Genomic DNA, 144,179 nt, shown 5'->3' with positions numbered 1-144,179 from the left:
AGCGAAAGGTAAGGGAGAAAAACATACATATGCCCAATTCAATGCAGAATTCCAGAGAATAGCTAGAAGAGATAAGAATGCCTTCTTAAATGAACAGTGCAAAGAAATAGAAGAAAACAATAGAATAGGGAGGACCAGAGATCTTTTCAAGAAAATTGGACAGATGAAGGGAACGTTTAATGCAAAAATGGGCATGATAAAGGACCAAAATGGCAGGGACCTAACAGAGGCAGAAGAGATTAAGAAGAGGTGGCAAAATTACACAGAAGAACTATACAAGAATGAGCTTAATGTCCCTGATAATCACAATGAGGTGGTCACTGACCTCGAGCCAGACATCCTAGAATGTGAAGTGAAGTGGGCCTTAGAAAAGCTGAGCAACAACAAAGCTAGTGGAGGTGACAGTATTCCAGCTGAGCTATTCAAAATCTTAAAAGACAGTGCAGTAAAAGTGCTACACTCAATTTGCCAGCAAATTTGGAAAACTCAACAGTGGCCACAGGATTGGAAAAGATCAGTTTACATTCCAATTCCAAAGAAAGGCAGTGCCAAAGAATGTTCAAACTATCGCACCATTGCACTCATTTCTCATGCTAGTAAAGTCATGCTTAAAATCCTACAAGCTAGACTTCAGCAGTATGTGGATCGAGAACTACCAGAAGTACAGGCAGGATTTCGAAGAGGCAGAGGAACTAGAGATCAAATTGCCAACATACGCTGGATCATGGAGAAAGCTAGGGAGTTCCAGAAAAACATCTACTTCTGCTTCATTGACTATGCTAAAGCCTTTGATTGTGTGGATCATAACAAACTGTGGCAAGTTCTTAAAGAGATGGGAGTACCAGACCATCTTATTTGTCTCTTGAGAAACCTATATGCGGGTCAAGAAGCAACAGTGAGAACTGGACATGGAACCACTGATTGGTTCAAAATTGGGAAAGGAGTCCGGCAAGGCTGTATACTGTCGCCCTGCCTATTTAACTTATATGCAGAGCACATCATGAGAAAGGCAGGGCTAGATGAATCAAAAGTTGGAATTAAGATTGCCGGAAGAAATATCAACAACCTAAGATACGCAGATGATACCACTCTAATGGCAGAAAGTGAAGAAGAACTAAAGAGCCTCTTGTTGCGGGTGAAGAAGGAGAGTGCAAAAGTTGGGTTGAAACTTAACATTAAGAAAACCAAGATCATGGCATCTGGCCCTCTCAATTCCTGGCAAATAGATGGGGAAGAAATGGAGGTAGTGACAGATTTTATTTTCCTGGGCTCCAAGATCACTGCAGATGGGGACTGTAGCCAAGAAATTAAAAGACGCTTGCTCCTGGGGAGGAAAGCCATGGCAAATCTAGACAGCACACTAAAAAGCAGAGACATCACCCTGTCAACAAAAGTGCGTATAGTCAAGGCTATGGTCTTCCCAGTTGCAATGTATGGCAGTGAAAGTTGGACCATAAGAAAGGCTGAGCGCCAAAGAATTGAGGCCTTTGAACTATGGTGCTGGAGAAGACTCCTGCGAGTCCCTTGGACCGCAAGGCGATCAAACCGGTCAGTCCTAGAGGAGATCAATCCTGACTGCTCTTTAGAAGGCCAGATCCTGAAGCTAAAACTCAAATACTTTGGCCACCTAATGAGAAGGAAGGACTCACTGGAGAAGAGCCTAATGCTGGGAAAGATCGAGGGCAATAGAAGAAGGGGACGACAGAGAATGAGGTGGCTGGATGGAGTCACTGAAGCAGTAGGCGTGAGCTTAAATGGACTCCAGAAGATGGTAGAGGACAGGAAGGCCTGGAGGAATGTTGTCCATAGGGTCGCGATGGGTCGGACACGACTTCGCAGCTAACAACAACAACAATCCTACCTTGGACACATTATACAAAGACCTACCTCTCTGGAGAAGGGTTTGGTGATGGGAAAGGTAGAAGAAAAGGGATTGGCTGACCAGAAACAAGGTGCAGGGATTCAGTTACAGTGGCGATGGGTATACCATTGGAAGGACCAGGTTATGGAAAGATCTTCATAAAGAAAATCTATCTATGTGGTTGATAACACCTACAGATAAACCTTGACTTACAACCATTCATTTAGTGACCATTCAAAATTGCAACGACACTGAAAAAAAGTGACTTATGGCTGTTTTTCACCTTATGATCATTGAAACATCCCTAGGGTCATGTGATCAAAATTCAGACACTTGGCAATTGGCATGTGTTTATGACAGTTTATTTTTATTTATTTTTTTATTTTTTATTTTTATTTATTTTAATTCCATTTATATCCCGCCCTTCTCCGAAGACTCAGGGCGGCTTACAAGCTTAGCAGTAGCCTTCATTCTATGTATATGCCTGCTTATTAGGGCTTTCACACCCCAAGCGGCATTATTACAAAGTCAGCTTAATTGCCCCCAACAATCTGGGTCCTCGTTTTACCTACCTCGGAAGGATGGAAGGCTGAGTCAACCTTGAGCCTGGTGGGATGCGAACCTGCACTAATTGCAGGCAGCTGGTGTTACTTAAGGAGGCATTAGCCCACTGCTCCACCAAGGAGTTGTGGTGTCCTGCGGTCAGGTGATTACTTTTTGCAGTCTTCTGACAAGCAAAGTCAGTGGGGAAGTCAGATTCACTTAACAACCATGTTACTAACTTAACAGTTGCAGGGATTCCCTTAAAAATTGAAGCAAGAAAGGTTGTAAAATGGGGCAAAATTCACTTAACTGTCTTTCTTGGCAACAGAAATTTTGGATTCAACTGTGGCCATAAATCAAAGAGTATCTGTAATCAATCAAAAAAAAAATAATATTTGACCAACAAGTGACATATAATTATCTCATTTGGCTGCTTCTGCCTGTTGTTCTAACACAGGGCTTTTCAACCAGTGGTACACGTACCACTGGTGGTACGCGAGTACCTGGCTGGTGGTACACGGCATTGCCTTTCTCCGGATCCAATGCCGCTGGCCAGCTGGAAGTCCCGGCCGGCGGCCCCGATGCCACCGAACAGCTGGGAGAGTCGGCAACTTTCTCTCCAGGCTGCCAGTCAACTGGGAGCCCGGGGCTTGACAGCTGCTCCTGCTCAAAAGCACCGGTTCTCCCAGCTGACTGGCGGCCATGAGAGAAGGTTGCCGATGCACCTGGCTGTTCGGCAGCGTCGGGGTCGCCAATCAGGTCTGGAGTCCCAGCCTCTCAGCCGATCAGCGGTGTTCTCCTCTGGTCTGCGGCTCAAATCCGGAGTCTCAGCCTCCCAGCTGATCGGCAGAGCAATGAGCGGCTGGCAGGCCAGGTAGCCGGGCTGCTGTGCAGATTTCCCTCACCCACCCAGTTGATTGTCGAGCCTGGGGCTTGATAGCGGCCTTGCCCTGCTTGCCCTTGGCTGGTGCCATGAGCAACTGCCACCGCCCACCCCACTTTTTGCAAGCAGGCTTCCAGCAGTGGGAAGCTCCGGGACGAGCTTTGGTGCATCTTCCCTGCGCTGTGCTCTGTCGGTGGCTCAAATCCAGAGTCTCAGCCTCCCAGCTGATTGGCAGAGCAATGAGCAGCTGGCAGGTCAGGTAGCCAGGTTGCTGCGCAGATCCCCGTCCCCCCACCCAGTTGATTGTCGAGCCCAGGGCTTGATAGCAGCCTTGCCCTGCTTGCCCTTGGCCGGCACCGTGAGCAGCAGCCGCCTCCCACCCCACTTTTTGCAAGCCCTGTTATGCTGCCACCGCAGGGTTCCAGCAGCGGGAAGCTTCGGGACAAGCTTTGGCGCGTCTTCCCTGTGCTGCGTTCTGTCTGCGGGGGCCGCCTTGGAAAAGGTGGAAGCACAACTGTGGTCTGGGACGGTCAACCGCTCCAAGCCCTGTCTGGCCGGCTTTGTGCCTCCGTCCCCCAAGAGCAGCTGGTTGTGAGTTGCTGCCGTGCATTTCCCCGAGAGTGCCTCAGCCCCGGATCTCCCCCCACCCAGGACTCCAGCTGCATCTGCAGAAGGCAGCAGGGTGAAGGGCGCTTTGGCGTGTTTTCCATCCCTCCCGTGTGAAGGGCGCCTTCCTGCCCTGCAGTCCACAGCAGCATTGTTGGCGCACATGGATCGACTGTGAGCAAATGTGAGGTGTTGCTGTTGCTGGAATAAAGCTTATTAAATGAGCTGGCAACCTCTGAGTATCGTTGATAGATCTTCCCCAACTTTCCTCGGGTGCTTCATAAACAGTTAAGTGGGCATCAGGTTTCTTGGTAAAAATGGATTAGGAAGGAAGGAAGGAAGGAAGGAAGGAAGGAAGGAAGGAAGGAAGGAAGGAAGGAAGGAAGGAAGGAAGGAAGGGAGGGAGGGACAATGGGAGGGAGGGAGGGAAGGAGGAAAGGACAAAGAGGAAGGGAAGAAAGAAAGGAAGGAAAGAAGGAAGGGACAATGGGAAAGAGGGAAAGAAAGAGAGAGAGGGAGAGAGAGAGAAAGGGAGAGGGAGAGAAAGAGAGAGGGAGAGGGAGAAAGAGAGGGAGAGAAAGAGAGATAAATAAAGGGAGAGAAAGAGGGAGAGGGAGGGAGAGAGAAAGAGAGGGAAAGAGAGAAAGAGGAATAGAGAGAGGGAGAGAGAGAAAGAAGGAGAGGCAGAGATGGAGAGAGAAATAGAGGGAGAGAGGGAGGGAGAGAGATAAAGAGGGAGAGAGAAGGAGAGAGAAAGAAAGGGAGGGAGGGAGAGAAATAGAGAGAGGGAGAGAGAAAGAGAGAGGGAGAGAGAGAGAGGGAGAGAAAGAGAGGGAGAGAGAGATTAAATTAGTAACATGGTGGTTAAGTGAATCTGGTTTCCCCACTAACTTTGCTTGTCACAGGGTTGCAAAAGGCGATCACATGACCCTGGAACAATGTGACCATCATAAATATGAATCAGTTGCCAAGCATCTGAATGTAAATAACATGACCCTGGGGATGCTGCAGTGGTCATAAGTGTGAAAAATGGTCATAAGTCACTTTTTTCAGTGCCGTCGTAACTTTGAACATTCACTAAGCGAATTGTTGTAAGTCGAGGACTACCTGTACTTTATAATTTTTTTCTTTTTTTTGGTCAAGTTTTTGACACCTTGCTGGGCGACTGATGGTACTCGGACATTGCCTTATCCTAAAAGTGGTACAATGGGTGAAAAGTTTGAAAAGCCCTGTTCTAAGGCACCACCTTAACTACTATACCAAATTTTATATACTATAAGAAAGAAGAAGAAAGGATTTGATTGTTCTTGATCTCATGATACAAATGTGAAAAACATTTGTTTAGAAATCAGGTTCTACCAGCTATTTTGAAGGCCTTGTACTCTCCTTCTTCAACCAGCTGGTTAATTTTATTTTTCAATTAATTCAGATGGTTTAATTTGATAATCAATTACTACTGGGAACTTCCAAATCTAGTATCATTTGGCACAAATTAAATGTTCCAGCTATTAAAATTTGTCATTTTAAATGTGATAATTCTTTTCAAAACACTCTCAGCCCAAACTGGCTCGTAGGATTTTTGCTCTGTGAAAAATTCTAGGAGAGAATGGGATAAATGTCACCCTGGGCTCCTGTAGAAAGGATGTGGGTAAAACTGTAATAAATCAAGAAATAAGAAAAATAATAAATAAGTAGATAGTCTTTGTTCAATGGACCAATTTATCCTGATGTTAATTTCACTGTTTCTGTTGTTTAAACTCAAGCTTAAAATTGATCAAGAATTGGATTTGGTTAAGATAAATTATGGTGCTGAAACAGAACCAGCTCAGGCTGGTTACCACATAACTATTATTTTGCATTTTATTTATTCATTAAACAGATATGTTAATCAGCACTTTCTCATTCAATGTTGCCGCACAACAACATTCTGTGTGGCACTTGGGTAGAGAGATTGGTGCAGTTAATCAATGATAGCCTCTTTAGAAGCTAGTGGGCTGGAATATGGTCTTCTCAATCTTAGTCCCCCTGTTAGTTACCCCACTATGCTGGCTCTTCTATGTGATTTCCTGTGTTATCTCATTTCTACTTTGGATATTGTCAAGTTTTTGTTTGTCTCTCATTTTGCAGTACAGTTGCTGGATAAAATAGTTGGGGCTAGTTGGCATGAAATTCCATGAAAAGATAACATGGGCTTTCAGAAAACAGAAATGTTTAGCTGTATAGTTTGAATCCTCAAACCAAACTATGAACAGGAGCAGGAGGGGACTGGAGAGCAGATATCAACTATAATGGGAAGACTTCACTTTGATATATAGCACCAGAGCAGTTATTAATGGTATTTGAAGGCTTACCTTTAAAAATTTAGAGTGGATTATTTATTATGTCACTGCTTTGGGTCTATGATCTATTGCTGAGTTAAGAATATTTGCTCAGAATTTCTGCAGCAGATGGGTTATGGCTAGATCTTGAGCCTTTAATTAACTCTTTAATCCATATTTGCACGTGCATTTACTCACAGTCTTTTGCTGATTTCCTATAAATCCTTTTGAACCAAAGGATTCAGGATTGTATTACCAGCCTTATCCAAAATGCATGGAAATGTAGCTCTAATAAAAAAGTAAGAGTGTTTTAAAAGCTTTATTAGATTGGAGTGATCTTGGGGTTTCCCCTGGAATTTATCTTAGACCCCAAAGAACCTTACAGACTGGTCTGAGGGCTAGAACATGTTTGATGAAACCAAGTCTAAACAGATGCATAACAATTCCCCAATACAAAGTTAAGAAATCCCACCCCCAAAGCTATGCAAACAACTATGTTTCCCCACTCAGCTTGTTGGTGGGCTTTTCATGAAATGCCCAGCCTGCAGTCTAGGAAGCAGCCAATGACCTTGGTTCCCATGAGAGAAAGTCCAAGAGAGAAAGTCTGTTTTGTCTAGCGCAACACCTGGCAAACCCCACTCCCTCCGTGCTATGTGGCAACTAGGAATGAGAAGAGAACTTTTTCATCTTAATTCTAGCTTTCTTTCCTTGCCAAATGAAAATGTTACAAGATGCCAAGGAAAATGGAGATCTTGGTTTACCAGAGTGGGTTTTATATTATCAAGCATCTGCATTAACATGGGTAAAAGAATGGATAACTCTTAGAAATAAAAGGCTGTTATATCTGGAGGGGCTTGATTTACAATTGGGGTGGCATGCTTTTTTATGGTATGGGAAAAACAAAGTTCATAAATATTTCCAAAATCACTATATAAGAAATGCATCATTAACAACATGGGGAAAAATAAAATGTAAAATATATTTGAAAATTCCAGGGTGGTTGTCAACAATAGAAGCATTTGTACACCCAAATTTAATGAACTTTGAAAAAATCTGGACATATAGAGATATTCTAAACTCTGAAGGGAATTTAAAATCTAAACAAGAAATGGAAAATCAGGGTATCAATTTATCATGGTGGGCACATTTACAAATGCAAGCTAGATATGATAAAGATGTTAAACTATATGGATTTTATAAGGAGCAAACTGTGTTTGATAAAACATTGTTAACTTCTGATGAGAAACTAAGAAAATGTATAATTTTCTATTAACTTTGAAAATGGAAAGCAAACAATTTAAAGAAACAATGATAAGATGGGCGAAATTTTTTGGATAGAATATAGAATTAGAAAAATGGCAAAATTTATGGGAAAGAAATTACAAACTGACAATGTGTCAGGACCTACCCCAAACCATGTCTTAGGAAGACAAAATTCTTGGAGTCAAATCTATTCCAAAAAGAATCTTTACTATGACATGCTTGGTTGTAGGAAACGAGACAGGACTTAATATTATCCCACGAAGTAAACCCTTATAAAGAGTTCCCGGTTTAACCCCCCTTAACCCCATTTGGTCAGTCCCCCATCCTTTCTCTCGTATCATCCCTCTCGTGGGAAAAAGGAACTTAGGACCCTTCATGTTTATTGCTGTCTTCCGTGACAAAACCAGATGCTAGCCCCCCCTTTTGTTTCCCCAGTTCAAAAGGCTTCTCCTTTCCTTTGAAATGCCTAATACCGGTTCAATACACATCTATTCTCTTCTCTTCGGGAGATGGCAGAATCCATGGAATAATGTTTGAAACATTCCATTTATGAATATGATATAAATGGATTCTGACACAATGTCAACTTCCTACAAAGAAAATTTATATAAAATGTTTTATAGATGGCACTTGACACCAGCAAGACTAGCAAAAATGTTTAAAAACATGTCAGATAGATGTTGGAAATGTAGACATAAGTCAGGCACTTATTATCATGTTTAGTGGACTTGTGACAAAGTAAAGAGTTATTGGAAAAAGAAACATGCCTGGCTAGAAAAGATATTGGGAAAACATGTAGATTTTAAACCTGAACTTTTTTTTATTAGGTATAATGCCAGAAAAGACTAACAAACAAAGCATCCATTTGATTTTGCATGTCACAACAGCAGCAAGAATTATATTTGCGCAATACTGGAAAAATGAAGGAATACCATCAGATGAAGAAATAATTAAAAAAATACTAGAATGTGCAGAGATGGATACACTGACTATGAGACTGAAAGAAAAAGAAGAAACGGAATATTATCAAACTCGGGACTTATTTTATCGATGGCTAGAGCAAAGAATAAAGGATTAGGAATTAAATATGTATTAGCGAATGTGAACTCAGACAGCACATTTGTTGAAAAATTATTACCGAATGTATGGGAAAAAAATCAATAAAAGCTTTCATTAAAAAAAGGAATGAGAAGGAAAAAGATGGCTTCAACCAAGCTCATTCTAAAGTTGACAAGTACCCTCTGTGCATGATGATGATGATAACTTTATTGTCACTTTGAATGTACACCAATCGGCATACATCAAAATGAAATTTCGTTGCATACAGCTCTCAAAGGGTCACCACCTCCGATATATACTCCTTGTTCAGGGCCCGCTCAAATTTCAAATTGTCCATTTTAGTCTCTAGGGAGTGAATGATGGCAAACAGGACAGATGGAAATGGGGCTCCAATTGTGGATTAGCCCTCAAGTTAGCTTGTATTCTGACAACCTCGCCTTCTTTCCTTTTTCTGATCCTGACTCTTCCACCCTTTCTTTAAAGAGGCCTTGCTTCTTTTCGCCCCTGGAGCACGCTGCTGCCGCCGCCACCAACTCCTCCAAAAGCCTCTCTCTCTTCCTCTGGGTCTGCCGACAGCCTCATCCAGTTCCTTCGCTCCATAAGCTCCAGGTCCTCTCCTCCTCTGTCTCCTCTGGAAACAGCCCTGATTTGCAATAGAATCCATCACTGGGTCAGCAGTCAGATCTTGCTGCTGGCAGAACAAATTCAAACATCTGGGAGGTTATTCTCATTCAGACTATAGAGGAGTGATGTTAAACATAATAAAAGTCATGGTGGGGGTGAGTGGGGGGGAGAGACACATATGGATATTGGCAATTATCCATATGGAACTTCTGTGTCCAAAGGTAATGTATCTCTAAGTACCAAGAGAACTAAGGAGAAATTTTCTAATAGTGAGAGCAATCAACCAATGGAGCAACTTGCCTTCAGAAGTTGTGGGTGCTCAGTCACTGAAGGCTTTCAAAAAGAGACTAGGCAATCATTTATCTGAAATGGTACAGGGTTTCCTGCTCAAGCAGGGGGTTGGACTAGAAGACCTCCAGGGTCCCTTCCAACTATATTATGCTATGTTCTATGTATACCGAAGGGGAACCTAGGAAGGAAGATGAGCTACAGGTCCACCTACTTTAACGCTGTCCATACTGAGGACCTCCAGTTCTCTTGGGTTTCAGATATGAGTATTTTTAGCCCTAGCAGGAGAGGCAAAGCAAGGAGCCTTGGTGGAGCAGTGGGCTAATGCCTCCTTAAGTAACACCAGCTGCCTGCAATTAGTGCAGGTTAGTGCAGGTTCAAGTCCCACCAGGCTCAAGGTTGACTCAGCCTTCCATCCTTCCGAGGTAGGTAAAATGAGGACCCAGATTGTTGGGGGCAATAAGCTGACTTTGTAATAATGCCGCTGGGGGGGGGGGCGAAAGCCCTAATAAGCAGGCATATACATAGAATGAAGGCTATTGCTAAGCACATTGGTTTGTGCTTAAATTGTAAGCCGCCCTGAGTCTTTGGAGAAGGGCGGGATATACCGGTAAATGGGATTAAAATAAAAAAACCAAAAAAAAACACCATGGCATTTGCTAAGCTACAGGTTCTCTCTCAGATGAAAATCATCTCTGTGAATTTCCCAAACCCTTTGGATTAGCTGATTCAGGAGGGAAAATGCTGGAAATATGAGTTTCTGGTTAATTCAGAAGGGCTATTTCTGTCTTTGAAAGCTATCTTCCTTAATGCTCATTAATCATTGCTAACCTGATTCTGCAGCCCCAGTGATGTCCCTACGAGTTTATATACAATATGCTGCATCTCAGTGCAGACTCTTCCTGGTCAATATCCCAAATCAACAACTCCTCAGTCTCATTTTTCACTCCCTTCAGCTTCAGGATCGACTTGGGATGATATAATGTTCTCCATAACCGGACGGTCCAGAGAGACTGCAGGTTCACTCAATACTGAGCCATTGTGACAAGGCTTGGACCCTTTTTGGGGCTTGATGGATCATTTCCTCAGCTCGATTTCATACATCTTCAGGCTTCCAAAGAAGGCCTGACAAACCTAATTGGTATCGTTTCACAGGACTCTGTGGCAAATGCTGACAAAACAGTTTGTTCAAAGGAGCATGGGTGAACTCACCATAATGTATGTATATAGAAGGAAAAAAAATCCAGATTTGGTTTCATGATGTTTCCTCATTTTTCTAGGCAACCAATGTGCTCAAGTGTCATAAAATATCATAAAATCACACGACTGAAAGAGAGATCAAAGGACATTTAGCCCATTCTCTGCTAAGAAAGGATAGAAGCTGCACAAGGTTCCATGATATGGAGACATCTAGCCTCTCCTTTAAAACTTCTAACTAAAGTGAGATTTTTAGGGGAAAAAATTAATACTCAGAGAGGATTTTTAAAAATATTTTTGTAATATGGGTCTCCAGCTTAAGTTTGGAAATGGTGCAATCTTTGTGGTTTTGAACAACATGTGGAAAAAAATAAGAGCAGATGGTCCGTAATAGACCGGCTGGTAAATTCTTGAAATGCTTTCTGAAATATTTTGTGTTGGAAGATAGTTTTGCATATTCACGTCCCATCCTTTGATTTCCCTACACAGCCTTTCTGTTGTGATTGTTTAGTAGAGAGGGCTGATATTATAGAGTGAAAAAGAACCACCCCACCTACACATAAATGCTGACTTCCAGAACTTCTCAAGCTTTGGAGAAGAATTTGGGCAGGGGAGAAAAAAAAACTTAAAATGAAACATAAAAAGCAAACAGCCCAATGAAGACTGAGCATAACAAATGATGATTGAGTACTGGGGAAAAACCTGAAAAATGAGAAAATGTGTCATGGCATTTTGTAGAGGCAGCCTCGAGTGACTAACTAAAACAGTAAATGGAAATACTTTGCATTGCCACATGTTGCCAAGTCCATTTGTTAGTGAATTTGATGTCTTAATTTCATTCATTCAATCATCAGTCATTTGAGCATGAATAAACCATTAAAATAATCTGAGATTTGATTTGAGCTTGGCTAAATATGGATTACATAATATAGTGTTGCAATTTGATGTGTAAACGCTTGAGATGATATTCAACATCATAAACTGATATTATACAACCTCTTCTCTTTCATTTAAAATGCTATGGCCAGTAAGTTAAATAACTAACTTACTCATTATGGAGGATAAGATTTATTAGACAGTGGAGCACTTCCAGGGACCAGTCTGGTTTTACTTCACCTAAAATTGAATTATTTGTTCTTCTGGTCCAAGGGATTTTCATCAAATTTCTCCAGGATCACAATTCAAAGGCATTTATTTTATTTCATCAGTCTTTTGGATGGAAAACTTTCATAATCGCATGCTACAAAGTATTGTCAGGACTTCAGTGTTTTGTCTAAAACTGTCAATACAGTTATCAAACTACAGAAATATATTTATTTCATCGCTACAGCCTCCATCCTTGTATATTTTTGAGCTTAGGGAGATAAGATATGTTACTAAGTTACTTCTCTTCTATTTGCACTGGATTGTTGAAACAACCTTAGTTTTTTTAAAAATATTCAGCAGCAGAGCAACAGAGGAACAGTAATTTAAAATTAGAAGAAATAAAATCTTACTGGAAGCCCTAATAATGGAGCAAAAATATTTTAGACACATAAAGAAAAGGCAAGAGTCTTTGGAGAAGACCTGATGCTTGGAAGAATTGAAGAATCAAATCAAATCAATCAAAAAAGAGGGCAACAAATGACAAGTGCCCAGAAAAGTATCGCTGATTGCACAAGAATTATCTTAAGAGAATTTTAACAAGCAGTTTCTGGCAGCAATCTTGGTAAAATTATGTCTGTTAGAACAGGGCTTTTCAACCTTTTCACCCATTGTACCACTTTTAGGATATGGCAACATCCGAGTACCACCACTCGCCTAGCAAGGTGTCAAAACTTGATGACCAAAAAAAAAAAAAAGGAAAAAAGTGATGAAGTACAGATAGTCCTCGACTTACAACAGCTCGCTTAGTGACTGTTCGAAGTTACAATGGCACTGAAAAAAGTGCCCCCCAAGCCACAGCTGATCCTGGTGCTTCCACTGAGCCTGACAGCCCCGAAGAAGCGCTGATCCTGGCTCTTCTGCTGAGCCCTGACAGTCCTGCAGCTGTCACTAAGCAAACTGTTGTAAGTCGAGGACTATCTGTAGTTCATCACTTTTTTCCTTTTTTTTGGGTCATCAAGTTTTGACACCTTGCTAGGCGACTGGTAGTACTCAGATGTTGCCATATCCTAAAAGTGGTACAATGGGTGAAAAGGTTGAAAAGCCCTGTGCTAGATGGGCTTTGCTAATACTGTCACTACGTGGTTCATTGCAGCTTTTCCACTGTTCCTGCCAGTGTAGGATTTTGCATGGCTACATTTTTTCTTCTTTTTATTGCTTTTATTTGTCTGTGGTTTCACGCAAGAACATTAATCTGTCCACCTATTTTCTGGACCAATATCATGCACCTGCAGTTCCAAAGCTCTTTTGCAATGCATTACAGTTAGTTCCAATGTTAGTATGCATGCTGCCAAAATGAGCATCGTTACAGTTAGTTGTGTCCACCTTGTCCATTCCATATCTACTCCATGTCCAGGGTGATATGGTGTTAATTCTTGTTATTATGAGAAGCACAATTACAGTGCCATGATTAAGGAAGCCTAATGTTGTGCACATTGGTCTCCCCAGTCATTATCAGACTACTTCTGGTATTGCTAATTTTGTCATCAGACCTACAGGACTCTGTCATCTCTGCCAGCACTAACATTCCCTTGCAGCTTGAATTGAGATTTGAACTCAACACAGACTGTCCTTGATTTATGACCACAATTGAGCCCAAAGTTGATCTTGCTAAGTGAAACATTTGTTAAGTGAGTTTTGCTCCATTTTACAAGTTTTCTTGCCATAGTTGCTAAGTGAATAACTGCAGGTGTTAAGTTAGTAACACGGCTGTTAAGTGAATCTAGCTTCCCCATTGTCTTTGCTTGTCAGAGAGTTGCAAAAGGGGATTACGTGACTCCAGGACACTGCAGCGGTCATAAATATGAGTCAGTTGCCAAGTGTCTGAATTTTGATTGCGTGACCATGGGGATACTGCAATGTTTGTAAGTGTGAAAAGCAGTCATAAGCCACTCTTTTCAGTGCTGTTGTAATTTTGAGCGGTCACTAACTGAACTATTGTAAATTGAGGACTACCTGTATTAATCCTGTTGGATACCTTCCTTTTCTCTCTTTCTTTATCCTGTACTCCCTGCAAGTCTCTTACTCAAACTATTTTTGAATACAGACTTAATGTTCTTTCAGAAAAGGACTTATATCTGTGTTCAGAAACAATCCTATTAACAGGAATATAGAAAAAGGTTTGGAAGGAGAAATAGGAGACTTGTGAATAATCTGTGAACTAGCCTAGATTTCTTGTTCTGGAAAACCCCTTTTATTATCATCACTCAGATTGTTCCATTTCTAATGTAGATATCTTGACAGGAATTGACCAGCATACCATTAGAAGTAAAGTTATGTTGCAGGCTTATAACTTTTTTAGATGCATAATCTTACGTGATTGGAGTTTCATAGGTTTAACCCTTTAGTAATAAGTAGACCACATAGGAAATCACTGAGTCCAGTTCTCTCCCATTCATTGTCATCAGATTTCCTCTTTTTCACCTGAGCTAAGCAAGATCAACTTTTTCTTTGTTTCCTTGCAAGGCATTATCCCAGGATCCCTACCATTTTTGTCACTGGATAATTCATTTTTCTCAACAGATTTCTTAAACTGTATTGTCAAGAATCTTACAAAATATGTCTATGAATCACATTATTTAGCACACACCCCAGAAAAAAACTCTCAAAAACCCCTTTGTCTTTGCATTTTTATTTTAAAAAGTAACTGTGAAGAAAGCTACCAAATTAATATATAAAATACTGAGCACTGTTATTCTGAAGACTCATTAACCCTATTGAACCTAATGAGATTGCTCCCTAAAGAGTGTTTAGAATTGTAGTCTTACTTAATCTTATTTTTCACAGATGGCTGCTATTACCTTCAGATTTTATAAGGCTGGCAACCTATCACAGTACCAAACTGAAGTATCTGTCCACCTCAATTAGCACCATCCGTTTTGAGTAACAGTGGAATTAGGAGTTCAAGAGAGATCTTTTTCATCATCCCCTACCTGATCATTTATTTCAGATTAATTAAGTTTAGGTTTATCAAAGCTGCCATTCACCATTCAGCATACCCAACAGATTTGCCTGAAATGGTATAGGGTTTCCTGCCTGAGCAGGGGGTTGGACTAGATGACCTCCAAGGTCCCTTCCAACTTTATATTATTATTATTATTATTATTATTATTATTATTATTATTATTATTATTATTATTATTATTATTATTATTATTATAAAGGTAAAGGTAAAGGTTCCCCCGCACATGCGTACTAGTCGTTTCCGACTCTAGGGGCCGGTGCTCATCTCCGTTTCAAAGCCGAAGAGCCAGCGCTTGTCCAAGGACGTCTCCGTGGTCATGTGGCCGGCATGACTAGACGCCAAAGGCGCACGGAACGCTGTTACCTTCCCACCATAGTGGTCCCTATTTTTCTACTTGCATTTTTACGTGCTTTCGAACTGCTAGGTTGGCAGAAGCTGGGACGAGTAACAGGCGCTCATTCTGTTACGCGGCACTCGGGATTCGACCCGCCAAACTGCCAACCTTCTGATCGACAAGCTCAGTGTCCTAACCCACTGAGCCACCGCGTCCCTTACCCAACAGATACATACTGGTAAATTCATTAAGGGAAAATACATTTATACTTATTAGGGGAAAAAATGGCACTTTCTATTACAGGCTCCCATTATCCTTACCTAGAAAGTCTATTCATATACTTTTCCCCTGTTCAGCTATCTTTTTTCTTAACATTTAAACAATAACTTGGGATACATCATCCATTGTACATTGATATTAATCTTGAAATATGAATTAGAAGGCATTAGATTTCAGGGAATAGACTTAAGAGAAAACCTGCACTGTTTATTATCACGCCCGTGACTAGAAGTGTGAACGTTTGCTCAAGAAATAGCAGTGATATATAACACAAAAATTTTGCTATAGGGAATGTCTATTCTACATGCCTCAGACATATGAGAAGGAACACATTTTGTTTTCACAGAAGTCATACTGGAATATATCAAGTGATGTTTTCCCTTAAAGTCTGATTTAATAGTTGAAAGAAAATCCAAGTATGTCAGACAGGCTCAAGTCAATTCATTTTAAAAGTCCAGATCATCTTGATCGATAACGTTTGATTTCTGCTTCTTTTTTTTAGAGATTTGATGACTGTCTTCATTGTCTTCATTTGGGGGATCTTTTCCCATCACAATGCTTCCCTGAGATGATTGGTCTTCTTCCTCCTCTTCATTACTGTCAGGATACATCTTTGCAGGCTTACTTTCTGTAGCCAATTTAGTTTCCCCATCACTTCCACAATCACCATCCTTATTGCTTATATTCTCCTTTTTCTTAGACTCATCTTCTTCATCACTTCCAAATTCAGATCCTTCCTGAGACGGCTGCGAAAAAGTCCCTTCAGATCCTCTCTCTGGTGCTTCAGTGGCCCCGTTCTCTTCTGCTCCTCTGTCATCGTCTGGGTTCTGTACAGAGTCATTGCTATCTTCTTCTTCTGCTTCCTTGTTTTCAACCTCTTCTTCAACTTCTGCTGTTTCTGAACATGCCTCACTCATTGCCTCCAAACTGGCATTGTCCTCAAATTTCTGTTCACCACTATCAGAAATCTCTTCCTCGGTGACAGCCTGAGATTCACCAACAATTTCTGCAGGCTCATCTCCTTGGCTTTCATTTTCATCCATTTCTACTGCACTATTATCTGTCACACCAGGTTCACCTTCAGCTTCTTGATCATCTTTTGGGGTTTCTTTTTGTTCTTCATTCATCTGCTCTTCATTCAGTTCTTTGTCTCCTTCACTTCTGGCTTCCATTTCCTGATTATTTTCTTCATATATTACATCCTTTTCTCCCTGTCCTCCACCTGGTTCTTCTTTCACTTCCTTTTCCTGTTCTCCATCCTCTTTTCCTTCCTTAGATTCCCCTGATATTATGTTCTCTTCTGTTTCTTTCTCTTCCTCCTCTTCTTCTTTTTCTTTCACAGATTCCTTCTCACTTTTTTCTTCATCTTCTTGTTTTTCTGCTTCCTCTTCTTCATCCTCTTTCACAGACCCCTCTTCCTCTTCTTCCTCTTCTATGTTGGGTTTTTCTTTCTCTTTGTTCTCTTCCCCTTCTTCTTTCACAGACTCCTGCTCCTCCTGCTCCTGCTCCTCCTCTTGCTCCTGTTCTTCCTGCCGCTCTTCCTCCTCCTGCCCCTCCTCCTGCTCCTCTTTCTGTTTCACCTCCTGACCCTCCTCTTGCTTCTCTTCCTGCTCCACCTGTCCTTCCTCCTGTCCCTCTTCCTGCCCCTCTTCCTGTTCCTGCTCCTGCTCTTGCTCCTGCACCTCCTGTCCCTCCTCTTGCCCCTCTTCCTGTCCCTCCTCCTCCTGCTCTTGCTCCTGCTCCTCTTTCTGTTCCTCCTCCTGCCCCTCATCTTGCCCCTCTTCCTCCTGATCTTGCTTCTGACCCTCCTGCTCCTCTTCCTGGTCCTCCTCCTGGTCCTCCTGCCCCTCTTCCTGCCCCTCTTCCTGTTGCTCCTCCTGTTCTTCCTGCCCCTCTTCCTGCTCATCTTCCTGCTCTTGCTCCTCCTGCTCCTCTTCCTGCCCCTTTTCCTGTTCCTCCTCCTGCTCCTCCTCACATTTTGCTTCTTCCTCCCCATTTCTTTCCACAGTTTCCTTTGCTTCTTGCTGGGCTTCTTCTTCCCGCTCTGCTTCACTAATGTCATATTCTGTCTTCCTACGAGCAACACCAGTGTTCTTCATCGTCAGGATTTCTTGTAGATCAAAAGCCTTCAAAACTGGGTTTGGAAGCTTAGCCATCACCACTGTATGTTGTGCAGTCTTGGCCACCATTTTTTTCCTCATACACACATCGCAGGGGCAATACTCTTCATCTTTTAGCTGCTCATCATATCTTTCATCTTCTTGAATTGTACTATGAAAGAAGTCATCTTTGTCAATCTCATAAGATAAGTCACCTGACTCCAATTGCTTATTTGAATTTGTGCTCTGGCCACTGATATTATTGAGTGATAACATACTTGTCAAACGGCGCCTCCGGTTTTCTAGTTCTGGAGTAGATTCATGTTTTAATTCATTTTCTGGAGGTTTTGGAATCTTCTTGCCTGTTCTGCTTTTGATTTTATTTAGTTCTTCCTCTACACTCTTTTGTATCCTTCTGCTCACGTCTTCTTTCAGTTCTGCAATCATCAAATCCAGCTCTTCACTGTTTGTCAGGTTCCATTTCACTTTGAACTCATTCATGGCACTGACATAATGTGTCATGAATTCCTTCTCAATCTTCTTCAGAAGTTTTAGCACCCATACTGGGTCCTGGCTGCTGGATCTTTGTTGGATCATTGGAGAATTTTTCACTGAAGTTTGATGAGATATTTTACTAGATTCTGTATCATCTTTAGTCACAGACTGGTTTTCTGAATTGATATTGGGCTCTTTTTCATCAACAGCCTCATTTACACTTGAGTCACATTCTGTCTCATTGTTGTCTGCCTCTTCACTGTTTTTTTTCTCTACTTCTTTGGCCATAATGTCTGTGTGAGCCTCCATCAGCATATTATCTGCATTAGAGTCATTCTCTGCATCATTCACATTTTGATCAACATGTATACTATTTTTGTCCAATTCATTATTGTTCTCATGATCTTGGTCCTCCTTTGTTTCTATTACCTCCTGAACTCCAGCAAGTTCTGCTTCACTTTCATCTTCCAATTTTGAACAAAGTGGCTGAGAATGTTCCTCTGGCTCTTCCTTATTACCATCTTCCCACTCTGGCTTTCCTTCATCAGGGAATTTGGCTTTATCTCTTTTCTCTTTTAACAAGGCACAATCATGGGCACCAACACCACTTTCTTCTCCTGAACCTCCATCGCCACTACTTAGATCAATCCCTGAAGAGGTCATTGTTGCAAAGTCACCATCTTTCGAATTAGGGGCCTTGAAACTCGAGGATGTTTTTGTTTGGCCTTTTCCTGGCAGCCCCAAATTCGCATCCCCATTTTCAAATATGTTTCCAAACCATACAGCCTGGAAAATGTTTAAGAGTTCTTTGTATCTGAACCAATTCAGGCATTTATTTTGTTTATTGGATGGATCCAATTCTTCATCAAGGAGCTGTAGGGTAGCAAGGCATTGTATCAAAATATTGGCTGAGTTGCTGAGGTTTTTTCCTAACGTAGGAGACACTTCAGGCAAACTATAGGAACGATCCAATTTTGTTTCATGTTTGGAAGCCAGCAGTGCTTTCATAATCTGCGCAGAGATTTGAACAGTGTTGGGCAAGTCTTTTTTGTGGTTCTTTTGGCTGTGGATGTCAGAATACTGGCACTCTCCCTGGTTAGTTTCAGCTTCTTCTGATATAATTTCAGAAGCCTTCTCCTCCTGGGGATGCTCCTTTTCTGCTAGCTGTTCACTACCTTCGGTGTCTTCCTTCTCACTACACTCCTCTTGCAATGTGTCTTCTTTCTCACTACACTCCTCTTGCAATGAATCCTGTTTGTTTGAACAGCTTGGAACTTCAGCATGTAATTCAATTGTCTCCTCATCTTTCTCCATATCACATTTCATCAGCAGAGATTCTGAAGGAATCTTTCTCAGCCACTCATGCACAACTTCTTCTGGAGAGGCATTGGGAAGTGAAGATGGGATGATTTGGTCATAAGTTTCTGAAGCAGCTTCTGTTTGGACTATTGTCTCTTCCTCTATTTGCTTTTTCTCATGCCCAGAGTCTTCCTTTTCCTGTGCCTCATTGGCTGTGTCCATTTCAGTCAACTGGGAACCACCCATTTCTTTCTGCACTTCATTTGCCGTTGGCTCCAATTCATTGCTCGCAGGGGCACTGTTGATGTTCATCAGCAGAGACCGACTGCTCTTGCTGCTGGGTCTCCCTCTTGGGGGGACAGGGGAGTGGAAATTGAACTGGGTTGTAGATGCTTTTTCTGAAACCTGGTTACAATATTTCAGGCTAGCACTGCTTCTCTTCTTTTGTCTTGGCTTGGAAGATTGTGCTATGCTTGATTGCGAGCTGATGTCATTATTCTCTGAGGCTTGCATCTCTGAACACGTGCTCTTGGCATCAGAATGTAACAGGTTCTTTGAACTAGTACACAGAAGATAACTGTTTCTGGTTTCTGCTATGTGGCCACATTTGGAGCACATAGATTTTGAGCTACTTCCTTGCCTGGAAATGTTTTCCTGAGTACTAACTTTGGCAGTATCAGCCCCATTTTTCCCATCAGATTCTAAAATATTGGAAACAGGGGATGATACCTCAGTATCTTCTCTCTGGGTCCTTTTATGACTACTTCTGGAAGACATACTATAGCATTTAGATATCCTGCTGGAATTTTCCTCACTGTTGGTAGCTGCTTCACTTAAAGATGACACATTTGAATGAGAAGAATTATGAGACATTTGATCCTCTTTGTCTCTTTTTCCTACTTCATTTGATTTTTCTGAAGAATAGGTTGTCCTGCTGCTTGATCTTCCATCCTCTACATGTAAAGGTCCTTTGGTCTGCTTTCTCTTGTTAGTGGACCCTCTACTTGATCCAATAGATACTTTGGAATCTCCTTTAAAGTCATTTTGGTTGCATTTGCTTCTGTTGAAGATTCTGGAGGCAGATAAAGCAACATTATATATATCTATTTCACTGCTATCACTCCTCTTATCCTCTTCATTACAAATTTTGGACTGAGGAACTCTGTTCTTGGACTTTTTGCTACATTTATTGATTTTATTCTTGATAAGACTATTGGACATTGTCTTTTCCGAAACTGAATTTATTTCATTATCCTCATCTTCTTTTTCAATCTCTACTTCTGTGGCAATTTTATGGGGGCAATCATCACTTGAAAAAGATGATATTTTATTATGTGATGGTATGTGATCATTATACGAAAACTTTTCTACCTTGTCTTTTGTTCCAAATGTACTACATTTACTGGATTTGCTACAGGCACTAGTTGAAGAACAATCAATAGTGTCTTCTCTTTCCTTAACGCTACAGGATGAAATTGTCCTTATCACACTACTTGTTTCCTCTAACACTTTTATCTGGCTTTCTATAGAATATTGACAGTTTGTTTTGTTACTCCTAGCTTTACTTCTTTTATTTTCATCTCTTTCTCTCCTCACTATGGAACCATGTTCACTTTCTGAACTGGTCAAGCTAGCTACACCATCCATTTTGTCTGGCACCTCTTTTTGGCTTGTGCTTGTTTGGATATAGTTATCTTGACAGCAGCATTTTTTAATTCTACCATCCTCTATTTTATCCCCTGAAATCTCTGAGAAATCTGAAGTCTCCTGTATGATGTGTTCAGAATGTTTTCTTTCATTTGATGAAGTGTGGATACTGTCAATGGAGGCTCTGTTTTTATGGACAATTCTCTGGTGGGATGAAGTGCTTGAGCAAGAAGAGTGTGTGTACCAAGTATTTGTTGCTCCTGGCTCTTCTTTTTGAGAAGCATGCACAGGGTTCTTCCAAATATCATAGCTGCTGTGTGACTTACTGCAACAATGGCAATAAGTCACCTCATTTTCAGATTCATCGAGATTTGAATTGTAAGAGTCAGCATCACAAGGATATAAAGAGTCTTCCATTTCAAAACTAGTATCTTGGTTAATTTTCTCTCTTGGCTCACTTTGATTATCTACCATGACATCTGATTCTTCACAGAGTGTCTCATTCATCAAACTGGACTTCTTGATATGTGTAGACCATTGAAGAGTCTCATTAGAGAGCAGATGAAAGCAGACTTTCATTTCAACTGATAGGCTGCCATCTTTATTGATATACACTTTCTTTTCTATGTCATCATTGACTAACAAAGGGACCAAACCATCTTCTTTAGGACAATTGTTTGAAGAGGAGATTCCATTTTCTGGTGATGTTGCTGGACAATTCATGTAAGATTTTTCAGATGATAGCGAAAACCTCATGGACCGATTGCTCAAACACGATCTTGGGTGAATTACACTTTTTTTGGCTTTCAGTCCAAAATTCACTGCAGTTTGCAGCAGTGGGGGGGGGGGGAGAGGGAAGGTAATGAGAAAACAAAGGACAAAAATGAGAAAAAAATGCATACCTAATATCTTGAACAGATAATAATAAATTGTAGCAGTTGCTTTAATCACACAAAGAATCTGATTCAGTTTTTAGAATCTCCACAATTGTAAGCATATCTGTCACAAATCTGTTTTCAAGGGGACTAAATACTGCACCTTGGGGTTTTGTGTGTGTGTCTGTGTCTGTGTGATGTCTCTGAAGGTTTCAAGTTATGCCAAGAGGCAAGGAAAATATATTGCAGGATGCATCCATCCCCTTTCCCAAAATAGGTAATTGCAAATGAAGTGTGCTAAGTTCTATTCCAAATCGTCCAGAGCTTTTTAAAATACCAGTATTCTAATCACAAAATGAAGTTGTTATTACTAGGGAGAAGCTAAAACCAGGGAACTACTCAAGCCTGGCTCCATCATCACTCAGATTTGGATTTCAGGTGACCAGATGAGAAGATAATAGTCTAAAGCAATTTATTAGTACTTTCTCCTGTTGTTGTATACTCTTGCCCCAAACTCAGGAAATTAAGCTCTTCACAATAAACATTATGAATGCCTATTTCTAGTCTTTTTTTTTTAAAAAAATGCTGGTTTTAATGGATGGAGGGGTAACAGCTTTTGATTCAAACAGCTGAATTAATTAAATAAAAAGAAAGGGGGAAAAATTAGAAGGCTGAAGTTAGATTGCAGGAGAGCAGGAACTCTTGCTCTAACCTACTATAGAAGGTCATTTTCCCGTGTTCATCTTATTAGCTAACTGATACTTTCAAGAAGGCTTCATTCCTTTCCACTCCCTCCCCAAAATCTAGAAATAAAGTGCACCAGTCACATGTTCTTACTTTCATTCTTTTTGCCTAAGGTGTTACTGTTGGAGTGAGAAGCTAGACCAGGTAATTTCTCCGAAGAGGGCTTCTTTGGATTTTGCATTATGATTGGTTTGAAGGGTTCTTGGCCAACACAGACGAGCACATTTGGGCAAAGCAGCAGACCTTGCATACTGTCAATCTGGAGAGGAGGCAAACACAATTTTTATTTATTTATTTATTTTAATTCCATTTATATCCCGCCCTTCTCCGAAGACTCAGGGCGGCTTACAAGCTTAGCAGTAGCCTTCATTCTATGTATATGCCTGCTTATTAGGGCTTTCACACACACCACAGCGGCATTATTACAAAGTCAGCTTAATTGCCCCCAACAATCTGGGTCCTCATTTTACCTACCTCGGAAGGATGGAAGGCTGAGTCAACCTTGAGCCTGGTGGGATGCGAACCTGCACTAATTGCAGGCAGCTGGTGTTACTTAAGGAGGCATTAGCCCACTGCTCCACAATAGTAGTCAATGGGGAGAAAGCAGCAACTAATACATTGCAGGTGCCACTGTTGACTGAGGTTGAATGATCTCTGGCGGGCCCGAGATAGAGGTTATTCCTCTGTCCTAGTCCTATTAGATCTCTCAGCGGCTTTTGATACCATCGACCATGGTATCTTACTGCGTCGTCTTGAGGGGCTGGGAGTGGGAGGCACCGTTCTGCGGTGGTTCTCCTCCTACCTCTCGGACCGTTCGCAGACGGTGTTGGCAGGGGGGCAGGGGGGCAGAGGTCAAGCCCTAGTTGTGGAGTGCCTCAGGGATCGGTGCTCTCGCCCCTCTTGTTCAACATCTATATGAAGCCGCTGGGAGAGATCATCCGTGGCTTCGGGGTGAAATATCATCAATATGCTGATGATACCCAGCTATTCATCTCCACCCCGAACCAACCCAGTGATGCCCTCGATGTGATGTCCCGTTGCCTGGAAGCGGTACAGATTTGGATGGGAGAAAACAGGCTTCGACTCAACCCGGCCAAGACTGAGTGGCTGTACATACCGTCATCTCGTTTAGTCCAAGAGGTTCCATATTTGACTATAGGAGGAGAGATGTTACCTCCCATTGATAGAGCACGCAATCTGGGCATCCTCCTAGATTCACGACTCAGTTTTGAAGATCATATTGGAGTCGTGGCTAGGGGGGCATTTGCACAGATTCGCCTTATATACCAATTGCGCCCCTTTTTGGACCGAGATGCCCTACGTACAGTCACCCACGCACTCGTTACCTCCCGTATAGATTACTGTAATGCTCTCTACATGGGGCTGCCCTTGAAGACCACCCGGAGGCTTCAGCTGGTGCAGAATGCAGCTGCACGGGTTGTGATGGGAGCACCCCGATACTCCCATATTACACCCCTCCTGCGTGAGCTGCATTGGCTACCAGTTGCCCTCCGAGTGAGATTTAAGGTGCTGGTACTTACCTTTAAAGCCCTACATGGCTTAGGCCCGGGATACTTGCAGGACCATCTGCTGCCGGGAACAAATTCCCATCGTCCAGTACGCTCACACAGAGAAGGCCTCCTCAGGGTACCGTCAGCTAGGCAATGTCGGCTGGCGACCCCCAGGGGGAGGGCCTTCTCTGTGGGAGCGCCAGCCCTATGGAATCAGCTCCCCCCTGAGCTTCGGATGGCCCAAAATCTCCAATCCTTTCGCCGCGGCCTCAAAACACTCCTGTTCCACCAGGCTGACCTAGACTGACAGGCATTTTAATTAATTATATTTAGAATTTTTAATTTATTTTTTAATTTTTTATTTTTAATTTATTGCACAGATGATTTTAATTTTATTTTTATCTTGATTTCTGTACTTATTATATGTTTTGTTGTTAGCCACCCTGAGTCCTTCGGGAGATAGAGCGGGATATAAATCCCATCAATCAATAAATAAATAAATAAATAAATAAATAAACAAGGCTATCTCATTCGATGACCGTCACAACATGCAACTATAATGGGAAGGTTCATAACAGTCATAAGTTGAGGACTATCTGTAGATGTTTAATGATTCATCCAGCTGTGTTGCCTGGTTTGTGCTTCCTTCCTGGATTGCTAACCAAAACTTTGTCGTCAGGGGTGCTATGCTAATAAATGCTGGCATGCTGTTTTCTCTTTTCCTTATGAAGATTTCAGCAAGCCATACATTTAATTTTCTCTTCTCTCCAGTTTCCCTTTTTTGACTTATAGTTGACAGCTTGGTCCTCAGTTATTTTGATGGGCTGTTTTACCTCCTTGTTTTATTTATGTTTTTAAAACATTTGCAGTTATGTATACCTATTAACCAGAACTTTCTAAAATAAGCATACTGATACTTGTCTTTAGATCGAGGACTACCTTTAGAAAAGCTGGTTCTTGTGTAAATATAATTGTCATGCATTGTGATCACACACAAATTTATAAATTCAGATTAAACTTATTAAATAAACAGTCCAATTTTGCTTTTGCATTTTCATTTAGTGCTGTGCCAGCATCAGGACTCAAGACTCACCCTTTTCCCATCTATTGTGTAGAGCTTCCTCACAGTGAACTGCATAATTTCTGAAATTTCACCCAAGAGAACTTTGAAGCTTTGTGCATTTCGACGGTTCAAAATAATTGGCAACTGTGTTGTAATATCTCCATTTTTGATCAGAGTGATTTTCTTGGGTATCCTTGGACTCTGTTGGGTGAAAGCCATTGAGTAATCTTCTTGTTTGACATCTTGAGCTACTCTCTTGAGAACACTGGCTGGCTGTCTAACCTTTTGGGGACCCAACTTCTGGTTGGCAACACCAGCGTTAAGAGGTGTGACATATTTCTTATCTGAACAAAGATAACATCCTCCATCCTCCAGCTGATCCAGTGTGCTGATGAAGTGTATCCCTCGTGGGGTTGTGATGGCCCGCACCCCAAAAGGCAGGGGGATCCTGTGGGAGAGATCATCCATGAGAGCATTGAAACTTTTGAAACTGCGTTGATTGATGGCCATCTTGATTCCTGCAAACTGTGGGTCCCCACTTTTGTAGAATGTTATTTTCTTGGCTGGAGGCACTTGGGTGACAGCATTTGTACGAACTGTTGGAGGAAGTGGCTGCTCATTGCTATAAGAACTGGTGAACTGACAATCAACAGGTGGTAGGCTCATCCTACGGAAGGTTTAGAGGTAACTGCAATGCAAGAAAAAAGGAGTATAATTATAACTACCAACACATGAAACACCACATGTATAGTCCAATAACCAGAAGTCTAGCAAACAAATAACCTAGCTGGAAATTCATCTGGTTAGTCCATATATTTTATATCGCATCCTACCACTGCTTTATTAGTAGAATTAGGTAGCAGATTTAATGAAACACTTTGTGCAATGCCTACCTGATCATTGTTCCACAATCTTAAGAGTGCATTTTTCCACAATTACTTGGACACACTCAGGTACCAGCTTTGCCTCCATTTATGCCAGATTTACCTTCCTTAGAGTTTCCTGTTTGCAGAATCCAAATCTAATGTCTGAGGCTTTAAAAATTGTCTCTAGCTACATGCATGTATGCAAGAGGCGCGCGCGCACACACACACACACACACACACACACACACACACACATTTAACTCATATACATAATCTTGTGCCCCACTAAAGCAAATGGGTTGCTTCAATTTGCATAACAGATGTCCCACTTTCCATGGCACACTTCAGGAGAACATAGCTGTATACCATATCTCCTGGGGAGAGATTATTTTGGTTTCACACATTATAGATCTGCTCTTGGCTTAGATCAAAACTTGTTAAAGCTGACTCAGAACCTTTCTGCAGTACAACCTTCAGCTGCTTGACTCTTGTGCATAAACTGCCTGGAAATGAAATCAAGAAATTCCTTTCTAAATTTTGCTACCTTCCTTAACTTTGGTCACAGTAATGGCAGACTATGGTTAACACTGCCTCTGTTTGGGAGATTCTCCTTCTCACTTAGACTAAAAGAAAAAAACTGGCACAATTCTTGTCAAAGAAAGAAAAGAAAGAAAAGAAAATGAACAAAGAAAGAAGAAAAGAGCAGCTCTTCACCCTTCCTGTGCTAAAGCTGTTCAAGACAAATAAAAACAAAAGATTTGCCAGCAATTCCTTGCTCTACTGTTGTTCTTATAAAAACAGAACAACAAACTAACACTCGGACAACTCCACAACTAAAGGTCCAGACTTTCATGGCAAGCAACTCAGCGTGAAATGACTGTTGAGAGAACAGAGAGCAAGGATTGAGGAAGCTTGTCCCAAATCCCACAACAGTGAACCAGAACAGAGGCATTTGTGCAAGGTGGAATGAAGTACAGCAGGGGAGCTGAAGGGGGAAAAAAAACTTTCTATTGTGGAGTAAGAAAACTCAGGAGGAGTCACCTTCCCAGCAGGCTAGAGGCAGGCGAAGGACAATATCATCTGATGCTGCCCTTCCATGAGTGTAGATGGCCCATGTTATATATATATACAGTAATCTTTATTTGGTCAATGACCAGCACAAAATAAACAAATACAAAGCACATCTCAAGCAGAAGGGAATAATACATTCTAGGAACAGAGTAATGTGCACGAATATAGTATTTTAGCATCAAAATTATAACCTATAAGACCAGAGTACTATAAAACTAAAACTAACATGATACTTTCTATAATTAAAAAGATCATATTTTAACACTTTAGCTATAACCTATATAGCTCAATGGCACTGAAGAAAGTCAAACAAAATTATCCCTATACCAGCTTTTGTCTTATTTCCATTCTAGCAACATACAGTATACTGGTAGTTACAGAGAAAGTGATGGAAGGTTTCAGATTTTCTAAAGAAATTTTAGAAAGTGCTTGTACTGTATGATTTCCAGCATATATGATTTCCAATAAAATAAGATTGGTCCAAAAGGTGGATTGTTTCCATCTCATTAAAGCCACATGGGGAGGTGCATTAGGAAGCATGGATCTATTTTTACAGAGATGGGACTGTATGAGATGCATAGCTTCAAATTATATTTTTAATGGTTAATAAATTGAATCAAGAGGATTTTCAGGGCAGCTCCCATCTTTTCCCCCCCCGTAATCTTTCCAGGTTTATATATCAGGCTGATAGGTCTGTAGTTTTCTGGATCCATTCCCCCCGCCCCCACACACATACTTTTTTTTGAAGATGGGATCTACATCAGCCCTTTCTGCAGTCCTCTGTTACTTCCTTGGTGCTCCAGGATCTTTGAAAGATATGATTCAGTGGTTCTGAGATCACGTCTGCCAGTTCCTTCAGAACCTTGGGGTATAATCCATCTGGTCCTGGTGATTTGAACTCATTGGGTGGACAGGTACTCTCTTATCATTTTCTTGTTTATTTTGACTTGCATTCCTAATCCGCATTTTACTGTTTTTTTGTTTTTTTTGATAGGATGGATTGTCCCAAAGGTGTTTTCTTTCAAAAGGCAATTGGACTTTCTTGAGATTGAAGAAAGTGCAGTTGCCTTTTGAAAGTAAGCATCTCTGGGACAACCTTGACCTGGACGACTGAGAATCTCCACAGATGATAGGGTAGACTGTTTTTCCTTTTGTGTAAGGTAAAGGTAAAGGTTCCCCCGCACATGCGTGCTAGTCGTTTCCAACTCTAGGGGTCGGTGCTCATCTCCGTTTCAAAGCCGAAGAGCCAGCGCTTGTCCAAGGATGACTCTGTGGTCATGTGGCCGGCATGACTAGATGCCAAAGGTGCACAGAACGCTGTTACCTTCCCACCATAGTGGTTCCTATTTTTCTACTTGCATTTTACGTGCTTTCGAACTGCTAGGTTGGCAGAAGCTGGGACAAGTAACAGGCGCTCACTCTGCTATGTGGCACTCCGGATTCGACCCGCCAAACTGCCGACCTTCTGATCGACAAGCTCAGCGTCCTAACCCACTGCGCCACCGTGTCCCTATTTTGTGTAAAGACAGATGCAAAAAATGAATTAAGCAGTTCTGTTTTCTCCCTGCTGTTCCTTACCTTCTTGCCATTTTTTCTCTCATTAATGGACTAATTGTTTCCTTGATTGCTGTAGCTTCTCTCCATTCTTCTGGTGGAATAGAGTTGTATTTATTTGCAAATGTTGTCATTCCCTTCACATCTCTTTGTGGATTTATTCAGAATATTACATTCTGCTCATCAATTCCTCAATTACTCTAAGAATCCTCTTTAGAACTGAAGACACCAGTGCTGACCAAACTTGCCAGAGAGATTAAGCACAGTACTAAAATAGAATGAAAAGATCTGTTCTTGTAAAACGTTTAACCGTTGCCCCTTGACATAAATAAAATGAAATGCTCACAGCTGGCCTTTGGTAGCACTTTTCAAAATCTGGCCCCCAATAAACTCTTTCTTTTCAGGCAGGGGCACAGGACAGGACTCATCTCAGTGGCCAAAACTGCTTGAGCACAAATAGATAGCAGTGTGGAAATCAGTAATTATCTTCTGTGCAACTAGTTAAACTGCCCTGGAAGTGCCTGAACATGTGGCTTGCAGGATTAGCACAAAAGAGAGTAAACAGCGAGAAAGAAGTATGTTTGAGCAGTGTGGTTAAAGAGAGTGAAAGAGGATCAAATCACAAAGGCAAATAAATGAAAGAAAAATAAATGGGTGAAGAGGAAAAAGAGGAGAAAGATGTGTTTGGATGAAATCCTAAAAAAAAAAAAAGAGGGGTGAGAAGTTTAAAGCGTGCTGTAAGAAATGGTGGATAGATGTGGTGGAAACCAGGATGATTTTATAAAGTTAGAAACCTAATCAAGTATGGTTAAAAACTAATTTTAGTTGTGTTTCTTTTTCTTTTTATTCTCATGCCTTCAATTTCTCAGGCATTATTTCTTTCTGTTCTTCTGCATTCTGTGCAAGATGTCTTGTCTCAAAAATGCATAATATAATGCGTATAAATGCATTTGAAATAGCCAACACAACAGATTTATATTGTATGTATGCTAAACATTCAAAAAATAAATATGATAATCACAAAACATATTTTCATTTTTATTTTATTTTTTAAAAATATAAAATTATTTTAACCATTCTTATAGGAATTCCTAGACCTCTTAGGAATTGGGTCACTTTGATGAATGTACTTTCCTTTGCCTGTATCTTTTTTGTATGTGATACTTAGAATTCAGAACGTTATTCCAGATATAGCCTGACCAACACAAACTATAAAATGACTTGCCTCATACTGGTGGATTAAATTAGGGTATTGGTGGAACTCTTTGCAGTTCTGATTCCATATGCACCAAGATGAGCAATATTCCAGCCAATGGAAAGTACAGAATATTAACATTACCAAATTAATTGTAACTTTATTAATTTGGATACATTTTGAAATATCAGGAATCTCAAAATATCCTCTCTACGGTTGAGCTGTAATGTGCTAAGTATGTTGTAATATTCAGCATGTGAGAAAACTAATAAATGATTATGTTAGCACAGGAAGCAGCTAAAAATGAACTCACACCCAAACATGTCCAAGAATCTGCTCTCACATTTAATATTTCAATATACTTAATCTTCTTGTGAGATTCCCAGGATTTATTCCTTTTGCACATTGTTGTTTCCTCACTCACAAACAGTTTTTGACATTAGTCCATGTGTCTTAAAAACCCAAATGATGACACTAAAGTCAATCAAATTACAATATAATTTGTTTGATTACTACCTTTTCATGACTCAAGATCTTTTCTCAAATGCATTTCTTAAATTTAACAAAATTGGGAATGACATAGCAGGAGGATTTATATGGAAGGTGTTTTCAAAGAGTTTGATACAACCATGAGCTCTGGCAAAATGAATCGTGAGTTTCTCTGCTGCATATCCAAATAGATAATATTTCTTTTCTTTCCATTGGAAGATTAACCAGTAACTCAATTAAGTGCCAGGTAAGATCTAAACCAGTAGAAGCTTTAAGCCCCTACATGCTTATCTTACATTTTAAATTTAATAGGGCTTTTCTAGTCAATGACCTAATAGTTAGAACTCTAATCCCATCAATATCAATAGATCAGGATCTAAAACCAAGTTTTTTTGGGAAAGCAACCCACAAATTGGCTTGCAACATAATGACAAATTGCATTTATTTAATTGACTTCAATTGACTTCCAATGTAAAATAAGACTTACCAGAGTGAAGACAGACTAAAGACATCACGTTCTACTCCCCAGCTCAAAGCAGGGTCTCTTTCCTCTTCTGGGCAACTATATAGGAAATTTAGAAACCTCTTAGAGAAGACAGTATTCAAATTCAAAAGATAGCTGTAATTTCTGTATGATCACTCAGTTGCAGTCTACCCATGCAGTTGCAGCCTGATAGAAGGTAATCTCTTGAAGACTTCAAAATTAGTCAACTTCTCCCCTTTGGAAACTTAACTTCCACCGTATCAACCTGTGTAAAAGAAGACCCCTTTTTCTTGCAATATAAAAAGAAAGTGGTATGCTGTTGTTCTTATTTAATGGCTAATCCAAATAGGATTATGATGGGTAGAAAAGCTACTTAGGTGGCAAGTGCATCTGCACAGACCAATGAGGCACAACCGATGATGGGAGGGTCCTTATTGCTAAAGATAGAGCCCCAGCAGCTTCAGAAGAATTCTCTGTTATGGTCCTACAAGAGCAGGCCATGATCTAAACTGTTTTAAGCTCCCTTCCTTGATAAGGAAGACATAAGCCTCATAGGTAAATCACACTGCAATTACTCCTAGAAACAAGATTATAGGACTGCATCCTTTGGGGCATGTTATAGTTTTATCCGCTCATTCTTGAGTCAGCAGAAAACTACACAGTGTGAACTCTGCTGTTTCCATTGCTGATCTTTCTCCTGCCTATATTCTCAGCAGTTTGTCTTGTCAGCCCTGCTAGATAGACCGGAGCAGGAAATCAACTTTACCGGAAGGCTAAAGGATTTTAAAAATTGATATTGCCTATAATAATAGAACCTTGAAGACCTCAGTGTTGTATCTCCTCCCAGTGAATTAGAGAGGTGTCTGATGAGTAATTTCTGAATGTTATGCCATAGTTCTGGGCTTTAAAAATGCTACAGCTGCTTCTAATGATCCCTACATATTTCCATCAATTTCATCTTCTATGCTACTCTCTATGCTACCCTTCAAGATATGGAGTGAAAAGCCCAACAGATTTTAGACACATTAAGGCTGCCATTGGTTGGTGTAAGGACAGGGGTAAAAACATTATTTTAACCCTAGTATAGCTAAGGAGGATTAAGGCTTCCTATCTCATGGATTAAGAATAAGATGAAGGCAACTTTGTGAAACAGTGGAGAAAAGGATGTCAGGACATGTTCTGTCCTATGGCTAGGAACAAGAGGGGTGCAACCATAATTGTACTCTTCTGCAATGGCTATTATTTGCAGCTGTTCCTATTTTGCATTTGTAATTTCTGTAAATGGTTATGAAATAGAATGTTCCACCTTGAAATGTTATTCACAAGTTAAAATAACATGTCAAGGAACTTGCAGAAAGGTATAAAAAACTAGTCATGTTTCACTTTGACCATGCCTTCCTGAATTTTCTTTCTGTTACATGGTTCAGCCATACAGTTGGAAGGAGCTTGGAAGTCATCTAATCCAACCCCTCACTTCCTGAGTTACTTAATTCAGATTCTTCATTTCAGAATGCTATTGCCAAGTTCCAGATCCATGATCATCATGCCATTATTGACTAGCTTCCAATCTTCCATTCGTTAGGAAGATAGTTGAGATGCTTGTGGCAGATCTACCCGACAGGAAACCTGTAGATCCTTTTCAGTCAGAGCCCAGGCTCTGGTTTGGGGTGGTGACAGGATTGGATGAAGCATCAGTTGTAATTCTGTCTGGGGCAGGAGGACCTGGCCACATTAATTCATGCTCTTATTGGCATCCTGTTGGTCTATTCTAACACTCTGTACTCTTAAAAACTACCTAAAAACTATGGCGAATCTAAAATGCAGTAGCTTGTGTGCTATCTGTTTCTAATTGTTGAGACCAGTTTTCTGGACCCTGCATTGGCTTTGGGGTAAAACTTAAGGTGCTAGTTTAAATCTAAAAGTCCTTGATGGGTTGGCATTTGGAGATGTACAGAAATTGATAGTCCTACCAGTACTAACCCAATTAATTCAACTCAGCAAATAGGCACAGCTATTGATTCCACACATTTGGAAGGTCTAGGAGAGCTGGAGCGAGGAAGACTTGCATTTCTACGGCAGCACTGATGCTGTGGGATAGCTTTCTGATTGACATCAGGCTAGCCCCTTCTTTGCTAACATTTTTAAAGAGTCTAAAGACTGAGTTGTTCTGCACAGCCTTCTCCTGATTTTTTTAAGCCATTTATATTCTCTACATTTGTAATTTTATGTGGATGAGGTTGTGAGGGTTCTTTTATTTACAATGGTATTTCTATTTGGTGTTATACTTATAAAAGCCTGCAGCAGCCTCTGAATTGTGATAAGATCGTGGCAAATAAATAGATAAATAAATATTGATGTAACATTAACAAACCTGAAATGCTAGTTTTTTGCTGCTGAATACTTTAACTATTGATTACAATCTTTTTGTTTGTTTGTTTAGCTAAAATTTTCGTTCACTGTTTCTATTCCTGGCCCTTCATCGATAGCAAATAAGTTTGTGTCATCTCCATTATCTTTCAGATATCTGAATACAGCATTCCAAGACTGTAACTGAAAGAATGAATTCAGTAATGAATCTCTTAATCCCTCTTCCTGCTTAGCAGTTACATGATTTGATGGCTTTGGGTATGTAATTTTATGGCTTAGCTCCACTTTGGAGCAAAAATATGACCCATTTTACAAGGTGTTGCAAGGCTTACCGATTATATATGTGAAATGCTCAGATACCAGGGATTACTGTTAATTTCCCTCCTCTCCAGAAGATACTCCTACCTTTTTTTATTATACCCACCTATTTTTATGAGTGTAATGCCTTTTCCAAATATTAAACTGCAGGGTGCAAAAACAGCAGCCTACCGTATGTTCTTTATTGTCTAGCAAATTAGCTGGCTAGAAAAAAACCTTTCCAGGCCTGATATTCACTCTTAGAATGTCTTCTTAGGGAAATTTACTTGACACCAAATATGTTTCCAGCACTAACTCATACATGTGAGTCTTTGTGCATTTCTTCAGTGTTGTAGCTTTATCTCTCTCCCTCTCTTTCTTGCAGTTGATCTGATTTGAAGACTATTTAATTAATATTGTATTTTAAAATTATAAGTATTACTACCAGTGCTTTTTTTTGTGTAAAAGAAAAAGGTGCCGGAACTCACACATGTCATACAACCCACCTTGCCTACCCTACAAGGTTCCATCCAAAAAAGGTGCCGGAACTCCATTCTGGGTGTTCTATGAGAAAAAAAGCCCTGCTTACTACCATCAATATTTAATGCTAAAAAGGAGTAGAAACTTTTTTATTTAATTGGTATGGGCTTCCTTAACTGATACTTTCCCTTGTGTCTAAGATTTCCTTGGTTCCTGCTTGTATTTCACTTGCACAGATACACTAGGAGGAACGAAGGAGATATACCTGGCAGGAGGGAAAGGATAAGTCTTTCATAATCAGAGATATTTAGATTCCAGGAATAGCAAGAGGCAGCCAGTACTGCTGATTGGATTTTCAGCTTCAGCATTTTGCTCCCTTGAATGACATTAAGTGCAATTGCAGAATATATTAACCCATGGTTCACTTAACCTCAGTTACTCAAGTTTTTGACTTTGACAAGGAAAGGTAATCCATGGAAGAAATACACAAATACAAACACACACACACACACACACACACACACACACACACACACCATCCTGGATATAACTCACTAATCAGGAGAATCACTTTTGAATTAAAATATAGAGTGGCAGCGTGATGTCCTTATCTAGAACTGAGTAGTCAAACAGAAAAGGGGAATTCAGACAATGTCCTTCTTTTAAAAGTATTGCAGGGGATTGTATCCTTCTCAACCTAAGCCACATCCAAATTGAAATACAGTCCAGAAATTCTTTCCCATACCTGTGCTATCAAAGGTTCTGTATCACCATGTCAACATAATGAAGTACATAATTATAAATAAATCTTGACTGGGAAATATCGTTTGGTGGAACTTGTATGAAGATAGTCCTTTAGGGCATGGGAAGATGGATAGACATACAGTATAGCTTATGTAGCACAAGTACCATAAGTTATTGAAAAGAAAATCTTATAAAGCAGAATAATTATGTCCAGCTGCCTATGATTGGTCACTGCTGTATATTTTAAAAAATAATAAATGTCTGACAATTGGATAGATTAAATAATTCAGAAAGCAAATAAAAATAAGAAAGAATGCAATATGGTGGGAATCAGTATTTTGTGGTCGCATCAAGCATTAATGCCAAGTTTGTTTTCCTGCAACTCTTATTATATACGTCTATGGAGATTCTCAGTCATCCAGGTCATAGTTATGCCAAAGATGATTTTTCATGAGGCAACTGGACTTTCTTGTTTTTTCTTTGAAAGCATTTCACTTCTCATCCAAGAAGATTCTTCAGCTCTGACTGGGTGCTGGGGAATGGAAAGATTTATACTCCTGTTCATTTACATTCTTTTAGCAAGTTGTTAAAGCTACCTGGAGGCTTATCTGTGACTTCAGGGTCACCTGAGTAGTGCAAATGGGTGTGGAGCCTTCTTGGAACTGTTGAAAGAACTGCGTTGTAGACTGGAGATAGATGATGTCTTATCCCTCCTCCTCTGTTCAAAACTGAACAGCCCTCTCTCAACAGAGGGGGAAAGATCCGACATCATCTATTTCCAGTCTACAACACAGTCCTTTCAACAGTTCCAAGAATCACTAAAAAAATGCAAATGAACAGCTGTCCGCAGGAGTATAAATCTTTCCATTCCCACCATCCAGTCAGAGTTGAAGAAGCTTCTTGAATGAGAAGCAAAATGTCTTCAAAGAAAAAAAACACAAGAAAGTCCAGCTGCTTCGTGAAAAGCATATTTGGGACCTTATCATATACAATAGAGTAGAATCTGGGTGATTATCATGGGACAATTTTGGCTTCAGGGCTTTGGATTTGCCCATGAAGTCTAAGCTAGGAAATGCTGCTGGTCATATCTTTTATAGGTGCTTCAGCATTGCTCAAGATCCCAATTTCTCTTGACTGAGGAAAATCAGTTTGCTTAATCTGAAAACGTGCTTAGCCAAGAGATTTTAGACCTGTCTGCTTAATGGGAAAAGCTGCAGTTTACAGGGCCAGAAGAAGATGTCTGTTGATGTTAGCATAGGAAAGTAGCAGTAGTAGGCAAAATAATGCTGATGATGTGTTGATGCCAAATGATATCAGCTCTGGTTCTAGAAAAAAATAGTTATATAAGAAAAAGAAAGATATCTTTACCTGTATAATTAACTTAATAATATAAGGTGCTACTTCTTGAAATAATTTGTGTACACCTGGCTATTTGGTCAGCATTGTATCTCATTATTGCAGACAAAAGTTTGGGCCAAGAGATGTTATAAGGCTGCCTTGAATTTCACAGTCAGGATGAAGTTACTTTTTAAAGTGTTAATTCATAATTTGTGATTCTTGAAAGAGCATAAGGATTGGCAAAGAAAGCATGGATAAGAACATAAGTGTCAGATATAAGGCACAATGATGCCATATGTCATGACACCTTTACATCATGTTGTTTGTGTGGCAATGTCATATCACACGTGACCTAATGTAACCTTTCCTGAGCCTGCTTTTCCTCCTTCCGCAGGTCATCACATTTTGCCTCCTCTGCTCAGTCTTCCCTAATATGGGAGTGGGGAATGAGTTAAATAATAGGAAAGGAAATGTTTACGTTAGGGAAAAGTTAAGCAGCCTCTTGCTGATTCTCCCTCACAGATGCCCCTTTCCTGCCATCTTTTAGAATTACAAAGTAATCACAAAAGATTTTCCAGTGATGGGATTGGAATTACATGCCCAGAGCCCTAGGCTTCGAGTAAAAAAACAACCAAAAACCAGGTCTTCAAAGCTTTGCAGAAAGACAGCAGGATTGGGGCAAGTGTAAACTCTAGGGGAGTGATATTTCAGAGTGTGAATATTGTTATATATTGGGCTTGCTTGTTAACACCACGTGGTAATGGCTGGTAGGTTGCAAGAGCAGGGAGCTAGCTAACGGTTCCCAGCATCTCAGACAACCCGTCTCCAGTGCTACTATTGGTTGCCCCTAGGTGGCAATAGGTTGCTTCAAACCTATTGGTCGCTGCCTAAGGGCCAAGGTATAAATTGCTGCAGCTGCAGCCCTGTTCTCTAGTTCAGATCCTGCAAGAAATAAACCATGCTTTTTGCTGAACTCACTCGCCTCATCTTCATTCCTGCACAACGAACCCAGTACACAACACTAGTGATGAGGATGGGATCCTGCTTCTCCATCGGAGCTGAAAGTCACTAGGGGAGAGGCAGCACACGCCTGGTGGGAAAAGTAATTCCCCTTCCCTATGATCGGCTAGCAAGCCACGCTAGCAACCACGCGCTCAGGACCAGTCCCTGAGCAACGGAGAGGCAGGATTAGAAGAAGCAGTAGCCATCCGCGAAGACCAGCAGAATGCCCAAGGTTGGAAGGCTGCGAGAGTTCGACATCAAGAATCCAGAAGGATGGCCCTCGTACCTGTCCCAGGTCGAGAACTACCTTCGGGCGAACCATGTCGCATAGGACGAACTAAAGGCTGCCACGCTGCTCTCTGTGTGTGGCCCAGCGACGTTCGATCTGGTCGAAAACCTGTTCGCACCCATGCTGATGGAATCCGTCTCCTACGCCAAACTGAAGAAGAAGCTCGGAGAACACTTCTAACCGAAGATGTCGGTGATTGCATGGCACTACGCCTTTGAACAATGAATACAGCAGCCGGGAGAAACCGCATCTGAATACATTGTGGCCTTGAGGCAGGCCGCATGCCTATGCTGATTTTCAGACGTTGAAGAGCGACTTTAAGACCGGCTCATATGTGGCCTCAGCAATCGAGAGCTGTAGCAAAAACTTTTTGCCAGAGAGGTCCTTTCGTTCGCAGATGCCCTGAACAAGGTCATGGTGGATGAAGCTGCTGGTGGAGCCGTCCAAACAATCCAGCCCGCCAAAATGACGCAATGCGAAGAAGCTGTCCACCATGAGGACACCAAACTCACTGAGGAGTCAGAAGAAGATGCAGAAGTCGACATGCTGCACAGACAGCCTGACCCACAGCACTGCAACAGCAAGCAGCAAGAGACTAAAGGCAGATCCCTTGCATAGATGTTCAGGTTGTGGTGGCCGCCACCAACATTCAGACTTCAGGTTCTGGACAGCCACGTGCTGGGCCTGCGGGAAAACCGGCCACATCACAGCAGTTTGCAGAGGTCGCCAGAGGGACTGGCCATCGCATCACCAGTTGGACGATCCGACCAGGAGAGGTACCGGGGCCCTGGGGACGTTCAGCATGGGTTTTTGCTCAAGCCGCTGAAGTGTATGTTGCACTGGGGCCCGACGCCCCCTTAAACCCAAGTATAGACTCCAGGTGGAGCTGCAAGGGGTCCCTTGTAAGATGGAGCTGGACATAGGCTCCACCATTTCCATTATTTCTCTGGACACATTTAATTCTTTGTGCCGTTGCAGTAGCAGATGGGCCAAGCTGAGCCCCTCTGACATACTTTTAACAGATTTCCAGAACGCAAAAGTTATAGTCAAGGGTGAAGCCACCTTGGCTGTTAAATTTAAAGGGTTTTCAGGGCACCTGGATGTTGTGGTAGTAGGGGGCCAGAGAATGAGCCTAATTGGACTTGATTGGTTTGATGCACTAGGCATCCTAGTAACCGGTATCAACTGGACACAAGTTGTGAGTCTAGCATCAGTTTGCGAGGACTTTGCAGACGTATTTGATTTAGCCCTAGGAACTTACACCGGCCTGCCAATAGCATTTAAATTAGACCCAAACGTGGTTCCCATTGGAATTAAGCCTCACAAGGTCCCCTTTGCCCTCAAGCACAAAATTGACACGGAACTAGACAAGCTTGTGGAACAGGGTGTGTTGTAACCAGTAGATGATGGGGAGTGGGAAACTCCTATTGTAACACCACTTAAAGCCAACAGGGAAGTCAGAATATGCACAGACTACAAATGTACAATTAACAGGGCCCTTAAACAGCACGCATACCCAGTCCCAGTGGTGAGCCACATCCTGGCATCTTTGCAGGGTGGCACCACTTTTGCAAAATTAGATTTGGCGCAGGCCTATCATCAACTACCGGTTGATGAGGCCATGGCCGCAGCACAGACAATTGTGACCCACAGGGGGACTTTCAGAATAAAGCGCTTGCAAATTGGGGTCAGTGTAGCCCCGGGTATTTTTCCGGGAATCATGGAACGTACACTCAAAGGCATCCCAGGGGTTTGCCCCTATTTTGACAATGTGCTTATTGCCGGGGAATCCACAGAAGTGCTAGCAAGGAGGCTCAGAGCCATCCTGCAGAGGCTGCGTGAAGCAGGCCTCAAACTAAAAAAGAGCAAATGCAGAATTGGGGTTCCCTTGACTGAATTTTTGGGTTTTTGCATTGATGCCAATGGCATCCACCCAGCTGAGTCCAAAGTAAAGGCCATTCAGATGGCGCCTAGCCCTAAAACAAAAGGAGAGCTACAAGCATTCTTGGGCCTCCTCAACTTCTATCACGCGTTCCTTCCTAACAAGGCTGCAGTGGCAGAGCCACTTCACAGGCTCTTAGATAAAAAAGCTTCTTGGAAATGGACCAGCATTCACAAAAAAAGTTTTCAGGACCTGAAGGCACTTCTGTTGGTCAGTTCCACTATCACTCATTTCAGAGAGTCTAAACCAGTTTGTTTAGCATGTGACGCATCCCCATACGGGGTGGGGGCAGTTTTGAGTCACTTAGAGAAAGATGGAACCCAGGTTCCCATTTCATTTTATTCAAGGACGCTGTCCTCTGCTGAACACAACTACGCTCAAATTGACAAAGAGGCATTGGCCATTGTAGCTGGAATTAAAAAATTCCATGACTACTTATATGGCAGGGATTTCACGGTCTTCACAGACCACAAACCATTATTGGGGTTATTCACCACAGACAAACAGACACCCAACATATTATCCCCCAGAATGCTGAGATGGTCTATTTTTTATTAGCTTACACGTTTAAGCTGATTCATAAACCTGACAAAGAAATGGGCCATGCAGACGGCCTGAGCAGGCTTCCACTGCCACAAATTGAACCAGACCCAGCCCCAGCGGCCTGTGTATTGTCCATCCAGGACTTGCCAGAATTTCCTCTCCACGCAGGGGACATAGCTGCAGAAACAGCAGCTGATAAAACACTAAGTAGAGTACTTTCTTGGGTACATATAGGATGGCTGGATAAAAGCCCAGGGCCTGAATTCCAGAATTATTTTACTAGAAGACATGAGCTATCAGCTCACAAGGGTTGTATCCTATGGGGGAACAGGGTCATAGTCCCCACATCACTAAGAGACAGAGTCTTACAATCACTACATGAAGGTCATCCAGGTATTGTCCGTATGAAAGCTTTAGCTAGAAGCTATTTATGGTGGCTAGGTTTAGACAAGGCCATTGAAGCCCAGGTGCATGGATGTTACACATGCCAGCAATCAAGGCCTGAAATGCTGCATACTCCAATTCACAGGTAGGAGGAGACTCACACTCCCTGGTCTAGAATTCACATAGACTTCGTTGGGCCCTTTCAGGGACAGCCACTCTAAATGGCTTGAAGTAATTCCAGTTGCTAACATGACTACTGCTAGGACCATCCAGGTGCTTAGGAAACTCTTTGCCACACATGGGCTGCCAGACGTCATAGTATCTGACAATGGAGCTCAATTTACAGCGGCAGAATTTCAGGCATTCCTGAGAGCAAACCTCATCAGGCATGCAACGTCAGCCCCATTTCACACTTCTTCTAATGGTCAAGCTAAACAGATGGTCTGGACCAAAAAGGAGTCACTGAAGCATATAGTGGCTGGGGACTGGCATCACAGATTGGCAGATTTTTTACTTTGCCAGCATTCCACGCCCTGCATGGCTACAGGGAAAAGCCAAGCAGAGCTGCACTGGGGGAGGCGACTGATCACGAAACTGGACAGGTTGCATCCAGATAGGGTGGCAGCAGAAGCTTCGCGCCCAAAATCCCCGAGGGGGCTGCAAGTGAGCGACGGGGTGTGGGCCAGGAACTATGGACATGGGAATTTGTGGGTGCCTGGAAAAATTACTAAAGCATCAGGCCCCCTCTCTTACGAAGTGGGGCTGGAAGGCAGGCGAGTTGTACGGCACCACATAGATCAGCTTAGGAAGCGTTTTCCTGAACGGCCACAAAATGAGGACTTCGTCATAAGTCCTTACTCAGGTCCACAAACTGTCAGCCAAGCCGGCCCATGCATAGACCCTGAAGGCTCACACAGCCCAAACAACGAGGAGTTGGCCGTAGAGGAGGGGAGCCCAAAAGTGCAACATGGGTCCCCTGACGGAGAAAGCCAACCTGATGGCTACAGCCACTGTGCTAACTCTGCTGAACAAACTGACTCTGGGGTGGTCCAACCTGGAAAGTCCAGCCAGAGAGCACCAAGCCACTCAGAATCACTTGAACTAAGAGACACTGGTCTACCTAGCCCGGCGGGCAAGCTGGTAGGCCAGGACATGCCTGGGTCCCCCAGGCATTCCACAAGGCCATGCAAACCTCCTGCTTATCTGAAAGATTTTGTTCTGTAATAATAAAGCTATAATGTTGTATGTACCTTGTATTTAATACTGACCTACAAGATTGTAAGGGACAATGGAGCTATAATGTTGTAAATATTTTATTGTGCTGCTAAGTGGAACCTATTCACACCAGTGTTAAGTCTTTGTAAAGTGTATTGCTGTAATTACTATTGTTGCTATACTGTTGTTGTTCGTTCTAAGGGGGAAGGGGTGTTATATATTGGGCTTGCTTGTTAACACCATGTGGTAACGGCTGGTAGGTTGCGAGAGCAGGGAGCTAGCTAACGGCTCCCAGCATCTCAGACAACCCGTCTCCAGCGCTGCTATTAGTTGCCCCTAGGCGGCAATAGGTTGCTTCAAACCTATTGGCCACCGCCTAGGGGCCAAGGTATAAATTGCTGCAGCTGCAGCCCTGTTCTCTAGTTCAGATCCTGCAAGAAATAAACCATGCTCTTTGCTGAACTCACTCGCCTCATCTTCATTCCTGCGCGACGAACCCAGTACACATCAAATATCTCAGTAGAAATGGCTCTCCTTCTGGGTCCCACCAGATGATACTCCCTCATGGGCAGGACCCAGAGCATTCCTTTCCTCTTGGCTCAGGGCAGGTAAATACAACCGAGGAGTGAGTGCTGCAAGTAACCTAGCTCCAGTGGCAGGATTCAGCCAGTCTGCACCACTTTGGCAGAACCGTAGCTAATTTTTTGTTGCCCAGGCCCAGAATGGGCTTCCGGAAGCGACATCCACACAGAGAACCAGTTGTTCACATATTTGAATCCCACCACTGCCTAGCTCCAAATCATGAAGGGCTATAAAGGTGACAACCAGCATATTGAATTAAACCCAGAAGCATAATAGCAACCACCAATCTGACCTGCAGAGCAGGGACATCACACACTCCGAATAGTAGGCACCATAGCTGCCCACATTGTTGCATTTTGGAATATTGTGGAATATTCCATTACATATAACAAACATAAAATCTCTGGCCTCAAACCCTAGATTACGTCATTGTTTTCTGATCTGTTGTTGTGTTTTGCTTGTTATTTAGTGAGAGGATTTTTTTTAATGTATGAGAGCATTCAGCTGTCTACATTTCTGTGCAATCTCAGGTCCTATCAAACTAGATCAGCCATTCCAATAACAGGCACAAGACCTCCCCAGTCTTCCATTGGATCTCAGAATTTTCTGTTTAATTCAGTAGGAATGATGTCTAAATCCTGCAAAAACAGTTAATCAGAGCCATTGAATAGTGTTCTTACAATGCTCAATAGCTGCAGTTAATCTTCAAAATGGAAATATTAAAGTTGAAGACAGAAGTGGCATTTATGTACAAAATCAACTTCTGTGCATGTTTCTCAAATCCTGTGCAATCTGCCCAGGCATTCAAACCCTATCTGAAGCTATCAGTTGTGACTAGTGGCATATGTATCACAGAGGGGCTCATAAATCATGCCCATGGGACACTAAAACTGTAAATCTCTCTCATATATTTGTATCTAAGTATTTCATAAATGTGTAACTGAAAAAAGTGGCCTTTTTATCTCTGCTGGACCCTTTGATGGGCAGATTAACATAAGATACAAAAGTTGAGACTGGGCTGCCATAAGAGCTGTGCTCTGGAAGGGAGTATGTAAGTATGTCCTTGTAACAGAACCTTTTCTTCCAGGGTTTTGCATCGTAAGCCAGTGTCTCCTAGCAACCAATCCAGGAAGGATGGCCAATTTGACTGCGGAGGGTGTTAAAGCTGTTCTTCAGTTGCAGGTAAAAATGAGACGTAAAAGTTTAAGGTGATCGTGGTAGAGGGGAGGGGAGAGCCCCAGAAAATCTTGGTGAAATATATCGTAGTTTGCCAAGTTCCATTCCCATGGAAACCAGGAGGACCTTTAAATAAGGCTTCAGATGCCTTCCTGCCTTCTTCCTGGAGAAATCTTGAAGGTTTGCATTTGTAAACTTTTCATTTTTCTTCACTGTATTTTTTTTTACTTTATTCTGACCGAGTAAACGTTGTTTTAAAAAAATGCTGTTTCACAGTGTCTTTTGATCTTAAAAGTACTAGGAGATGCGTCGATTAAAGTAGCCTAAGACGCCTCAGCCAGATTCTGACTGTGCAGTTGACTGTTACAATGTGCTCTGATACTGACATTTTAAATCCAGAGAGGGGCTTTTCACACTGGATTTTATGTGCTTATTATATATGAGAAAGGGAGTGGATGAACTTGATGGCAGATGTTTTTCTTTAAGAACAATGAAATTAATTACTGTATTCTTGGATTGTTTTGACATTTGATTTTCTAACCCAGTGATGACAAACCTTTTGGGCTTGGCATGTCAGAAATTCAGAAAAAATTCTGACTTGGCTTCTCTACCCCCACACACACACATGTGAACAAAAGCGAAACAATTCTCTAGCCCCCACCCCCACCCCCCACCCTTTAGGCCACCCTGCGCAGTGATACTCAGTGACAGTACTGAGGTAGAGAGAGCAAGGGCCTCAAGGCCCACTACTTCCTAGGCCAGGGGTAGGCAACCTCGGCTCTTTTATGACTCATGGACTTCAACTCCCAGAATTCCTGAGCCAGCTGGCTCAGGAATTCTAGGATTTGAAGTCCATGAGTCATAAAAGAGCCGAGGTTGCCTACCCCTGTCTAGGCTCTGCCATGTAGCACTTACCTTCAGGCAGTTTCTTTCTGTTGAAAGGCCATGAGGCTGCTCCAGGTTGTACAAGGCCTTCGTTCTTGAAGCGGCCTCCCAAAACCACACAAAAGCACATCTCCATTCTTATGTGTCTTTTGGAGACTCTAAAAGTCACATAAGAGCACGGTCCACTTGTACACTTTCCAGGTCCAAAGGCTGTGTGAGAGCACACCCCATTCTTGTGCAGCCTCAAACATTGCCCAAAGGCATGTTTGGGCAATGTTTGAGAATGTTTGGGCAAAAGCATGAGACAAAGAATGTGACTGGCCTAAAGGAAGTTCACATATTCAGTGGCAAAGTGGAGATTTAAACCTGTGTTTTGTTTACTAACGTTTCCATTTGTATTTTGCTTTGGTTTAGGGTTTTTTTCATATATATATATATATATATATATATATATATATATATATATATATATATATATATATATATATATATATATATATATATATATATATATATATATATATATATATATATATATATATATATATATATATATATATAAACTGATTATTATTGTCCATAATCTATAGTGGTCCAATTTAAGCAGAATCAAACTAATGAATTAAGATTTTGGCAGTATTTCCAAATTTGATTATTTATTTATAAATTGCATTAATCCATAGTATTTTTGTTAAATACTGTGTTGTGTGATCCCAGCAATTGTGTTTTGCAAAGCAATATTTATGGTGGATTATAATGTGTGAGCAAGGTCATTATGGTTGAATTTTATAGCTATGAAATCTTAAATCTTAAAAGTTAATCTAGTTCGCTCCTCTGATTTATGCAGGATCTACAATTCAGAATGCACTTCCACATCTCTTAAACCTTTTTCAGGCTGAATTCTTCTACAAATCACTCAGTTACGTCAAATTGAATATAAACCTATTCCTCTTCTTGAAGACCACAATAGCCTCCAGCCCTTAGACAAAGTCTTGACAGTGTCAATTGGTTGAAGTAGAACTGAGATATGCAATCAATGATACCTGACCCTAATTTGATGGATGATCTCACCTAGTGGCTTTATGTAAATATTAAATAAGAGGGATGAGATCATTGACCCTTTGGCACCTCACAAGTCATTGGCTTAGGCTTGACTTCCCTTCCCTGTCAACACTGAAAACCCAGCAGGCAGACCAGCAGAAAGTCCAGCAAGTAGTCCAGTAGATAGCCCTATAGCCATACCTGGTAGCTGGTCAATAGATAATCTTCCAAAATAAACTGACCAGGTAGGACCTTGACTGTAAATGCAGAAGTCAAGTGCTCAAACTATAAGGGGCAAACACTCACTCTTCCACCAGACCTCATTTTCATTGCAGCACTACCATATGTCTTGTCTTGATGAAGCTTTGGTGCTTTAAAGTCACCAGTTGTCCTGCTGCAATAACTGCAGCCATTTCACTCCAATCTTCAAAATGGGGACTTTCAAACAGACCTTTTCTCATGCTGTGCCAAAGTGAGTGCATCTATCATGGGATATTTTTCAAGACAAAGATCTGTCTCTTTACTATAAGCTGACCTATAAGTCTCCTATTCTATGTCTTGTCACAGTACATTATCTTACATTGGCCCTGCATCAAACATGAGCTCCTAAACAGAGTACGTTTCAATTTCAAAACCACCTTCAAGATTCCATACATCTACTTTAATAAAACTCATCACCCACTGACTAAAGGAACCCAAGCACATATCACTACCATTCATGCCACCAATAACAAGCACTTCTCCAAGATTTTAAAAAAATAAAATTATTTTTTTTTAAAAAAAAAAAGTTCTGCAGAGTCACAGGAAAGTTGACTTTTAAGAATACTTTTCTTAATACCATTTTGAAACCTGAAATTTATGTTCTTACATTTCAATGGCATCTCTAGTCCCTGAGCTAAGGTTATATGGGTTAGTTAGCAAACAATGATTGGTTTAATGCAATATTTGAACTCAACTAGATTTAAGCATGCTTAGTTTTGTGCTGGATGAAGGACCCTATTACAATATTGTCTCTTCACAAACAAACCATAGCTGTAAAAAAATAAGTTAGAACAATGCAGCATCAGTAGCTATTACTCATGATAGCTATAGGACATTCCCATATACAGATTTTTCACATTTTATCACATCATTGGTTTGATGATATAAAAGCTGTTTTCATTGCTAATATATTGGTACAACAAGGACTGATTGAAATGGAAGATGCTGTAAGTAATCAGAGTGGAAATAGCCACATAGGAGCTGTTGCATTTGTAAGCTCCTCAGAGCAAAGTAGTTGGCTTCTTTTGGGGACAGAACGCTGGGCAAATTTGATTCTGCTTATTGGTCTATGATTTTTTTAAATTCTTCCATGATATGAAACAGTGCCACATACTAACAGCTTTTCTTGTTTGGTGTTTTTTTCAGCAGAGGCCTGGTCGCCTGTATCTAAGAGATTTGCTGGGGTGGAAGGAGTTTGATGAAATTCAGGAAGTACGTCAGAGTATCAAACTTGATACCCATTACTATAGCTTGGTGTTTGCTGCTAACAAAGGTTTATGCTGGCAAGCTGTAGCTGAAGTGGGAAAATTGACAGGGCAGCTATTGGAGGAAACCCAAGGTAAGCCAAGATTGCATTTGTTACAAAAAGAAGTACCACTGCAATACTTTCAGCTATAAAGGAAACATTTGGGCTGACCTGAATCAACTTTGCACCTCCTTTTATAGGCAACCAATGTGTAGTCTTTATAGCCTAAGTACTGTTTGTGGAATATATCAGTATCTGATGTGGAAGAGATGAGGGAGAACAATTTTAGTGACCTTCCTTCCTTCCTTCCTTCCTTCCTTCCTTCCTTCCTTCCTTCCTTCCTTCCTTCCTTCCTTCCTTCCTTCCTTCCTTCCTTCCCTTTACCTTATATTATCATTATCATTGGTTAGTCACACAATCAGATGTTCAGACTGAATTTGGCATTTTTGTCCACCTATCAAATCCTTCCCAAGGACCTGGCATATCTATATCTTCTTGTTTAATAATATTAAAAGTTCATCATAGGATGTAAGCTGTTTCAAGTAAAGCTGCCTTTTGCAATTAACGGAAGGTGATATTGTCAGTGCTGAGGGTGTTCAAGTGATGCTTTAGATGTTTTGGGATTCAACTGTCAGCACCTATTACTCTTGATACTATATTTGCTTTCTTTTGCCACAGTCATTTTACTTCTATTTGCAAGTCATTGTTGTGTGTGATTTTCTCCAGTTCTGTCTCTTGTATTCTGCTGTCTCCAGGTATTACAACATCCACTATCCAGACTTTTTATCTTTCTTATCGGCAGTTATTAAGTCTGAATTCTAATTAAGTCTGAGGTCTACTTATTAAGTCCCAGAGCACTTTAGCATCTTCATTTTCTATTATTTTGTCTTCTTTTGTCTATTTGTCTATTCTTTGCCAATTCTCGCTAGCAGGCAAATAGTATTTGTCGCAGATGCTCCACTTCACCATTGTTTCTTCCAATTTACTATTGTTTCTGCTTGTCATGCTGTTGTTTGTAGTCAGTTTGTGTGATCTTCTTGCAGCAGCTAAGTGGTCCACTGTTTCTTCAGCTTCTTTGCTGACTGTTGCTATCTTCTCAATTCTGGCTTTGTACACACTTGTTCTTAGGGCTTGGTCTTGTGCAGCCAGAATTAGTCCCTCTGTTTATTTTTCCCCCAGCTCTTAGCCATTGGCAGCCATCTGCATTGTTTGATAGATTTTTTTTTTATTTGTCACGTAATATTTTGCCTTGCGATGTCTCTTTCCTATGCTTCATTTGGTCTTTCTTGTAGATCACTTTGTTCTGTCTGATAATCAGTAAATCTTTATAGTGTATTAGCTCCAATACCCTCTTTCCTTCTTTAACTGTCCAGTGTACTTGCAACATTCCATGCCCTCCTATGATCCTTGGCAAATAGAATTTGTCAACATCTCTGCATGGGCGAAAGACATGATTCATTGTCATTATTTTTCTCATCATCCAATCCAGGATTTTTAATTCTACTTGAGTCCAGTTCACTATTCCAGCTGTGTATTCAGTGACTAGAAATGCCTGGGTGTGTTAATGTCCTGATGGCATTTTCTCTACTGAGTTTGCGTTTTGAGATCTTCACTATCATGATGTATTTTTTTCTAAACTTCTTCTTGACTTCAGTGTACTTAATATGTTCAGCTTCAAGAATGTCCATGTATTTGTAGTGATCTTCATCCAGACTTGATGTAATTTCCATAGGGCATATTGATAGATTATACCTAGTCCATAGAAATGAGGCAAAGGTTTACTTCAAGTCAAACAAACCTTCAAAGAAAATCATGCATAGACTGATTATGTAAAAGACAGCTAAGACAAGCATTGCTGTAACTTAAAATTTGCAAGAAAACCCATTACAGTCAGTTTCTACAAAAGATCGAGGGATTTGGGGTAGTGGTTAAAGTACTGGCCTAGAAATCAGAAAACTGTGTTCTAGTCCCATCTTAGTCACGAAAACCAGACAAGTTATTTTGGGCCAGTCACTCTCTCTCAGCCCAACAATCTCACAGGGTGGTGGTTGTGGGAAAAATTGGAGGAGGAAGGAGTATTAGGTATGTTTGCCTTGAGTTATTTATGAAAATTATAAAGGAGATAGATAGATGGAGAGATAGAGAGAGATGAGAGATAAAATCTGACAATGGCTTGAAACTGGAACATTAAATAAATGGAAGGCTTGATTTTGGTTGCTCAAGAGCAAGCTATTCAAACTAATACAACCAAGAAACTACAGTAATTATGCACAACAATATATCATACTTGCCAAAATGATTCACTAGAACATCTATAACAATCATCATGTGCCAGTACTGAAAAACTGATGGAAACAGAGAACTGAAAAAGTCATCAAAATGAGCAGGTTAAAATATTGTGTGATTTCTAAATACTAATTGATAAAGTCTTGGGTCATAACACATCAGATTTAAATGTGGCTGAAAAGTGTGGATAATTGATATGGCAATACCAGAAGACAGTAGAACACCAATAATTGAAAAAACTTATAAAGTATTGAGATCTGAAAATCAAAATTGAATGATGTTTTTTAAAAAAAATGAAATATTTTTATTGAAGAAAAAAATTGAATTATTATGGTCCCAGTGGCTATTGGTACATTATCAAAATTTCTTGGATAGCAATTTAGAAGACCTGCGTATTGACAAAATTTTGCAAAAGGCCACACTGCTTGGCTCTGAACATATACAAGCTGATACATTACGACATCCTAGGTTCTTGAGAAGAACTTGATGTGTTTGAAGGCCAATACTAAGAACTGATGTTTCAAATTTTTGTGTATATAATAATAATTCTATAATAACTTCTTACTGGCCTTAATACCATTTTTGATTCTTACATGATTGATTTAACAGTATTTAGAAATTGACCATCTTTTGCCCCATATTGAGACTGTTGGCAGTATACATTAAAACAACAAAATAACAATCAACAAAGTTTGTTTCAATAGAAATAATTCCTAAATAGAATATGGCAGAAGTCCTATTATTTGTATTTTGAAAATTAACAACAGCTGAGGCTGGGACTGGAGAGAGCACAAAAGTTCTTAGAGGTGGCTGATACAGCATTTGAGCTCCCAATTGCCCATCAGAGTGATTAAGGGCAATTTGACTATTGTAAACAGGGAGAAGGGACGTGGTGGCTCAGTGGGTTAGGATGCTGAGCTTGTTGTCGATCAGAAGGTTGGCAGTTTGGCGGGTCGAATCCCAAGTGCCACGTAGCAGAGTGAGCGCCTGTTACCTGTCCCAGCTTCTGCCAACCTAGCAGTTCAAAAGCATGTAAAAATGCAAGTAGAAAAATAGGGACCACTACGGTGGGAAGGTAACAGCATTCCGTGTGCCTTTGGCGTCTAGTCATGCTGGCCATATGACCACGGAGACGTCCTCGGACAAGCACTGGCTCTTTGGCTTTGAAACGGAGATGAGCACCGGCCCCTAGAGTTGGAAACGACTAGCACGCATGTGCGGGGGAAACTTTACCTTTACCTTTAAACAGGGAGAAGATCCAGATGACCTTACACTACTCACTGCTTGTGGATTTTGTTTGCTCATGAGGCTTAGTGTAAAGACAAAAAGGATTGCCACTTTGTTCTACTTTTGAGCCATTGAGAACAGTTAACATGCAGAAAACTGATAATTATCCTATAATTACTAATTTCTATTGCAATTGTGGTGAAACCTGAAGCAAGCAATACCATAAATATTATATAAAATATATTAAACAGAATTGATTGATTGATTGATTGATTGATTGATTGATTGATTGACACTGACTGACTGGCTGACTGACTGATTATGTACCATCAGGTCAGTGTTAAATGATGATAGTGACCACAAAGATAGACCTTCTCCAGAATTAATTTGTTCCCAATTTGGTGCCACAAGTCCCCCAATGTATACCCACTGCCATTAGTCCATCAATCTTGCTTCTGTTTCTGCATCTGTTTCTAATTCTGCCTCTGTTTCTCTTCCTCTTCTCATTTTTTTTCAGTTTCCCTCAAAAGTCCAACTGTCACTTCAGCAGAGTGTCACAGGAGAAACTATTGCCTGTATGATTCTAATGCTTGTAGCTATAGAAATTACTCAGCATCTAAATATTGCTTCCAATAATTTCATGGCTACGCTACTAAGTTGCTTTAAATTATTTGTTAGAATTCCTGTTTAATTATTAGGAAGGTTTACATTTCATCCAATTATGAAACCGATCAATGTGTTTTATTTGCTGCTATCAGTGAAATTTGGTTAAACATTGATGATACTGCATTTGTCGTAGCTCTTTCCCAAGGTAAATTACTGTTAGAAGATACTCATAGATACTCAGGATGAATGGTGGCCAGGCTTTATTATTTATCCAGGCTTGCAAATTTCTGTCTATATTTTCTGTAGCTATGAATAATTTCTTTGAATTATTATCTATTGAAATGAAATTCTCAGTACACGGCTTAATTCCAATTATATATTTTCCACTTTAATTTATTTGTTGAACAACTTTCCTTATATATTTTATGTTTGCTAGAGCTAGATATTCTATTATTTCTGCTTGGGGTTTTTAATATTTATGTATTTCACTTAGCTGTGATAAGGATGTTCCTTCAGTGTAAATTTCTTTTGACCTAAGGTCATTAGGGACTCTTCTCATATGTTCTCAGGACAGCATTCTTAATTTGGGCTACATGTTTATTAGCCCATATTTCATGATTCATTCAAAGAAACCAAACGTGACAACTTCATTGTACGTTTTCCTTTTCAAGGTATGCCTCTTTGTTCTTTAACTTATCAACGTGTTTTGATTAGACCTAGCTAGATTGCTTAGTCATTTTCTGATGCTTGTGATACTGTATTGGCTGTCTTTTATTCTCACTGGCCTTCATTTGATTTAGAAACTCCTGACAATGGCCACTGCGGTTGGCTTTTTGACTCCAGTCTTTGCAAAGTCTTAAAAAGAATCCCCAATCAATGACTGTCTCTGGACATATGAAATGTTTAAACTGCTGACATTCAAACATTTGGACATTAGAATGGAAATATAAAAAGGACACAGATAGTAAGGATTTTTTTCATATAGCTCTTAACCACTTATTTTCAAGCCAAATGATGTTCTTAGCAAAATTTAAATTCTAGACAGCTATTTGTTTCACTCTATCTCTTCCCATTATTAGATCTTAGGACTTTGGAAGATATATATATATGGTGTCAAAAATTGAAATGCTCCAGGCATTTACTTTTGTTCAGGACCTATATATTGTTTTTATTGATAAATTGTTCTTCATCAAGCCTTCTCCAAGTATGAAATTAATGGTAACCAAGTAGCTTCAAAAGTTCCCTATATTACATGCTATTTACTTCTTTTTTGTTATTTTTTTCTGCTGTTCTTCACTAGACAAATCAGTGGTTGTTGGGGGGTGGTATTTTTGCAGAATTTATGAGATTTATGTAATTTCACTTTTTCAAAAAAAAATCTTTGTATGTCTCAGTTTGTTCTAGTTTTTGTCCATTGTCTTCTCTCTTGTTTTTGTATAAAATTATTGAGCAAGGTTGATCCCTTTCAATTTTTTTTAATTTGACAGTAAATAATCTCATTGGCCCATGTGAGTCATTTTTTGGGGGCGGGTGAGTCATTCTACTGATTTGGCACTGTGTCAGGTTGGTCGTGATTTGCTGGTAGTTAAGGCAAACTATTAGTCACTGGTGCTGCTGGATTAGCCTCTAGCATTGTATTTCATCTTCATCACCTTTTTTTCTTGTTCCATTTCTTTTATTTCTCAAGAATGTCTGCTGCCAGTGTGAAATTTGGGAGTTTTTATTAATGAGAGACACTGTAAAGCCATGAGAAATTTGCCACTTTAATCTACTGAGTATATAAAGAATTCAACTATTTCTTATCACTGGCACAGTCAAGTAGTTAATTCTTGTCTCCTGTAACTTGTTTGGACTCTTAGTAGTTTGTTAGCAGTCCTTCCTGACTGTGCTCTCTGCCCTTTCCTTGTGATGCAGACTAGAGCAATTTGTGTGGCCTTTCACCTTTCCCAATTTATTTCTCTTTCTTCCATCTGCCAATCTTTGCATTGGCTGGGTCTTTGGAAGTTTTGCCAAGACTTACTGTTTGCTGATGCCAGCTTTCTGAATTGGGCATACAGAAAGATCACTTACTTGAACTGCACATTTGTAAATTAGGTTCCTGTCTGCTTAGTTCTATTCTGTAATCAGGATTTCCACATGTCAGAATGGTTGCCTCATGTTTTCAAGGTACATTTGGAATGCTCATTTCCCAAGATTTGGAAAGGTCTTTAAAATTCTTCTTCCTTCACAATCTTTATGAAGTTAGAATGATTTTTGACATCGGTTTAAATTATAGTAGTGCAGTTGTACACTATGTTGTGATTTTTACTGTTATTTACAGTATTTAGCGTATCTATTTTAAAAGCATATAGAGTCTTTTTATTCAGTTAGGGTAATATAATGTACCCATTAAGCACGGTAATTCTGGATAGCTTATAAACAGCAACAAGTAAGTAAGTAAATAAATATTACCAGAAAAAAAAGAGTTAGTTTCCAAACTCTCAGTACTCTTGAATGAACCTTTATGGTCAAAGTACAACCATGTATACATTGAGATTGGCTGAGCCTCCTTTCGTGCCCCCACCCCCAACTTACAGTGACACAAACCCTCCATCTTATTACACCATGTGAGCTAATTACACAATGCACCGGCCTCGCAAGTCAATTATGCATAAAGTTTATAAAATTATTTCCCATTCAAAAGCCTAACAGCCCATCGATAAAAGCTGTTCTTCAGCCTGTTGGTACGGCTGGCTATACTCCTATATCGCCTACCCGATGGTAGGAGAGTAAAGAGATACTGTCCAGGGTGTGAGTCATCCCTGAGAATTTTCCTCACTCTTCCAAGGCAGCGAGCCCTGGCAATGTCATCCAGTGGTGTCAGGGGACAGCCCACAGTGTCTTGTGCTCTGCTCACCACCCTCTGTAATACTTTCCTATTTGCGGCTGTCAGACCAGCATACCAAACCACAATACCATACGAGAGGACGCTCTCTATAGTAGACCGGTAAAAGAGGGTCATAAGCCGTTGTTCTACCCTGTTCTTCCGCAAGACCCTGAGAAAGTGAAGTCTCTATTGGGCCTTTCTGGCCACCTGGGTTGTATTAACTTTCCAGGTCAGATCTTCGCAGAGGTAGACTCCCAGAAATTTAAAGGAGGAAACCCTCTCCACACAGTCCTCCCCGATGTAAAGTGGGGCAGGTTCCTCCTTTTCCCTCCGGAAGTCTAGCACCATCTCTTTTGTCTTGCCAATGTTCAGGTGCAAGTTGTTGTTTGTTCTGTACCAGCCTGCTACCGGCCTTGCAGAAAGGCAACCCCTGTACAAACGGCAGAGGCTGGAATACGTCTGCCAAATTTATTACACAAACAAACAAAACATGAAACAAGATACCGGAGCTTTGATCCTCTATCGGAGCGGTTGCTTTCAGCAAACCAGCCCTCCCCCAAACACTCCCTTTATAAGAGTTCAGGGCGTGGCCTCTCTTTGCCTCCTTCCGAGAAGTCCCACAGCCTTTCTCTGCTTGCTCCTACTTGACTGCCTCCTGCGTCGGGCGTCCTTGAACAGGGCCAGCTGTGGGTCATCTTCATCCACACTGTCAGGCTCACACAGCTGGGTCTCCACCAAGTAAGAGGGGCCTGGCTGGGGGCTCTGCGGAGCCTCCAAGCCATCATCAGCAAGTTCTTCTTCAACACCCCCCTCCTCCCCCTCATCTGAGTCATCCGACCCAACTGCCGAACCCACAGGCTGACCCTGAATCACAACATTGTTGAAACACCATATGGATAGTTTTTGTACCTCCGCCCTGTATGCTGTCTCACCCCCACCTCTTCTCCCCAAAAGCAACAGCTTTACTGGAGTCCAACCATGCCCTGACACAATGCTTATGGGAAGAGCCAGAAGCCAGTTTTTCAAGGCTTTGAGGGTAGGGGAGAAGAGTGTTCTGCAGAGCAGTGGAAGCTACCAAGACATGCTGCCTAGGCCTAACTAGATAGCAACATAAAGGAAGGGATAGGGAGCATGCCCACCCTATCTGACCTGGTGCAATAGTATTAAGTATAAATATATGCCAAATAAAAATGCTATCTACCTTGGCACTATAAAGGCAGCAATCTGAAAAGAAGAGACACAGGATCCCCCATTTACAAAGTAGGTCGAAGCCATGTAGTGAACTGGGTCATAGTTAGGCAATCCTGGCTCCAACCTATCCCATGATGATATCTCAATTGGCATGTGAGTCAATCTTACACTAGCCCAAACTCCCTATCGGTCAGATTTGTAATTTGCATAGTATCTTGACTTCCAGTGACCTTATTTTAGGAGGCAGAGTCATTGTGCTTGTCAATTTTTGAAAGAAAGAAATACAAAATTTGTCTATATAGACATTTTTAGTGTGGCATTTTATATTGGGTGACCTAGCTTGTATATGTGAGTCATTTAGTTCAGGATGTCTTTATTGTCCCTTCAGTTTGTGCCAAATCCCTTTGTACCTTTCTCATTTGAGATGTTTCTTGTTTGGACTCCATCTGCAGCCACAGCAGCTCACTTGATGACCAACCTATCTCACAGAGTTGTGGGGAAAAAATAGGAAGATAGAGCAATACTGTATGTATGTGCCTTAAGTTCCTGAACAAAGATGGAATAAAGATACATTTATGTGCATGTGCCAGAGAAGGGGCTCATAAAGCAATAAAAATATCCAAGCCTTTCTTCATGTACCTTAAAGTTATTGCTTCTATTAATGGCTACTTAATGAGCCAATTTCTTGCTGCTGGATGAGGATAGAGTGAGGAATTATCAGACTGGCTGGGAAACTGTTATGACATGTTGAAAATGAAGATCATGTCACCACGACAGCAGTCTGAAACAGCCATAACTTTCCCAAATTTCATTTTCTCAAGAGTCATGGGTCCTGGATTTTGGACTCATACATTAGCCCATTTCAGGTACCTTCATTCAAAAATTGCCACCCAGTTAAAGATCACGACAACAAGAGTTTTAACAGTATGCAGATAAGAACATAAGGATCTTTTTTGTGTTGTCACAGTTTAGTATGGTTCATTCCATGCCCTTATAAAGAGTGAAAGAAGTAAAGACAAATTGAAACAATGAAAGCATGACAACTAAAGCCATTAAAATATTGCCACTGGTTTCTTTGGATGATTTGTTTTATGTCATCATGTGTACTGGCTGATAGATACTACTGAACTGTGGGGGTTTTTCCAGCTTTAAAACCTGGCTCCTGTTTTTAAACATCTTCTGAGATTACTCCTGTTTTCTACGTATTTTGTATTGCATGTATTGTACATTTGTAATAAAGGCAAAAAAAATCCTTCCAGTGCCCCCCCTGCCCTCTTTCCATGTCTAAGTGTGTGTGTGTGTATGTGCACAACTAGTTATTTAGATATTAACTTTTTAAATCAGCTTTACATGGGTTTTAATAGAAAAAATGAATAATAATAATAATAATAATAATAATAATAATAATAATAATAATAATAATAATAATAATAATAATAATAATAATAATAATAATAATATAACCAAGAAACTTTAGAAGCCTAACAATTTATGATGTATCAGCTTTCAAGGATTTGCTTACAAAAGTTTATGCCATAATAAACTGCTTGTCTTTAAGGAGATGACTGATTATTACTGTAACTAATTAATCAAGTCATCTTTCTAGAAACAACAGTCTGATAATAATAATACGAAAAAAATTGGCTGGTCCTTAGAAAATCTGTGCATTGATAAAATTTCCATCTGTCTATTGCAAAGGACACACTGCTTGGATCTGCACATACAGTATACTGTACTACACTGATATATTATGACATCCTAGGCTCTTAGGAAGAACTTGATGCCTATGAAGGGTAACACCAGCTAAAGAACTGACAGCTATGACTTCACATTGTTGTGTATAGATAATAATAATAATAATAATAATAATAATAATAATAATAATAATAATAATAATAATAATAATAATAATAATAATAATAATAATAATAATAATAATAATGTCTTCTAAGTTTGGCCAACTGCTTTGTTGATCTTTTCCTGCTTAATTTTCAGAACAGACTGGATAAGTAGCTAATTTGTGCATAAATCTGTGTCACAACTCCCTCTTGTGGCTGGGATAGAGCAGGATTTTACTTTAAAAACTGAAAATAAAAAAGTACTTTTTAAAATAATCAGTACTGATAGCTTATTCATTCCCCAGAAATTATTTGCATGAAGATGAAGGGATTTTGTGTACCAACTCACACAACTTTTTAAACACAGGTTTAGAAAAAAAGATAGTTGCTGTGATCACTGCAGTATACAAAAAAAAACAACACAGTTTGTATTGTAGTTTAAAGTGATATCCTGCTTATATAACAAACAGTGATAATAGCTAGGATCCCACAACAGTTTTAGTTATAAACTACTAAAATGTAGCCAATGGACACGTTATATACCAACTCAATCTGTATCTAGTCAGACCTATAATATCATTACTATGTATGAATATAGTGGACATAGACTCAAAGTTTGTTGACCTCCTCTCCTCTCCTCTCCTTTCCCCTTTCTTTCCCTCCCCTCCCCTCCCCTCCTCTCCTCACCTACTTATAGCAATTATTTTAGATTGTAAGGGTGGAAACCTGTCCTCTTATATTCTGTGAGGTATCATCTTTATTGAAGCTTCTTTATAACAGTACAAACAATAACAACATTATTTCAGGAGAAGGCCTAATTTTAGAAACGCATATGTGGTAATATACATGTGTGTGGGTCCTATGTGCATGCAAGACATCCTCCAACCATTATCTGCAACCGGAATGATCAGTATTAGAACAGGGATTACTGTACACACACACACACACACACACACACACAGACAGACACAGAGACAAACATCCCACCCCAGCCAATCTGTGGACTTAGAGAAGAAGACAATTAATAAGGGAAATCAATTGGACAGTTTGAATGGTTGCATTGACCAAGTAGCTTGTAGGGGATCAGAATTGTCAGCAATGTACTCTGTTTATTAGAACAAGGTAGATTTATTAGTGACTTCTTGTCTGAGCTTTTTGTTTTGTGAAGAAGAGATATTAAATGATGTGACTACTTCCTACTGAAAAGTTAAATCTGAATCTATATTATATGTTTGAAAAGTAGGTCAGGTCTGTTTGGCTGAATTCTCCTTTATGCAAATATCCATAATGAGTATCTATACAGAAATTTAGCACGTATAGTAAACATACCTGAAGCCCAGCTTTGCCTCAATATGCTTGCCTTCAATATACAGGGATTTGTATTTTTTTTGAACTTCAGACTATTGAATTATAATCACACCCACCTACAACCTGTAATAGCACAGCCCTGACACAGGCTATGTCCCCACTTGTACTCACCCTTGTATAAACATCTCCTGGCAATATTTTTTTCCCCAGGTCACCAAGATCTTGCTTTTATTTTCTCCCCAACTTGAGACAGCTTATGTCATCCTTAGCAGTACTGATGCTAAAGTAATGTTTTCATTCTTATTCTGACACTATCCAAGATAGCCTCAAAGTCTATAAAATCTGTTGAGCTTTGTTCTCTCATGTAACAAGAATCCAGTGATTAGTTGACATCAGCTACTTCAGAAGAGCACTAAATTCATGCTTGAGAGAAGCTGAACCAGAAGAAAAGAAGCCACTTCACAGTGAAGCCCACCCTCTTGTCCCACTCCTTCCAGCATTATTGTTGTTGTTGTTGTTAGCTGCGAAGTCGTGTCCGACCCATTGCGACCCTATGGACAACATTCCTCCAGGCCTTCCTGTCCTCTACCATCTTCTGGAGTCCATTTAAGCTCACGCCTACTGCTTCAGTGACTCCATCCAGCCACCTCATTCTCTGTCGTCCCCTTCTTCTATTGCCCTCGATCTTTCCCAGCATTAGGCTCTTCTCCAGTGAGTCCTTCCTTCTCATTAGGTGGCCAAAGTACTTGAGTTTTAGCTTCAGGATCTGGCCTTCTAAAGAGCAGTCAGGATTGATCTCCTCTAGGACTGACCGGTTTGATCGCCTTGCGGTCCAAGGGACTCGCAGGAGTCTTCTCCAGCACCACAGTTCAAAGGCCTCAATTCTTTGGCGCTCAGCCTTTCTTATGGTCCAACTTTCACTGCCATACATTGCAACTGGGAAGACCATAGCCTTGACTATACGCACTTTTGTTGACAGGGTGATGCCTCTGCTTTTTAGTGTGCTGTCTAGATTTGCCATGGCTTTCCTCCCCAGGAGCAAGCGTCTTTTAATTTCTTGGCTACAGTCCCCATCTGCAGTGATCTTGGAGCCCAGGAAAATAAAATCTGTCACTACCTCCATTTCTTCCCCATCTATTTGCCAGGAATTGAGAGGGCCAGATGCCATGATCTTGGTTTTCTTAATGTTAAGTTTCAACCCAAGTTTTGCACTCTCCTTCTTCACCCGCAACAAGAGGCTCTTTAGTTCTTCTTCACTTTCTGCCATTAGAGTGGTATCATCTGCGTATCTTAGGTTGTTGATATTTCTTCCGGCAATCTTAATTCCAGCTTTTGATTCATCTAGCCCTGCCTTTCTCATGATGTGCTCTGCATATAAGTTAAATAGGCAGGGCGACAGTATACAGCCTTGCCGGACTCCTTTCCCAATTTTGAACCAATCAGTGGTTCCGTGTCCAGTTCTCACTGTTGCTTCTTGGCCCGCATATAGGTTTCTCAAGAGACAAATAAGATGGTCTGGTACTCCCATCTCTTTAAGAACTTGCCACAGTTTGTTATGATCCACACAATCAAAGGCTTTAGCATAGTCAATGAAGCAGAAGTAGATGTTTTTCTGGAACTCCCTAGCTTTCTCCATGATCCAGCGTATGTTGGCAATTTGATCTCTAGTTCCTCTGCCTCTTCGAAATCCTGCCTGCACTTCTGGTAGTTCTCGATCCACATACTGCTGAAGTCTAGCTTGTAGGATTTTAAGCATGACTTTACTAGCATGAGAAATGAGTGCAATGGTGCGATAGTTTGAACATTCTTTGGCACTGCCTTTCTTTGGAATTGGAATGTAAACTGATCTTTTCCAATCCTGTGGCCATTGTTGAGTTTTCCAAATTTGCTGGCAAATTGAGTGTAGCACTTTTACTGCATTGTCTTTTAAGATTTTGAATAGCTCAGCTGGAATACTGTCACTTCCACTAGCTTTGTTGTTGCTCAGCTTTTCTAAGGCCCACTTCACTAAGCCAAATAGCTCAGCGACCTGGTAACCATAGCAAGACAAGCGAGACTGAAAAATAATTGGATTCTACTACTGCCCAAAGCAAAATAACCCTCAAATCAGTGTCCAGAGGCCAAATAGGCAAAAGATATACAAGCCTAAATCAGTAGGTACCAAGCTGATTGTAATACCAAGTGATCATCACTAATAGAATTCTTCAAGAAGTGTATTCATGGCAGAAACTAAGAATTGATAAGGGGAAACAACACTACTTTAAAAACAGTACAGGTAATTCTTAACTTACAACCATTCATTTAGTGACCCTTCAAAGTTGCAACGGCAGTGAAAAAAATGATTTATGAACATTTTTCACAAATGCAACCATTACAGCATCCCCATGGTCACATGATCAAAATTCTCACGCTTGACATCTGGTTCATATTTATGGCAGTTATAGTATCCCAGGATCACGGGATCACCTTTTGCAACCTTCTGACAAGCAAAGTCAATGGGGAAGGTAGATTCACTTTACAACTGTGTTATTAACTGAACAACTGCAGTGATTCTCGTAGCAAAGGAAGAAAGGTAGTCAATTGGGTCAAAATACACTTAACAACTGTCTCACTTAGCTATAGAAATTTTGGGATCAATTGTGGTCGTAAGTCGAGAATGCCTGTATGAACGGCTCAAGGCTTTCCCAGGTATGGGTTGGATGTCAGATGAGCCAATGTCATGAAGGATGAGCAGAAACAAGAGGTTGTTAGGGGATGTTTGTGTTGTGTTGTTGTTAGTTGCGAAGTCGTGTCCGACCCATCGCGACCCTATGGACAACGTTCCTCCAGGCCTTCCTGTCCTCTACCATCTTCTGGAGTCCATTTAAGCTCAGTTTGTGTTGTAGTTAAGTGTAAATTGAGGAAAGGGTCTCACTCCACTCTGGAGTACAAATTGTGTCACATCAGACACAATTACCATAATCATTTCTTTTAATCTGATTTTACTGTAACTGTATAGCCTGATGAAGGATTTAATAAATCTGAAAGCCTGCAAATATTTAAAAAGATTGGCCTAAAAAAAAGTATTGACACTTGGGAATTCTTTGACTCCTTTTCAATTTAACATTGTAAAGGATGAGTGGGGAGTATTAATGCAGTAAGGCATTTTTTCTTAAGTGAGTGGTTCAAATCCTATTTTATGTCTATGGATCCCATAATCAGTTTGTTGGAAGCAGCAGCATACTTGGCGAAGGGAAATACTGACAGGTAGCAATGGGAAAATCTGTAAAATTCATTTTATTCAAGTTCAAAAAATATGTAATTATGCATTTTGTATAACTTCCTAATGCATGCATTTCCCCAATATTAATATGTATTTTTATGCACACTTTCTCTCCTCAGTGCAGTTTGAAGATACTTTTTTATCTAGTGCACATTTTTCAAATATTCTTTAAAGTTGGAAAGTAGGTTGTTGAATTGTACATTGTATTGATTAGTGATAGGTCAGGAGAAGACACAGGTCACCTTAGCCTGAGTTCATAGAAAGGCAGCATGGGAATCATTGCAAGGTTTTCTGAAATTGCTTCTGAGGATGAGAGAGAAGATGAAAATACCATTGATGTAGAAGTTGCCCTTTGAACAAAAAATAAAAACAGAAAGGGAGTTGCCATGTCAACTAGTTAATGTAACATATTGTTTGAGTCAGTTCCTGGGGATATCAATAGTATGCATATAAAAGAGAAGTTCACCACATATCTGGCCAGTAATGGTCTAAAAAAATGTGACTGGAAGACTCTCTCCATTGTTTGATTTATAGTAAGTCAGTGGTTCTCAACCTATACAACTTTATTTATTTATAAAATGTATTAGCCGCCCATCTTATTTCGTTGTATTTGGTAACAACTATATGATGTGTGGACTTCAACTCCCAGAATTCTTCTGGTTGGGGAATTCTGGAAATTGAAGTCCACACATTAGTTAAACTTGCTAAGAGTAAGTAACACTGATTAATATCCCAAAGGTGATTTTTTTCAAAAAAAAAAACCCAAACCAACCCATGACCTTGATAACTGAGAAACTCCATAGATTAACACCAATTAAGTAAAACTGAATATAATTTAAAAATATTGGAAAGTTTCCAATCAGAATCTAAATTAAGATTTTTTTCCCCCGTTAAAACAACCAGGTTAGGGTTTTGAAGAAGTCATCTTCTTAGTTGTTCTACTATTTGTTTCACATATCTTTCCCTGCTTTTATCATTGGTGAGGGATGCCAGAGGAGAGTTAATTCAGCTAAATCTGTTCTTTCCCACTATTTTCTCAGACTAGTTCTTACAAGATATTTGAATTGCTAACCCCTATCCCATTTCTGGCTCAGTTTTGATATCTATTTATTCAGTCCCATTAATAGTTTGGCATTTAACATGCAGATGCATGCATTTTTTCCAAGTTGCCTTAGGCTGTGTACTGTACCTTTTGATAAACATACAATTTTTCCTAACCTCCAAATCCTAAAAGGATTGTGTATTTCTTGTATCTTCTTCCCCCCTCCCTCACTTCCATTGGTTTTGCCCGTGTTGCTGCCAAGAAGCAAATTAGAGCTAATCAAGCCACCTTTGTTTGCTTATGAGATAATACCTTCTTCAATTCACGCCATCAAGGTGTGGCATATATTTACTCAGCCCAGGTTTTAAGAAGTGATGGACTTCTCAGCTGTGTCTTGTGGTGAATCATATCACTGAAGACTGTCAACTCTGATTTTTGGACCTTGATGTCCAAAGTACAACTGAACTCCTGTTTGGGGAAAACTTCTATCAGCCTTCTTCAAATCAATGTCTTGCAAGTGTGTTGACACTGTTATACTCTAGCCATACTAGCTACCAGTAGGAGGATGGCAGGAGTCTGGGGAAGGCCACTATGTGAGATTCTTCTTGTGTTCCAATTCATTTAAACTCCAAATAACGTGATAAGAATCCACCCACATAGGAATCTCTGATGAAACAGATTAGCCTGCTATCAATGATAGGTTATCCCCATATTACTGTGATGGTGTCTAAGTGGAGAAGTTAGAGCTTGCCATTGCCACATTGCACTTCTCTCTTATCTGCCCCACCTCTCTGTATACATGCATGCACACACCTACACACAAGCAAGCCCAATACTTTGATATTTGCACCATTAAATAATTCTGGGCAATTGCTACATGAGAGTGACAGTTTTATAGAGGCAAATTGGCACAGCTACAGTGTCCCCATGAGAAGTTAGTTTTTTTATTGTTTGGGCAATGGAGGGGAAGGAGGTTCCAAGACCCCTTGCTGCAACCAGAAATTAACTGAAGGACAGTTTGCTGAATTCAAACTACTTTAGCTGTTTTTTTAAAATTTAATTTTATTATTTATTAAATTTCTCTGCCACCCATCTCCCCTATAAGGTGACTCTGGGGGGCTTATGAGCCATAAGCCATTTACTGTATCAGTTTTTGAGAGATCAAAATATAGCCTGTCTAATACAGATTTCAGATATTCTGAACAAATTTTTATTTTGTGGATTTAAACAAATCCATTCCTTCATATGAAGAAAACGTAAATATGAAGTCTAGTTGGGTTAAAGCAAGGACTCAACTAATCCAGCAATCTGTATTCTATACCTCTTAGAGAGATCTTGCATCCCTCAACCAAGCTGTTGTTGTGACTTTAGAAAAATTTGGAGAAATTTGGAGACAAAAATTTGTCTTTGTTAAAAAATAATTTCATTTAGAAAAAATCATGCACATTGGCTCCAAGGTGTAGATGATTTGTGAAGATGTTGAACTGAAAGTTTGTCTAGACAGAAAAATAAATAAGCCAATTCACTGCACCTAGAAACAAGCACAACTCTGAGAAGGCCAGGCTCCTTTCTTGTTTAGCCATTAGGTTATAGCTGACAAAATCAGTGCAGGTTAAGGGATGGGGTTGCCTGATGTCAAAAAAATTCAGTTGCCACATAACGCTCATCTCAGAAAAATTAAATATGTATTCTTGTAGGTTACTTATTTAAGATATTTAAATATAATTAATACTGCAACCTATTGTGAAACCAGTAAAGTACTGTGGCCCTTTATATGCCAATATTTGAGTCTTTTTCTTCTGTTCCAATTTCTGTGCAGTAAGAAAATGCATATTTTGAATTTTACTGAAGAGAAATTGTTTTAGATTATCTGCTATGGTCCACTCTCATTCTCCTTACTCCCTCATTTATCATGGAAAGCACAATCCTGCTGCTTCCACACATTCAGCAAATAGTTGAGAGAGACAGGATCATACCAATTATTTGTACCTTGTGATATTGGCATGCTCTTTTGCGTAAACCTCAATAGCTGCCTATTACTGAGGCAGTACATGTGTGAGTATGTTTTTCCATACAAGCAGGACTCCTGATGGCCCAAGTACAAAGCTGTATATTAGTATATATGATACATTTGTTGATATAGTGCTGCTTCCCCCTGGGGATTGGTGTTGTCTCCCGGTGCAAAATAGGTAAAGCCTCATCAAGTCATAATGCACCTATTTAGCATCTTTTCCTCTTATAAAATGAACCCCCCTCATCCCGCCCCTTACTGCTTTGTTCTGAGTGTAAAATGGGTTTGGGAGGCTATGAGTGCTGCATGTATTACCTACCTGACCACTTATCTATTTTATGATGATCTTATTTATTTGGTCACAAGGCAAGCTGAAGCAGTAGGGGAAAAAAAGTACTTCTTTCCTAACATTGCCAAAACATTAGTCTTTTGTTCTTCTGCCTTCTTTTACAATTTACAATGGATGAGAAGACTGAAGACGCAGAATGCGCCAGCAGTTAATCTCCACAAATAGAACTTGGCAAGGGGGAAAAACAAAACAAAAATCCATTTTGGCTTAAGCATGAAAACTTTACAAATGTAAGACAACATTTTGCAGGGATTAAAAAACACATCGATGGGTTTTTTGATGCACAGCTGTGTGGTGATCCACCACCCAAAGACAGGCTTAATTGGCTTAGGGCCAAATAAGATGTTACACACAATTGTGTGTAGTAGTCCTCAGCAGTCTTTCCTTTCAAATCAAAACTGGTTTGACATGAGGAATGGGGGCTTACTCCAGGAGACATAGTGCTGGCACTCCTAAGCTTTGGTGCCCTAGGTTAGTACCTATTCAGCCAACTCTACCTGCACTCTACCTGCACTCATTAACCAGAACATTCATGAAAATACCATGTTTCATTATTATTTTTTCCATGATAGGTTTGATGGTCCTTTTTCAAGGTAGGGTGATGCCTAAGGAGCAGGGGGCAGGAATAATAAGAGCTACTTTCTTAATTTTAAGCTCCAGCCAAACACCCATTAGTAGAATCTTGTCTCTAAGATGGGAAATGTGAAGGCTTGTTTGTTTGCATTGATCTGTAGAGTCTCAGAACTACACTTGCAAATAAATGTGTACAAGGGAGAGGTGAAATAAGGGGCATCGCCCTGCCACAGAGTGTGTTGCAAAATCACACTTGGGTGTCCTTCAAGTGCTCCAAATAGTACCTTTTACCGATGCACTGCCCTTACTTGCCTTTTGCCCTACTGAAAGCTGAGGATCTATATCTACACAAGGAGATAATGAGATGATAGAATCCTGAAGTAGCAAAAAAGGCAGTAATCATCTTGAGCTACAATAGTGCCATCCTTTTTTGTTTGAGTGAAAACTTACAAATTGAAAGATAAGCAGAGAGCAGTGTAGGCTAAAATATTTTTCTCTTTTACCTCTGTCCTCCGGATGTTTTGGACTCCCAACAACCGAAGTCCTAAACATCTGGTAAATATTAATTTGAGGAAAATTGTGAGGGGGTTGATTAGAAAAGAAAATTATGTGTAAAATACAAACCCAGCACATAGGAGTCAGTTCTGTCAGTCAATCCCTTTGTCCCTGTGAGAGAATTCCTCTTAGGCTACATAAAAAAACCTTGTTCTATTGAAGCCAAGGCAAGCAGGAAGAAGGGTGCCTTGAAGCACTGAGTTGAAATGCTTTCTGCTCATCACTGAGTCAGGAGAAAGCTCTGCCTTTTGAAATTTGCTGTTTCTTTTTCAGTCCCCTGTCCTGCATCCATTGCCTGCTTCTGGTCACTCTAGTCATCTGATTTCATCCAAAGTAATAGGTAACAAAGTGTAACAAATTTTCCACATTTTTTGAGGTTAACCCTGGACAATATAAGAATAATAGAAAAAAAATTACCTTAATACTAGTACTTGGACTTCAAAGAAACTGTAGGAAGAATATCGACACCTTTAAACTTTGGTGTTGGAAGTGACTTCTGAGAATATCATGGACAGCCAAGAAAACGAACCCATGGATCATTGAACAAATCAACTCAGAGGTACAAATGTCTAGGCTCAAATTATCCTACTTCAGACACATTATGTGAAGGCACAGCTTTTGGAAAAAGACTCTAGTGCTAGAAAAAGTGAAAGGAAAGAAGAGGATAGCTAGCAACAAAGTGGATGGACTCAGTTACAGTGATGGTAAGTGCTCCATTGAGAGACTTGAAAGAACTAATTAGGGATAGATTGCCAGAGAGAAAATCTATTATAGCTACCCTGTGTTTACAAGCTTATATGGAAGAAGAGCAAGTTTTACTGGTCAAGACTAAGCCTGATTTGGTTTAAAAAGCGTGAGACGGCAAGAATTATATGGAAAAAAATGCTGCACAGGATATACAAATGAAACAATTGATGTCTTAATGATTAAGATGGGCATATAAATAACAAACCAAACGAGTGACCATACTGACAGCTATTCAGTTAGGGGACCCATTGGTCAGTTGAGCTATTGCAATGCATTGGGGTCCATACTTTTTTTCCCCTGGGCAGGAAAGAGCCCAGCAAAGCTACCAGCTGCTGTGGCATGGACAGTTCCCTGAAGCTGTAAGCAACCAATCTAAAATCAAGGAAATGCAAGGTAAATAGGAAAGACTGCTCTCCCATTTAAATAGGCACTGCTGCAGTGCCCAAAACCTGTCTGATGCCTTGTGTCTTGAATGCAGGCCTTGTGCTATTTCAAAAAGTATTTGATCTTGTAGCTCAAAAGAACTGACTTTATTCCAGAGAGATGTGACATGTACCTGTTAATAGATAAGAATGAATGGAATAAGAAACAGAATGTACAAATGTACACTCTAGATAAAGGAGTTCAAAATGTTGAATTATTCCCAATTAAATGTTCTCTGTAAATAGGAAAGCAGCACATAAGTATTAGAACCTTTCTCCTTCGTTTTCTAGCTTTTAGATTGCAATACATTTTCTTTGAAACATTCAAGGCAATATCTTATACATGCAGATGAAGTGGTGCTTCATTATATCATTTTATTTTTCTTTGTACACTAATCTGATTATATCTGACTCAGGGGCTCCTTTCCAGGCATGGCCTACGTTTCCTGTCACAAGCAATGCTGAAGTGCATCTCAGGATACCACAATGTATTGTGTAGAAAGTTTGTGTCTATAACTTTACATGCAAAAAGTTCAATCAGGCGCACCTGCAGCTCAAAATTGTTTCAGGAGATTTGAATGAGGGGGAAAAAAACTTTGTCTAATATAGGAGTAGTTAATCTGTGGCTTTTACTTAATTGTTAAGCATAGCATTCAGCACCTGGAGATGGTGTGTGGGGGAGGATGTTTGAGTGTGGAGTAAGAAGTTGGCAGGTATCCCAAGCTTATGGGTGCAGAATGCTATGAAAACGCTCTCAGATTGCTTATGCGTTTGTATGTGCACCAGCTGTATCCCACCTGTTAATGGACTCTGTTAGTGCAGTTGGGATGGGGCTCTTTGACTGTGGAAAGGAAGGCATGGTCCAGGGTGAGGGAGTAAAGGGCAAGCAGGGATATCCAATTCTTTCAATGCATTCTACTCAGTCTAGCAGAATGGGGATCCTCCAGGTACTTACCTCTCTGAAATGATGACATTATGCATGTTCTAGGAGACACATCTTTTCTGTAATAATGTCTGCCCTTTGAAAAAGCCTTGCCCTCTGAATAGCCCTGACCCTACTAGCTGTCTAGAAGGCTATGAAAATCTGGCTCTTTTCTCAAGTGTTAGGACCTGGACATTTGTGGAGTCTGATTTACCTGTTAGTATTTAAATTGCTTTGAGGCATCTTGAGTTTTAGTCTGATGATTATTTTTAATTCTATTTTGCACTGTTTAAAATTATTTTCTTATAACATGTTTTATATACAGTATTTATTGCCCAATTACCCAGTTGCTTGCTCAAGATGGGTAGCCATATAGATTGTCCATAAACAAACACAAATAAATCAATCCTACCATATAGATACTAGAAGTAATCAGTTCAAAATTCTGGTCCGTTCCTCTGTCAAATCCAAACAAGAACATTTCCTACACTTAGAATATTTCCCTGGTGTCTATCTTGTCTGGAATGGGTCTCCTGCTTGAACAGGGAGTTGGACTAGAAGACTTGCAAGGTCCCTTCCAATTCTAATATTCTGTAAAACTTGTTGCAAGGAAAAATGTATTCTTTTTTCCAATGAATTGAGTCCATTAGCAAAATTATCTTATAAATATTGCAGGATTCTTCTCTCAGTTTAACCAAAATCTTTTTCCTATAAAGCAAGCTTTTAACTTGTTTTGGATTAAAATCTTGTTTTCTGATTCATCAGTTATTGTCAAGGATGTCTATTTTTTCATACAGAATTCAATCTGTTTTGTTAAATTTTGGAATATTGCTTTAGATGTTCAGGTGGCTGAAACGGAACACAATTTGTTATTATATGCTAGTAATACTTTATGTTGTATTGATAAGTGTTTGGTTCTGATAGACGAGGACTCAGAGTGATTTAACAATGAACGAGTTTATTGAATACACAAAGTCAACTGGCTAACTGTCAAATGTTGCAACCTTTTATATGAGAAGAGTGTGAACTGTAACCAATCAATGGAGTCTATTTTCCCGCTCCTAGGTTATTGCAACCAATGAATGCACCTTAATTTCCCGCTCAAACCCCTGCTATGCTGCAATCTGTTTGCAATCTGTTAAGTACCTTGTTAATAACTATTTACATACACAACACCCCTTACCCCCCAGTTGATGTTATTACTTTACAAAATCCTTTAAATATTTTGGTGGCCTATGTATTCTAGAAGGGTATCTATTATTCTGGCTGCTAGGGACCTCTCTTCCTGATTGATTGCTTGGCTGCAAGTTACTATTGGACCTGGCCTCTGGGTTGCTAGGCTCTGATGTTTCTCTGCTGCTGTTTTGTGTATTAGATTGTGATTGAAAATCAGTGGTCACTGGCCTACCTCGCAGGGGTACCTCCCAGTCAATTTGACTAAATTGATGTTGTTGTTGTTGTTGGGAACCAGGGGATGAGATGTTTTGCCGTTCTTCTACCCCACTTTCTAGCATGTTGTTATCCCTGACTCTGGATGTACTGTTTTCCCCCAATATACTTTGGCCCCCCTCTACTGGCAAGCATCCACTGGATCTCTTCCTCAGCTGATCTATGTGTCTTTTACAGCTCCTATTCCCTTCCCCCTCAATAGTGTACGAAAGGGGACCTAGAATTTCAGTCACCACCCCCGGAATCCATTTATCCCCTTGGCCATAATTCCTGGCCCAGATCAAATCCCCCACTTTAAATGTTCTGTTAGGAATGTCAAATTCAGTGTTTGATTGAAGTCTGTCAGGGTGTAATCTGTCCAATTTGGTAGTCAGTTTCCTGCCCCACCTCATTTCAGCTGGACTTTTCCCTGTAGCAGAACATGGGGTCGTGTGTTGGGCCAACAAGAACTCGGCCAGTCTCTGATGCCAATTGCCCCGGATGATTCTTTTTAAAGCGTCCTTCGTGGTCCGCACGTTCCGTTCAGCCAAGCCGTTGGTGGATGGGTGGAAGGGTGCTGATGTCTTATGCTTAATCGAGTTGGCCTTGAGGAAATCCTGAAATTCAATAGATGTGAATTGTGGCCCATTATCCGACACAATTAAATCCGGCAACCCATGAGTGGCAAAGAGGCCCCTTAATGCCTGTATTGTTCTAGCTGAAGTTACTGAACTGACTGGTACTACCTCTAGCCATCTAGAGAAGCTGTCAACCACTACTAGAAATGTTAACCCTTGGAAAGGTCCAGCAAAATCAATATGAATCCTGGACCAAGGATTCCTAGCTAACTCCCACTTATGCGTTCGGATGTGCTGTTGTTCAGGCCTAGAACGTTGGCACAGATGGCAATTGGCAACACATTCCTCGATGTCGTTGTCCAATCCTGGCCACCACAAGTGACTCCTAGCCAACGCCTTCATCCGTACTATTCCAGGGTGTCCTTCATGTAATTCTAGTAAAATAGCTGATTTGTGAATTCCTGGAATAACCACACGATTTCCCCAGAGTAAGCATCCCAAATGAACTGATAATTCATCCTTCCTTCTAAAATAGGGCCTGTATTTTTCGTCCGGGTTGGCATTTGGCCACCCACTCATGACCCAGGCCAATACTCTCTTTAAGGTGTGGTCCTTATTTGTTTCCTCAGCTATGTCTTTAGCAGTTAGGGGTAAATCAGGAATGTCCTGTAGGGACATTATTTGTCCCACAGGTGCAGGGTCCTCCTCTGTTATGCTAAGGGGCAGTCTGCTAAGGGCGTCAGCGTGTCCCATGTCTTTGCCCGGTCTGTATTGGAGGGAAAATGAGTATGCTGAGAGGAAAATGGACCACCTCAGCATTCTGGGCGACATAATTTGGGGCGTCTGTTTATCCGTGGTAAACAGTCCCAACAGGGGCTTGTGGTCAGTCAGTATAGTAAAGTTCCTACCATAAAGGTAGTCATGGAACTTTTTTACTCCTGTCACTATTGCTAATGCCTCCCTGTCTATCTGAGCATAATTCCGCTCTGCCTTGGTTAGTGTCCGAGAATAATATGCAATGGGTCTTTGTATTCCTTGGTTGTCTAAGTGGCTGATCACAGCCCCTACACCATAAGGCGAAGCATCGCACGCCAGATAAATTGGTTTGTTTTCTATAAAGTGGGTTACAGTTGATTTACTGGAAAGGATGTCTTTTAACGTTTGGAAACTCACTTTGTGTTTGTTCAGCCATTGCCAGGGAGTCTTCTTATCTAAGAGTCTGTGGAGGGGTTCTGCAATGGCAGCCTTGTGTGGCACAAACGTGTGGTAAAAATTTACCAAGCCAAGGAAGGCCTGTAGTTCCGCCTTGTTCCTTGGTTCAGGGGCCCATTTTATTGCTTTAATTTTGTCAGGGGTAGGGTGGATTCCATTTTTGTCAATCCTGAACCCCAAAAAATCAGTGGATTTAACCCCTATACTGCATTTTTCCTTTTTTAGTTTCAATCCAGCCCTCCTAAATCTGCCCAGTACCTGTTCCAGCCGCTCTACTAACATTTCTTCATCTTTTCCAGCTATCAGGACATCATCAAAGTAAGGGCATACACCAGGTATGCCCTTTAAGGTCCTCTCCATCACCTCTTGGAAGATGCCTGGAGCAGCTGCAATACCAAATTGCAGTCTGTGGACCCGGAACGCCCCCTTGTGGGTAACTATCGTCTGTGCTTCTGCAGCTTCTTCAGAAACAGTCAACTGTAAGTACGCATGCGCCAAGTCTAACTTGGCGAACATGGCGCCGTCCTGGATCGTCGCGAGGACCTGCTTCACCGTCGGGACCGGGTAAGCATGCTTTTTCATTCCAATGTTCAGGGTGGCTTTGTAGTCAGCGCAGATTCTCACATCCCCATTGGGTTTTAGGGGTGTGACAATCGGCGTTTCCCACAAACCACCCTCAACAGGTTCTAATACCCCTTGGCCTACAAGCCGGTCGAGCTCGGCCTCGATTTTTCCCTTTAAGGCGAAAGGTACCCTTCGGGCCTTAAGCCTAATTGGTTTAACTGAGGGGTCTAGGTTAAATTTAATTGGGGGCCCTTTGTACTTCCCTAAAGATCCATCGAATACATCTGCAAATTCATTGCAGACTGATTCGAGGGTCTTTTTCCTAATGACTGAATTTATTCCCCCGATCCAAATGCCCAGGGCAGGGAACCAATTAAGTCCAATTAAACTAGTCCTATGTCCCTCCGTAACAATTAATTCTAAGACCCCCTTAAATCCCTTAAATTTAACGTTAAGGCTGGTCTTCCCCTTTATTTTTATGGGGCTTTTTTGGAAGTCAGTCAATTGAATATTTGTTGAACTAAGTGGAATTCTTCTTCCACTTATTTGTTCAATCCTCTCAAGGGTTTCAGTGGAAATTATTGACACTGAAGCCCCTGAGTCGATTTCCATTCTGCAAGGGACCCCTTGCAGCTGGACTGTAATTTTTAATTTTCCTATTGGAAAATTGTGACCTTTTCCCTGTCTCCTCCGGTTGACTCGCGCCACCTCCCCTAGATTTTGAACTTTAACCCGGGTTTTAGGGGTCTCCTTGCCACTGAATTTAGGGGTTACCTTACCCTCGGGCCACACATCAACTTCGTGAAGGCGGTTGTCGCGAGCACGGCTCCTGCAGATGGCCTGGATGTGGCCGGTCTTGCCACATGCCCTGCACTTTGCGGTTCGGAATCGGCAAGAGGCGCGGGGATGGTTGCCTCCGCAGCTGCCGCACCGGTTCTGGATGTCGATGTCTCGCGGTTTGGTTGCGGTGTCCCTCCATGGTCGTTGTGCCCCCGTCGCCTGTCTTTGCGGAATTGCGGTTTGTTGACAGTGGGCAGGTTCGGGCCCTTCACTTCTGGGTTGTCTTGGCGCCATTTTCCCGAATCGCCTGGAGACTTCAGCGATCTCTTCCTCCCACTGCTGGTCCACCTCCCCGCAGTCCACATAGCCCTCTTGATTGATCTCGGTCGTTGCAGCCACGCTGCTGCGGGGGGGGTCGCGATACCCGGTTGACTCGTAAGTTAAAAGTTCGTCAATCACCTCCTGTAAATCGCCGGTGGGTTTGGCGATTATTCTGTTTTGTAGCTGCTCATCGCGTAAGCCCAGTACTACTCGGTCCCGAATTCTAATTTCTAAATTATCGTATTTACATCGTACTGCGGCTTCCCTGACGGCAGCGACAAACTTTTGTATGGACTCTCCCGGTCTCTGGTTCCTCTTCTCAAAGATGCGCCGCCAGAAGAGCTCGGATCTCCTGGGAGTAAAGTGGACCTTAAGTTTGGCTAGGAGGTCAGCATAGGGTACGCTTGAGACCGGTTGCGGTTGACACAGTCCGACAGCGATTCGGTAAACCGGTGTGCCACAAATCGTTAGTAAAGCTGCCGCTTTTTTACGGTCGTCTGTGATTCCGTTCACTAACAGGAACCCTTCCACTTGACCGATGTATTCTTCCCAATCCTCGGGGAAGTTCGGGTCGAATTCCTTCAAGGACCCTATTTGCGCCATTCGGAGAATTTTTTTTTTTTTTTTATTTCACCGCGGCCGCCGGTTGACTGTGACTCGTTTTTGAATTTGCCGCCTTTGCGCAACAATTCGCCGATTCTCTGGTCTTCTGTCTATCCCACCTTCGTCGCCAATTGTTTGGTTCTGATAGATGAGGACTCAGAGTGATTTAACAATGAACGAGTTTATTGAATACACAAAGTCAACTGGCTAACTGTCAAATGTTGCAACCTTTTATATGAGAAGAGTGTGAACTGTAACCAATCAATGGAGTCTATTTTCCCGCTCCTAGGTTATTGCAACCAATGAATGCACCTTAATTTCCCGCTCAAACCCCTGCTATGCTGCAATCTGTTTGCAATCTGTTAAGTACCTTGTTAATAACTATTTACATACACAACAATAAGGGTCAGTGTTCTATTTTTTGGATGTAATACAATAATTTGGTAAGTTATCGGGTTATTCAAATATCCAAACTACATGAATTTAAATCAATTTTTAACTAGAGCCCATCATTACTTTTTATTATTTTTAAGGGCTCTGGATTCATTGGTTAATCAAATATCTTTCCATATAGTGAATAGAATGGGACCAAATTTTAGGAGTGCAGGAGAAGCTGGCAAAAGAAAAATTGGGCCTGAGCAGTAGAGAAAATTGTCAGAGTTAAGGATAGCCATTCACATGGTCTGTCTTTTCAGCATTTGGAAATTCTTATCTCTTCCTCTGTAGGTTGAGTAAACAGCAGGGAGATATCCCAGAAGTTATTATGTTTATTTTTTTATTCATATTTGTCAAATGTTGCTCTTTTTTTTCCCTTTCAGGTTTTCCCCTGTTGCAAGCCATTAAAATCCTTCAAGAGAAACTGACTGGCTTTCCGGTTCAGCTCTCCTCTTTCCAGAAGTCTGCTGTGTATGATTACTTTTTAAACACATTTCTTAAGCATTATTGGCTGTACCAGTTTGTGATGACTCGGGAGAGAGACCGCAATCAGACATTTGCCATTCTTGAGGTCTGTGCTCCCCCCAGTCCCCCTCCTTTGAGTGAAGGCATAGATATTGAAATGTGGAACTACCAACAACAATTAGCCGTCCTCTGTGCAGCTGAAGAAGAAAAACAGGCCGGTATAATGCATATCCGAGAAACTTTGCATGCAGAGCGGGAAAGTCTGCTCCGAGAAGTGTACCAAAGGGTCAGAAGAGAAACACAGACTCTTAACACAGAGGTAAATGAAGAATGTAGTATCCTCTAAAGAAGTGGGGAACGATGGCCCTTTTATGACTTGTGGACTTCAACTCCCAGAATTTCTGAGCCAGCATGGTGGCTCAGGAATTCTGGGAGTTGAAGTCCACATTGTCATAAAAGGGCCATTTTCTCCCCACCCCTCTCTAGGATATTGTTAATTTAACACCATGTATTGTTAAATTATTATTGCTACACATAAGTAATAGGTAGTTGACTACCACTGGAATTCATTTAATCTCTTCTAAGGAACCTTGATTAGGCCTAGCCATTAAGGTTTCTCAAATTTTAACCAGCAGTTACATTTCAAATGTTGAAAACATGTGATGAGTACTCAGGCTGCCGTGAAATGGGGGGGTCAGGAATTGCCCATTCACAAAGGGAACTCTGGCATGGAGACTATAGATTCTCAAAATAGAAAGGATATCCAGAGGCTCCTTAGTGGGTATCATAGCTGAAAATTCTTTATCTTGGATGATCTAGACTTCTTCCAAGCTATAAGGAATAGAGTGCCTCAGAGTAGAGATGTTCACTAACTCCATTAATGAAATTAGTTGGTGACAACAGGATTGTAAATCAATTATTGCTGTTGAGAAATACAAGGGGAGTTTGAGCATGCTGGGCAAGACCCCAAAAAAAGAAAAGGAAAGGAAAGGAAAGGAAAGGAAAGAAGGAAAGGAAAGGAAAGGAAAGGAAGGAAGGAAGGAAGGAAGAAAGAAAGAAAGAAAGAAAGAAAGAAAGAAAGAAAGAAAGAAAGAAAGAAAGAAAGAAAGAAAGAAAGAAAGAAAGAAAGAAAGAAAGATGGTCCAGAAGAGTCCAAGGTGCATCAGATGCTCAAACATAGTCACAAAATGCTAGGTATTTACGTATTTGCTGGGGAAGAATGGGGCATCCTATAAAGGAGCATGCATGAGGTCCCATTTACAGTTTCAAAAACTAAACTTCAATTATTGCTGTTGAGAAATACAAGGGGAGTTTGAGCATGCTGGGCAAGACCCCAAAAAAAGGAAAGGAAAGGAAAGGAAAGGAAAGGAAAGGAAAGGAAAGGAAAGGAAAGGAAAGGAAAGGAAAGGAAAGGAAAGGAAAGGAAAGGAAAGGAAAGGAAGAAAGAAAGAAAGAAAGAAAGAAAGAAAGAAAGAAAGAAAGAAAGAAAGAAAGAAAGAAAGAAAGAAAGAAAGAAAGAAAGAAAGAAAGAAAGAAAGAAAGAAAGAAAGAAAGAAAGAAAGATGGTCCAGAAGAGTCCAAGGTGCATCAGATGCTCAAACATAGTCACAAAATGCTAGGTATTTACGTATTTGCTGGGGAAGAATGGGGCATCCTATAAAGGAGCATGCATGAGGTCCCATTTACAGTTTCAAAAACTAAACAAGTCATGCTTAAAGAGAAGATCCTGTGTTTGGTTTTTAGACTGACCCCCAAGAACACGTCAAATGCTTGCCACAAAATAGAAGCCATTGTTTCTTTGCTCTTGGCATCTCTTCTAGTATCAAAGATGAAGTCAGCCTAGCCATACTATACCATACCCACAGGTACCCCAATGTGCTAAAAGGATAATGCTTCTGAATCAGGGTTGGTTTTTCCAAATTTACCTACCTAACTTTAAAGTTGTGGGATGATTTTTAAATCACAAATTCTTGGGGTGAGGATTTTAAAGGATTGCTTGAATCCATGTGATTTGGGAGCGGAGGGCCTTAAATGCCTTATAATAGGTATCTTCATCCTGAATTATCAGGTTTAATCAGAATTAAGCCCTTTTCAATATTGAACCTATCTTGGTGTAGGCATTCCTATCAATCTTTTTTTTAAAAGAAAATCTTTACTGTATTTGCTATAATACTAGAGTTTTTTTAAAGTTCTATTTTCAAACATACTATTGAATATGCTTTATGCTGTTGATCTATTATGTTCCTTGTGGCACATTTTAAATATGTTTGTGACATGCTGTAAAATAACTCTAAAAAGCAGCATATAAAACATTAGAACAAACCAAAATAAATAAATGGATAATTAATATCAGGGAGGCTGAGGGACATCATTCCCATAAGGAAAAGTGCAAATATTTTGGGAACACTTGGTCATGGGAAACAAATGATCCAATAGAGGTTTATATGTTTGATTTATACAATGTAATTCTACCCCTTGCAATGAGAACATAGATCAAAGAATGCACTTCTTAGCAGAGCTCTTGATTCATCTCTAGATTTATTTCTGCTATATATGGCAATGGCCAATGGATGCTCTTAAAAGAGAATTATACAAATTTAGAGAATGTGATAAATAGAACATTCAGTGTCAATACCCTTTTGCTGTTGAATATTGTTTGGATGGAAGGAAAAAACTGAGAGCTACTATATCTGACTTGTAAAAATCCTAACAGTATAGCATATCAAGCAAACCCAGTTTGTTTGGTTAGTTAATGCTTCAATATATTGTGCAAAGACAGAACATTAAGCAACCAACCAGATAAAGCACATGTTGTATGAATCCAACTATTTTATTCATCTGAACAACCAACTGACCCACAAGACCACTTCTCAAGTCAAGAAGAGCTGATTAGCTACCCATAGGAGGACATCATATCATTCCTATGATCTAGAAAATGCTGAAGCGGTTGAAGGAAATAATGCAAGTTGAAATCCAACACGCCTGTATGTGTTGAGGGAGAGCAATATGGCTATTTCACTATGGCTCTTAAACTTGCTGTTTGCTTATTGATTAAAGTTTGCATTGTTTATTTTGCCCTGAAGATTTCAGAAAGTGAAGTTCACACTGTAAATTGACAGCACATCAGGGTTATGACTTAGGTTGCCTCCTCCAAAACATTGTTTCTTCTCTCTCTCTCTTTGATTTGCATAATCAACCTCTGATGATTTTATCACGTTCCAGATTGAAAATTCCCACCTGCCTGGGCTTGCTTTTCTGGTTCTTCTCTGCCCTGTAGCATATTGTTTAGGGAAGTCAGAGGCAATGTTTTTCACTTGTCAGCCCATCTGTGGAGTGAAATGAATGGGCCATTAATGCTTACGCATTTGTGTTTCATTGAGCTGCCAGCAAAGGCAAGTACATTCAAATGAACGGAAAGAATATCACCTTTTGAACTCAAGCAATGATTGCTGGGATATAATTTGCTAATCATTTTTGTTGTTGTTAAATACTGTTCTGTATATAAAGAAAAAAATCCAAATTTTGCTATTCCCAATTCTAATTTTTTTATTCCCAATTCCTAAATTCAGCCTATCACTGAGGCCTTCAAAGTCTGATGGATGTCCTCCAAACTCAACAGCTTTTGGAAATTGATTAAAGGAATTCTTTTGACCAGTATCATTCATACATTTTGCCAGCTGCCACCTAGAACTAAATGATATCCTTAGGTCCCCACGCTGTTTTGTTGGCTCCTTCCCAGCTTTATAGTCAGATTAAAATTATGTTCCCAAGCCCCACCCTTCAGCAGGTGTGTGTGTGTATGCATGTGCACACCTATATAGTCACTGAGGATGTGACTAGATTTCAGCTGGCATATGGACCTCTTCTCATTCCATTGCAATGTATATCATTGCAATCAATGATTATAGCACCCTGCTGTTATTGAATACCTCTGCCATGTGGAAACCGAGAAATCTAACTCTTAGTCCTCCTTGGATCTCATGTTTGTGTGTGTTCCATTGTAAAACATGCATTTACCACCTCTCTGTTTACCTATCCATATTACTGTTCCTGTTGCTTTAGCATACTTTAATATTTCCCCAGGAAGATGCATACATTTTTAAAGAAAATTCACAGCTTCCTATTATTCTTGTTGTGTAATTATAGAAAGATTAAGTGGGGCCCAGACTCATTCTTACAAATAAAGATAACATGGGAGGTCGGTCATTTGGTTTTCAGCTGGCATTAACAAAGTATTAACAAAGTTATTGAACAAATAAAATAAAGTTAAGTAGACAGGAAGCGTATCCATGTTTTTTTAACTAGTAAGTTATAGGGACGCAGTGGCTCAGTGGGTTAGGACGCTGAGCTTGTCGATCAGAAGGTCGGCAGTTTGGCGGGTTGAATCCCGAGTGCTGCGTAACAGAGTGAGTGCCTGTTACTCGTCCCAGCTTCTGCCAACCTAGCAGTTCAAAAGCATGTAAAAATGCAAGTAGAAAAATAGGGACCACTACGGTGGGAAGGTAACAGCGTTCCGTGCGCCTTTGGCATCTAGTCATGCCGGCCACATGACCACAGAGACGTCCTCGGACAAATGCTGGCTCTTTGGCTTTGAAATGGAGATGAGCACTGGCCCCTAGAGTCGGAAACGACTAGCACGCATGTGTGGGGGAACCTTTAGGTTTAGGTTTTATTAAATTTTTATACCGCCCTTCTCCCGAAGGACTCAGGGCGGTGAACAGGGCATATCATAAAACTACAAAAATACAAAAGTTAAAAAAGAATTAAATTATTGCCCAAAGTAAAAACAATAATATACTGTATACGGTATATATAAATATTAAAACCCTAAGTAACTCCCCATCAGGCCAGGCCAGCTTGTTCAAATAAATGGGTCTTTAACCCGCGCCGGAAGGAGCGGAGATCCGGTGCCATCCGGAGCTCAACCGGCAGTTGATTCCACAGAGCCGGGGCGCCCACAGAGAAGGCCCTCCCCCTGGGGGCCACCAGCCGACATTCTCTGACTGGAGGCACCCTGAGGAGGCCCTCTCTGTGGGAACGCACAGGGCGGAGGGGAGTCGACCTTTACCTTTACCTTTTTTTAAGTTATAGTATTCTTCAATCATTGGTGTGCCAATATATGAAAAGAAGCATATGCTGTGTAAACCTCAAAGATAATTAATCAATGTTATAAAAATATTATATACTCACTAATGAGGAAATGGCTTTAGTCATTTTTACTTTCACCTCATTAAAAGGCTATAAGCCAGGGGTGTCAAACTTGCAACGTCACATGATGTATCACAATGTATCGTGACTTTTTTTTCCCCATTGCCGGCAATGGAGTGGGCTATATCCCTGCTATAAGCAATGGATTTAAGAATGTCAAGGCAGACAACATCCAGCAAAAGGAATTGCTGTCAATATACAATAGTATGACTGCTTCTTTGGCCATATTTTTTGTTATCTTTTCACAGGGCTTCAGAGAATCATGTAACTATTTACCAGTTAATGAATTATTAGGGTATGCAAGTAACTGGTAGAGAAGTCCATTCTTCTATGCAATGAGGAGGTTTTTTTTTTATCTAATCAAAGGTCCAATAAGATTCTAATGATTTAACAAGGCATTATAAATTGCAAATATTCTCAAATGTTTTCATATTCAAGTCTCTTCAAAAATGCCTTATATGGCATAGCACCAGCTTTTATTGGACAATATTTTGCCAGAATTGAATTTGCCTGACCAGTTTGATCATCTAAAGAGAATCTGTTGAGAGTCCCCATTCCTCATAATGGGCACTACACATAGAGTGTGGAAGAAATGTTAGGCATTCTGGGGTAGTCTATACTCCCTGGACTGCTCTCCTCATGGAGATCAATATTGGATTAAGTGTCTTCGTTTTCTGCAATCAAATAAAATTAATACAATTGAAAGGAGCTGTGCTTGACAGGGTAGCATGGAGAGCATTTGCCTATAAATTCACCAAGGGTCAGACACGACCAAATGGTTAAAAATACCATTCCAATATGCCCCAATGGACTACAAATTTCCTCAGAGGTAATACTGATTGTATTAGTGGTTTTTGTTTTTACATTATTTTTATATTATTCTTGCACTGTATTTTTCTATTTGTTATTCACCACTCAGTAGAAACCCTCAAGTGATTCTTTAGATGATCACCCAGGACAGGTAAATTCAACACATTCACATCTATTCAGATTGAAGCAAGTTATCATCTTGTTAACCAATCAATCAATAGCCAACCATATTAATTGTTTAATATATCAGAAACTTCAAATATATTAATGTTGTCTTCCAGACACTGATATCTTTAGTCAATGAAGCAATTAAAATTCAGATCCAGAACCTGCATCATATTATTCAACATGAGATCCAGACTACCTTTGAAATCTTGGAATTAAAGCTTGAGAAAAAGGCCTTGATGCTCAGTTCACCTGTTCCATACCCACCTCCATTCTGTCCTGACTTGCGAGGAAAAAAATCAAGCAAACCTCAAAAGAAGACACAGGACAACCCTTTAGAAAATGAAGACAAAATGGAGAAGGACCAAAAGAAGAAAAAGAAATGAAGATTGCTTTGGGGTTCTCTTATTGTGCATCCTTCAATGAGGAAGCAATCCATGCATCTCCTTATAATTGTACCTTTTTATCCCAGGCATTCTAAGTACTTTGCCTCTGATTCTCCAGAGTGATACTACTTCAGACTGGAGGTACGGTTCAGATGTTTGCATTTTAAAAGAAATAGCCTTGCACTGACATATTCAATTTGCTATGCAAGGTACTGTGAATAGATTGAGACACATCATATACCCATTATGTGAAACTTCTACATCGCTTAGTTTAAATAACATAATTTTAAAACAGATTGCTATCTTAGGAGAACAAAACTTGAGTATTTTTACCTACAGAGTATAGAATTAAACAAATAAACTCTAACATTCATGTTAGAATCTGAGAATCGGCAAGCATTACTTAGCAATGGAATCCAGTAATCTGCTCTGCTTCTGAAGTTTTTCTTTCAGCTTTTGCATGAATAGTGCCACACGTTGGCTGGGGAAATTTATTGAAGTTATGCCATATGCCAAAATTCTTAAAGCCACATTCTTATAGCCAGCAGCATATGCATGCACGTTTAATTGCCTACATTAGGTCAATGGGTTTTGTACACATTGTAATCCTGAAAATGCAAGCATCATTTTAAAGTTCAAATAAATATACAATAGGTGGGAGAGGGATAATTTTTATTTATTTTTAAATTTGGATATTTTAAGTCAAAGCAATGGCTATCAAGATACCATTTGCCCCATTCTCTTGCCAGATACTTCCTCTTTGGGGATCTCTTGGTTTTGATCTTTCATCAACAAATTAAACAGGAATGCAGTTCAGTTTCAGGGTTCCACCCTCCAATAGCTTTTAGGTTTCTCAGTTGCCTTCAGTTTAGGCTAATACACAGATGCTCTAGGAACATAAGGGAAGATCAAGCATTATTTGGGGTCATATGCATCACCTAAGCAGATAATGGAATTTCCTTCCTGAAAGAGGCTATAATAACAGGACTAATGTCCTCATTGCTTCAGTGCTCTCCACAACTTGTTGCAGCAATGATAAGCGTCTAAAAATTACTGTAAATTAAAGGAAAAAGCATGGGTGGGAAGAGGACAAAATGTGAAGATATCTGAGATGAAAGACAACCTAGTCTTATGAGACCACATGAAAACAAAATGGCTTTGTCAAAACTACTCTATGCTTGTGCTGCCAATTAATAGTACCCGCTCTGATTTAGAGAGTGTTGTCATAGACATGGGACATATTCAAAAGGAAGCATTTTCCTCTAGGAAATTAACTGCTTATTCTACAAGAGGACAGTTATTTACAATGGCATGCTTCATTCAGTCTTCCCTAGCTTATTTCCATTCTAATTCCTGTATTCTAGATGTACAAAATGAGACTGCAGAGCTGGGATCTGTTAGCACCTTATGTAAAGTAATCCTTAGGGCAGTACCTAACATGGTTTTTCAAAAGTGGAAGGCTATAATGCCACCGTAAGTGGCATAAATGGGCCCCCAGAATGTTCTAAAACTTGTCACCAAACTGTAATCCTCAATGTAATAGATGTTATTCAGCCTGTAAAGAGCAATCTTATTAACTCAGCTTAATTAATATAATTAGCATACTTTTAATTGGATTAAATTAAATTAGATTTTATCTACTTATATTTTATCACTTAACAGAAGTATGAATATTGTTATTTGCATATAACTTTGAAGTAAAAATAAAGTTAATATAATATAGCGAAGAGTATTGTCCTGCTCCCAAAACTGAAGTAAGGTTCAACCACCTGTCCAGTCAGCATGTGTTTGTGAAATAAAGAGAACTGTGGTTTTGTCCATCTCAAGCAGCAAAATGCCTTTTGCCATGTTTGAGAGCTCTATTTTCAGTCTCAGTAAATCACCTTTAAGGAATATGCACCTGAAGATTACCTTTTTATACTAGTGGTGGTAATAATAATATTTCTTACAAGCTGATTTTTATAGTCTTGCTTTATATATATTGTCATTGCCCTCAGCTTCTTTTCTGATAAAAGGCAGGTTTATACAGTAAGATGTTGTCTATACAGATAAAATTTGATCTGATAGAAAGTTATTTCAGGGATGACTTCTGTCTTAGATACCCTTCCATCGAGTGAAGAAGCAAGCAAAAGGAAATGAGGCATGAGTGACTGATTTTTTTTAAAGGCTGCAATCTAGGTTGAGTATTCTAGACCCCCACCACTCAAGTATGAGGTCTACTATGGGATACGGGACATTGTATTTTCGTCATGTTATTCTTTCAGGGAAGCCATCTATATGGTCTCACAGAGAGCAAGACAGCAACGTTATTTTTCTTGAAGTATAAACAAGTCGTGATTTTTCCTCATCCCTTTTCTTAAATATAAAGGTAGCCCCAGGACGCATAACATCCGGTTGGAGGGGCCGGCTACTGTTATCAGTCAGGAAACAGAGCTGGACACATCCTCTCCTAAGTCTCAGCAGCCTAAAGCCACCTCCAGTGGCATGATTTGGCAGGAAAAGACAGAGTTGCGTGTCTTACTCCTTCTCCTTTGCACACAGCAGGAGCCTCCCTCTACAGCTCTGGGAAAATGAATCCTTTTCCTCCTCTAACAGATCAGAGTGGGAGAACATTTTTTTCTGCCTGAGAAAGCAGCAGAATTTGTAATATTGGAATGTAAGGTGATATACTGGGTACTAAGAAAAAAGTCTCTGAATGGCTCAATATAAAAACCACCTTTCTCCTCCTCTTCCTCCTCCTCCTCCTCCTCCTCTTCCTCTTTATCATCAATTTCCACTCAGGATTTCCAAACATTTGTCATTTAAGACAAGCCCATTGAAGGCAGTAACTATTTTTGTTTTAGCAGATGCCAAAGTTAAATTGAGTGGGTCAGACAAAGCGAAAGGAGTTTAGAATTTCCTAGAGTATAATAGAGCAGCCATTAGTGGACTGTGTCATGGAGTGTGTTATGTGTGACTCTTTTTCCTAATGTTGTTTTCCAAGTTAAAATAAAGTTTTCACTTTCTCTGAAGGAAGAGACAAATTAAAGGATAAAGTATTTTATTACAAAAAAGAAGGTTTTATCTTAGTCCAATATTATGATCCCGATCCTTAAGTATTTCTTGATCCCTCTCTTGAATTTTGGGAGCAACAGGAGAAAGAACCTAATCATCTATTTTCTGCTATTGCAGCAAAGAAATGGGTAACCCCACTCAGAGAGACCTCTTGGTCTGTCAAGAGCTGCATTCATTTTCCTTCAGAATTAATTGGTTCAGAAATACATTCTAACACCCCTTTGTCTTTCCTTCTCTGTCACACCAAGCTTTCCCCCAAGGTGAGATGATGATGCCTAATTTATGTTATGCCTGATGTACGTATATGTGCATATATTAAAAAATACATATTTTCAGATGTTTACTGAAATAGTATTTGTTACCATGCTGCCCTACTTGCTTCATGATATCACAAGGCACGTTTATAAAATGTGCCAAATAATTTTTCCTTCTCTTTTCTAATTGTGAATGTGAAAGGTGCATGCATGCACATGGTCATGGTTTCTGACTGGACTGCAAATTTGGCCTTTTTTAAAATTGTGCTGTTTTCAAATTTCTCAAGCTCAGTGTTGGAATAGTCACAGTACTATCTAGCTCATACACTACATCTAGACCAGTGTTCCTCAATTTTGGCAATTTAGGCAACCCAACTCAGGAGTTGAAGCCCACACATTTAAAGTTGCCAAAGTTGAGAAACACTGGTCTAGAAGATTCTTAAGCCTAAGAACCAATCACATATGGGAAATTGGTAATGAATTCTCCCATCATTAGTTCTGACTTACAAGTGGTTATATCACTGTCACACATCAGTAATATTTTATTAATGTTTCACCAAAGATTGATTTTTTTTGTCATTTTCAATCACTTATGCTAATGTTAACCCCCAGAATGATCAAAAGCCTGTCTTTTATGTTGAATGGCTATGCTGCATGCATTTCATAATTGCTGTAATGTCTTTCCAGATTAATTCCCAGTTTTCTTCACCAGTCTGGTCAGTTATCTCTGGACAGGATCCATTTTCTCATTTTGTTTTTAAATGTGGTACTGAAAAGAGATTTCAATTTTCAGGAGGGTTGTTTTTATTCATTTCCTAAGTTTATTTTATTTTTTATTTTATTTTAATTCCATTTATATCCCGCCCTTCTCCGAAGACTCAGGGTGGCTTACAAGCTTAGCAGTAGCCTTCATTCTAGGTATATGCCTGCTTATTAGGGCTTTCGCCCCCCCCCCAAGCGGCATTATTACAAAGTCAGCTTAATTGCCCCCAACAATCTGGGTCCTCATTTTACCTACCTTGGAAGGATGGAAGGCTGAGTCAACCTTGAGCCTGGTGGGATGCGAACCTGCACTAATTGCAGGCAGCTGGTGTTACTTAAGGAGGCATTAGCCCACTGCTCCACCAAGTTTAATCACCTTTATAATTTTTATTAAAGTTAATAAATACTTTTACAGTATTTATTTACTGGCTGATCTCAAAAAGGCTATGAGAAATGAGAACTGGTTATTACTTAGGTAAGAGGGATCAGCTGGTATTTAGTCAGGGGGGGGGGCTCACTGATAGACACTTGGCTTTGTTTAAGTGGAAGTTAAGTTCTTTCAGACGCCAGGGTTCTATGGAACAGTTTGAAAAGCCCTCTTGTATTAAAACACCATACAAATCCAAGCTGCATTAGCTTTCCCATTTTACTTACCCATGGATTACACGAGACATCACATGGACAGATCTGATACCAAGTATATCAACTGTAGCTCTTTCTTTGGGAATTGCAAATGTGGGGCTAGGAGCTTCCATTTTATATGGCCATATCATGTGTCTTTCCATTGTGCAAAAAGGAAAGTAATACTCACTGTTCAATATTGTCCACAACATGGTAGCATGCCTGCTCCTTGGAGTTTGTGCTTTTTTTTAAAGAAAAGATACTTAGGGTAGTTACCTATCAGGAAGGCTGTAATAATACTGCAGAGAGGAGTAGCCTTTTTCATTACAGCAGCTTCAATTCATTCTCCTGATCAGCTGGGAGGCTGTGGGAGATCTTCTAAGGATGCAGATACTTCAGTTGAAGAAAGGAGACCAAACCTGTCTAATATTTTTAAGGAACTTGCAGAGAGGGAGATTTAAAGGGGGGGGGAATGGAAGAATTTCTTCTCACCAAGGTCTTGTGTTCCCATTTCCAATCTTCTTTTCTTTTACCTGAAAACAGTGCTTTTTTTGTATAAGAAAAAGGTGCCGGAACTCACACATGTCATACAACCCGCCTTGGTTCCATCCAAAAAAGGTGCCGGAACTCCGTTCTGAGCGTTCTATAAGAAAAAAAGCCCTGCCTGAAAACCATACTGCTAAAATCAGTGGTACAGTTTTATACCATCTACCAGACTGGGAGATCAAAAAAGTCAAGATGCAAGGCTCCACCTCTTTCTAATGGCCATTGTATGTATATGATAAAAAGAGATACAACTTACTATGTGATAGGATCTTGACAGACTTGAATATTGGGTGCTATCTAACAAAATAAAATTCAATAGTGAAAAAAGTAAGGTTCTACAATTATGCAAAAAAAACCCCAAATGCACAGTACTGTATAGGTGGTACCTCACTCAATAGTAGTGACTGTGAGAGGGATCTCGGAGTCCTAGTGGACAATCACTTAAATATGAGCCAGCAGTGTGCTGCAGCTGCCAAAAAAGCCAACACAGTGCTAGGCTGCATTAACAGGGATAGAATCAAGATCGTGTAAAGTACTAATACCACTTTACAATGCCTTGGTAAGGCCACACCTGGAATACTGCATCCAGTTTTGGTCACCACGATATAAAAATAATGTTGAGACTCTAGAAAGAGTACAGAGAAGAGCAACAAAGATGATTAGGGGACTGGAGGCTAAAACATATAAAGAACAGTTGCTGGAACTGGGTATGTGTAGTTTAACAAAAAGAAGGGTGAGGGGTGACATGATAGCAGTGTTCCAATATCTCAGGGGCTGCCACAAAGAAGAGGGAGCCAAGCTATTCTCCAAAGCACCTGAAGGCAGGACAAGAAGCAATGGATGGAAACTAGTCAAGGAAAGAAGCAACCTAGAACTAAGGAGAAACTTCCTGACAGTTAAAACAATCAGCAGAACAACCTGCCTCCAAAAGTTTTTAAGAAGAGATTGGAGAACCATTTGTCTGAAATTGAATAGGGTTTTCTGCTTGAGCAGCAGGTTGGACTAGAAGACCCCCAAGGTCCCTTCCAACTTGTTATTCTATTAAGTACTATAATTTTTGTTGTTCTTCTTCAGACTCTTAGTAATGGATGGAAACTAATCAAGAACACTTAGAACAATTAATCAGTGGAACAACCTGCCTCCAGAAGTTGTGAATGCTCCAACCCTGGAAGTCTTTAAGAAGAGATTGGACAGCCGTTTGTCTGAAATGATATATAGGGTTTCCTGCCTGAGCAAGGGGTTGGACTAGAAGACCTCCAAGGTCCCTTCCAACTCTGTTATTCTATTTCTATTTCTGTTTCTATTTCTATTACACAGCCATGGCCTTTACTTTTTTAACCTTCTCTCTCTGAGCAACCTCAGGATGTTTCAAAAGCTGAACATGTGCTCTGGGGATATTTTCAAACTCCACCATTCCAAAAAAGAATAGTTTTCTCCAGTATTAAAATTCTAAAATTCTGGCAAGATGCTGTAGAAGGCAAAAAGATGGTCTTGAAAAACAGTGGGAAGATCTGTTACCAAGGCAATGATCAGACAAGTAAGGCTTGATCCCATTGCAAGAAAGACACTTAAGAAAACCCCTGAGACAATTGCTAATCCACAAAAAGTAATGGAGGAGGGAAACACATTTAGACCTGCAAGATTCTATTAATATAGCTGTTCTAATACAAGTAGCTTTAGACCCACATGGTGCTGGTTTCTTAGTCTGAGCCTTCTTATAGGGCTGACAGTAACTCTCTTTTTTTCTAGCATTTGGGTGAGAACTTGGAGACATTGAATTCTCTGAAGCATTAATTCTTTAAATGAAGAGCTGCCTCTAGTCTTAAGATTGAAATGCTGAATTTAGGGGAAAACATCCCTGATGTTTATTTAGGATCACTTAAAGAGTATGACCAAACTAAACCCCAATCCCCAAGCAGCCATTTCCCAACTCTATCCCTTTATGAAAACAAAAAAAATCTGCCTTGTTCTATGCATCATGCTTCAAGTATACTGAAATTCCAGGTGTTGTATATCTTATACCTGACACCAGATTCATTTGAGTTGTACTTTGTAAAGTTTACAAAGTAAATTGCAGACTATAAATCCAGTGAACTAGATATAAAGTTATCAGACAAATTAACTTTAATAAAAGATATTGAAATCTGGGTGAAAATAGTTCCTCCCTTATACTATTGCCTCCATGTATCTAAACAGATTGACCATCCTTGCATAAAATATTTAAATACAATATTCAGCTGAAATTCTCAAGCACACAGAGTAACACACAAAATAATTATTTTAACAATTCATGTTTAATTCATTTATTCTTTGATATATATAAAAACATTATTTGTAGATTAAACCACACATTTGAGGAACAAAATTAGAAATGCAGAATGATATAAACTAGCTAATTAATCATTACATTAACATTAAACTGTTAAATAACTGATTAACAAAGAAACAGTTGATTTCCATCAATATAAGGAAGTTCTAACAATAAAAATGAATGGTGAGGAAGGGAATAATCTGTAAAACATACACATATACAATGCCATTCCAGGCAAAATAAGACACAGAAAGGAGGATAATGTTTACTTTTAAACACAAAGGTATATTTTTTTCCAAGGATGTTTTGATAAAAATGGAGCATTACTAATACAAATCCTTTTCTACAAAACTCTCCCCAATCTTTTGCCAGCAGTATAGATGAAGCTGGCTGACAGATTTTTAAACTCTAAAGTAGTTTCTGAGAGGGGATGAAGTAGATGTAGGCAGGGTTATCAAGAAATGAGTTTTTAATAATTATCTTAATCTAAGTTACCCATCTCTTTCACGTTCTTAGTTGACAGTTTAAATCATAGGGAGTCTAAAGCACAATTACAAATATGTTAAGACTATTAGCCCTCATATGTAACCAGCTTGGGTGATGATGGCTGTCAGATACTTGTTATGGAAGATGCTTCCATCTGGAAAGCAACTTGTTATGGAAGATGTTTGACTCCTATTTTTCCCCACTCCAAATTCCCTGATCTATTTAGATTAGAATTAAAGGTATATAAAACAAGTGAACCATCCTCACCCTGAAATGTTCAGTTCTGATCTTGAAATGATTTGCAAACCTATTGCTAAAATTATTAAGATAAACTTCACTAATTTTGACACTTGAAATGCATTCTCAAATGCTCATATTTGCACCTGATGCTTCTATCTTGGTTGTGCCCAAACATACAACACTGTACCAACCTCTTCCACAGACAAGGAGAAAAGAGAAGATCCTGAAAGAAGCAAAGGGCAACAGCCGAATTGTGGTTGCTACAATGAGACTTAGCAAACTGTTCAAAGCTACATGCAATTCTTCTGACCTATATTTGTGATGAAATTACATAGCCACATTTACCACTGATTATGATGAAATCCCACCTTGTTTTGACCCATTTTGCCTTACTGCTATAGCCAATGCTCAGTTTGTCAAAATGTGCCAAACTGAAAAGAGATGATATGACCTAGGTGGTTTGCAGCATGAGGCCCTTGTAGAATTTGGAAGCTGTAAGAGTTGATAGGGGAGGGACAACAGTTTTAAAGAGCTATATATTCATTTGATTATTTAGACCTAGTTTACTAATTTTAAGATAAAAATTTGTTTGGCCAAAGATAATAGGAAGATAAGTGGCCCAATCACCAAGGATAATGATGCTTCTATGGGAGCACTTTTAACATTGTTACATATGCTGTTTCAGCTTTGGCAAGGAAAAGAATCCTATGCAAGCCCATGGGAACAAATGGGAATTGTGCAAAGAGCAAAAACACTTGAGAAGCCGTTAAACATCCAAGTTTGCTTAGCAGTGGTTTCTCTAGGAAATGCATTCAAGGGCATCTTTGGTTGAAAGACTCCATAAGCATGTATTCTTCCTGATGTCATTCCTCTGGAAGTAGACCAGATTTGAAATTATTATGCTAATACCAGCTGGGCCCCTCAGTTTGATGAAAGAACAAGGATTCTTTAATCTTAAGTCAACATATTAAGGTGCCTTGATGCATCACTGAAGATGTATCCTTTTAACTGGGATACAAAGACACTTCTGAAGACAGATGCTCAGTAGTTAGACTGGGTACAAAGAATGTTGGCAAACTGGAGTAATTATCTAAAAAGAGAACCCCAAAGTTATTTCAGTTCAGAGCGGGAAACCCTGAGAAATGGAAACCCTCTGTCCAGCAAACTGGTCCATAGCACAAATCTCACTTCTCTGACCTAAGAAATGCTGTAATTGTTGTAATAAGTAGCTGTTGCATCTGCAAGGACAGAAATTAGGCTAGTCTCTGAGGAATGTGAGCTGCTTGCTGTCTGAGAGACCTGGACATGTCCATTGATGGTGAGCCCACTAGGCTCTGGATGTCCAGGGGCACTGAGATACTGATCAAACTCATTGCGGTCCATCTCCTCTAGAAGGTCGGCTTGGCTCAGTTGATCCAGGCTATCAAAGTTCTGATGCTCCGGAGGAGGTGAGAGCTGGCCAAGATGGTTGTGGAGGCTGGGGACTTGGAGATTAGGAGGGAAAGCTGGGGAATAATAATTTCCTGTGGGAGGTGCTGGGCAACTGGAAGAAGCAGAGTGCATAGAGGAGGCTGACTGAGAGACTGGCATCTGACCCAGAGAGTGATTGCACTGGAGAGGGCTGGTGGCATATTCTAATGAGTAGGTGTCTCCAGACATATGGGGATGGCGTGGGTCTTCAGGACAAGGGGAGGAGAAGAAACTCTGCTCAGGATCTATCACATCCAAGGGTGACATCTCAGGAGGAGTAGGCAGCCCATATGGATAAGTGTCCATCGGAGTACCTGTGTTAGTGCTTTGGACCTCCTGGTATCTTCTAATGTTTGGCATTACTGAGGCAGCTGAGTATTCATCCTTCTCACACACTGGTCGGCTGCACACTCTTTTCTCAGGCATGTGGTCCTGGTCCCTGGAGAGGCTACCCAGCAGGAAGCCTGGCTCCACCCGCTTGCAGATCCGCTTGACCTGCTTCTTTCTTCTGGGCCGATATTTGTAGTTGGGGTAGTCTTGCATGTGTTGAACCCTCAGCCTTTCTGCCTCTTCAACATAAGGCCTTTTCTGAGATGGGGTTAAAGACTTCCAGGACTTGCCTGTAAGGAAAAAGAGAAATTTCCCTTTTTATATTGTGAAGGATGAATTAAGGCCCTTCCCATCTGTTGGTGAATTAAACTGACATCTATTTGCTGCTCTCCATTCCACCTCTTCATATTATTTCCAATTCAGACACAGGAACATGTATTCAATAACAAAAACAACATCTTTTGTTGTCCTGCAAAGTGCCGTACATATAGCAAATCCTAATATTTTGACTCTTGGGAAATGGTAGAAGAATTGTTCCCTGTGCAAATTCATGCAGGCTCCTTTGGAGTTGGGTGGCTAATAGATTTAATTTTAAAAAACAAACAAACAAACAGGAAATAAGGATTGCATAAAAGTACTCTCCACTGCATCATATCAAATTGAGGCTTGCTCTTATTTCCTCATGTGTTTCATACAGGCCCACCTTCTTCCCCCTTGAGATGGCAAAAGTGATGCATGTGACTTTGCATTTGACATTTGTCTTGCAAGACCCATGGAAAGTGTTGGGTCAAGTGAGAAACTCTTCCAATGTTTCTTGGTGAGACAGCCATTTTTTCCCCATAAACAGAATGGTAGGCATGGTCTTCCTTGATCTAAGACTCCAGATTCATTTTATATAAGATTGCCCACAGAATAAAATCACTGCCAGAGGTCTTTTTCTCCTCTCCAAAATAAATGAGCAGTTTACAGAGAGGGGCCTTCTGAACAGCAGCTCTTAAATGAGAAATGTTCAAGACAATGAATGCACTTAGCACGAGACACAGTTACCTTGTCTGGCACTGGCTTGTTCTTTAAAACCTAGACTTTTAAATTTTACAAACATTACTTGTTGGATTTATTCATTTGTAGTTATTCTGCTCAATTTTTACTGTCCTGATTGATTTTTGTATCCAATTCATTTTTTTAGACATTATAGCATAGTTAAGTTATTTGTGGATCACAACCATGAAAAACTTATTTTAGGTATGATAGTTTTACTCTGTTTTCTAGCTCAAGTGTGGGGAAGTAAAGTGCACTTTGTTTTCTGAAGTTATGATCAGAAAGGACTGTATGGAACCCAGCAGGTTACAGATTGTCACTTCTTATTTAAAAAATCAAGTATTAGCCATGACCAGGTTTTACTTCCTGCAGAAACCCAATTTCATAGGACTGTTGCAGAAATAAAAGCAAAAACTGTACATTCTGTATATGGAATTTGTGTCATAAATAATAAAAATACCAGCTCATGGGACCCTGAAACCATATGAAAACCCTATTGGACTGCAAAATCATCTCAGCAGACTTACATTCCGCAGAGGCTAATCTAATGCTTCAGGGAAATCAGAACACAAAATAAAAGGTCACTGTGCAGGATACCCTCACCGCTCAGAATATGCACATGTCTTGCTTCTAAAGATGGATGCTCTATTTTGCTATTAACAGCAACAACCCTAAAAACACCTATCCCACCATAACTATCTATCCCTTTTTTAAAAAAGTTACCAAAACTACTGGCCATCACCAAATTTAAGGCTAAGGAATTTCTTTAGTCAATGACACTCTAGATGTCTTTTCTCTTCTATGCATGGAAGCTGCCTGTTCGTCAACTGCATTGGGCCAGCTTTCCCAAATCTAGACATCTTCCCTGATGTGTGAACTTCAGCACAAAGAATTACCCAGACTCCACTGCCTTAACTAAGAGTTATGGGGCGTCCCTACACATCTGGAGGGCTTCAAGCTTGGGAAAAAGAGGATGAGACATTCCTTGCAAACTTTGAAAAATAAAGTAAGACAATACAATTTTTTGATAAAAAGTTTAAATCTTTTATGAGAGAAGTAGCATGTTTCTAATATAATTCTTTATCTTCACTTGAGGACAGAATAATTGTATGAAAAATAAAATATAGAAAATAAACACTGGTGTCCTACTGGCATGTAAGAATATCAAGAAATATGAGGAAATTTTTGTTTCCAGAGTGTTAAAAAGTACCACCAAATTCCAATATATATTTTGGACATTTTCATATGTTTTTGTTTACCAAAATGAAATTTAACTTTGAAAGTATAGTTCACATTTAATGCCAGATATTCCTAGCAACCAAAGTGTTTAGCGCATTGAGCAAAGCCCTTCAAAGCAAAGGAATTATGAGCTAAATATAGGCAATGAAACTTTAAAATGAAAAATTTGTAGTATTATATAAAAGTTGTATCAAAAAACTGTGGTGACAAAATATATACATTATCAAAAATTAATTGGGAGTTTCATTTCCAAGGCTTCCCTTCGATACTTTTGTGAAACTGAAGGTTAAAATAGTAATATAAATACTTTGCAATAACAAAAATGTAAAGGAGTTGTCAATCAGTCTGAATCTGAATTGTTCCCTGTCCCCACAAGTCAACATGGAACACCAACAAAATACATGTTAATTTGCCAATAAAAGCCAATTTAATTTGCAAGGGGAAAAAAAAGTGCACCCTGCTTTGGAAACTAAAGCTATTTTGCTTCTAGTTTGTTAGACTGAAGTTTTATTAATGCTCATTTGGGAAAATGCCCAGCTGAATAAAACAGGGTTTGATTCTGAATGGGAATGTATAACATGGTATTGTTAAAGTACTTGTGGCATGTAAAACCACAAAGAGACTTTTTCCTCTCTTAACACTGAATGATAGTTTTTGTTGCTTAAGTCATCCATATTCTCAAATGGTTCTTTTAAGATAGAGGCGGTATATACTTTCAACTTGGAAAAATTAACATCAATTTATATGTGAGATTGCTAACATCTCATGAGATTATATTTCAAATATAATATAAGTGTTTGGAGAGCACTCATTGCAAAATTAAGTTTTACATTTTGTTGACCAGTTCCAAATATAATAGTCTTAGCCATTCATGTGACAAAAGCAACTATTCACAATTGCTCGGATCCTGGGGAGAGAAAAAAACATCAGGAAAAAAAGTAAATACCCAGTAAAAACCCAGCACTTTATCTCTTCTTTGCTGTTATATATTAACACATTTAACTCATCTTGAATCTGCTACTCAAGGATGCAAATTAGGTAATTTATGAAGATAAGACTGGTATGTATCAATTATCCTCAGTGCAGTTTCTCTGGCTATAACTTATTTATTTTAGCTGAGAAAAAACTCAGCATTCTATGATATTCTTATTAAAGTTATTTTCTTTAGATGTAGACTTTGTTATATACTACTACATATGAACTTCATCATATGTGGAACACAAATTTACAATCCATGTCCAATTTCTTTAGGAGGATAGGACCCGCAGCAAATTTCAAGAACTCCAGTAGGAAATAGGCGGAATGTGGAAATATGATTCAATGGTATTAATTATAAAATGTTGCATATCAAATCAAAGCTTCATAATGCTGTATTATAGATTAATACAAATGGAAAAGTGAATGATTACAAAGAAAAAATATTAGGGTCACTTTGGAGAATTATATGAATGTTTATGATATTCAGCAGCTGTGGGGAATAAAACAAAAATTTTTACTTTGGGAAATATTAGGAATTTATTATTTATTAAATTTATTTGCTACCCATCTCACCACGAGGAGACCCTGGGCAGCTTTCAGAATGGCACTGAAATCTCCAACACAGAGTGATCCTTTTTGTAGATGTCTATTGTGCCCACTTTTGCAATGCTGTGCTGTTTATATCTCCAGGTTATTACTTTGAAAAAATATGTCAACAAGAAAAGGCAAAAACTACACAACTAGAGCTGTACAGGAACTGAACACCTATCTCTCCAGAGGAAAGACTTTTTCACACAGAGAGAAAAATGACATACAAGATAGACATCTGATTAAAATTAACCTTCCAACACTGGGGAAAATATGTGTCTCACGTAACATGGAGAAATAACCTTTGCAATATTTTGCAATACAAAAATATTTTAAAATTTAGAAGTCCCCCAAGCACTCAGCACCGCCACCATGTCACACTGTACATACTCATATTAACTTGAAAATCAATCCTGTCAGTATTAATTAGGTTTCTTTCCAAGTGAAGATGGTTAAGTTCAGGTAGCACAAACATAAGATAGTGATACGCCTTTAGAAATTGCTGTAAAATCACCATTTAAAAGGATGAAAGGATTTTGAATAAGCCATACAGCTTTTAGAAATGCCAGGAGATGCAGCACTCTATTGCTACATTCCTATTGCAGTGAAAGTCTTAGTGAATTCAGTGAGGTTATTCCTACAATATGTAGCATCCCAGAGAATGCCATTACTGAAAGTCTGATCAGCAAGTTGACTTACTGAATTTAGTGAGGTGTATTCCTTGGCAAATGGGCATGACATTGTAGTTTAGAAAGCAGTATAAATGGGTGTTGAAATAAGAGTATTCACGTAATGATAGAAATCCCTGCTCCCTAAGTTTAAATCAGTTCCAGGATGTTACTGAATTGCTTCGGGATTAACAAATTATATTTGGTAACTTTGTGTTGGTTTGGAAAAATAATTTTATCCTTACTGATTTTTTTTTACCAGAATATTTTTGCACTTTCAATTTTGATGCCTTTGACGCTGCTTGCAAGATTAAAAATTAAAAAGTGCTGCCTAACTCCATAACAAATATTTTGAGATGCACTCCACAAAGATTTAAAAGAATATAAAGATTCCCATTATTTATTTTCATTATTTTTTTACAGATTAGCGGAGTGTTATTAGTATAGCAAATAAGGCATCCAAATCAAAAGGTTAAAATATAATTTGATTTGATTTGATAATATTTGATTTAAAAAATACATATAATCAAATTATATCTTAAAACTTCTGGAAAAAATAGCTGCAATGTAGGATTTAAAAATAGATAAAAGAAAATACATTTCTCTGTATTTGCCTGCAAAACTTATATGATCCTTACTTTCTTTACTACCACATTAGAAAACTTTTCAAAATTCTTAGCACTATCCCAAGTGATCTTGAACATACGGAGGAAATATTTTTTAAATTTGCACTTCAGTAATTCATCAGATTTGCAATACGTTTTCGAACTGATTTGCTTTGTGGTAATTCAAATACTTAATGCCAATGGCAGCAATAATGTGAACCATGACATTAGTTTAGAAAAGTTAGCACCTTTTAAATTTAGATACCCAAATACATCCTCAAGAAGCGATTAACAGAAAAACCTAATTTTCAAAGGCACTTTTTTTTTACAAGAGTCACTGCTTCAGAATTTTTTCGGCTACAAATAATTACGTAAGAGAATTTCAGCTAAGGGCGCTTTAAGTTTAAATATCCTAGATCCAATTCTCCGAGAAGAGAACTGACGGGGGTGGTGGGGGTGGGGGTGGGAAACCTGTTGGGTTGCAACCCAACTAGAGACGAATAATTCTAAGGTTACGCTTTCTTTAGACATGACATTTCTTCCCTCTTAAATCTCTTCCCAACACCAGAGCGAAATGCAGCAGATTTCACCCAGTAACTTGCAGGAGAAGAATTGTAGGCGCCGCACCGCTCCCCAAATGTACGGAGGAGGTAGAAGGGTTTGGCTCTACCCGTCATTTGGTTTTTTCACTGGCCAACAGGCAAACCGAAACATCCCGGCCGAGGTCATTCGGGGCTCGGCAACAGCGAGCGACTTCGAAAGCAGGAGGGGCGCGAAAGGCGCCGAAGTCCCGCTCCGCTCCGGAGGGCTCAGCTCACCCAGCATCTTGCTCAGCTCGGCGTTGTGCAGGTCCGGGTTCTGGACGGCCAGGCGCTTCCTCTCGTCCTTGGCCCACACCATGAAAGCGTTCATGGGGCGTCGGATGCGGCTTTCGGGGTTGCCCTTCTCGGTCCGGGACACCGCGGTGGCTGAGGTGCCGCTGCCCCCGTCGGGCAACTCCAGAGCCGAGCAGTCCAGCCTCTCCGCCCACGCGAAGGAACCCAGCAGCGAAGCCATGCCGTCGAGGCACGCGGGACTCGAGCCGGCGGCGCCCCTCTCGCCGACCACGCGCCGACCCGCCCCGCCGGCCCCAGCGAGCGCCTTTCCCGAGGCCTCGCTCTATTTATGAGCTTCGATGAGCTTCCTCCGGGGCCGTCTGGGAAGCGGCCGGCCCCGCCTTGAGCGCGCCCTCCGTCCGTCCGTCCGTCCCTCCCTCCCTCGCCTCTCGCCGGAGGGTGAGGCGCAGGTCGCGGGAAGGCGAAAGAGAGGCGCGGGCAGAGCAAGCGGGCAGCCTTCCCTTCGCTCCGAGTACAGGTGTAAGCGGGAAAACAGTGCCTCTGAGCGAGCGCCGAGTGCTGCCTGCTTTCAAAGGCTAAGGCTCGTCTTACGAGCCGCGATAGACGCCGTCCCCGGGCAGTTGGCACGCACGGTAGCAACCTTCCTTCCCACTTCCCCACCTTGCAGCTTGGCGCCCTCCAGCTATTTTTATTTTTATTTTATTTTAATTCCATTTATATCCCGCCCTTCTCCGAAGACTCAGGGCGGCTTACAAGCTTAGCAGTAGCCTTCATTCTAGGTATATGCCTGCTTATTAGGGCTTTCGCCCCCCCCCCCAAGCGTCATTATTACAAAGTCAGCTTAATTGCCCCCAACAATCTGGGTCCTCATTTTACCTATCTCGGAAGGATGGAAGGCTGAGCCAACCTTGAGCCTGGTGGGACTCGAACCTGCACTAATTGCAGGCAGCTGGTGTTACTTAAGGAGGCATTAGCCCACTGCTCCACCAAGGCTCCTATAAAGAGCGAGGCCTCTCTTTTAATAGAAGTGAATCCCAGGGGGCTGTTACCCATCCCCAGATACTCACACCTACCGCATCCCTTCATTAGAAAGAACCACACATGCTCTTGTCTTAAGGTGACTCAGGGGTCTTCAAACTTGGCCCTTTTATGACTTGTGGACTTCAACTCCCAGAATTCCTCAGCGAGGAATTCTGGAAGTTGAAGTCCACAAGTCATAAAAGGGCCAAGTTTGAAGACCCCTGACACAGTGTTGATAATGGTGATGTAGCCAACCAGGAAGGATGGGCAGAAGGAACTACAGAACCCAAACCCTGAAGGAAATACTGCAAAATCCTGGTCTTTGCTCTATTTCCACCTACACCAGAATCACTAAATTTCTCTGGTTCAGCAACATGTCTCAGCTCCCAGATCTGAGAAAGGCAGATATACAATAAAATAAAATAAAATTCTGTCACTTTCTCTTAGCTTATTCATTCTTATTCCAGATGAGCTTACCCATATGACTGTGCACCTACTCACCTAGATTGCTAACTGAATCCATTTTTTGGGTTTACAGAATACATTGACAAATAAAATAGGGCTGGGTTAGGGTTCGAAAACTTTCTTTGCTGTCATCCTGTTGCCATCCAGATTTCTGCAGCTCAGAGCTGGTAAGCTGTTCCTTAAATTAACCCGAGTGGATTTACACAACATGCAAGCCACAAGAAATTGAACTAAGTCCAACACCACCCAAATATAGCATACTGTATGAAAAAAGCGTTAGGTAGTTATCTAGTTACGCATGTTGCGAAAATGTTGAATTTATTTATGAAAACAAAATAAAAATAGGAGATGGGAAATACAGTCCTCCCCTTCCTCCCTGTTATTTCTTTGGATTGTATATTCCTGTCAATTGAATGTGTTTGGTCACATTGATATAAATGTATCCATCTACAAGGCTCTCCCCTTAGGAATACATGAAGCTAAATACAGGTAGTTCTCAAGTCACAACCACAATTGAGCCCAAAATTTATGTTGCTAAGTGAAACATTTGTTAAGTGGGTTTGTCCCATGTTACGACTGTTCTTGTCATAGTTGTTAAGTGAATCATTGTATTTGTTAAGTTAGTAACACCGTTGTTCAGTGAACCTGGCTTCCCTATTGACTTTGCTTGTCAGAAGGTCGCAAAAGGTAATCACGTGACCCTGTGACACTGGAGCCACCATAAATATGAATCACTTGCCAAGCATTGAATTTTGAACATGTGACCATGGGGATGCTGCATCAGTTGTATGTGTGAAAAAAAGGTCGTAAGTCACTTTTTTCAGTGCCGTTGTAACTTTGAACGGTCACTAAATGAACTGTTGCAAGTCGAGGACTACCTGTAACTTGCTCACTTCAAGCCATTGATCTGTATAGCTCAGTATATATATATATATATTGAAGTCCTTCCAGACAATTGCAAGGAATGACCCCGAGACATGATTCTTTCCCAAATACAGTTTAAGTATCAAGTTTAAACATAAAACTCTGTATGTTTTACATGTCAAATATTCTTTCCAAACTGAAGCAAATTATTGTAATAACACAATATAATTCAAGATGCACACATTAATTCCTTGTTGGTGTGGGCTATTGCTATTAGTGAGAGATGTTAAAATCTATCTTAAAATGATTTGGCTTTATTGGACAAATTGCCACAGGTTCCCGGTTTGTGTGTCTTCTGGGGACACAGAATTAATACTATCATGATGTTGTAAATGACCCAGGGTCACTTGGGTGAGATGGGCGATATATATATATATATATATATATATATATATATATATATATATATATATATATATATATATATATATATATATATATATATATATATATATATATATATATATATATATATATATATATATATATATATATATATATATATATATATATATATATATATATATATATATATATATATATATATATATATATATATATATATATATATATATATATATATATATATATATATATATCTCATTTATATCCCGCCCTTCTCCGAAGACTCAGGGCGGCTTACAATCTAAAGCACAAATCAATGTGCTTAGCAATATTTAATAATTAAATAAAAATAAATATATAAATATATATACACATATAAATATATAAATCATTTGGGCCGCTTTAAGGAGAGGTAGTTCCATACTTCTTGCAAACTCTCAAAATGGATACATTTTATAATAGGTTAAACATATATTGGGTGAATGCAGCTCATATTATTTGTTCAGTCCTTTTTAGTTCTGGCGTCATTGACAGATAACACGCAAAGAATGTAGAGTGGTTTCTGTTGACTGCTACTGTCTTGGCAGAAGCTTTTCCTATCGTTCTCATTTAACGTGTAGGATCAAATTGTCATAGGTTATGATGATAAGTACAGTATTTGATTCACTAATGTTCTCTTTCAAATCAGAAAGTTCAGTAAACCTTCCCTCTCCATTCCCCTCTTCTAAGTTTAGATTTCTTTGGGAGAGAAACTGGCACAGGTCAGGAGAATGCTGGTGTATTCGTGTCCTGCTCTTCACTGGAAGTTGGTTGCCAACCACAGAAGTCCAGTGTAGATCTTAAGATATTTACATTTGCCCCCAAACTGGACATTTAAGTTTGCCATTCAACATGGCTGCTTATGATGGTTAGGACTGCAATCTCCAACTGGTTGATAGGGCATGCTGAGATTGAGGAGGGCATTAACTGTTTACTTTGGCAACTTCAAGCCTCTGTTATAACCAAGAAATTCAAATCTAAAAAACAACTATTTCCTTTAATTAGAAATAACTTTTGGATGATTTAGTCACATAAACAGCTCTCTCAACTTCTTTGAAGACCATTAAAGGTTGAGAGCTTGGTACTAAAATTAGTGTTTGTTTCCATCAATTAAAACTCCTTTGACCAGTGGCCAGCTCTGATTTTTAGCCTAAAAGGCTTAATTATGCTAAACTTAAATGTAAGGCCAGGTGCTTCCCCCTTCTTCCTTGTTGATGACTCTGCTGTGACCAATAAGTACAAAAGCTGCAATGTTTACAGGTCTTATATTTCCTTACTCGGACATTACATTGAATGGGGGTGGGGGTGGTAGAGTAATGTTAAATGTTCATAGGATTTTATACTGTTTACTAGGAGTGCACGGTATAGACGCACAGACAGGAAGGAGGAGAGAGAGTTTCAACCATGAAGTTCAAGAAATGAAGTGCAGTAATTTATTTTTAAAAAAAAATAAAAAAATTGGAAAGAAAAGTAAAATAGTTACCCTGAATTTCAGCTTGAGTGCCAGTGACTTACACAGAAACATCGGCCTATGTCTTGGAATATTATACAAGTGGTTGTTGACCCTCCTTGGTCTACCCCATAGCACTAGTCTTTCAAAGACTTGGTGGAGCAGTGGGCTAATGCCTCCTTAAGTAACACCAGCTGCCTGCAATTAGTGCAGGTTCGCATCCCACCAGGCTCAAGGTTGACTCAGCCTCCCATCCTTCCGAGGTAGGTAAAATGAGGACCCAGATTGTTGGGGGCAATAAGCTGACTTTGTAATAATGCCGCTTGGGGTGTGTGTGTGAAAGCCCTAATAAGCAGGCATATACATAGAATGAAGGCTACTGCTGAGCTTGTAAGCCGCCCTGAGTCTTCGGAGAAGGGCGGGATATAAATGGAATTAAAATTTAAAAAAATAAAATAAATAAAAGGAATGTTCCATCCAAGAACTATCCAGACCTTCTCAACCTTGGAAACTGTGTGGAAGATATGTGGACTTCATTCCTCATACTGGCTGAATAATTCTGGGAGCTGAATCCATGTATCTTTAAGTTATACCATGTATCTTTAAGAAACACTAGAATGGGTGGGGAACCTTGGGTCTTTTATGACTTATGGACTTCAACTCCCAGAATTCCTGAAGTCCAACAAGTTATAAAAGAGCCAAGGTTCCCCACCCCTGCACTAGAAGAATCAAGTTTAGTGAGATTTTGCCACCTGCTGAGGCAAATGAATAACAGAATACTAGACTTGGAAGAGACTTTAGAGGTCTTCTAGTAGTTCAATCTCCCTGTTCAAGCAGGAAACCCTATATCATTTCAAACTGTTGTCCAATCTCTTCTTAAAAACCTCGTGTTGGAGCATCCACAACTTCTGGAGGAAAGTTGTTCCACTGATTCCACTTCTAATTGTCAGGAAGGCCTCAGGAACGAGTTCTGTTCAAAAATTGTGCCAGTAGAGCAGGGGTCTTCAACCTTGGCCCTTTTATGACCTGTGGGGAGAGCGTTCTCTGTGGGCACGCCAGACCTATGGAACCGCTTGCCGGTTGAGCTCCGGACGGCCCCCGACCTTCGCTCCTTCCGGCGCGATCTAAAAACGTATCTATTTGAGCAGTCTGACCTGGTCTGATGAGTTAGGGTTGGGGTTTTAATACATTTTAATTATTGTTTTAACCTTGGGCATTTATTTAATTCGCTTTTAACTTTTGTATCCTGTTTTTGTATTTATTGCCCTGTACACCGCCCTGAGTCCTTTGGGAGAAGGGCGGTATAAAAATGTAATAATGTAATAAATAAACTCCCAGAATTCCTCAGCCAGCCAGCCAGGTTTGAGGACCCCTGCAGTAGAGTATGAGGTACATTAGATGAAAATAATTTCCATAGATTTTTCTCAGCTGCCTATTAAATAGATTAAGATTTATTCACTTAGAGCCTCAGAACTCTGCTCACTCATATTAATCTCCTTTCAGAGAAATACTGTTAGTTTGGATACAGAAATAATTGTAATGAAGTATAAAAAAGCTTCTGGCACCTGGCTACATAGGTAAGGTACAAAAAAGCAGAAAATGTAGTCTAAGCCAGTTTTAGGTTACCTCATTGAGAAAGGCCGGATCTGCTAATCTTTTAGGAATCATAGCTCTTGGTTGTTATTACTATATGGCCTTTGCTCATAACCTGATGTAGCAGTCAGAGAAGGAGAATCTAGAAGCAAAATAAGAAACTAAGGTATGTACCTCCGTAAACTCTTTGGGCTGGGGAGCTTGAACTTTATTGGCTGCTATGTAAGTTCTCCCCTTGCAAAAGTTGTTTTGTTCTAAGAAATATGGAAGATCTTCTGTTATGCAAGACTGGATATCTAATTTACATTTTTGAAAGAAAGCTACATCAAATAAGCTTGGGACTAAATTGGGGGAAAGAAAAGATCTGAAGTTATTATAAATCAGAGCAGAATAAAGCATACTGTACCTGACATACAAAAGATGATCTCCCAATCTTTTCCAAAAGAAGCAGCAAGTTTATAACCCTCCTATTCATACTGAATTTGTTTATTTTGTTGGCCTGGTACTTTATTTTCTACTTAGGATTGGACCTCTCTTTGTTAAAATTATTATACTTTGTATTTGTTTATGTTGGTGATCTAAAAAGAGACCAACTGAAGCAGAAAAAGAGCAGGAAAAAATAGCGTATCTACATTTGTGTATACTTATCAATTTCATTTAATAACACTTTTTATCCCTTATTTTTTCCTTTGGAATACTATAAAGAAAAAAGAAATCCACAGGCAATAACATAGCCAACAATGAGTTAGTAATTCAGGTCAAAAAGGATTAACAGGCAATGATCCACTATTTATTCTGGGAAAAATCATAAATGCTTGTCATATATTGCTGATTTAATTTTCCTTTATACACCACCCAGAGTTACACCGAGTTGAGAAATCATATAAATTATTTAAATAAACAAACTATACCATGTTCTTTTGAAGTGTGTCAAGAAAACATGATATATGGATATTACAAGCCATGAATTAACTACTACATCTTCTCCATTCCCCCAAAAAATCTCTGCCATAGGATTTATGAACATGCATGTCCATAGAAATACAGCAACTAGAGAAGATCATGAGAAGATTCAGGATTTCCTGAAAGAATTTCCAACCAACACCCCTCAATGAATTGCAATGAATCTTCCAAAAGGTGGGAATAGTATGGGGGGGGAAACAAAGACAACAAATATTCATATGGTCCCCACTATGTGGAAAACTAGTCTTTCCCCCCACTTCTTGGTTAAGGCAAGTCTTTTATGGGGTGGGTTTTTAAAATTAATTTGAACATTTCCTCTTCTTGATACACATAATTTTTCTATTACCTTTACTGTTTTTTTTAATGTTGTATGCTTATGGAGTTGAAATAACTAAACAAATAAGGACCATGTCTGATTTATAAAATATTGTATGTTTATTTGGGTAAATGTGGAAATCTAAGTATATTTCACTGAAGTTAAACATGCAGATTTATATTAGCTGGAATATTTCTTCTTCAGCTTTATTCATTCAACATCTTCAGTTACATCCCAGTCTACTTTTTTTTTGCTCTTTTTCCTTCTCTTTGATTTTTGCTCTCCTAAATCATTATCATCCTTAGATATTTCAAAGGAACATTGTCCTGCCTTTTGAGAACCACTTTGAGATTCATTATAAATAAGACCACTGCTAGTTTCCCGATGCTTAGATTTCTTTTTCTTTTTCTTCTTTTGGGTGTCCACTTCATCTTTGCTTGAACCTAGTATCCCAGTGCAGATAATTTTTGGTTCTCCAGCCTCATCCTGTGCATGTTTGTGTCTTTTTTTCTTCTTTGTCTGGGATTCCAGACTCTCCAACTTCTCAGCCATCACTAGAGGAGAATTAGCTGACTCTGGTGTGATGTAATGTTGAGTTTTCTTCAGTTTTGTCATGCACATGGCAAAATATTCCTGCACGGTAAGAGTGCTGGTTACAGTATTGCTCCTATCTACTTGGTCAGGTGGCACAGTCACTTCTTTTGAATCTTCTGCTGGAGAGCCTGTGCCAGCAGCATCAACCTGAGAATGAAAGAAGAGGGGGTAGAAATCAGGGGAGTAAACTGAGTAAGTGCATGTACCTCAGTCCAAACCTGCTTTATTTCCTGAAACAAGTCAGTCCTGCTTAGCTGAGCTCAGCACATGTCAAATCAGATGAAACCCAAAATCCATACATGATGTACAGAAAGGACTTGTCAAATGTTCTACTTTTGCTGCTTATTTGGGAAGGCCAAATCTAAGGGGTTTGTTGAAGACTCAGTTGGCAGACGAATGTCTTTTTAAGCAACAAGTTATACACCCAATAAGAATGGGATAGCCTTTTATTTCACAGAGCAAACTCGGTAAAAGTAAACATAGTAATCCTGTAAAGACAGACCGACTCAAGAGCTGGAATACTCAACACTGCAAATCACTTAAAAAAATTCCTAAGGAGAATTTACTTTTAAGTACCCCAAGAATCACTAATGGAATTTGAAGAGCAACATTATTTTTGTTCCACTGGACTTGGTCCTTGGAGTGCATATTCATTAGGAAGTTGCCTTTTCACGCAACTACTGATCAGGCAGATGTCCACAGTCTCCCTTAACTGAATCTCAATTACATACACTTGAAAGCACCCAGTGGTGTACCTGAAGGGCAGATTATAATGAGCCATAAGATGTGAATTTTAAATAATTCAACATTTTAATGAACTTCAGAATGCGATAGTATAAATCACATCCAACAGAAGAAGTAATTGATTTCATAAACACTACATGGAGTTCCCAGTATGATATGGGCTTGAAAACATTTTACTTCAAATAGTTGGATATCCTGTATTATTGTCTCATATTACCCTGAAGAGAGTGATAGGTAAGTATGTATGAATGAGGATGTGCCTCTTTAGCCATTATCCAAAATGAAGGATCTCTTTCTCACATCTCTCACAATATGAGAGATCATTCTGGGTATACTGCAGGAAGACGTTTTCTCTGCACTTGGTATCATGTGTTCTCATTTCACTGGCAAATGGAATCACAATTTCCCCTAACATCCTACAATTGCCCTGATGTATTAATTCATACTAGAATTACATATTCTAATTTACAACGATTGAGAAAATGCAACTGGAGACTGATCACTGAGGTAATATGAATATTCCTTGTATACAGTTCAAAGATCTCATCTTATGATGTCTTGTTCAGTCTTAAGTTCCAGCTGGTTTCAGGTTGGGATGCTGTGAATTCCTACTGCACTGTCATAAATACTATATAACATCACCTTTTCCCTAAAAATCAAATCAAAACAATATGTACATATGTGTGAAGAGACAATTGTCCTTTTCTACATCTCTTTTCTATGGCAGGCCTAATTATACCAGAAGCTCATTTTTGTCACTTTCTACATCCCCATTCATGATGGAACAGAAAGGAAAAATCTCAATCTTCTCAGAGAAGACATTGGCTACTAACAGAGCAAGCAAGCTCCTTCAGAAAAGAACTTGTGCCTTACAAAGTTTTGTCTAGCCACTTCCTCATTCTTTCTCCTGTGACAAACAAAAACTTTTTTAAACAAAACAAACAAAAATCTTAGTTTTCATCTTGTGAACTTAAACAACGTGCCATTTAAAAGTTGTGAACCATGAAAAGATGTTGAGACTCTAGAAAGAGTACAGAGAAGAGCAACAAAGATGATTAGAGGTCTGGAGGCTAAAACATCTAAGGAACGGCTGCTGGAATTGGGTATGTCTAGTTTAATGAAGAGAAGGACGAGGGTGGACATGATAGCAGTCTTCCAATATCTCAGGGGTTGCCACAAAGATGAGGGACTCAAGCTATTCTCCAAAGCGCCTGAAGGCAGGACAAGAAGCAATGGATGGAAACTAACCAAGGAGAGAAGCAACCTAGAACTAAGGAGAAACTTCCTGGCAGTTAGAACAATTAATCAGTGAAACAACCTGCCTCTAGAAGCTGTGAATGCTCCAACACTGGAAGTTTTTAAGAAGAGACTGGACAGCCATTTGTCTGAAATGGTATAGGGTTTCCTGCCTGAGCAGGGGGTTGGACTAGATGATCTCCAAGGTCCCGTCCAACTTTTATTATGATGATGATGATGATGATGATGATGATGATGATGATGACACAACCAAAATTAAGTACTACCTAGTTTCAGCAGGAAAGAATTATTTGTTTGGGTTGTTCTTGAAATAAAAAAAAATAACATTTTAATAAATGCATGAGTGATATTTGTGGAAGTAAGCCTCCTTGATTTCTACCTTTCTCTAATATATTTATGCAAAGAAGAAACATCAATTTGGAGTGTATCTTTTGGATAAAGCATAGGTGTGCAAGCAGGCACAAAAATATTTTGATTCTCCCTTTCTTTTTTCATTATATTCTGACTACAGAAAAAAATCATCAATGGCTGTCACCAAAGCTTGCTTCACCTGAGTAAAAGAACCTTTAGTATTTTATATATTAAAATGTTTCCCCCCCCAAAAAATAGCATTGTGAGTTAAATCATAATTGAGCATAAGGTGAAAGGTACAAAGACAAGAATATTAAGCTAGAAGCACAGAATATTAAATCAGTTCTAAGTCAGTAACCAGACACATGTACTGTTGCCTAAAATGGAGAAGTTCAGAGAAACCCATGATGCCTACAGACAAGAACGCAAGCTAAACCACTCCTGTACTGACAGGAATTTTAATAACCACGGGCCACTGAACACAAAGTTAGCAGGGCATGGAGACAGGTAAAGGCAGTGTCAGCCCCAAAGCAAACTCACACACCACATTTCGGGGACACTGATGGAGAACCGTTAATCATTTGGAAAAGCTAGGTGCCAGGAACACTCCCAACTGCTTCGCATGACCAACTTTCTCTTTGGAACCCTGGAAACCAGGGAAAAACAATGATGGTGATCTGAACAGTGTTGTCAGATTAAATCAGCTGCTATTTACATCAGGAAAAAATGTACTAATTGGAGTCTGCCACCAAGAGGTGAGTCAAGAGGAGGAGTGGCCCCTTATCCATTGAGATGTTCCTTGTCTATCCTCAAACTTTGCTATGTCTTCGGTGTTCATTCTTGACACCAGATCATTAAAATCTGGGGCCTTTTTTGCCCGGTTGCTACCCAGAGGCAGCAGCTCAGAAATCAATCCATTTTTTTTGGTGCCCAAAGAGCAAGAAGAAATCCTATGTGCTTTCTTAAGACATGCAATATGGTAGATTCTAAAGAGCAGGCAACTACAAGAAGCAGGGAGCATCTGTTGAATCTGAAATGACCAAGTGGGTTCATAAAAGTTATAGCTGATAATGAAATGATAGATTTGCATAGAGGTATGGAGAACTGTTTCAGAGAAGATGTGAAAGGATGAGGAGACTCAGGTTCCTGATGAAAAATAGTAATCCCTTCTTAGATAAGAAACAGCTTCCTTTTATGTGGATGCTAAAGAATGTCCTTGTAAGTTTTTAGTATCAGCTTTGTAGAAAGATTCAAAAAGTCTATAAATCAAATATTTAAAACCATCAAAGAATAATATACGGTATAGACAAAATTGGTAGGATAGCCCTGTAGTAAGCCTACTACTGGGTACATAACTTCATTAACTTGTAAAGCTATTCCTTGATATTGTCAAATAATTTAGTTTGAAATATAAAATGTGCAATTAGTTGAAATGCTTTTAAACAGTAATTCAATTAGCCATTATATAAAAAACAGAGCTACCCTATGATAACGATTCAGTATGATAAACTATGGTATTAAAACTGAATAGAACTTCATGAGTTTTATATATATACTGGTTTCCCTCTCATTTAAGTAATAGGAAAATGGACTCACTATGATTCTTGAACCGATTATTATAATATTTTTGGAAGGGATTGCATGTTTTTTTCAGTTTCAAATATTTCTCTGAACATATATGTACCAGAAAAACTAAACTTTCCTCAATACAAATAGCAGACTATAATGAACACAATCCTATGAAAATGAAGCATTTATTTGGCCCCTATATTAGATGAAAATTTGAATTGTACATCCCCTATAAAGGTAGTCCTTGATTTACGACCACAATTGAGCCCAACATTTATGATGCTAAGCAAGACAATTGTTAAGTGATTTTTCCCCCCCATTTTATGACATTTCTTGCCACAGTTGTTAAGTGAATCTGGCTTCCCCATTGACTTTGCTTGTCAGGTTGCAAAAAGAGATCACACGACCCTGAGACACTACAGTGATCATAAATATGAGTCAGTTGCCCAGTGTCTGAATTTTGATCACATGACCATGGGGATGTTGCAACCGTCGTAAGTGTGAAAAACGGTCATAAATCACTTCTTTCAGTGACTTGTTATAACTTCAAGCAGTCACTAAATGAATTGTTGTAAGTTGAAGATTACCGACATTAAGAGGAATTAAAGATGTCTAAAGCATCTTTAAACAATCATTAATAATATGTAGATACTTCATCTATTCCATGTGATGGAGTAGGTGGCAGAACAGATTTCAAAACTTAAGATTTTTTTTATTCATATCCAGCTATAAGTGTGATATCCCACAATATAAATTTATAAAATATTCAGGTTTTTGGGGAACTGTATTTAAAAGAGGTCCAACCAGAAAAAAAGTAAAAGCAAGATGTTATGCTTTACAGTAGAAATAGGGACTTGTTACCTATAATCTAGAACAGGCATGTCAAACTCGCGACGTCACGTGACGTCGCGCGACATATTGGAACTTTTTCCCATTGCCGAAAACGGGATGGGCACGGTTTCTCCGTGACGCTCCGGCCCACGGGCCGGCAGTTTGACACCCCTGATCTAGAAGTTAGATTCCAATTCCCCATGGTCAGAAGTGGTGGAAACTGCAATGCAACAATAGCTAAATTGCCCCAGAAGCCTCCACTCATCCTTTGCAAAAGGATTTAATTTAATAATATTTAATAATTTGATTTCTATACCGCCCTTCTCCCGAAGGACTCAGGGCGGTGAACAGGGCAATACACAATAAAAATCAGATACAAAAATTAAAAAACCATTAAAAACCAATTAAACATCATGCCCATAAAATCAATACATATTAAGTTAAAAACTAATTTTAAAAAACCCAACCCCACCCCGTCAGACCAGGCCAGCTTGTTCGAAAAAGAATGTTTTAAGATCGCGCCGGAAGAAGCGAAGGTCGGGGGCTGAAGGATGTCAGCTGAGAGAAGCAAATAAGAAATGCATCTGATAGGACTTGACTTCAAAATAAGCAAGATATGGTACTTCCCAATCCTCTATACCAAAGACTAATTTAATTAAAAAATGTTGGTGAAAATAATAGATGGAGAAAAGAACAAAACCCTATTAAAATAAGGTGAAGAGAATAAAATAAGGGGGAAAATGCCCTAATAATAATCTGTGTTAAGATAGCCATGGCTTGTGGGATGAGAGTAGAGTAGAAAAGTAGATTGTCAAGATAAAATGGCTTGGAAAAAATGATGTCAGTCCGAGCTTGGAAAAACCCTGAAGACGGAAAAGAATTCCAGCACAGATTATAGGAGGAAGCTGTGTCAACAAGTGAAAGGGCCGGGCTTCTCAGAGATGAGGAAACGATGCTGCTTTTGAAATTGGGAATAACTGGCACTTTCAGGAATTTTCATTTGTAATGTTCAAGAGTTGGGATAGGGAAATAATAATATAATTTAGTGATGGGGGAATAATACTTTTTTTTTTCAACTTGTATGTCGAATAAGCTTTTTCTAAAAAAAATGTTCACTGCAGAATTAACATCACAGTTTGTAGCTGGGAAAGAGTGTAATTAGTGTCACACAGTCCAATCAATCTGACTCCAGGTTAGCAACAGAAACAGGTAGTTCCTGCTTTGCAGACAATGAAGGAAAAGAGGCCAAGCTTATGAGAAATCTCAGGTAACCAATAGCTTACCTATAAATGCAGAAATAGTCCCTATTTGTTCAAGAGTAAGTTGGGAACTACAAACCAGTCCCAAATATCTAAAATGAAAGTCAATGCACCCAGATCTGCAATTTTTCTCTCTATTTATTGAAGAGAAAAATGTGGAGCTACAATTTATAGTAGTAACTGCACCTCAATGGAAATTCTGGAAAAGCTTATTTTGCCTCCTTATAAAAACACCCATCTCTGCTTTCTAATGTGACTGACCAATTGATAAAAGGAAGTGCAAAAGCAGGATGGGAAGGTAGAGTTCTTTCCTGCAATAATGGTCTCTCAACCTAGAAATCACATCCATTCATCAGACTAATGGATAGGAATAGCCTTTATCTCCACCATGTTTTTTTCCCTAAGCCCCTTTGCTTCTAATTGAAAAGCATCCTGCATCAAAAAAAATTCTTAAATTACATATGTACTGTGTGAAGATATCCCTTCTTTTTGTCTGTCCTGAATCTCCTGCCAACAGATTCAATGGACAACTTCAGATTCTAACATTAAAGGCAAAAGAAGAAGAAAATAATCTCCATATATTTTATAGATCTCTCCTTTATATCATTCCCTTGACCGCCTATCCTGAGATGTGACATCATAATTACGTGATTTGTTACTCTGTTTCCCTTTTGGCAACCAATCATGGCAACCAACACAATTCAATGAAGCACAGCGTAATGGAAAAAGTTAAGCTCCCTGGGTTGTTTCAAAGGAGACCTCAACATGCAGAACATTTTGTTTTGATTGCAGAAGGCTTAGAGAGCACCATCACATACATCTTTTTAGCAAATCTAAAATACAGAGGCAACATGGCCAACACGTTAAAGTCCAAAATAAGCAGAAGACCTGCCCAACAGACTGCCAGGAGTTGAAGGTGATTAACAAATCAATTATTTGGCATAAAAATTTAATAAATAAAATAATTAACAAAGCCCAGAGTAATGGGAAATACAAGATGCTAAATTGTGTGAACGCATGTGTATGTAAATATGCTCATTTATTTTTCTGATTTGTTGCACAGTCAGCCAGATGTTCAGACTGGATTTGTCTTATTACTATTATTATCGTTATTATTAAAAATTATATATCACCCATCTCCCCACAAGGTGACTCCAGACAGCATATAAGTTATAAAAACAAGTGAAAAATAATTAAAATATTAACAGATTAAAATGATAGACATTAAAATATTACAGGTAGTCCTCGACATGACCACAATTAAGACGAAAATTTCTGTTGCTAAGCAAGACAGTTGCTAAGTGAGTTTTGTCCCATTTTACGACCTTTCTTGCCACAGTTGTTAAGTGAATTAGTGCACTCGTTATTAAGTGAATCTGACTTCCCCATTGACTTTGCTTGTCAGAAAGTCGCAAAAGGTGATCACTTGACCCTGGGATACTGCAACCGTCATAAATATGACCAGTTGTCAACCAGCTGAATTTTAATCACTTGACCGTGGATGCTGTAACAGATGTAAGAGTGAAAATTGGTCATAAGCCACTTTTTACAGTGCTGCTGTAACTCTGAACTGTTGTAGGTCGAGGACTACCTATATTAAAAACTGTATTAAAAGGATCAAGAGTTGGATGGGATGGGGATGAGGTCTTCTTACCCGGTCAGCCAGCCCCTCGGGGTCCCAGCCAAACTGACAAAGCCAGGATTTAATACTCTTCCGGAATGCCGAAGGGGAGAGAGTAGCTCTCACCTCCATGGTAGACTGTTACACAGGGATGGGGCCATGATAGTAAAAGCTCTTCTCCTTGATCCCACCTGTTTCAATTCCTTAGCAGATGGGATCCATAGCAGGCCTGTTCTGCTGGCTTGAATGAGGTGGGTTTGTCCCATTAGAGAGAGATGGCTCCTCAGATACCCTGGACCCAAGGCCATGTACTGTAGGGCTTTAAAGTTAACAACCAAGTCCTTGAACTGGCTAACTGAAACTGGCAACCAATGCAGCTTGCGCAGTAACAGTGTTATATGTGCAGTCTTAGGGGTTCCCAGGATTGCGTGCGCCACTGCATTCTGCATCAACTGTAGCTTCTGAATACTTTTCAGGGGTAGCTCTATGTAGAACATGTTGCAGTAATCCAGTCGAGATAGGACTAGGGCATGAGTGGGCCTCATGCACTGGGCCTCAGGATCCAGATAATGGCACAACTAGTGCACAATACGAAGTTGCAGAAAGATCCTCTTAGCCACAACTCTACTCTTTGAGCAGGAGTTGTGCATTCACATGTATGATTTAAAACAAGAAGTCTTAAAAACAACTCGTGGTGCTCAAATATGGCAACTTACAAAACTTATAAAGTTTTCAGATTGCTCCATGTACAAGCTGTTCCTACAAAAGGAAAACTGGGATGCAAAAAAGGCTTGATGTACTTTGTGTATAGAAAAGACCCAAGGTTTGCATCTCCTCTGAATCTCCAATCAATTTTGCTACATGATCTAGAGACATATGCATGCTACAACTTTAAGCGACAACATTCTGCTCACAAATGATAGCTCCAAAGGGAGGGAGGAAGCAAGCCCTCCTGTTTGCTCCATTATAAAATATTACAGGCATGCCTTGGCAAAAGGAAATTGCATCTTCTGGTAGTACATGCCCAAAGGCATGGCTTGGGAATGGAGTCAGATGTAAACCCAAGTCAAGCAGATTCTGTTTGTTCAATGCAAAGATCATCCTGGGACACGCAATTCCTTTGGGATATTCATCTCTGGAAGGCCGGTGTCATTTCCATAAAAGTTTAGGACTCTGTCCTGCAGGATTAACTTGAATCAACAGGTGACACAAAGATAAATAAGGAGAGAAAAACACCACAAATTTTACTAATTTGTGGACAGAAATAGGGAAAGACTATGCCTTCTTCTTGCTATACTGGGAGAGCTATCCCATATTTTACTAATTGGCTCTTTTGGTCTGATCAGCTTCTTATTAGATACATTTGAATGGGAGACATAAATCCACAGTTGACAGCCATGTAGGCAGTCTAAGGTTCAATCCTGAGAATCTCCCATTTATAAGATGACGACCCTGGAGTGCCATTGCAAATCAGAGTATACTGGGTTTAATGCATAAATAATCTGACTGGAATCCAGCAATTTGTTAAGTAAATTATACAAGTTTTAGAAAAATTAACTAAATTGTTTCATTTGGGCATCTTCCAGTGTGTGAATTTCAATTAATGAAATTCCTGAGAAATGTGATGATGGGGCCATACATCTGGAAGGCAATCAGGTGCGGGGTGGCTGAATAATAAGACAGCACATAGTAACAGAGGATTACTTCAGAACCTGCTCTAGTAGTTCTTTTTGTAGGATGAAGGATTATGAGGTATGATGCAATTGTCTCAATCAAGTAGGGATCACTGGAAGAGGCTTACTTAGAAAACAGGCTAAAATTTGCTCAGTGGAAGAGGATGTTCCGTCACAAGATGGAAGAGAAGGGAGGCTCATCGTATTAAACTGTAGGTGACACAAAGCAACTACTGGCAAATTTGGATAGACTTCCAAATGCCATAATATCACATCAGCCCATCTCACTCATTCAGGCAGGGAAGGCATGCTATAGACTCCGTCCGTCAGACAATTCTGACTGGCAGAGTCAAGGAAGAGGGCCTTTTCTGCTGCTGCTCCTGCTTTGAGGAACATCTTGCCCCCAGAGGTGAGGAAAGCCCCCAATCTCTTGGCTTTCTGCAAAGGGGTCAAAACCTGTTGTGTAGCCTTGCGTGGAAGACATGGGCGGACACAGCCATGGGGATAGCTAGTCCTGTTGTGTAGCCTTGCGTGGAAGACATGGGCGGACACAGCCATGGGGATGGCTAGTCTCATGAGAACCACCACCACCTGGATTAGCAACTCTTAGTCTCCCCTACTTTCAATTTTATAATGTTTTACATTTTTAATCTTAAATAATTCTAAAATGTTTCAATGTATCGATTAAATTGTACACCATCAGAGCCCCTCTGTAAGAGATGGCAGCTAATAAGTTTGATAAATAAATAAATAAATAACCAACCTAAACAATCCTGTTTTATACTATGTTAACATTTGCTGACTTGCCACTCTTAGATTATAGGATTTGTTAGATTTTTGGTTTTTTTTTTAAAAATCCCATCTTTATTATTTTATAAGTAGCGCAAAGATTTTCCACATAACAGCCCTGTGAGGTGGGTTGGACTAAGAAAGAGTGATGGGCCCAAAGTCATCCAGCCATCTTTCATGGCTCAGGTGGGACTAGAATTCAGTCTCCTGGTTTCTAGGACTGCTTGCAAAAAGAGAGCAATTAAGAATTCAGCAGCAATTTGCAATCCTAAGTACTAATCTCTGTTCATACAATAAAAGACCAGCAACTCTGAATGTGCTAGTTAGGCAAAATATAGGTTTCTCCTTCCATTACAACACTGCAATGTTGGCAAAGGTGAGGAAAGGTGTGCTGTCTAAAGAAGCCTGAAAACAAACTTTGGCAGTTCTCTATCCATAGCAAGTAACTAGAGTCTTTTATTTTATTTATTTATTTATTTTATTACATTTATATACCGCCCTTTCCCAGAGGACTCAGGGCGGTTTACAGGGTAATTAAAAACCAAAAATACAAAAGTTAAAAAACCAAGTTTAAAAAAGATTAAATTTATCCCTGTATAAATAAAACCCCAATTAAAATAAATTAATCCTCAGCCTGGGCCAGAGAGCTCGAAGAGCCAGGTCTTCAGGCCCGGGCGGAATGAACGGAGGTCGGGGGCAGTCCTCAGCTCCACTGGCAGCTGGTTCCAAAGGGCAGGCGCCCCCACTGAGAAGGCCCTATCCCTGGGTGTTACCTGCCGGCAATCTCTTACCGGTGGCACCCTGAGAAGACCCTCCCTGTGGGAGCGCACTGGACGAAGGGAACTTGATGCCGGCAACTCTGAAACCATTCAGCTTCTAAGCAAGTATTGGTTTGAAAACTGCTGCCTTTTCTATGCTTTTTTCTGCCGTCCCAAAGTAACGGAATAGCAGAAATAATCAAATATTCTGAAAGATGAGCTAAATCCAACAGCTACAAATCATTCTAAAGCAGTTTCACCTGATCTGGCACTTCTAGGTATATTAGGGCAATGACTCCCAGAATTCTCAGCAGAACTAAAATGAAAATCTACCTCTTCCTATGACCTTGGAGAGCACCTGCTATGGATGTAAACAATACTGTCTCACGATAACATGGCTTCAGATGTTTTGCTGTCACAAAATCAGCTGAGTAATCTTGGGCCAGCCACTATCTCTCAGCCTGAGGAAGAAGGCAAGGGCAAACATTTCTGGAAAACCTTGCCAAGAAAACTGCAGGGACTTGTCCAAGCAGTTGCCAGGAGTCAACACTGACTCAAAGGAGCGCGCGCGCGCACACACACACACACACACAAAAAAAAAAACCCCAAATTAAAACAAAACTCTTAAAACTCAGCACTCAGGTAACAGTTTTTTCCCACTTTATCAATCCACACTGAGTGTGAACAAAGAAATGATTGTCCGATTGGGTCCCAAAGGTGCTTTTTCAAAAAGCAATTAGACTTTGTTTTTCCTTGAAGATGTTTCACTTCTTATCCAAGAAGCCTCTTCAGTTCTGTCATAAATATGAACCAGTTGCCAAGCATCTAAATCTTGATCACATGATCATGGGGATGCCACAAAGGTCGTAACTGTGAAAAACGGTTGTAAGTCACTTTTTCATTGCCGTTGTAACTTTGATCACTAAATGAACTGTTGTAAGTCGAGAACTACCTGTACTGTAGAGAGGGAGGGAGAGGGAGAAGAGCGTGCCTTTCCCTGCTTAACTTCTTTTTAAACTAAGAAGTTGGCATGCTGAAATTACACTGGTTTAAAATAAAATATAACTGCAGGTTTTTAGCTGCCCTCCCCAGTTGTTATCAGAAATTTTCATGCACAAAATCCAAAACAAAACACAAAACATTCCCCCCTCATTTCCTGAATAAGGAGTGCCCCACTTTCACCTCCCCAGCCTCTGAAGTTGTGCAGGAGAAGGCTCTTGCCCTGTAGACGGTATGGCCCCCTGTTTGAAGTCCTAGCTGTTGGGAGATGGTCAGTTTACGTCTCCTGATACTAGTACAGGAAAAGGATGCACTCTCAGCAGCCCATGTGCTCCACCGAGATAAGCACAGAGCTTTCTGTCCCGGAGCCTTATCGGCTTTTCCGGCTACTCTGCAACACAGACATCACACCAAAACTGGCAAACCAAGTTTTTCCTCATATACACTGAGGAGGGAGAGAGGTGCAAAGAAATCTTACCAATCAAAAGCTAGCATATACGTGTACATATGAATGTGCGCGCACACTCATACTTTGTCTGCATTTGAGTTGCTGCAGAGTAATGTGGAGGACATAGCCAGTGTTAACTAGTCTTTGATGATTCATCTGGCTGTTTCTCATGTGTAGCTACAGCCAATAAGTACCTGGCATGTTTATGAGCAAGCAACAAGTCCTTCTTGAAACTTCAATTCTCCACAGTCAAGCTGTTGTCTTATTTAACCCAACCAGCCATGTCGCTTTCTTCCTGATCTGTTATCACTTGCATCATCCAAGAAACAGAAGAGAATGTGTATTTGGCAAGGTATTTTGTCTTTGTATGTGTGCATTCACATGTATGGCTGCCAATATACCACCTGACAAAGTATGTGCCTCTTCAGATCAGATAATTTATCTCTTCATGGTCCAAACCTGCTGTTAAGAGCATAAGGAAGTTCTAATAAAAATCTATTTATCGATCATTATTCATGACTGCAATTATCTTTTGCTAGTGCCCCTTGATTTAGGTCTCTAATTCCTGGAATGATTTATTTCTGTAAAGCTTCCTCCCAAATTCAAATGCTCAAAACAATACACACACCAAAGCAAAGGGCAAATATTTGGCCTCACAACAGCAATTCTGCATTAACATGCAAAGGAGAAAAAAAAGAAAACTTGTCTAAAATTAAAACACAGACACACCCAGCTGTCCCCCACATCTATCAGCATATATTTTTAGATACAAGCCACACACTAACCTTTGAGATGATCTTTTCGAATGGATGCATTGCAAATGAGCTTTCTTTTCCTCTCTGCCTTTCTCATCAACAGCTACCCTCTTCCTTTGGGCTGTATGTGAATCGTCTCCTTTCCTGATCTTTGCTACCATAGCAGCTTTTCAACTACACTATTTTGTACGTAAGGCCTGACAATCAGCAAACCTTGCCTGCACCTTTTTTTTCTGAACCAAAACAACTTTCTGCACCCATCTGTACTAGTTTTCATTTTACTTTTAAAAATTGGGAAAGGCGAAGGGAACCAAACTGTATTGGCTGGGATGTCAAATAATCAGGCTAAAAATGAATATATACCACATCCAATTACATGTATCTTTAACTGTAAGAAAAAGAATGGGAGGGAGGGAGAGACTGTACAACAGCGGCCCCCCCAACCTTTTGGGCACCAGGGACTGGTATTGTGAAAGGCAGTTTTTCTGTGGACTGGGGGGGCATGGTTTCATGTGCTACATGGATCCTGCACATGCGTGGAGGAGGCTTTACTTGCTTCTGTGACCTTGTTCCTAGTGGGCCGCAGACCAGTGCCAATCCACGGCCTGAGGATCCCTGTTGTACAAGATATATTGCAATAATAGGTAATATTGGACTAGACAGAACTATTGTTTTATTGAACCTAACAGCAACTTTGTGGTTACAAATTGCTTGATCCCTAAATATGGAATATCTATGGACATATTATGATATCCCAGCATTAAAACAATGGCTGGAAAAACTCATACACAAAGGGCCACGAGCTGACTTATAAATCATTTAATATGGCCAATTTTCTATTTTTGTTTGTCCATTCATGACCTGCAGTGATGTGTTATCACTGAATATCCATCAATTACTAGCTGTTCCTATATAATATACTGTTTTAGAAATAAAGTCCTCTGGAGTTAACAGGGATCATGCCTAACTTAAGATATGAATAATTTCTTTGCACCCCTACTTCATAGGAACAAAGAGGCGCATCAAAATTTAAAAGAAATGAGAATAATATATATTTTCTGCCTATGAAGAGAAATAAAAAATGCAAGACTGTGATTTATCCCCCCCTGCAATGAATCTAATATGTTTACTTCTAGATATTAAGAGACCAGGACAGGAAAAGTTTGGAACATCAGCCAAGAAAGAGTTCCAAAAAGAAGCCAGCCAATTTTTAAAGACATTCTTTGTAAGCAATAGTAGCAGGAGTTAGCAAAGCATTTGTCTCTGGGGAACAATAAAATAAACACAAGAGGGTGCAATTAGCCTGTGGCGGCCAAACAAGTGTCTATGTGCATATGCGGGAAAGTGAACATACGTATGTCATAGTTATTCCCTTAATTGATGAAGAATATTTTTGACATTAGGCCCTACCAAAAAATGGGAGAAAGGGGGAAAAAAAGTTACCCCATCCCTAGCTCATTTATTGGGAATTACCGTATTTTTCTGTTTATAAGACACACCCTTGTATAAGACGCTCTGGCATGCGAGTTCCAAGCTTACACCAAACAAAGTCAGTCCTAGCGCTCTAAATAGATGCCTCCCGGCCGGCCCCAACCCCCACCCACCTAACCAGCATCAGACACAATGAGCATGCATAGTTGGTTCACAGCAGCTGCCTTCTGACCCTGGTAAACAAACTGGCGTGAGCACCGGCATGACAGCAAGGCAAGGGAAGCGAAGGCAGGTTTTAAACTCCCCGTTTCTCCGCACCGATCAGCTGTTTGGCGCAGCACCGAACAGCTGAGCCGGCAAATCTGGAAGTTCAGCTGGCCGCTATTATCGAGGACAGCCTCGCAGCTGCGTTCCACAGGGTCCCCAGCCAGCATACAGGCACGAGTAAGGGAAAGGGCTGCCACTGCCATCCATGCTGCTGGTCCCATCCGCTGCCTCCGGACGCCGCCATCTAATGAACTTGCCCCCTCTCCCCTTCCGTCAGTGGCAAGCCCACAGGGGCTTGACACCTGCACCAGGCGCATGGCAGCGGCATGTAAAGAACCCACACAGGCATGCCCTGGGCTGCGGAGGTTATCATTATTTTTCCGTGTATAAGATGCTGCACTTGTATAAGATGCACCTGATTTTTGAACAGGGTGTTTGCAGGAAAAAATAGCGTCTTATTCACGGAAAAATGTGGTGGTAAAAAACCCCAAAAGGCTTTTGAGTATCGGGTAAAGATGAAATCAAGCTCTGAATGAGCTTCATAATGAGACTGTGCAAAATGTTGATCTATTTTTAAAACAGAGGCCACAAAGAAAAACGCCCTCTTCCTTGTCCCCCACAAACATCCTTCAGTGAGCAGATGTGTGTTGGAAATACTACTCCCTAGGCAAAAAGCCTCAGGCTTAACCTTCAGGGTTTTTGATTTGACTCTGAGATTTTGGAAAGGGGGCAGAAAATACTGAATCAGATGGGCCCATTTGTCCAAAGATCTTCTTTTATAAGAGGAAAAACTGCTACCAAATTCCCAACTATCAAGATCCAGTCAATGGCTCAAGGCAACATGAGAATACAGTTGGGGTATGAAAAATGTAACTGCTTATTGAATAAGCAGGTACATTTCCCTATATACTGAATATAGTCACTGCCAGTGTTAAAAGATATTTGGCTTTCCAATTTGCTCCTTTATACCCCAGATGGATTTATAAATGCTATAGTAAAGGAGGACAGCAAGTGCAAAACCTCTACCACTTTCAGAGCAGTTTTACCTTTATCTGTTTATTACAATTAAGTCAGAAATGAACTTTCTCTTTTTTCTTGGTCACTGTTGAAAACATGTTATTGTATTACAGGGACCATTACACTGATCTAGTCATGTAATTCTTTAACAAAACATAGATTGGCATGCTTTTTGTTTTAAACTTTTTTTTGTCCATGGCATATGAAATCAGCTATGGTGTCCACTGGATAAAAAAAAAATACTGACCTCCCCTTCCCCCAATGTAGTTTTCCTCCTATGTGAAATTAGGAAAACAAAGTTTAGAGGAGGGGCTTTATTTTTTGCTCAAGTCCAATTCCTCTCTTAACTTCAACTGCAAGCTGTCTCCAGCACTGACCTTTTTGACTTCAGCACAACGGCCTTCAAGTAAAGGTTCGGCCTTTATTTCTGCCACAGTGGCCAGCCTAGTTTCATTCTTCGTATCATTTCTTTTCTAAGTTTCAGCTTTTTGCATACCCAAAAGTTAAAAAAAACAACAACCCCAAACTAACAGCTACAAACATCAAAGTCCTCCCTAATTATTATCTCCCCCTTTTGAAATGTGACAATATAAATCTTAGGCTGACAACCTAGGGAGATTTTTTTTAAAAAAGAAATGTCTAGCGTCATACCAATTCCTGTGCCTGGTAGCTAATCTGGAAGAAAGGTGTCTAAAACATCTCCTGAAGGAACAGAAACCCAATTTATCCAAAGCAAGTTTTCTTCTTCATGCCCATTTAGGGGGGGAGGGGAAGCAAGGAGAGAACTATGCCAATAAATAATTGACAAAGAAAAGTGTTGGAAGGTGATTTTTTTCCCCTCCCACCACCAATGATTAATGTGAATTTTGTTTTCCCAATACTTAGTCAAAAGACAGAGTAATGTGGCTTCCTTTAAAAAAAAACACCTAACTTCTGGGCAATGCGACGATAGCAAAAAGGGGGAAAAAGAACGCTTGACCAGGCCCATAAATTATAAAGCATTAACACCCTACTGCCACCCGGATCTCTTGACGCATGAAAAGTGACAATCCACCTGGCACTTCCAAGATTTGCGTAACTCACTTGGCATAAGTTGAATTTTACCTTTGACATTTAATAGTTTGGTTCTTTCATTACCCTTGGTCTTCTGGTATGGCCAAAACCAATATTGACCAAAGCCAAGCTTAACCACATGCACTGATGTGTTGTAGAAACCCTCTGCATAAAGTGAAGTGAAGTGAAGTGAAGTGAAGTAGTTAATAAATAAATACAGTTGCTACATTTTCAAGGTATTTCGAAGACTACCATCCGCCGCTCCTGCTTTGGAAGTTAGATGGCTTGTACTGGGCCTTTCTTCTGCAAGTTGCTTAGGATGCTGATGCAGCACACATCTCACCAAATGCTACCAACCAACTTTGACCATTGAACAAATATTTCAATCCAGGCCCTTTCTGGTCCAGATATTCATTATTCCACAACATTGCTTTTCTATACATCATAGAGCTTTTTACTACAATCTTCCCCCAGTACCATTTAGATATGCTGAATAAGACCTCTAAAACTTTCAGATAATGTGGTCATGTACGCTGAGAATTAAAAATTCAGCACATAAGTCTATTGTACATTTCTTGATTTAGATTTAGGCTTGAACAAAGAAAATAACACAGTATTTCATTGGGAGATGCCAATTATTTTTACACCTGAATTTAAGTTACCTACGCATAGTATTTTTTTAAAAACTCCTCCTTTCATCATACTATGAAAAGAGGGGAAGGGAAAATTACTTTGCTGCCTGCAAGGGTTGATTAGAGGAGCCTCAGATGCAATGAATACATGTCATAGAGTCAACAGCTCAAATGATGCATTAAGTACAAATTGTCAGAACTGGAGCTACTACTTCACTTTACAAGCAGCAACTGATTTGCACAGGCAAATTCCACTCCTTCCCCTGCTCTCTGACCTCAGCTTCCTGAGACACAAAAATCCACTTTGAAATTCTTCTCACACTCTGACATACCCAGCTTAGCACTCTTCAAATAGAACAAGCTTCCCCCAACAATGATTTCCTAAAATAATTGTATCTTTCTTGTCCCTTACACTTCTGACTTTTAGGGGGAGTCCCACATCCATTTTTCTCTGAAGGAAACATGCAGTATCTATCGGTGAAGTGCTTCATGTCACAAAAAATTCTGAGACATTAATTTGTGGGGCCTCCTCCCTATATCACAAGAATTGGAAAAGTGACCTCCAAAGCAGATGATCAGGAACTAATGGCAGATCTTCTGGGTGAGATATGAGGCTTCAAAATAATCTGATTCTCAAGGTTTTGAAACAAGGTATTTTTTAAAAGAACTTTATAGGCATTGTGCAAATTTGGGATTGAGTGGTCCTTTTCAGTTTGATCTGCTGGTAGGTTATAGGAACCCCTCCCGGATATGGTAGCATTACAGGAGAGAGAATCATATAGTTTTTGAGAATTCCAAAGCTTTTTAAAAGTGATCAAGAATGAGTTTGTCTCAGAGACACCTTATGCACTAATTTCCAGCTCTAGTTTGAAATTATTTACATAAAAATATGCAGCCAACAATCAGCAGGTTTGCCACTGACTTTGTGGTACATTGTCTGTTTATTTCTGACAGGCAAACCAGAGAGGCCACTTAATTCACATTAACTCAATCTATCTGGTACAAGACAACAATGGAAATGGGCAGGGGGAAATCAAACTCAGCCAGTCTGGTAAAAGTAGCCCTGCCCCCTTTGTACATGCACTATGATGTGGCAAGCACAACCAAAAGGGGTGGAGCTTGTGGCATGGCACAGCTTTTAATAGTTTGATCAAAGCCATGAAAACTGGACAACCAAAGAGATGGAGGGAGATCAATAGGTGGAAAGAGAGCTCGTTTTATTTTGTGGTATATTGTCTGTGCCACAAAATTTCCTGGTTTACCATTCAGTTTTAGCACACAGTCTCTGGGGGCTTTGGGATCCATAGATGAGGAGAAAGGGCTATATGCAGGCTGTGGAGATAATTGCTTCTCTCTTTGCCAAAATAGTAATAAATAGTAATTCTAATTGGCTGCCTTTGACCTGGTCTTTTTGTATGCATTGACTTGGGCTGATTATTTAATTTATTTCCAAAGTCATAATTCCAGCTCATCAGATTGGGGAAGATGACCTCAGTTTACTGCCAGCCTTTCCAGCTTAAATATAATGCAACTTTTGTTTAAACCACAGCATGAAATGGAGATCAATTCTTTGTTGAAAGGGATCAAGTCTATTGTACTGCAGCATTAGCTGGATAAAATCTTTTAGCAGTAGGCGGTAGTTGACTGCAGCTTTCCTAACGAACTCATTAAGGGTGTACTGAATATGCTTATGCCTTCTCTTGCCTCGCCTGCAATTTTGCTTCACCTGTTTTCAAGGTGGAAGGGGGATTTCTATTCTACAGAGAAGGAATAAACTCCCATAGATGCCTCTCAGTTACTTAACACAGTTATTAAGGTACCTCCCTTGTAGTTGGGATGCCACAATTCATGATAGAGGAACAGCTTTATTAAAAAAGAATGAAACAGCTTTTCCCTCTTCTTGCCTTACTTTTTATTTGTGTTTTGTTTTTGATACACGAACTGCCATTAGAAACAAGAGGTAGAAAATTATATAATGGAACTCCAAGATCAGCATGCTTTTTCTTATGTTAGTACATGCAGATATTAATCAAACTTTGTCCTGAGACACCTCAAAAGCACCTAGGCCCCTTCCATTAACAGAAGCTTATCTCTGCACAATTTTCACAAGAAATAGAATAAGATGGCTATGTCTTCTAATGGTCAGAGTTGGACAGGAACTGATTTTAAAGCTTTATTTTTCATTGTCTTACTGGTGATTCTTTTACATTCCATGTTTTCCCGAAAATAAGACCCAGTCTTTTTTTATTGAAAAGTTTTACAGTACATTTTAACTATACTCCATCCCTCCCCCTCCCCCCCACATCCCCCTCTCCCCTTTCCCAGAGCTGAAAGCAGGGTATTGCCTCTAACAAGCTTAAACTAAAATATGCTAACCAACTGTGAATACACTTTAAATCCTATCGCACTTTAACTCCACTTATACATAGGTAAATAATAGTACATCTTATAATTCTAATATTCATTCATATGCTAGGTGAAATTTTTTAGTCCCATATTTATTCTGAATATATTCAATCCATCTTCTCCATTCCGAAATATATCTCTGTTGCGATTGTTCTTTCAGGTATGCTGAAATTTTTGCCATTTCTGCCAAGTTTGAAACTTTTAAAGTCCACTCTTCTATAGGAGGCAGTTCCTCCTTCTTCAAATATTGCGAAACCAAAAGTCTTGCTGCCGTTATTAAATTCAACATCAATTTACTGCTTCAATTAGGTTGGCTGTCAGATTCTTCTTCACATAAATGACTACACTATTTTTCTTTTCTGGAGCAGATGCAATAAACTGTATACCCAATCTAGATTTATCAAATATTTTTGATCAGCTACACGAATATGCGTTTCCTGCAAGCATATAATATCATTTTTAAATTGTTTCAGGCACTGAAATATTTTCTTTCTCTTTTGCGGTGAATTTAAACCATTAACATTCCATGTCAGAAACTTTGTCGCCACCTTTTGCGACTTGAAGCTTTCGGAGCGTGTCTTGCAGATTCACAAACATCTGCTTCTTTGGTCTCGCTCCTCCCACTGCTTCTGTATTAGTAGATTCTTGAGTTGTAATTGTAGAATATTTTTTCTGTTGTTGTTGTTGTTGTTCCTTGCGTCTAGTCGCAGCTCGTGTCACTCTTTGAGCCCTTGGTTCTTCTAATGGGACCAAGGGCTGCGCAATTTCCAAAGTTTGCTGTACTTCTTTTGAAATCAGCGAGATGATTTCTTCATCTCGCTGTGTACCTTCCAATTGTGTCTGTCACACTTCTTTTTCCTCTCTCCTTTTAATTTCTGGGGATAGCGGTGAGCCTGCTTTCAGTATATTACGATAAAAGTCTCGTGCCTTGAGAACTGTATTAAGACGATACCTTGTACCAACATAATTCACCACTATCCCGGTTGGTATCTCCCATCTAAACTGAATCTGTCGTTTTTTTAATTCATCTGCCAGAAAAACAAATTCTTTCCTTCTTCTTAGAATTTTTGGTGGGATTTCTTTCAGAATTAAAACCTCTTAATCAGCCACTTTAAATCTGTTGTTATAAAAAGCTTGAATAATCGCATTTCTGATCGTTCTCTTTGTAAAATAAACAACCACATCCCTTGGCAATTTTCTTTGCCTAGCAATCCAAGAGTTGACGCGAAATATTTTATCTATTTCCAATATAACATCTTCAACTCGCCAACCCAAAATAGGCGCCACAGCTTTTGCCACTATTTCTTCCAAATTTTCTTGTGGATTTTCTTTCAGACCTCTAATCCTCAAAGCAAACTCCATGTCCCTATATTGTATCATAACCATCTCATCATCGATTTTTTCCATTTTATTCTCAGCTTCACTGACTTTAGCTTCCAATATCAAATTGTTTTGATTAACTTCTTCCACACGATCATCCAGATTCTCAATACAGACTGTCAGTCCCTGAAATGCCAGCAAAATATCCTCTCGTATTTCTTTATTTTTCTCATTAATAAGCTCTGCCACTTGCTCAGATATTTGCTCAGATTGAAGTTTTAGAGCATCTTGTAAATCTTTCAATGTTAATGTGGGTGCAGATGCTGCAGGGGGTGGTATCAGTGATTGAAGTCCACATTGTTGAACTGGTGATGCCCTTGTACTTTTAGAGACGGAAAATCTAGGTGGTTTGGAAGCCATTTTAATACCCAATTAACTTTCTCACTTTCACTTTTCTGCACTAATTGCAAGTTTGTTGCTTCACTGTCAAATAGCCAAGTCTTTTAAATCACTTTTAAGCCAACTTCAAATGTTTTAAACAAAGTCTTTTACCACTTTTAAAAATCCACTTTCTGTCTTCCCCCTTGCTTTTATTTTATTTTCTTTATTCTTTTGTACTTCACGCTTTCTCTCAGAAGTTATTCCGGCGCCATCTTCCTCCTCTACTTTTAAGTTAAACCGGAGTTAAAGATCATATACTTGCTGTTTCTGTATTCTCCTGCTCAGCTCTGCCTGCGTCCAAGTAATCCAAAGTACAATGTTGAAAGCAGGGATGGTTGCAGCATCCTGTTCTGTTTCAAAGCCTTGAAACAGAAGAGTCCCGAGTCCGGAGTTAATTCAGGCTCCGAGGGAGCTCTCACCCTTCAACCCCCAGATTAAGTTCTGGGGGTCTAGGGGAGCTCTACCTGTACCTGAATGCTCACCCCCCTCTTCTCCCGAAGGGGGGGATTCCCAAACCGTGAAACAGCTGATTGTCGCTGTTTTCGCAGTTTAAATGGAACAGCGGGGCTGACGGTCAGAAATGACCGCCATCGACGGAGCCTTGCCACCCGGAAGTCCAAGACCCAGTCTTATATTTTTTTGTCTCCAAAAGAGGCATTAGTTGTTAATTTTTTTTTGGGGGGGTGTCTTATTTTTTTTCAGCAGCTGCCCCACACGCCCTGCACCCACTTACCGTGCCACAGGGCTACTGCTGCCATCGCCACCGTGAGGTCTGTCACGCTGCACCCACCACTGTGAGGCACATCCTGCTGCTATTGCTATCGCTGCGAGGCCTGTTGTGTTGTAGCCATTGCTGCTGCGAGGCGCATCCTGCTGTTACCACTGTGAGGAATATCCCGCGAGGTGCCTCATGAAGGTGGCAGCAATGGCGTGACATGCTTCACAGCACAGAGGGATGCACCTCATGGCAGCAACAGCAACACAATGCACCTGGCGGCGGCAACAAAACACACCTCGCAGCGGCGTCAATAGCAGTGAGACACGTCTCATGCCAGCGGCAACAACAACAGCGATGCGGTATGCCTTGTTGCAGTAGCAGCAGCAGGAGCCCTGCAGCAAGGTAAGCAGGTGTGGGGCACATGGGGCATGTGGGGCAGCTTCCCCTCCCCCCACCTTGTGTCTTAGCAAATAAGTAGGGCTTATTTTTGGGATAGGTCTTAAGACATGGTAGTGAAGTGTTTCTCCCTCATAAATAAAGGGATTGGAAAAGCTAAAATACAGAAAGACTGTATAGATAGCCACTGGTATTCAGTAAGACAGGCCTCTATAGTTTGGTTCCACCATCCATAAATTTAAAACTTCCAAAACCAACAAAGTTAATTCTTATTTAAGTTTTGCTTATTCTCATTGCTTAGCAAGCTGCTCAGGAGTGAGGCAACACTTTTGGAAAGTTTTCCTTGTGCCCAGCTGGGCTCTGATATGGGAAGGAGCCCTGGAGACAGTTTAGGGGATCAGGTCCCATTAAGAACCTGACAGCAACCCTCTAGTCATCTTCACCATGGAGGGGTTTGCTTTTCTCCATACTTTTCACTGTCCCCCCAAATACTATAAAAAGCAAAGCCAGCAGAATTTTAAAAGAGAAGAGAAAAGAAAAGGAATGGAGAAAATTGTAGAAAACAAGTAATCCTGCTTTCAGCCAAAGTACAGTTTAAAAAATGACTTAAGTTTTCCTGATATATGAATTTGCAGAGAGACCATTTATCAACATGGCTGTTTACCTCCACAGCAGAGTCCCTCAAGCCGAAGAGTCGTGTCATTCCCCTTTGACTGATTAATTAGCCAATCAGGGGACATTTTTCACTGTGAAGCATGATGGGTTATCCCAGCTAATGTTTGGTCTCTAATGGCGACACATTAAAGCTAACTCGGCTCTTTTAGCCTATCGAAGTGACCAAATGAGAAGGCCAGATAATAAATCAAAACCCAATTTCCTCCCCTCTCTTGGTATTGCACTGGGCCCTAACAAATCCCCTAAGGAATCAATAGCTAGAGAAGAGATTCTTCACCAATGAAGAAATTGGCAGGGGAAGGGTGAAACTGTAAATTCTATCATAGCGCTATGCTTGATTCTGTGTGGCTACCTTATCTCTGGTTTTTATTTTATTATTTTTATACTCACAACCCCAACAAATTTGGTCACAAGTGCACCCATATAGGAGGCCATTCAGCAACATTTGCCATATACAGTATCATCTGTTTATTCAGATATACCAAAAAGTGTATATCCTAAACAGATCCTCAAAACAGTATATTGTTGGATCGTTGGCATTTAAAAATTGATGGAAAAGTTTGCATAATACCAAAGTAAGGCAAATACTAGCAAATACCATGTATATTAGCCTTCCCCAACTTAGGGCCATCCAAATGAGTGAACATCAATTTCTAGAACTTTCAACAATGGCCCACCTGGCTAGGAACTCTTGAGATTGAATCCATACACGGAAAGGGTCCTCAAGTTGAAGAACACTGACTTCCATTATGTGAGGAATGCATGTACGGTGTTTGACTGCAGGTACAGAACTCAACAAGAAATGTTGTTGTGGTTAACTTTTAAAGGGCCATCTCACTCAATCTTTCTCTTCCCCAGTGCTATTCTGTGAAAGAAGGCTTGAGACCTCCCTCCCTGCAAAATCAGACATGAAATAGCCTTTTCTTACTGATCTTGAAATTCCATATAGATGCCATGAATATTATTCACTGAATGTAACAAAACGCTGGGTCAGCATACCTAGCTTAAGAGTCTGTTGTCACAGAGACCAGACAGATGCCTTTGAGAAACCAACATCCAGGAGCTGTTGAGCTACACTGCTTTCACTACTGCAAGTAACATGTATACTTATCATAATGGATAAATTCCAATAACTTAACTCCCTTTTAAATGAGTTTAAATTTGTAGCCATCATTGCAAATATTGTACATGTAATCCTTTCAACTGAACATTTTACCCCTGTGTTATCTAATTTATTTTGTGGTTGTTGATATGTACTTTATAAATTATATTATTTTCATTGTTTCATTTGCTTAGAAAATCATCTTAAAAAGCTGTTTTTACCCATCATTTAACTTTTTTGAAAGACAGTAATATAAATCCAAAACTAAATATGTAAAGAGCTTCCAGGACCAACTATGATCAAACATGCTGCAAACAGATGTCCCATCTCCCATTCACAACCTGTAAGTTCTCACTTCAAGGTCTTTAAATAATTTTCATAAATACTTTGCTGTGGCATACACCATGCTCTCCAGAATGGGGAAGCTGAACTGTAGCTGATTAGTTGATGGACAAATGTCCCCCTTTAATAGTTCAGATTTCAGCCACTATCTATTTTGACTTATATTTATTTTTTTATTTTTTTATTTTAATTCCATTTATATCCCGCCCTTCTCCGAAGACTCAGGGCGACTTACAAGCTTAGCAGTAGCCTTCATTCTATGTATATGCCTGTTTATTAGGGCTTTCACACACACCCCAAGCGGCATTATTACAAAGTCAGCTTAATTGCCCCCAACAATCTGGGTCCTCATTTTACCTACCTCAGAAGGATGGAAGGCTGAGTCAACCTTGATTTCTAGCATCTTGAATACAGAATTTGATTATTTCTATTTTTTTAATTGGATATACCAGGCTTTTAATGGAGAACCCTCTCCTTGCAAAGTCATTGTAGACTAGGTATGGGTAGAGTTTGGTCTGGTGGAATTTGTTTCAGTCTTTAACAAGTGGCTTTGGAGCCATTAAAAATACCAGGTGCAAAAAATGGATGAGAGCCAGGCATAAACTTAGAAAAATCAAGAAAAAGAATATCTTTGAGCAAATTCTTATCTTGAAGAATTGTTTTCAGCATAATTTTAAAGACTGGAAAATTTTATGGCTGCCAACTCTGTTTAAAGTCTTAAACAAGCAGCTTACCCCTTCATTCAATTTATCTGAACATCAGGAAATGTGTACATCAGGAAAGGGAAACTTTAGGCAGAAAAATGTGTTAGTAATCAGGAAACTGTCTTAAGAGAGTAGCATCACCCACAAGGATTGTAATCTGCCATGACCAAATAAGGGAAGGGATCGGAAGATGGAGGTGTCACTTTTCCAACCTCTAATATGTTGAAACTACATGTCTAAAAGGAAGGCTTTTACTAATCAAAACAGCTCATAATAGTATGTACCGTAGATGTGCAAAATAGTTTTCTGTGTCCATGTTGGGACACCATGATTTTTTTCATCATTCTTCTGATTGCATGTTCCCATACCCATTAAAATGAAATCGAACTGTATGTTACTTTCAGGAGCACATTCCCTAGTGATAAAGTTTTGATGGGAAACACAGCTGGATGGAAGAAAGAAATGCAGAGGAGAGTGTGCATGTGTGTGTTATCCAGGGAGTTTAATCGGATAGGAACTGATAGAATATTATTTTTGCATATTACTGCAAAGAGGTTTAAAAAGAGACAGGCATAAGAAGCAACTATTTAACTCATTTTGTGTTCTGAAACTAAAAGGTAAAACATATACAGGAGTGAAAAAAAATGATTAAATTAGTTTGATGTAGGCACCAATATATGCAGATGTTTTTCTGAACGTGCTAGGAGAGTTTCCAATCTTTTCTACTGGTAAAAGAAATAAAGTACTGGCTGATCTGTGGAATAGAAGCAGTGCAGGCGATTGATACAATCATTCCTAAATGCTCTCTTCACCATGGCAGATCTAAGCAGCTCCTCTGATTATTACCGACCTGAGTACAATGAAACAGAGAGGAAGAGAATTGAAATGTAAGTGAAGGAAATCAGAAGAGATATGGATTACAGCCAGCCAGCTTGGTGTAGTAGTTAAAAGAACTGGGCTAGAAATTAGAAGATAGTGAATTATAATTTTGTTTGACGCATGAATCCAACTAGGTGACTCCATATCCTCCCTGTTGCATCTTGCTCCCTTCCTTCCCATCTTTCTTAATTTTAAATTAATTTTAGTGTTATTAGTCATTGTTTTTGTGTTTCATATTATAGCTTTTATTGAGTTTAAACTGCCTAGTCACCTCTAGGCAAGATGGGCTTGCATGCAAGTTTAATAAATAAATAAAGCTCAGGGCCACTTTTCATATAACTGACTATAACATCATTCCATATTGTTCTGTGAAACTAGATATTCCGGCAGTCTTTTGCAATAGTTCCAGAAGCTTGCGCTTAAAGATTACTGTTTTGCCCCAGGACACTTATGGTACCAGAAAGAGATCAGATTTTGCCTCTTGAGCTAAACAGCATTTTACAGGAGACTGCTAAGGATGTTACTTAGAATTTTATAAAGAGGTGCCATCAATATGCTAATAACGTCCAGCTTCAACGTGTGAGTTGTTCTCAAGTCCCAGAAAAGCCATTATTATACCTTGAACGCTGACTGAATTAAAAATGAATTAAATAAAGGGGGAAACATAAAATTAGATCCAGAAAATTATAAATGCTGTTGGTCACTACGAAATAAGCAATACCTATGTTCTGCACAGAGTTGTACTCACTCTGAAAGTACAGGTTCAGTCTGTGAATACTTCTTTATCTCTACAGTCATTGCAGATTTGCAGATGGCATGATGAGGAATAATTTCACATAATCATGCCTACGCTGCCAACTGTGACCTTTCCTTAACTGGTCAGGGTGTGTGACAGTTATTCATGCTTTGACAACATTCTGTATTTATGTACGTGCTTGTAGTCCAGAAGCAGTAACTGTTAAAAATGCAGCATTCTGTTTGCTAACTCATGCAAATTACAAGGACTATGTGTATTTGGGGGGGAGTGTTTGTGTGTGCATACACACATACATATTCTCTACTAAAAAAAATCCACTGCTGGAATTCCAAGTGGAAAACTGCATCAACCTCAAACCTGTTACGTAAGATGCAGCTGAAACAGCGAAACAGCTTAAAGCAAGAGAGAAAGCACTATTCAAGCCTGACAGATCTACAAAAAACCAAAGTAAGCCTTTATTTTCATCTGTCTCTTTAAATGACCCTAACTAGGCTGCTGCAGGTGGTTCTTCTGCCCTACAGAGAAATAGGACCTTCCATCTGCTGAAGAAAGTCCTGAAGTAATCTTTTCATGCTAACAAAGTTGTTCTGAGGTTGACTTACTGATTGGAAATTATCTCTTTTTTCCATTCTGCACTAGTGGCTGTTGAAAACTGACCTTCTGGCTTCCAAGGTAGCTTAGTCACCTTTCATCTTGTGATCCTGGGCAGCCCTGAAATATATTCCAGGCATGGCCACAGGAGGGTTCAAGGTTCCTGGGCAGCTCTGAGGATATATTCCAGGCATGGCCAAGCGAAGGGTTCCTGAGAAACTACATTAAATGGGACTTTTTAAAATATTACTTTTATTCTTCACGCTGTAGTTTATGTACACTTGACATGATCACAACTTTCCTGTTCTTAAGCTACTGCAATTTTTAATACCATGCATATAAAATAATTTTCTAATGATGAAATAAGTGTCATTACAATAATGACGATAAATTATGGAGAATCATTTTTTCCTTACAGGTAATTGTTATAGTTTGCTGCCGATAAAACGCCATTTCATAAGTAATAAGTTAAACAAAACAAAAATAAAAATGGAAAAAATCAAACCCTGCATTAATTGCCAACCGATTATTGGGTGCAGTTTAAGGCATCGATATTGAAGTTTAACTTAGGGTTTGAGCTTCCGAGGAACCACCTCTTCCATTATGAATCTGCCTCACCAAGGTCTATAGAAGAGCCCTTTCTAAACATGCTTCCACTGTCCAATGTTTGCTTACCTGGGAGATGACTTTCTCTTGTACTACTCCCAGGCTAGAATACATACATCCTGAGGAGGTTCCTTCAAAAAGTCTAGAAAGATGTATCCTTTTTAATTGGCTTTTATTGTAATATTAATTTTAGTTTTTTGTATTCTTTGTTTTAGTGTATTCTTTATATCAGTGTAAGAACCCATATTAAAGCATTCCAGCAGATGGTTGTTTAGTCTCTGTTTGAATACATCCGATGAAAGGGAGCCTAACATCTAACGCTAGGGATGTTTTTTCTAACGTTCAGTTGGAATCTGCCTTCTTGTAACATAAATCTGTGCCCTGCTCACTAGTACAAGAGGGAATATGCTGTGGTTTTCTGTGTGACATCCTCTTTGTTATATCTGAAAAAATACTTAATATCCAAGCCTTTATTGTAATTTCTCAAGCTTAAACATATTCAATTCTATTTTTCTTCACAGAATTTAGTTTTTAGTCCTCCCATCATCCTTATCGCCCTTTTATGATCCTGTTTCAATTTTTCTGAATTCTTAAATCAAACCATACATAGCATTTGACTAAAGCACAATGAAGTGGAATGATTTCTTCCCAAACCTATACTTCAACTGATGCAGCCAAAAATGGTATTTGTCCTTTTTGCACTTGCCCCATGCTGCTGGCTTAATATTGTTTGCAGGCAATTTCTTTCCCCCTTACCAAGCCATGTACTTCCTTTTCAGTACTTCGATATTTCATTTTTTTTTCTTTCATGAAGAACTCTGTATTTATCTATTAAAATTTGTTTTTTATTTTTGGCCTTTTTCTATGCTAATTTATTTTTAGTTTTGTCTTCTAGGATTGAATTCCCCAATGTTTCCAACTTTGCGGACCAATGGGGGGGAGGGGAAAAGAGAGCAGATGGTTCCGTGTGAGCTATCAGAAAGCACGCACACATGCAGCTCCATTTGCCTGAGTGGCGTGCACACACGCCTGCCACTCACGCAAATGGAATGCACTTGTATGTGCTCTACCACTGCTTGCGCAAATGAAGATGCGTGTGCACGTACTGGCTGGCCGTTTCTGCAGCCCGGTTGCAATCCCTTCATGGCCCACTAGTGCATCACGGCCCACAGGTTAGGGACTCCTGTTCTAGCATATTAGGATATTCAATCCAATTTTGTATCATTTGATATAAATTTCTTCTATTTCTTTTATCAAAATAATTAATAAAAATATTTAAAAGTAGAATATTGAGAACTGATCATTGTGGAAACACACCCAAAACTTTTTTTTTCTGTTTGATGAAAACCATACATTTATACAACACAGGCTATTTTTTATTATAGCCAAGACACATCTAATGCATTCCACATTTTTAAGAAAGTTAACACATGAAAAATAAGAATAAATTAATTTTGCAAGATTTGTTCTTGACAAATCCAAACAATTATGTGGCAATGCTATTTTTAAGGTGTTTCCAGATTATATTTTTCTCTAATCACTGGGCTCTCAGTAGTTCTCCATAATTTGAATAATTTAGTTGAGAACTTTTGCTCAATAAAAAAAATAAACATCTGAGCAATTCTCCTTCTGCTGAAAAGGTTCCTTGATGGAAGTCTAATCAGTAACTGCAATTACTTCACCATCTGCCTGAGAAAAAATGCAAACAATCTGAATGTAAAAATATTTAGGTAGGCAACTTTTTGTTGTGGTTTTTATATAACAAGGACATCAAGGATGACAGAAATTTCCCTTAACTAGTTACAAAACACACTGTTGCTTAGCCTTATAATTTGTTGTATAGGAAATAAGCTGTCAACTCATAAGGAGGCCAAATGTTTGTTTGCAGCTAAGTCAAAAAAATAGGAGAGTTTATCTCACATAAGGGAAGAAATGGACATTATTCTACCACTTGAAGACTTAATTGGAGGTTGACAGAAGAACATGAATATTTGCCTCCAAGGGGACAAAATATAAGTCAGGCTCAGAGGTTTAGTTTTAGAGGATCTGCAATGCAGGAAGTCAATAAGGTTAAGATATAAAAAATATCATTGTTATTGGCAAGCTTATCTCATATTTTAAGGGAAGCTATGCTAATCCAATGTAGCTAGAGGGCAAAGGGTAGAAAGGATCATGCTTGACATAGGCACCTCTTTCAGGAAATCAGAGAAAGCCTGTTCTCAGTTGCTGGCATTTCTTTTTTTAAAGAATTCACTTAAAGTGCATGTTTGAGAGAACTAAAAAGCAATCACAGGAGTTTTTGGTGTTTTGTAATCGATGAAAGAGCTAATGCATACGCAAAGAAGAGAAAAGGTACAGTGGAGCTTCTTGAGAACATAAAACTTCCAGCAAAACAGAAGTGAGTTCTTTTGAAATAAGATAGCAAGAAACATGGGCTGAAAACTATATTAGCAAAGGAACATTCCTGATTCACCTGGCTTAGATACTAAAATTGAAAATGTTGGCTGTGCTAATCTTTGATTGACAACAGAACGCTAAGCCTTGATGGACACCAGGACTCTTCCTATCTAGGCAGGAAGAGATACAAGGATGTTCTCATCCACCATTTCCTGTTCTTTTAATCTTGACACTCATATATGCCAAGATTTTGAAATCAAGGGTGTGTGTTTAATTCCAATCTTCCAAAGAATACAAACCTTCAACCACATCCTAAGGACATACCAAGAGCTCATGGGTACTGTCTAGTACCATGTTTTACTACTTCTAATCAATCCCACATACCAGACTAGATAAAAGGAAGAACTTGTGTGTCTCCATAATAAACTTAATCTGAAATACAGTTTTTGAATGAAATAAGCTTCCCTATCACTATACAATCTCAGCTTCCAAGACATAAAACAGGAACCAGGAAAGCAGTCTGGTAGTAGGCAGTTAGCAATTTATGTGATGGTTGAAATGATCAAACAATAGTATTTTTAAAAAAGACATTTACTTCCCTCAGTTATTCTGAAGCAGCTGTCTTACAAGCAGAAAAAGAGCTAGAACAGCTAAAACCAAAGGAATATTTAGTTTGACATTCAATTTCTAGCAGAGGCCAAACATTTATTTCTGACCATTTTAAAAGAAGATTCTGAAGATAGCCATCCTTTCCAACTGTTTATACCCACCAGAAGGCAACGTGGAGGCCTTAAAATTTGAGGCTCCTTAGAACTTTCATATTAAACAAGAGGCAAAAGAAAATAATGCTCTTCCACATATTTCTAGATTTCATTCCCCATCACTCCTGGCTTAAGCTGAATGGGAATTATGGGTGCTCACTATCTGGAAGGCTGCAATTTCCATATATTTTCCAGGATTTTATATTTTCCCCAAAGGCATTCATTCTGGAACAAATACTCAACAAATAGATAGATAAAATATGAGAATTTTTCTAAAAAGAAACAAAACTTTACAAATTGCCTAATTTCGTTGACACTTTTTCACAGCTGAATTTAATCAACTTATCCTAAGTATTAATTCATACTAGTTCCTCAGCAAGTTATTCTGTTTCCAAATTCCACCCTCCAGAAAATATCATTTCCAGAGAATTTACATTATTCCCAAACTGGATAGGCAAATATTCCCATAATTTCCAATCAACTGATTATTAATTATGGTATTTATGGTGAAACATACTATGTTGTACAAGGGTGGTTTACAGGAATAGATAATAGAGTTTAACTGAGACCTATGCTTCCTAAGGTTTTTTTATGACACAAAATATGGAGTGTTGAGCCTAGCCTTTTATTATGTTTTATAAATGAGCACTAATAATCTACTTGCAAGTAGCTCAGTGATGGTGAACCTATGACATGGCATAATATTTTAGGTGACATATCAGCATTTCCCAACATCCAACAACTGTTCTCAAAAGCACACCTTCTTCTTGTGTGATTTTCAGAGCTCGTGGAGGCTGCATGGGATTGTGTGAGAGGGCCATGCTCTCGTGCAGCCTCCAGACCCACTAAAAATCACAGAAAAGTGGGTGTGCTTTTGCTTTTCAAAGGTTTCTCTCCCCCCCCAAAAAAAGAAAAAAACCCTGCAAAGGCCGTGGAAGAGCATTCTCTGAGACCACTTCAAGACTGAAGGCTTTGTGTGAACTGGAGCTGCCTTGGATAGGCCACAGAAATGTATATAAGTCTCAAATGATTTATAGCAGAAGACAAGTATTTTTTAATGATTAGAATAAATCAAATAGCCCAATGCATATCTACAATGTCACGTTAAAATCACATACTTGCATTTTTTTGATTTTGCGTTTCCCAAAAATACAGGATAGGTCATCTTCACTTCGTGAAGAGAGATCTTTTCCTGGAAAGAATTGCAGGAAAAACAACAAAACAATGTATTGCTTTCTTCTAGAATAAAGGTTAGGCCAATGCTCCTGAGGAAGAAAATTAAGTTTTCTCCATACACATTTTAAAAACATTTCATTCATTTCAATGATGCTTAAACCAGAAAAAAATTCTCTCGAAACTTGCTTCCTTTAAGTAAAAGTTGCAATGTGCATCAAAACCAACTGCATTCAATATTCTACAGGCACCAACACACATGCCTCAGCTTCAAATTTAATACTTTCCATGCTACAGATTCTCCATCAAATACTCTCTCAACAATATTATTATATATTTAAATAGATTTTTTTCAGTGTGGTTATTGTACTGATCACAGTAGAAACATTTTAATGTTTTTTTTTTCACATAACAGGTTTCATTTAGTTTCATTTGAATTTACCTTTGGCAAATTTCACATAGTGAACTCGTTTTTTAGAGGTCTTGGATTTTTCCTCAAGGTTAAAAGTTTTCTTTTTATCTTTGCAAGTAGATTCTAGAATACAAACAGAAAATGCCATTAAGGTAAAGGTAAAGGTTCCCCCGCACATGCGTGCTAGTCGTTTCCGACTCTAGGGGCCAGTGCTCATCTCCGTTTCAAAGCCGAAGAGCCAGCGCTTGTCCGAGGACGTCTCCGTGGTCATGTGGCCGAGATGACTAGACGCCAAAGGCGCACGGAACACTGTTACCTTCCCACCGTAGTGGTCCCTATTTTTCTACTTGCATTTTTACGTCCTTTCGAACTGCTAGGTTGGCAGAAGCTGGGACGAGCAACAGGCCAAAATCTACAGTCCTTCTAACATACTAAATTCCAATGTAGAATATCCTCTCCGTACTTCTTGCTTTCTCAGTGCATCTTTACTGATTCTTACAATAATAGCTTGCTCCCAGCTTCTACACTGAAAGTGTTGTTCTTCCTTGAGTTTCTCAAGTTATAAAAGTCTTGCCTTCAAGTTCCATAGGTGAATGACTTGTGTAAAAGATTTGTGCTCTTCTCAGCCCTGTTGCCAATTAGCCAGAGAATGAACAATTCATTTTTTTGCTTTGGATCAGAATAAACAGGAAGAACATGTGCTTAAGAATGGCAGCTTTTTCTGTGTCTGTCATGATATGAGATGTTCTTTCAGGCATCTTCAGGAATGTGTGTTAATGGACACTAAGATGCAAGTGTCAGTTCAGATGTCAAAAGCCAAATTCAGATGCAAAGTGATCTTGGTGATAAAGAAGATCTGCATCAAGTTGAGGATTTCAAAATGATCATTCCTCCAAACTACAAGCAACTACAAGCATCACTATTTTGGTAAAACTATCAGCTAGATGTGAGAGTAATGTCACCTCATCCAAAGATTATAACCTAATCCCACAAAATTCTAATGTTTGGCAAGTCTGACAGAGTAGAAGGTGGGCTTTTATTACACATGCTTGCACTCAAACAGCAATAGTGACCTCATGTGGTCAACATACTGTATGTAATTTTATATTAAGATTATCATTACCAGTTGCTCTCAAAGTTGAATCCTGTTACCTGGATCATCTTGTGCATAACAATTATTCAATTCTGCCAAAAGCTGGTTGAAATCATCTTGGTGAGCAATCCAGTTGTCCTGCACACAACACACAAACCAAATGATTACAATCTAAAATGATCAGGAGTGAGAAAAAGATAACAAAAAGGACAATAATTAAATAATTAAAAACTATAAAATTATTACGACCATCATTGCCTCTTCCATGTTCTATTGATTCAAATTCAGACCAAATCACAGTTATTATAAATCTGAGTATGATATACAAACCATGGTCTGCACTCTCAAATGCACAAGCAGAAGAGCCACGATTCAAATCTGCTTTGATTTGTGACTCATTACATCCCACACATCCTTGATGTGATATAGTAGCCTCCAGAAGCTTTGGGGTTTAGCAATTCATAGAAGCTAAGAGTAGCACTTAGAACTAAAGCTTGCAATGCTGATTTGCTGGCTAACTGTAAACTATATGGTTTGACATATTTTCATATGGGACTGAATTAGTTGGCTGCTTATAATGATTTAGAATGTTGATAATTTTAATGCAAGATGTTTGTTCAGTTCAAACATTAACAGTGAAATGGAGTGCTAAAATTTGTATGTTAAAAATTTAATAATAATAATAATAAAAATAATGTTGGAAGGGACCTTGTAGGTCATCTAGTCCAACCCCCTGCTCAGGCAGGAAATCCTTTACCATTTCAGACAAATGGCTGTCCAGTCTCTTCTTAAAAACTTCCAGTGTTGGAGCATTCATCGCTTCTGGAGGCAGGCTGTTCCATTGGTTAATTGTTCTGTCAAGGAGAAACTTTCTGACAATTAGAACAATTAACCAGTGGAACAACCTGCCTCCAGAAGCAGTGAATGCTCCAACACTGGAAGTTTTTAAGAAGAGACTAGACAGCCATTTGTCTGTAATGGTATAGGGTTTCCTGCCTGAGCAGGGGGTTGGACTAGATGACCTACAAGGTCCCTTCCAACTTTTATTATTATTATTAATTATATTATTATCATCATCAAATTTTAGCACTTCCATTTCAATGTTAATGTGTGAACTGAACAAACATCTTGCATTAAAATTATCAACATTCTAAATCATTATAAGCAGCCAACTAATTCAGTCCCATGTGAAAATATTTATGTCAAACCAAACCAAAATGCATTGTAATTACTTTCTTTCCCAATCAAATTAAGCTTAATTTTACTTCTGCTAAATATGTAGATTTAATTCTATTTCTGTAAAACCTAATAAAAAACCTGATTTGTGTGTGTGTGTGTGTGTAAGCGCTTGAGCTATGAGTCTGTGTAGCCTCAGTTCTATTACCTCCACTTACCTCCTGGCTCACCGAAGCTCCCAATCCCAATGTGTTGTTCTTCACCTGAACCTTAATGTGCTCTGTGTTGCCTTGTTCTTGAGCCCCAAGCCCCTAGTGGAAACAAATGACAAACAGATATGTCTTGGAAAACCTCATGTTTTTTTAGTGTGCAGAAGGGTGACAATTTTTCATTTTCTTGTCTTTTTTTCCAATCCAATTCTCAACAGGTTGAAACAATTAGAAAACAAAACAAAACCCACAGACACTCAAACAACTAGCAACCAGAAATCAAGCATCCATACTTGCAGAGAAAGGGAAGCAAGTCCCCAAGGTTGCTCCTTCTGTATGAGACAGAAACTTTCTCTTACTAATCTGAAAACTCTTGAGGTGTAATTTCTCAATGACTCTTCATTCTTGTGCAACAAATGGGTTTAGAAGGTGCTTCTGCTTGCATCAGCTTTGCACTGATAAGGCAGTATAAATGTAAGAATTTAACTGGGACAACTTTCCTATAATGAAAGTTCAAGTTGAGGCACATCTTCAAGATTTAACAACTGGATTCAGGGTAGTGGCTTCAGGAAGTTTATCCTCAGTCCTTATGCCAAGAGTAATCAGTTTGCAGTAAACTTCACATTTTATTTGAAAAGTAATTTGTTCCAGATGAAAGTAAGAGGATCCTTGTTAGGAAGGCCAAGCTGGCAAATGATCCCCATTTAATTTCTTATTCTGGCAACTTTTATAAGACTTATTTCATAAACATGTTATTCTCTAATTAACCCTGAAAATACTAAAGAAAACTCAAGCAGCTATTTTCAACCATACAAATTTACCTTGCCTTTTGACCATCCCATTTTTTCCAACATCTTCTGGCCAAATTTTGATTCATCTTTACTCCAAGCACTGTTCCGGGGATCCACAGACCATTTCTGTTTGTGACGTGCTAGAAGATTTAGATTTTTAGATTTTATTAGATTTATATACCGCCCTTTCCCGAAGGACTCAGGGCGGTTTACAGGGCATTTTAAAATCACATCAATATAAAATACAAAGTTAAAAGAGAATTAAAAGATTAAATTATCCCTGAAAATAAAACCCCAGTTAAAATTCTCAGCCTGGGCCAGAGAGCTCAAAGAGCCAAGTCTTCAGGTCCCGGCGGAATGAGCGTAGGTCAGGGGCAGTCCTGAGCTCCACGGGCAGCTGGTTCCAGAGGGTAGGCGCACCCACAGAAAAGGCCCTCTTCCTGGGTGTTATCCGCTGGCAATCTTTTACCGGCGGCACCCTGAGAAGACCCTCCCTCTGCGAGCGCACTGGACGAAGGGAACTTGATGCTGGCAGCAGGTGTTCCCTTAAATATCTTAAAGAGAAAATGAAGTAAAATCTAGTTATATTTTCAAAATCGGAATAGGAAGCCTTTCCTCTTCACAAGTAGTGCTTCTCCTAATCAAAGCACTTTTTCTATAAAGATTTTTAAAGAACATTTTTGGGAATGAATACACAAGGAACTGGGAATCTCAACAAGATGCACTCAATTCTGTGAAGAGAGACAAATTAGGAAACGGCTCCAAAAAGATGCGAGAAAACAGACTAACCAAGTCAATAAGTATAATATTTCCTAATATAAAGGATATTATAATCTCTTCCCAGAATATTCTATATTCGCTTATAAGGGAGATCAACAAGTTAAGTAACTCTCAAATTCCATAATTAAAAATTGGAGGACTAAAGGTAGACTTACATTTTTCACCATAAATTATTTTTAAAATACTTATTTTTATGTTTGAATTACGTCCAGAGAAGCAAATTTATTTACAAAAAAAATGAAAGTAGGCAATAAATCTTTTCCTAAACAGCTTACCAAGAAATAGTCAATATTCTAAGATACCAGGCAGGATGATTGACAAGCAATTTTAAGCATTTTACTGACAAATGTTTAATGCAACTAATATTGTATTCAGGTCTGCCATTTTGTAGTAATTTTGTGAATCTCTATTTGCACACACATTGATTTACAGAATTCCCTAAATCTGTTCTAAGAAAAAACACTGATGAAGAACAAGGGACAGGAAATAGGAATTGCCTCTGATAAATAGTAATAATCAGTGTTTTTTTTTTGAAAAAAAAAGGTGCCGGATCTCATACATGTCATACAACCCACCTTGCCTACCCTACAAGATTCCATCCAAAAAAGGTGCCGGAACTCCGTTCTGAGCTTTCTATGACAAAAAAGGCTCTGGTAATAATTGAAATGTACATTATACTTCTGATCTCAAACACTCAAATTTAATTCAGTATTAACTTAGCATTTTTATTTATTTATTCAATTTATATGCTGCTTATCTCATTATTGAGATGATGTTAGGCACTTTACAAAATATAAAAAGATAAATTTGAAAACAATTAACGAGGATTGAATATAAACTAAAAACCAAGAGGAGAGTGGCATAGGGGTGGAATGTTCCTTGTACCTCATCAGCCACTCCCACTCTAGGGCCCCAGGCCAGCTGGAAGTGCTAGTTTTAAGACCCTTCTGGAAGACCAAAAGTTGGCGTGAATGTTATCTCTGGCTGCAGAAATTTTCAAAGCGTGGGGGCCACAACCTCTTTTCCTGGATGCCACCAGCAAAAATTTCTTGACAGATGGGGTCCATAGAAAGCCTCTTCCGCTAGAGTGAGTGTGATGGCCAATCCTACTGGGGCGAGATGGCTCCTCAGATACCGTTTGACTCCAGATATTGCACAGCTTAATATTGCAGTACTGCCCACTTGTTTACAGATAAATTTAACAACAGCATTCAACCTGAACTTTTCTGTCTCCTCTAATCTTTAATTGTCTTGAGGGATTTTCTATGGCTTCGCCAACACAGCCTTAGCCTCAGCCTTTGTAACTTAGAAGCAAAAAGCAAATTACAAAGGTAAAGCCTCCCTCGCCCCAATCTCAATATTGTTTCTAACTCCTTTGATACCATCTGGGGGCAGCATAAGCACTTGAAGTAGCTTTAAAAATGATTTGCTTAAATGCACACCACAGAAGTCTATATACGTCCTGTGGCTATGAAAATCTGGACGACCATTAAATGAAGCAAAGATGCAGATAACTCTGTGCTGTCACCTAGTCATCATCCGGGGAGAAACAGGGCTTTAGATATTCACAGAAGATAGAACAGGGTTGAAAGCGACCTTGGAGGACTTCTAGTCCAACCCCCTGCTCGAACAGTCTTCAATTAGAACCAAACAAAGATTTGGAGACTGAAAGGTTTGAAACCTAGTGGAAGAAAAAAAATGAAGCAGCTGCTGCTCCCATGTTTTGTTAATGGGCATATCTAATCGTCCCATACTGGAAGAAAGATCCTGGCTGGATATATATTTAAATCTCACTTTACCGTAGCTGATCTACACAAATCAGAGACATCTCATAATGATCACAGGCGTATGAAGCGGGGGAAGAGATTGCCAGTTACCCCCATACCTCGCGCTGTTTTCTACCTACTCCGTTTTAACCGGCTTCATACTCACGTTCTGCCAACATCGCCATCTTGCGGGAAAAGAGGGGACCTTTCACTACTTCCGGCGCGGAACGACATCCGCGACCGCCGCTTTATAGGCGTCCAACCTAAGTGCCCAGTAAACGAAGGCGAAGAAAAGAAAAAGCGACGGGACTTTTCTTATATAGATTAGGTAAATCCCAAGGAATGGCCAAAAAACAAAAGCGATTTTTTTTCCTTCTTTGATTAGGCCGCAGAACAGATGATCTCAATCAAGGCTACATTAAGTTATCTAATTCTCTCTGTAGATGAGTTTCTAACGATGTTTTAATTTTGGGGGCGGGTAAGTGTCTTGCGTTTTAAAGTAATTATTTAGTAGCGCGAAAACCATTTTTATCCACCGCAATTTTTATTTCGCCTTGTAATTGATATCGAAAGGCGCAACTTCCTTCCCGTTGTTGAAATCCATATAAGGACAAGTCCGCTATTTGTGCATTTGAAGTCCCAAGCGAGAGAAGCTTTCGGTCACTACCGTTTGTACATCAGCAATCCTTAAAATACCGATGCTTTCATAAAAGTGTAATGAAAACTAATAAATAATAGCAAGTAAGCTGGCCATGACTTTTTTTTTATGATTTCCAGTCAGTGTTGAC

The 144,179-nt window shown here is 39.7% G+C and overlaps 3 protein-coding genes across 3 annotated transcripts; 1 reads left to right on the top strand and 2 right to left on the bottom strand.

Moving 5' to 3' along the window:
* Positions 1-43,072: 43,072 nt before the first annotated feature.
* LOC308659396 (uncharacterized protein C8orf74 homolog) lies at positions 43,073-80,707 on the top strand (the record flags this gene model as incomplete). Its single annotated transcript, XM_081312965.1, has 4 exons — positions 43,073-43,120; positions 46,448-46,640; positions 74,057-74,457; positions 80,438-80,707. The coding sequence occupies 4 exons, from the start codon at positions 43,073-43,075 to the stop codon at positions 80,705-80,707; spliced, it is 912 nt and encodes a 303-aa protein (XP_081169091.1).
* Positions 80,708-90,055: 9,348 nt separating this feature from the next.
* On the bottom strand, positions 90,056-97,032 carry SOX7 (SRY-box transcription factor 7). Its single transcript, XM_081314484.1, has 2 exons — positions 96,716-97,032; positions 90,056-91,071 (listed from the first exon to the last, which is right to left on the bottom strand). The coding sequence occupies exons 1-2, from the start codon at positions 96,951-96,953 to the stop codon at positions 90,179-90,181; spliced, it is 1,131 nt and encodes a 376-aa protein (XP_081170610.1). The 5' UTR covers positions 96,954-97,032; the 3' UTR covers positions 90,056-90,178.
* Positions 97,033-103,943: 6,911 nt separating this feature from the next.
* PINX1 (PIN2 (TERF1) interacting telomerase inhibitor 1) lies at positions 103,944-143,586 on the bottom strand. Its single transcript, XM_081339961.1, is given in 8 exon segments — positions 103,944-104,098; positions 104,101-104,589; positions 137,110-137,183; positions 137,607-137,699; positions 138,729-138,807; positions 140,064-140,156; positions 140,876-140,985; positions 143,558-143,586. Coding segments are annotated over 8 exon segments (984 nt in total). The 5' UTR covers positions 143,577-143,586; the 3' UTR covers positions 103,944-104,071.
* Between the last annotated feature and the right edge of the window lie 593 nt (positions 143,587-144,179).

This window comes from Vipera berus (assembly GCF_964194415.1).
Source record: "Vipera berus genome assembly, chromosome: 1".
In the NCBI taxonomy this organism is placed as follows: Eukaryota; Metazoa; Chordata; class Lepidosauria; order Squamata; family Viperidae; genus Vipera; species Vipera berus.
The sequence above is the reverse complement of the archived record's forward strand: the minus strand, read 5'-3'. Positions and strand labels throughout refer to the sequence as shown.

Excerpts from the sequence above, each read along its gene's own strand:
- SOX7 (XM_081314484.1), bottom strand. The coding sequence starts at position 96,953 with ATGGCTTCGCTGCTGGGTTCCTTCGCGTGGGCGGAGAGGCTGGACTGC. Across the intron at positions 91,072-96,715 it reads CGAGCTGAGCAAGATGCTGG|GCAAGTCCTGGAAGTCTTTA; the intron begins GTGAGCTGAGCC and ends TTTTCCTTACAG.